The sequence below is a fragment of the Eublepharis macularius genome, chromosome 8, assembly GCF_028583425.1.
Source record: "Eublepharis macularius isolate TG4126 chromosome 8, MPM_Emac_v1.0, whole genome shotgun sequence".
Classification (NCBI taxonomy): Eukaryota; Metazoa; Chordata; class Lepidosauria; order Squamata; family Eublepharidae; genus Eublepharis; species Eublepharis macularius.
The window spans coordinates 117,574,402-117,718,580 of record NC_072797.1 but is presented as its reverse complement, the minus strand read 5'-3'; the positions used below and the strand labels follow the sequence as shown (position 1 = coordinate 117,718,580).

Sequence of the window (144,179 nt, the reverse complement as noted above, 5' to 3'; positions counted from 1 at the left end):
ATTTTTGTACGAGTTTTACATTTCAAAGAATCCAAGAACAAATGCCAAGAGAGGTCTCAGGTGTTTCTGGAGAGATCAAACAGAGCTGTTAACTAATCATTAAAAAAGCAGCTTTGTTCTTTCTTCATCAGGTGCGTTGACCTCTGTGTTAGGTCCTGTGTTCAAACAACATAAAACAGAATGGAAATATAATTCTTATCAGTGCGTGAGAAACCATAGGTGGGACCAGAGGGTAGTGACTAGAAGCAAAAAGGCATAGTTTATCTGGAGTAGATTATCTGGAAAGGTATCTTTCTTAATTAAGGATGGGAGCCAGTACTGTTTTGCAAATATGCCAATGCGAATTTAACTCAAGCAGCTCAGATTAGAAAGACCATTTTCTACCTTTAAAATCAAAAGATTACGTTAGGTGCTTACCTGCAATGTCCTTTTTAACACATGACTTCTATGAAACAGAAACAGTAGGCTGAAGAAAAGGATTTTTAGTTAGCCTTAAAGGAAACTGTAAAATAAAATCCGGATCTTGCCTGATCATCATGACAAGAGGTTGATTTTTTCATCTAGCCAGGACAGAGAAGACGAGGGAGAAAGGAGCGTGTGATGCATTTGCCAGCCCAGAGGGGCATGATAATGGAAGGGGAACCCTGTGTGGTTTCCACACACATCGAATAATGCACTTTCAATGCACTTAAGCAATCCTTTAGAAGTGGATTTTTGTGTTTCACACATGAAAAACCAGTTCCAAATGATCATTAAAGAGCATTGAAAGTGCATTATCCAATGTGTGTGGAAGCAGCCAATGTTGCCAGGCTCCAGCCTTGACCAGCAGCTTCCGAATCATGGCAGAGGAAGGAAGGGAAGAAAATAGGTGCAGCACTGGCTGCACAAGACTCTAAAGAACTGCCACTGCTGTACGCCCAATCAATAGTTCCCCTAAGAAGAACTGTATTGTGAAAAGGGTGGACCCAGACAACTGTTATCCAATCAGCCTGCCTCCCTACCTCACAACTTCTCCACCAATCAGTGCTGAAAGGTGCTTCACAGTTGTTTTCAGTAGCAGATAAGTAGCAAAGCTCACGTGCCTTATATTCAAAGTCCCGTTTTATTCAATGAAACTTACTACCACGCTTCCTCCTAAGGATTGCTGTGTAAGGTCCACTGTCCGAACCTTAAAAAATACGCTGCGCATTTGCACTATTCTTTTAATTTTTGCTGCAGTTTCTGAAAAGGGTGAGTTTGGTGCCCTAGGCACACTGAGGGAGCAGAACAAGAGAGCATATGGGAGATGTCCCTCTAATTTTATTCCTGAGCAATGGAATTCCATTGTTCTACTGTTCCAATTCTACTGTTCTCGCACAAAATTGTGCCAGAAAGACGCTGCCGTTCCAGGAGCTCAGCGCGATGTTCCATAGCCAGTAAGCCTCAGTTAGAAGACATTTCTAACAGCCTCAGTTAGAAGACAGCCTCAGTTAGAAGACATTTACAAAGCACAAGATTCAACTGAAATGTTATAAAGTTTTAATCCCAATGTTTTTTCTGATTCTGCCTTAAACAAGCATTTGATTTGAATCCACACCTTCGTTGGACAAATGTTGCTAACCCTGGAGTAAATTGCTGCAGCCACATGATGTTTTCTATGTAGACAATACTGTCCACTTGCAAATGGCCGTTTCCACACGGTTTACCTTTTGCCAGGATGCAGCGTGTTCTCATGCGGAATCGCATGATAACAGCGTCTTCCAGGTGTGATTTGACGTGCGAAGATGCTGTATCCCGACAAAAGGTAAGCCATGTGGAAACAGCCAATGACCATCGTAGCATTATGATCATACAATCAATCATATGCCAAAGATGTGTGGATGTGGCCTTATCATTGGACTGTGCAAGCATATTCCTTTGTCAATCTGCTTTAAATAGACAGTATTACTGTTACAAACCATGGCAAGCATTTCTTACCTCTTTGTAATTTGCACCAGCTTCAGTAAAGAAAAAAACTTTTATTATCTATTTTACACGACTTAGGAGGGCTGCTTTTGTTGTTATGTTGAGGCTTACAGACTTCTGCAACTAAAATGAGAGCTCCAGGGATGGTGTTCTTCCTCTGAACCTGTTTACTTTCAGCTTCGTACATTAGATGGTTAAGACAGGAAACGAATTCCCTGCACGGCAGAAATATCACTACGAAAGCTCTACCTCCCAGGCTGCATTGAGAAAGTAATGATCACAGCGGCTGAAAGCTCCTTTGATCAGAATTCACTGGGAAAGCCCAAATCACAGGGCCTGATATATTTTCAGCTGTAACTTAATTCCTAATGAAGTGAAGTTTAGCTTGGTGAGGGTTTTTAAAAATGTTTTTTGGAACAGCTGGACATAACTAGCAATTCTTTTATTCACAAAGCTTCGACTAAAGAAGAGAAAGGGGCCTAAATTAGTCTCAGCGAGTTGTTCTTCCAAGACGGTGTTGAACTCTCAAGGTCATATAGTGAAGAGAAGGCTTCATCTGAGTTCCCAGGCTAGATCAGAGTGCCACTATATGTTACCATTTTACTCAGAGAAAAGCCCAGGAGTGGAATAGAAAGCTCTCTGCAGGTTAAAGCCAAAGCGTGTTCAGAGACTTGTGCAAGGCAGTTTACGCCACTTTACCACAAAGTATATCTAGCTCATAGCTAGTATTGGACATTGGTTGCGTTTCACAAGAACTCAAAGAGCCAGTACTGCATGTTTGAGCACATCAAACCCACTATTTTGAAAGAGAACACTAATTAAAAAATCAATGCACACATTAAGCATTTTCTGAGGTTTTGGTATACTACAAGAAACAAAAGGTGCTTTGAAGATAGTCTTTTATTTATTTAGAAAATCTATATGAGGGAAAGGAGCTGTCCCACTCAACAGAGTGTTGTATATTTGGATATGTAGAATTTCTAAATTTTCATCTAAGATTTACGTTGTGCCTATGTCTTATCCATTTAAGGTATGTCTAAACATTGGACCTTATAATCATAGGCTTGAACTATGAGTTCATTAACACTGGGAGGAAAAATGAGAATTGCCCTATGCAAATATTATATCCATAGTCTTGCCAGCCGGTGGGTCAGGAGTAGAGATGGGCACAAACCGCATTACGAACATCAAAAACCCATGAAAATGGCAATCATGTGATCATGACCTGGCGGATCGTGATCGGCCATGGCCAATGATCCAGTGGTCAGGAGAGGCCTGGTTCGGGGCGTTTGGGTGCAATTCGGGAAGCCAGACACTCAGGCGCCAGCAATCTATTCCCCTGGCAATGGAGCCAGGGGAATGCCTGAGCTCTGTCTGCCCTCCTTCTGTCGCCCTGGAAACCCGAATGGAAGCCCAGCTTACCTTGATCGGCAGGTCTTCCTTTCAACCATGGAGCTGCAAAGCGGTTACAAGTTGGAAGAAGACACCCAGGGGAGGGAGGGGGAAGGGGGTGTCCTGTAGCCACGGGCACTCCAATCTCATCCCTGCAAACCCTGATAGGCAGCTCTGATGGCCAAACACAGACCTCCTGTGTTGCTGAATGGGACCCATGCTTATAAATAGCTGTGGTCTCCCAGGCTGGGTTTCACTTTCTGTAAGCAGTTGAGTGGGACAGAGCTCTTGCTTGCCACTTGCTAGCCTTTGGGGAGAGAGACTGAGAGTACAATTGAGCTTGGCATCAGCCACCGTTCCTGTATCGCTGGGAACATCGGCGTGCCCCGCTTTGCCCTCCGTGAACCACGATCCGGTTCGGTTCAGGAATGGGAGATGTTCATTGCTGTTCAGGAATTCGGGATCGTGGTCCGCACCGAACCACGATCCGCTGGTTTGATAAATTTTTTTTGGTTCGTGCCCATGTCTAGTCAGGAGGTGCACCATGAATGTCCATGAGTAGGTCAGGCACAATCTTTTTCCTGTCTTCTGAACAAGCCTGTTTTCTGTAATAAAAGTAAATCATCAAAAGGAATGGATTGCTCCTAAATTGAGAAATATACCCAGATCTTCCATTTTCTGGGTTTCTCTCCGAGGCAAGGAGAATTGCAAAAGTGCGCAGCAGCAAATGGCTTGTTTATTGAGGCCTCCAAGTCACAAAGCAGAGGTTCAGTTGCCTCTGAGGAACATTGTTTTGACATTGCAAGAGACTAACAGAGGTGGCTTGCCATTGTCTTCCTCTGAATCACAACCTTGGTCTTCTTTGGAAGTCTCCATCCAAATACTAATTGAGGCTGACTGTGCTTAGCTTCTGAAATATGACAAGATCAGGTTTTCCTGGGATATCCAGGTCAGGGCCCCATCAGTAATATGGGGCTAATCAGGGCTTTTTTTATGGGAAAAGAGGTGGTGGAACTCAGTGGTGGAACTCAAGACCGCACAATGACGTCACTTTGGGTCAGCTAGAACAAGGGGGGAGTTTTTTAAAGTTTAAATTGCCCTCGGCAAAAATGGTAACATGGCCGGTAGCCCCACACCTGATCTAAACTCCCCTCTGTCTGGAGATCAGGGGCAGGGCCACTGGCCATGTGACCATTTTTAAGAGGTGCCAGAACTCCGTTCTACCTCGTTCCCACTGAAAAAAAGCCCTGGGGCTAATAATAATAATAATAATCCACTCTACAGGACAGCCGTAAGGATTACACATGGTATGTCCATGAAATGGTTTGACCACTCAAAATCCATTATTATGCCAAATATTATTATTTAGAATTCTAATAACTCAGTTCTGAAAGCATTATGTATGATCACTGCTAAACCTCTGGCCAGTATGGCCAATATATCTACTTTAAAAATGCAACTATATGAAAGGGAAGGGCTACATTCTTTATAGTGTATATTTTAAAAAACAGCAATAAACTTTAAATAAAAAGTGAAGCAATATTAGGCAAATAGATGTAGAAGTATACCCCCTAAATTGTTTTTTTTTAAAAAAGTCTACTGGGGTGGGCAGGAAATGGGTTCCAGAGAACGGTGAGCAGCATTGAGTCATTAAATGAGACTTTGTTTTTCATCTTGTGTTCCCTCAATAACTTCTCCTTCCAGTTCTATGTTTAACTGCCTGGTCTGTGTTTTTAATATATGTATTTTAATTTGGTTTTAAATTGATTACTGTTTTATCATGTTTGCCCTTTCATTGTTAGCTGCCTGGGTGGCCCTGATTGAGTAGAAAGGCAAAATATAAATCCTGTAAATAAATACATAAAATATATTACATGAGGCTTCTCTGCCTTGCTGTTCTCGATGAAGTCCACTGCCCCTATCTCTGCTGCTTTTGAGACCTGGGAATTTGGGGAACGGCTCAGATTGTACCACTTCAGATGGAGGGGGACTGCAAAAATGGTGGACCTCCTTTTACACAAGTGAGAATACTTGACATTTAGTGTAAGCATGGGTTTGGTTCTGACATGACGTTTATAGGTTGCTGTTGTTTTGGCTGGAAATGAACGGGGCTTGTATTTGAGCTTCTTAACCTAATTAACTCTCCTTTTTTCCCTCCCTCTCGGCAGGCCTGTGACGGGAGACTAGACAACATCAGTGGAGTCATGCTTCACACAGCCATATCATGCTGGCAGCCATTTCTAGGTCTGGCTGTGCTGCTCCTTTTCATGGGCTCCACCATAGGCTGCCCAGCCCGCTGTGAGTGTTCAGCACAGAACAAGTCTGTCAGCTGTCACCGGAGGCGCCTGATTGCCATCCCAGAGGGAATCCCCATTGAGACGAAAATCCTGGATCTGAGCAAGAACAAGCTGAAAAACGTCAGCCCGGAAGAATTCACATCTTACCCACTTCTTGAGGAGATCGATCTCAGTGACAACGTCATTGCCAATGTAGAACCGGGGGCTTTTAACAATTTGTTTAACTTGCGCTCCTTGAGGCTCAAAGGGAACCGTCTGAAGCTGGTTCCTTTAGGGGTATTCACGGGGCTGTCAAACTTAACAAAGCTAGATATTAGTGAAAACAAGATAGTCATTCTGCTGGACTACATGTTCCAGGATCTACACAACCTGAAGTCCCTTGAAGTAGGGGATAATGATCTGGTTTATATATCCCACAGGGCATTTAGTGGACTGCTTAGCCTGGAGCAGCTCACTTTAGAAAAATGCAACCTAACAGCTGTACCAACAGAAGCCCTCTCCCACCTTCACAACCTCATCAGCCTGCATCTGAGACATCTCAGTATTAACCTTTTACCTGCGTATGCCTTTAAGAGATTGTTCCGCCTGAAGAACCTAGAAATTGACTATTGGCCTATGCTGGACATGATGCCAGCCAACAGTTTGTATGGCCTGAACCTCACTTTCCTCTCCATCACCAACACCAACTTGTCCGCAATACCTTATTCCGCTCTGAAGCAACTGGTTTACCTAACACATCTGAACCTCTCCTACAATCCCATCAGCACCATTGAGTCAGGCATGCTTGCGGAACTGGTGCGCCTGCAGGAGCTTCACATAGTTGGGGCCCAGTTGCGTACCATTGAACCCCATGCTTTCCAAGGGCTCCGGTTCCTGCGTGTGCTTAACGTTTCCCAAAACCTGTTAGAAACCATAGAAGAGAACGTGTTCCATTCCACCAAAGCCCTTGAAATCCTCTCCATTAACAACAACCCTCTGGCTTGTGACTGCCGTCTCCTTTGGATATTACAAAGGCAGCCCATTCTGCAGTTTGGAAGCCAGCAGCCAATGTGCGCTGGCCCTGATAGTGTCAAAGAGAGGTTGTTTAAGGACTTCCACAGCACTGCCCTTTCTTTCTACTTCACTTGCAAGAAACCCAGGATCCATGACAAGAAGCTGCAATACTTGGTGGTGGATGAAGGGCAGACAGTTCAGCTCATGTGCAGTGCAGATGGCGATCCTCAGCCAACCATCTCCTGGGTGACTCCACGACGGAGACTGGTCACCATGAAATCCAATGGAAGAGCTACAGTGCTGGGAGATGGCACACTGGAAATCCGATTTGCCCAAGATCAAGACAGCGGGACCTATGTTTGCATTGCAAGCAATGCTGCAGGGAATGACACCTATGCAGCCACCCTTACTGTCAAAGGGTTTGCCTCGGATCGGTTCCTTTATGCTAACAGGACTCCCATGTACATGACAGACTCCAATGACACCAGTTCCAATGGAACCAATGTGAATACATTTTCCCTTGACCTCAAGACAATACTGGTGTCAACAGCCATGGGCTGTTTCACATTCCTTGGGGTGGTTTTATTTTGTTTCTTACTTCTTTTTGTGTGGAGCCGAGGGAAGGGCAAGCATAAAACCAACATTGACCTTGAGTATGTCCCCCGTAAAAACAATGGAGCCGTGGTGGAAGGGGAGGTTCCTGGACCACGCAGGTTTAATATGAAAATGATTTGATGGTTATGCTGCTAGCATTATTATTATTTTCTCTCTCTTCTGTGGCATTCTAACCAATTCAATGAGCCTGGCATGTAGGAATTGCCAGGTTAAAAGCAGCTTCACGTGGCTGCTGAGGTGTCAAATGGTACATGGAAACCAGGAAGACTATCTGAGGTTGTACAGCAAAGCCTCTTCTTTCGGGGCGGAGTGTGTGTTCGGGCTTTTTGCAGAGTTGGTATACAGTACTAATTGTTTGCATTGCAAATTTTTTGGCATTCTGGGGATCTCAGTAACGAATTGTCGGCTCATGTTCACGGACAATTGTTCAAAACATTTTCTACCACTTCAAAAAAGGAAAAAAAGAAACCCTACAGTGTAGGATTTACATATTTAAAGAAAAAAAAAGAGGCACATTTGTCTACTCCATACTCTGCAGTGAAATTTGTATCTATAGATCTCATTTGCTAAATCCTTACATCATGCATACCTTCTAGTTGGTTCAACACAACAAAGATTAATGTATTATTGTATTTTTTTTAATATACATATTTACTGTGTACATTTTAAAGCAATACAGATGAGAGGTTTTGTTCCTTCCACAGCAACTGGCCCAAGTGTGATGTCACTCTTCCCATAATTACAGCCAAACTCCCAGATGAGACCTCTGTAGTCACCAATGAAAGATGCTATCTAGTCAAAGACCAGAGAGGAACCAACCATTGAGGCAAGCAACCATTACAGTGTCTTGTTGCTCTTCTCTTCATGTGTAAAGAAAAGGCATGTGCCTCATTTTGATATAGAATGGAGTATTTTTTTAAAATATCTGTGATATCACGCTGGACCAGTTTACTGTAAAAGAGTTCTAGGTCCAATTTCCTAGTCTTTGTTGGCGTAAAAGTTGGCAAACTACAAGTTGATTTTAGAGCTTTATTCTGCTCCCCCACCCAGTCTTCTGTTTTAGTTTTGTTAATGTAGAATGGGAGGTAGTACCAAGGTATTTCATACCATAATTCTAAGGAGGTTCTGTCAGCATTGTATTTGAGATAAAATGAAAAATATACAAAAGCTCAGCTGACAGGCACAAACTGTTCCATGGTGCCAATAAACCAGAGTTAGCCATGCATTATAAGAGGAGATGCCATTCAAGAAATGTTCCACAAACTATAGCTTTCAGGAGGCCAAAGAATTGCCAAATGTTGCTTTCTCCCCCCCTCCACATAAAGGATTCCTGGGGGCATAACCTTATGGAAAACAGCCTAGAGGGCACCATTTTAGATTTTGGTAAAGAAAGAAGCAAAAGGAGATTAGTAGGGCATGATTTACCAAAGTGCAAAAGCCTACCCTGGATTTATTCCAGATGAAACTTTTTTTAAAAAATGTGCATTTTAAGAGCATTTGTTGTGAATTCAAAAAAGATACCTCATGATAACTATAGCAATTGTACAACACAGGCCAAGCAGGCACCTTTTCTAAGCGAAGGAAATTGTGCCTTTGGCAAGCATACTTACTACGTTACCCATTTTAAAAGAATAGTCTTTCAGTATATAAATGCTCCAGGGGAATATTCACATGTGGTCTGAAGTGTGGAGCGTGAGAACTGGCTGGCCTCCCTGAGCGGCATCTCCTTAGTGAAGAAATGTTCTGTGGGAACTGGTGGTACATAAATGCACTGTGCAGATGGGTATGTGAACATGGTACTGCTGCCAACTTGGAAGTCCCTAAGAAGCAGGGATACCACAAGTTCACGGTCCATTCTCTGCCCTGTCACATGAGGTAGATCAAGGGTCTGCAACCTGTTACAGTTAAAGAGCCAAATTACATCAAAATTCAAAGCAAAAGATGGACAAAGAGCTGTCATACAGGAGCTTATTTCCATCAGTGAAGCTATAGAACGAAACATTACTGATAATCAGGGTTTTTTTTCAGCAGGAACTTGGTGGAACGGAGTTCCGGAACCTCTTGAAAATGGTCACATGGCTGGTGGCCCCGCCCCCTGATCTCCAGACAGAGGGGAGTTTAGTTCAGCGGCGCAGAGGGCAATCTAAACTCCCCTCTGTCTGGAGATCAGGGGGCGGGGCCACCAGCCATGTGACCATTTTCTCCAAGGGCAACCCACTGAGTTCCACCACCTCTTTTCCCAGAAAAAAAGCCCTGCTGATAATTAACATGTCAATTAATCATAAAAGTTTCTGCAGCCCAAATATATCTTTTACAAGGCAGTGGCACACACAGAGAGCAATCCTAAGCAAGTCTCATTTTGTTCAGTGGGGCTTACTCCCAGGAAAGCGTTCTTAGGATTGCAGCCATAAGATCTCACAACAATATACACAGGCACACCCTGTGTAATTGTTTTAGTGCACTGGCATAAATTTGCACATGGTTACATGTGGAACTGTTCATCTCTATCATTCCCCTTTCAAAGAAGCCCTTTAGTCCCATAAAATCTTTTCTTGCCATTCCTTTCACATACTGGTTACTCTAGCATCCCACCTAGCCCTCAAATATACCTTAATTCAAAGATGTGATTTTCTGGGTTCAAGAGCCATATTTTATTCCATGCTAAGCCACATTTAATTCCAGAGCCCTTGGCTGCAGACCCCTGAGACAAATCATGTTAGACACCAGGGCAAAAAACGTATTATGTGAACTAGCTCTTCAAAACACAAAAGCTAAATCCATGAAAGTCTGTCACCTGCTTGTTTTAGAATTCCATGATTGTTTCAAATGTTGTTGTTGCAGTTTGAGTAATTATAATATCACCTTGCCTTTCCCCCTGCGCAACAGAGAATACAGTGGGGTAAGGGCAGCACTAGAGATTGGATAATAGGTCTGTGTCAAAATGGCTTGTGTTGATTTCTTTTGTTATGTGTTCTTCCTCTAAAGATCATGGGAAAAGGGCTTGAAACTGGAAATGCATAAGCAATGTGGCGAAATGTTGGTATGTCAAAAAAGAAGGGTTGTGGAGAATCAGTGTGTTCTGATTGTTGAGATTTAGCATCACAACCATTTCACTGATGCAACCTGTACATTCATTCCTTCAGATCTTTTGCTAATAACCATGAAACAATTTTTTAAACAGTCTTGAAGAACCACGAAGAAGAATCAATGAGTGAGCACTTCCTTTTCTTTAGAAGAAAGGTTTTTTACATGTACGTACCCGTTGTAGATGTTTTTTTTCAAAGCCATGGTTGAGATTAGACCCTTCGATCAAGGATGTGTATCCACATTTTGTATCTGATCTTTCAGTGAATATTAGAACCATAAAAGTCATATTGCTTCTGGTTGAGATTTCAAGACAGTTGTAAGGGATTTAAATGCACTTTCCACTCAATTCCATAGATATTATTTTCTAAATCAATAGGAATTAGAATGCAATAAAGCCAAAATATGGGTTTTGTTAAAATACTGTGTCATTCACAGCCTTCTCTCCCCCCCCCCCACAAATCAATGCAAAGACATTGTAGATGAACGTTCCATCAATTTCAATAAAAGCCAGATTTGAGAGGTCATGATAGATATACACATGCCTCTGATGGGTATATATAATCCTAAATTTAATGTGGTGGTACTTGCATAGCTGAGAGAGGCCATGGCTCAGTGGTATCTACTTGACATGCAAAACTCACAGGTTAAACCCTCAGCACCTTCAGCTAAAAGCATCAGGTGGTAGAAGGTTGAAAGTCCTCCACCTGAGACCCTGGTAAGCTGCTGCCAGTCATAGTAGGCCGACTTTGAATGGCCCATAGTCTGGTTCAGTATAAAACAGTTTCATGTCTGTGTGTTGTTTCATGTTGTGTGAGTGCATCCAGAACCTATTCAGAATAGGGCAGCTTATGTCCTTGCTGGTTCCTACGTTATGAGCATTGTGGTTGCTGTTCCTTAGTATTGCCACCCCACAGAATCGCAGAAGAAAAGAAGAACCAAGTGCAAGGTGGAAAAGTTTATTCAAGTTTTGTACATCCACAAAACTTGAATAATTTTTTTGCATCTGGTTCTTCTTTTCTTCTGCATACTAGCACAGCCATCATTTCTCCACCCCCTAGAATGTCATATGGGAAGAACTTCAAGAAGGGCAACTTTAATATGGGAAGTAATCACGTTATGGGCCCTTCCCCGAATGATCGTGCTGTTCTTACATGACAAGAGCCCCATAGAACACGAGCATGAAGATATATCAACTAGAGATGGGCACGAACAGAAAAAAAAAACCCGAACATGATGTTTCTTGTTCGTTGCCATCCACAAACAGGGAACATGGCCCTGTTCACGAACATGTTTCTGGTTGGCTGTTCATGGGGGCCAGCAGGCTCTCCTCCAGCCATCATCCAAGTCAAGGTCCCTACTACACCACTCCCAGAAACCTGACCTGAGCAGGCACCAGGAAAGGTACCAATAATAAATAATACCTTGGCCCCAGAGCCTGGCAGCAACCCTGGAACTTGAAGGGGTACATCCCTATCCCACCACACACAAAGAAAATTCAAGCTCCAATGCACTCTCTCTATCAAAATGCCAACAGCAACTCTCTCCCTCTCCACTGTCTGCAAACTAAGCCAGAGCTGGGAGCCCCCTCCCCCCTGCTCTTTGCTCCCTTGTAACAAATTTGTAGCTCCACACTTGAAAGGAAGACCTGCCTATCAAGCTAAATTGGGCTTAGAGTGGGGTTTCCAGGGCAACAGCAGGAGTTCAGACAGAGTTCAGACAATCCCTGCCTAAGTTGCCAAGGGAATTGATTGCAGGTGGCAGACTGTCTGGCTTGACGAACAGCAACGAACGAGGCTTGCAACGACCATCTGTTCATTTAGAATGGGGCCTCATGAACAGCTTGTTCACGAACAGCAGATTGGGCTGTTCGTGGCTTTTTTTTGTTCGTATTGCTGTTTGTGCCCATCTCTAATATCAACCATGCTGCTCCTTTTATCAAAGAAGCAGTCATTATTAAAGAACCAGTCATTAGGCCTAATTTAAGCTTACATGACAGTAACTTGGGATCTGCTTTCCTGTAGCTTCTTCTCAAACTGTGCTGGGTCTGTTTGGATATTGGAGATTCTCACAAATGAGGCTAATAGAATGATTCTTTGCTGAATCCGGACCATCTTCAGATAATAAGCCATAGGGAAACAACTCTCATACTGCTACTGAACTGTACTTAGTGTTACATATTTGAAAAATCAGAAGGGGAAACAGGATGCCTGCATTTCTGTATTTCCTATATAATATCCAAAGTGGATCTGCATCTATGATGTCCAGATACTGACCTCACACATATTGCCACAAGTAGAGATGTGTGAGTTTGAGATACAGGGTCAGGCAGTCATGCATTCTCTTCTTCTCCATACCATATGAAGCTGCTTTGAAGACTGTCTGTCACTGTCCTAGACTCCAGCCTTTCAGTGAGGCTCTACTGGAGCAGATGCCGGATAGACCAAAGATTGTTTTCAAGGTCTTGTTGGGTTTTATGTATGCTACTTACATTTCAGATATCTGACATCAGACAGTAAGTAGACAATTGTAGAGGTTTGTTGATAACTCCAGTTATCATTAATGCCCTTCAATGCTTTAAGATGCTGTGAAATGTTAATAAGTTGAAATGACCCCTGAGCGAGCATGTTGAGAAATTGTGTTCAACAATGACATTGCAGGGCTTCTTGTAATTCTATTGTACTGTCATATCATTCAGATAGCTATTATAAATAAAATGGGGTGAGGGGATAGTTGAATGGATATTTGGAGACATATTCATTTACTTCTCCCTTGTAATTATCATTATTTCGCTAATGATCCTTTTCCTTTTTTAGTGATGATGCCATTATTTACTGCTAAAATAAAATTTATGTTGCTCAATTTATGCTGAAATTCTGGCTAAGGCAAGCTTATTTCAAACCAAATGGGCACTCTAGCTATTTGTTCTCTTCTTTTAAATTGCACAATAAGAAAGAATAACAGAATGGAAAAGAAGCTGTGTTGGCACAAATTAATCCCAAACACATTATATTTGAAGTTTAACTATTAATTGCTGAACCAGGAAAGATCAAGCCTTCATGAAAAAAAAGGAATACGTTAATCTGTTGTAATATAATGTTGGATAGATCCTCTTGTGGCACCAAAGGTGGAAATAAAATGTGTGTATTTTTAAGGAGATCCAGTATAACTATAGGAAGAAGACAAAAGAGCAACAGAAGTATTTTGGGCTATGGAAAATAAACTGAAATAATTCAACTTTCCACTCAGGTCACCTTGTATAATGTCCTACAACATAGTGGTTAAGCAACCAAGCCCTGAAAAGAAAGCCCTCAATTACAATCTCATGTCTGTCAAAATGATGTTACTAGATAGACACAGGCCAGCCATTTTCTCTCTCAGCCTCACTATGTCTATCTAAAATATGGGAATAATGGTACTGGACTTGTTCCGATCATGTATGTGAAATGCTTTAGTCCCTCAAAAGAATCATATAGAAATACTAAATGCTGTTGGGAAGTTAAAGTTATGAAGGATGTGGTGGCACTCCAAAGAAGAAAATCTCATTAAAACAGGTAAGATTTATTTATTTAAAAATATGGTTAGGATATGGCTATTCAGATAGTAACTGTAATAAAATTACAAACATTTAACATTTTTAAAGGATTTCAGATCCTAAGAAAATTTGTCATAAGGTGTGAATTTTGATGCTAGAGGCGTGAACAGCAACCACTATTATCCATTCCGCATGTTCAGTGGACTGCCTTCTTTCTTTCTTTCTTTCTTTCTTTCTTTCTTTCTTTCTTTCTTTCTTTCTTTCTTTCTTTCTTTCTTTCTTTCTTTCTTTCTTTCTTTCTTTCTTGTAAACAAGTTAGTTGCATTACTTGCTGTGCTGGAAACCATATTTGTTGTTTTCCCCGTAGAACTCTTACTCAGGGTTTGTTCTTAGTTCCAGTAGCCCAGTGCTTTGGATAATCCTAATAACAGAAGCAATTGACTAAAAGTGCTCTAGAACAAATGACCTTTATTCATTGCAGTGGTCCTGATAAGTGGGATGCTGCTATAAGTAAAATTCATTTGGATTTTCTTCTGTGTGATTCAGTCCTTCTGAAATTACATGTATAGTGTTGGATCCAACAAGGAGAAATGATAGCTGCTCCAATTCACTATGAATCAAGCTTAGGAGGAGAATCCACAGTTTACCTCTTTTCCTGCTAGTCTTCACTGCTCGAGTGTATGTTCTCACATTGTTGAGATGGAAAAAATTATTTCAGCAATTAAAAAGGGGATATCAACAAGCCTGTTTTCATACTCTGGCAACATCATTATTATACTGTATCTTTCTCCTCTCATTCCATATTTCCACATTGCAGAACACTTTTCTAAGACATCAGTTTTTTGTTTTGCCCTTCCTGACTGTGAAGGTCAGAGTTTTAAATCCCATTTAAAATGAGGTACCATGCTGTGTAGTTTGACCAGTGTGTTCTCTACACCAACCTCCACCAGATTGGCAGGCCCTCATGTGGCTTTTGAAAGCAGTAATTCCAGATGAGACTTGAAGTAAAGAGAGAGAAAAACAGTAACTTTGGTTACCTTTCTTGGATGGAATAAGGTTGATCAATAAAGAGGCCTGAAACTCTATACAAGCCACAGCATTTGCTGGGCTCACCAAGTTATAACATTTCAGTTAAGACAGAGCAATTTTTCTGCCAAGCTGTGGTTGCTGTGGTGAATCTCAGCCTTTCCCTAACCTTAGGATTCTCACAGTGTCTGAAAATTCCAATAATGTAGCCTGTTTTTTTTGAAAAGCAGACTCTAAAGTGTTCACTGAAATTAGCCTGCTTTATCCCAAAAACCAGTCTCTGAGACACACAACATCTCCTGAGAAAGGATTTCTTCCCGCCTACTCCTCTAGAGGCACAAAACTCTATTTGGAAAAAAAAATCAGTTTTAGCCGGCTTACTCTCAAACCAGACTCTGAGATAGGCTCTCTCTGGTCTCTCTCTGAAGGTTCAGACCCTATCTGACAACAGCTGACAGTGTAACTGACATTTCCGTTTCATTCCCCCATCCTCTCTGACTCCTTCAACCTTTGACGGGCCCTGATTGGCTGTTACCCAGTTTGCAAACACACTCACACAGGACCATGGGATTGGTGAGTAAGGAAGGGGCAGAACCTTTGCCAGTCCCTCACACTGACATATTCTGTCCCCAATTCATGAAAACTGAGATTCCCAAGGTATTATCCTGACAGAAAATATAGGGAAATTATTGACTTTCCTGAGAGAAATTCCTCACCTATAGATATTTAAAGCTGAACAATGTGTAGAATAGTACCCTATATGGTAGGAAAGTGTATTCAACTTGCTGCTTCTTAAATCAGTTGCTACAGTGAGGACATTGAGAGAGGGCGAATGTTGGACTGCTATCACTTTTGTTAGAACAGCCTTATCCATTGGAAGGCATTTTTAAGAGGTAACGTCTTAGCTCCTTTCCCATTTTCCTGCTGGAAAATTCTACCTCTGGTTCTCCTAACAGCTTTATTCTTCTCCTTCTGACTCAACCCTTGATCTTGTGGACTGCCATTGAGTTGACCCATCCATGCCTGTTGGTTCTGTCAGATAACACAGTGAGTAAGATCATTGAGGGAAAATTGAATTTCAGTTCTGGCCTTTGGAAAGAAGCAGGAAGACAGGAGCAATATATTAGGAATTCTACCCATCCCATCTATTTTGTTGTTTCTCTATCGGCTCCATCCTAATCACACATTGGCTATCACAAACTTAATCTAAGCCTGTCTATGCTGTGAGATAGACAAGCTTAAGCAAGGCAGAAATCGTACAAGTCATGACTGATTGTGTTGTAGGGTTAAAGACAGGCTAAATACTGTTGGGAATAACACACTTTATGACAGAAGAATTAATTACATGACTGGAGGTTATTTCAGTCACCTTGGCAATTTGTATATATTCTACCCATTAATTTTAACAAGAATTAGCCATTCGTGTTTTTTGAAGAGGAGGAAAAAAGGGTTTTGTGCTCTTTTTTTCTCTCCCCCTCAATTTTGTTTTCCTCCAATCCTTTGGTTTCACAAGGTTTCTGCTCAATCTGAGCAGGTGTTTCCATCTGAAGATTTTCTTTGGCCTGGGAGAGATGCAATTTGGCCCTGGATTGTTAACAGGAAACAATGCAAAAATGTCTAGGTGAATAAGTGACACACACAAAAAAAGATCCACTCAAAACTGTTTCAGCCTACCCTTCTTCCTAACCCAGAGTTGTTAAGTTTCAAAAATAGGTACTGAGAACCAAGGTGTTAGTTCTAAGAATGCTGAGCCTGTAAAGAATTCTCAGGAAGGTGATACTTCATTAGAAAACAGATAAACCATCCAATCCTGAGACAGTAAGAACTGAAAAAAAATTCAGTTGTACATACTGAAAACTATAACCTTCCCTGCCATCCACTTGGAAATAATATCTAAGCTTTGCCGTTGCTTTTAAAAACATATCCCTTGTACTTGAAAAGCAACATTCTTCTGTTACCTCAGATCCAAGTTCTACTTTTGAATTCTATCAGTTTTATCTTACTGAAAAGGAAACAAATAACAAAATAATTTTTCAATAATATGTGTTTTGTCATTTATTCTGCTTGTGTAGTGTATAAAATGCATAAATATGTATTTGAATCAACGTAACCAAGTCACAATATATTAATATTATTTGGACACGGTACTTATCACTTGAAGAATGATTAATATGTGCATTCTTCCATTTTGAATGGAAGACATTATAGAACCCACCACCACCACCACAAAAATTTACTACACAGTTGTTTGAAATGCAGTTTTCCTACCTTCATTTGAAAATGTGGGCATCCTCAAAGAGGGTGAGTCATGAAAGTTCTTTTTTCAATTATATGAAGAGGCTTATAAAAGCAAAGGTCACTTTCAAACTGAATCTGATCCTTAGTCTCTTAGCTGGTTTTCTGAGAGAGCCAAAAGCTAGACCCCAGATCAGTCATGGACAGTCTTACTGCAACTCCTCAGCTCTAGACAGTGCACCCAGTGTCCCAAAATATATGCTAATTTACTGTTCTCATCAATGAAAGAGGAAAATGTGGACATACACAGGAAATATCCATTCACACCACAGTTGCATTTTCTGTTATGAAAAAAAAATAGGAAGTGGTCTTGCACATGGTAGTTCTGGATCCTGGACATTATGTGGTGGGAAGCACCATCAAGTCACTTATGATTATTCTTGCTGGGGTTTTCAAGGCAAGAGATGAACAGAGGTGTTTTGCCGTTGCCTGCCTCTGCATAGCGACCCTAGAGTTCCTTGATGGTCTCCCATACAATTTCTAACCAAAGCAGACCCTGCTTTAACTTCCAAGAGCTGATGAGATTGGGCTAGCCTGAGATACGGGCAATACAACATTTCTCTGACACACACACACCTCTCTGTAAAACAAACAGAAGTAGAAATATCTTTCCATGTTGAGATGTTGTGGAGATGGATAAAGATGAAAAGCATTTTGTAGAAACAAAGTGTCATGTTTATAAAATCCTAGGTTGCCCAACCACTTCCCAAGAAAAAATAATTAAGCCAACACCCTGGCATTCTGGGAAATATTACTGTACCAGCGATTTTTCATTCAGTACTAGTATCAGGGAGTACCATGACAAAATACCATTGGCCATATGAAATGGGGAAAAAATCCAGTGTTTCACAAAAAGAATTTTACTTCTGAAATGTCTACAGAAAGAGTAAGGTTTGGTGATAACCAGGGCTTTTTTTCAGCAGGAATGCGGTAGAACGGAGTTCAGGAACCTCTTGAAAATGGTCACATGGCTGGTGGCCCCGCCCCCTGATCTCCAGACAGAGGGGAGTTTAGATTGTCCTCGGTGCCGCTGAGTGGCGCGGAGGGCAATCTAAACTCCCCTCTGTATGGAGATCAGGGTTGGGGCCACCAGACATGTGACCATTTTCTCCAAGGGCAACCCACTGAGTTCCACCACCTCTTTTCTCAGAAAAAAATCCCTGATGATAACTCTTTGTCGAAATGGAATTGGGTCAGCCTTTGCAATTCTTTTCTTGTTTTTGAAATAATCACATGTCAATAATGTTGAAAGCTTCTGGATTTCCCACCCCTCTTTTTTACATTTTAAATGAGCAGGTGCTTTGATACCGTGCCAGTCTAAAACAGGAATCTTTTTTTGTAGCCAAAGGGAATAAAAAACAACTCTTGCCAAAATCAAGAAAAAAACTTTAAAAAATTATTATTCAAAGGAAGACATTATGATAATATGCAAAACAACTGGCCAAAGATGAAGCAAACAACGTATTTCATCTCCTATTTCCATGTATTATTATAATCCAGGCAAAGATTTAAAAATAAAATTGAAAATGTGCATTCGTTTGAGCAGAGAAACGCTGCATCAAGAAATCTCTTGCTGTATTCTGCTCAGTGAATCGGGACTAACTCCAGGGTAATCAGTTTAGGGACACATATCTACACTTCTGGCATGCTTACTAGAATCAGGGCTATATGTAAAAAAAGGGCGCACGTTTTAAAGTGAGCATTTTCATCTTGTTTCATGGCTTTTTTGACCTTTTCATCTTGGCATTCACTATTGCTTTTGTTGGCAAGCTTCGTACATAATGACTTTGTAAAAAAAATCCCACTAAAACAAGAAATATAACAAGCTATATTCTGGTATTTGTATTTGTTGTTAAATGGTTTTTAATTTTTTCTTATGCTCTTATGGTATCTGGCCATACGTACTATCAGTATGGGGGATTGTGAACTAGCAGCCTAAACATTCTGTGCATGAACCAGCCATCTTTTGATCTAATTTGCCAGTGGAGGTAGCATTGCTTCATATCAATGTATTTTGATAATTTATAGTCCCAACTGCTTACCAGAGATTTGAGATAATATTAGAAAGCAAATATAGAAAAATGATAAAATAGGACAAAAAAGAAACCTCCTTGAATCATCATAAGCAAGTCATAATCGCAAGATAAAATGAAGGCCAGAGATAAGGGATTCTCGCATAAAGATATTAGAGACCTGGAGGGGGGAATTTTTGCTCCTCTAAATATATATATATATATTTTTACAAGGGTTTTCTCAAGTGCATTTGCCTTGGCAATAATTCCACATTACTGGAGCCATCACTGAAAAATCTCTGTCCTTGTTCTCAGCCAATCTATTTATTTATTTTATTTTATTTTACTTTATTTTATTAGAAAGTTTATATGCCAACTCATCAGAGACCTGCTCAAGGTAGCTTAGGGCTAAGATAGTAGAACAAAGCCATTAAAATACAACCATTAAAAACACATCCATTAAAAGACTACCATAAAAAAGAACACGGGCATAAATATTTTGAAGCTATTTTCCTGATCTAACAGTAGACATGAATCCTCATCCTGCTGTAACAATGAGTCATGATTTGTCTGTAGTTATGAGTCACGCGTAACTACCAGTGACTGTGAATGTTGATTCCTATCTTCATTCACATTAAAAGACAGGAATAACACTTGTGTACATTCAGATCCACATCTGCATCAGCAACTCACGGAAGACTTCTTGATTGGACGTGTGATTTTTAATGCAGCCAGCTGTGTATTTTATTCGCAAATTTAAACTCGGATGCAAACGAGACAGGGCATTTCTTGCGGTGGCACCTTGCCTTTGGATTGCACTCCCCCTTGAGGCTTGCTTATTGCCTAATTTCTTTCTTTTTACCCAGGCTTTTACTTAGAGAATTTATCTTATCAGCTTTTTCATGGTCTGTTTCTGTTTTGTGGATAGTTTTTGTGCTGGTTATGTCTAGGCTTCCCAGTTGCCTGCCAATGGCAAGCAATCTCCTGGAGGTTTGCCCCATTGCCCACCAATCACTGGTGATCAGTGGGAGGTGGCAACTCCCCAGCGATCACCCACCTCCAGCAGGGAACTCAGGAAAGTGTGCACTGGGCACGTTCCCAGCGGGGCACAACAGCATCACTTCAGGAAGTGACATCATCTTGCCAGCTGTGGGCATGCTCGTGTGCTTCGCTGGAGCCAATTTCGGCCCCAAACAGGCTGAATTGGCCCTGTGCAAATCACAGGAACATGCCCATGCCTGGTGTGATGATGTCACTTTCCAGAAGTGATGTCATCCCAGGAGCTCTGGGGGCACACATACACTTTGCACATGCACAAACGCAATCTCCCAGTAAGTGCCAGATCCCGCCTCCCTCTGGGAGAACATAGGGACCTGGCAACCCTAGTTATATCTAATGGATTGTTTTTAAATGACTTCTTTTTTATTTTTACGCTGTGTTTTTGACTGTAAGCAACCTTGAGCAAGAGGTGGCTTAGAAATGTCCTAAATAAATAAGCAAATCCTTAACAAGGAATCTGCAAAACAGACAAATCAGAACTACCATTAGACTTTAAAGTTTAGTTGAACAACTTGTGGCTGTTTGAAAGGAAGTTGAGGCCCAAGTACACCCTAATTCTTTATTAAAAGAGTTATGAGTCTCCATAACTTATTTGTAATACGGAATTCTTTTTATCCTGCTACTATTCAGCCAGTTTGAGAATCAGAGCATATTAGAAAGGTAATCGGTAATCTATGCCTCTAATTTCAAAGAATTTACCATTTTGTAAGGTCTTAGCCTGTTCAAAATTTTGTATGTCCAGAATTCCGTATTTACAACTTGATGATCTTGCTATAGTGTATGCTATAATCAGATTCATATATGCAAATCCATCTGCCAGCATTTTAGATCATGTATTGGTTTGTATGTGGTATATGTGGGAGCAGTGGATGCTCATGAAACGTATAGCTGGGTAATTTTTATTTTAGTACTTAATGTAATTGTTTATAAGGATAAAAAGTACAAGGGCTGGCTTTGATCCAGCAGCGTGCAAGCAGAAACACCAGTGGACTTAGCAAAGTATTGCTTGTGCAAGAGCTTGTGTATATACATTATAATGCCCAGAAACTGGTTGTACAAGATCTTCCACGAGCAGAAACCCAAGTAGAGTTACGATAATTTTGAGTTGGCACAAGCAGTTATCATGGTCTTTTCCTTGCGTTTCCAATTGTGCAGGAGCTCTATTACAGGAGGAAATTTTGCACTACACCCAAGCCATAATTTATAGATGAGGTGAACATGAGTCCTAAGTTAGGTGTAGAATGCTCCTATGTTCATATTAAATCAAACGCAGTGATTATGAATGGCAAACACATTGGGCACAATACAAGGAAAGGTAAGCACTTTTGAGATGGAATGATTCCAGCAATTGAGATTCACTGGGTGGAATATGCTTTAATTCTAGCTGGATTTTGTTCTTCTCTAAAGAATTACCAGAAAATCATTGGGTGTCATTTAGCCAAGCGACTTTCGTTTGTAAACGTCCACTGATTTGGAGCATGCAAGAATTGTGTTCAAGTAACAAGGGAGCTTTTAAAAAGCTAATTCCTTTTTGCCCATAGTTGGGTCTCAGAATCAGATGGGCTAGCTTTTGTGGGACAGTAATCGTCCTCGACTTATTTCTCGTGCTGATATAAGAGCACACTAGCACAATCCTATTCAGAAGAACTCCAGTCTAAGCCCACTGAAACCTATGAGCTTAGAGGGGTGGTTCTCAAACTGTTCATCAGGACCCAAAAGGAGGCTGTGACTCCCTCAAAAGTGGGTTGCGAGGTCAGGAGGGACCAGGAGGAGAAAGGTTAACTTTGCAAGAAGGCCAAATACCTTATTATGTGCAAAACGGCCGTGACATACATCTTCTTTCTCAGTAATCTATATTTATAAACATTAACACGAACAGTAAAATAGAACTGTGTTCTATGTTAATTGATATGATACTAGTGCATTTTATGTTGGGGTGGGAGGAAATAGCATGCAACTACTTTGCAAGTGGATTCTGATTTAGTAATCTTCTAAGTAAACCCCACTTCAAAAAGCCCTTTGCTTAGATTGCATAAATCTGCACTATTAGGCACAGTCTAACTCTCCCATTGAAATCAAAGACACCTGATGAAGGGTGCTTTGACTCTCGAAAGTTCATACTCTAAAAATCTAGTTGGTCTTTACAGTATTTCTGAACCTGAATCTGCCGCTTCTACTGCAGACCAACATGGCTACCCACCTGAAACTATCTTCAAAGACACTTCAAAGTGCTTAATTCTAGTAAGATTATCCCCCATTCCCACCCCCCATGTTTTCTACCCAACATGGAGAAAGCCAACCCTAAATCGACTCTTTCTTAGATGGATAAAATTGGTTGGGAAAGAATGTCTAAAATAGTGGTGTTATAACTTTTCATCTTCGGCAGATATAAGAACATAAGAAGGAAAAAAATTAGAAAGCAAGAAATACAGACTTTGCCCTGTCCAGAATCTTATGTGCACATTTCCCTGAGCATGTATTGAATGTGACGTGAGAACTACTCAGTGCTTCTAGGAAGAAAAAACATGTACATTGCACACAGATTGTATATGTGTTCAGTGTAACGTTTAGACAGGGCTGTACAATCTGTCACCCTACGTGAAATGAGCTACCTCCATTGTTACACAGAGCCGATCCCATTCCCTCTTTCCCCAAATGGGATAAGGTGAATGGCTCTGTTCCCCTGTGTCACAGATTATGCTAATAGAAGAGAATTTCTGCCCAAGCAATTAAGAAGAAAGTGTAATGGAGTAATGAGTTAATGCTAGCCCTAGTCAGATAACAATGAGAGAATGAAAATGAAGCTTCTTCAAAAGTGGATGCGACATGGGCTACTTAACACCTTGCTTGAGTACCTGAGGGGGGAGGGGTCTCAATTTGACTTTCAGGGACTGGATCAGTAATTGATACCCGAGGGATTCATCTAGCTAGTTAGGGCAGCAATCACCAGCTGGAAGGGCTTATTTACCTCATCACTTTGAAAGAGGAAGTTCTATTTTTCTAAGCTATTTTCCAAGAACTTTGCTATTTGTATTACTCAAAAAGCGCAAGAGACAGCAAGGACCGTGTCGTTTTTATTCTTCTTATTACAAGGTCTCTGTGCTAGCAACTTTAATCTATTGCTTTGGGTACGAGCTATTAGCTGTGTGTACAAAGACTAATAGGTTACATCCATTATGCAAAGTTTGGCTATCACTAAGAAACAAACAGCATTTCCTCTTTGAAAAGATGGCCATGTTTTATAAAAGCCTGTGCAATGCATCTCCTTTAACACTCCCATGGGGATTTTTTGTTTGAGCGGAGACTGAGCAACTGCATGCAAAGTGTTTACAAAGACAGCAGAACCATCTTTTGATTTACAGGAGCCCATATTTCACTTGCATTTTAGGGCTTGTCTGCTTTGGAAGGAACATTTGGGGCTTTGAAGAGCTGCAAGGAGATATTCTTGTTGCTGTGCAAGAAGGTGCCGCTTTTCCCATTGCAGCAACGATAGAAGAAGCCACACTTGCCAGATGTCTCTGACATGAATGCCCTGGACTGTGAGCAGATTGCTTCTGTGACATATATGGTGGGGATGGTAGAACTGGTTGGGTTAACAGCCCAACACACCCTTTGTGATTGACCTACCAAGTTATATCTCACACCATGGATATGTGTCACAGCTAGACTGCTCTGACGGATCGTTGCTTTTTGGACAGCCCCTGCTCATTATTCCTCTTCTGTAATTGCTCAGGGTTTGAATTAATGACTAGTTCCACTCTGAAATACCATCCATTAAGGAGGGAGGGAGGACTCCTCTCCCCCCGCCGCCTTTTTCTGCTTCAAAATAGCACTGGGGGTCGGGACTCGGAGAATACTTCATAGCATATTCTGTGCACATGGATCAGCAAAAACAACTCCCCCCCGGTGCTGTTTCAGCTCAGAAAACGGTTGGGGTGCAGGAGCCCTTTCTCTTTCCACTCCCCCACCCCATCCCACGGCATACAGGATCCCCATCACTGCTGTGTCAGGTTGGAGAACCCAGGCCCAATTCATTTAAAAAGCGAGCATCTCGTTTGACTCCAATGTGAGGCCATTTCTTCTAGGTGGCTTTATGTGAACCACCTAGTTTGCTTGAGAACAAAGCTGGGATGCTTAAGCTAGGAGTGTTTTGAATAAGAATCCAAAAGGGAGCTGTAACAGGACTTTGATGGCGCATGAAGCAGGCTTGATGCACTGGGCTACCTCCTGCTATACAGCTAAGTGGAGACTCTGGCATAGGTTTGGAGAAAGTTGTTCAGAGAATGATTTAATGAGTCACACCCAAATTGCCTGGGTTGTAGAAGATTGAACAGCAGTGGGCATCAGAAGTTTTCCAAAGCTAAGTGTTACATAGAAGATGGTTACACAGAATACAGTTCCTTGGGTTATCTGTGGTACTTTTAGATGACCCAAAGGCAAAGGATGTGGATGAGTTTGTTTCTAGGGGCAATTTATTTAAAAAGTAATGTAGGCTGGACATTTCCTTAGTACCTGCCAGTCTAGTAAAGTAGTTCTTTCCAAGGAGTGTTGGTTTATGATCTACCACAGGACATTGCTTCTTTTCAAATGAGCTGAGCAGTACAGTGACTGATTCCATTCCTCTTCCCTGATGAATGGCATCAGTCTGTTAGAGGTAGCTTGTTTTTCCTTTTCTCTAACTGCAACCATGGCATGCAGTTGTGTGACCTGATGAAGGATAGCTTTTCACCAACAGATGAAATGGTCTCTAATATGGTATCAGACCAACACTTGAGCTAACTTAGCATTCTCTCAGCTGACAGTGGGCTACACAGAACTTGGAGGCTGTTTACCAGCAGGGCATGAGACTCAAATATGGGACTGCAGCTTGGTGACAGAGGACATGCTGCAAATTCAAATAGTTCAAGATTCATTTGTTGGCATCTCCAGTTAAAGAATCCCAGATATCAAATGATAAGAAAACCTTTCTGTCTCTGAGACAATGAGGAGCAACTGCGAGTCAAAGTAAACATTACTGAGCTAGGTAAACAGAGGTTTGGCTTAGTATAAGGTAGCTTGTTATGTTCAAAGGCATACTGTCTTAAAAACACTTTTGCTTATCCATGAACAGACTCATCCTCTATGATCTTGCATATTCCTAACTGCAAAACTATTCACCCATGATGACTTTATAAAGTGGTAGGTTATGTCCCAAAGAGAACTGCATTTTTGTAATTAAAGGACTTTTTCTATGATGGGGGCATGTGAAACTCCAAATGATCATGCTATCTTGTAAGAGTTGACAAATGTAACCCCTGTACACAAAAGTACTTTTCAGATATTCATTTTTGGCATTCTAATCACACATAAGGGAAATGCACACCACATATGATCTTCTCAATATGTCCAGCCTCCATTTTGTGTAAATAGGACACCACAATTATTTTCTAGCCCTACACACCAATGGAACACTGGATTGTTGAGGATATGCTGTCATGCATACTGAACGGTCGTGAAAAAAATATGAACATTGCCCTATTCACACAAAATGACAACCCTGACTGCTAGGAGAATCTTAGGTAGCATATGCTATTGTCATGTGTGATTGGTGCATCAAAACTAGAGATGGGCATGGATCAAAATACAAACCAAAATTCGTCACGAACCAGGCTGGTTTGTGGTTCGCGAACCAGCAATTTGTCAGAACCCATTTCTAATGAACCGCCATGAGCTTTAGGCTGGTTCGTTTGGTTCTTTTTTTGGTTCATCACTGCAGACAGCCTGATGCTGATCAATCAGTTTCCTAGGCAACAGGGGATGGACTTCCTTCAGACCTTCTGCTGACCTGGAAGTCGCCTTCTGCTGGCCCGGAAGTGATGTTTTTGTTGACCAGGGCCGATTCCAGACGGCCCTCCCCATGCCGAAACATCGCGCGTCGTTGCGCGGAAAACGCGAAATATCGCGTTTTCTCGCGCGAGTTTTGCACGGCGTCATGCAAAGCTCGCGCGAGAAAACGCGATATTTCGCGTTTTCCGCGCAATGACGCGCAACGTTTCGGCATGGGGAGGGCCGTCTGGAATCGGCCCTGTTATGTGACGTTTTCATGAACCAAACGAACCGGTTCATGAACCGGGGCAGGTTCATGAAAGTTCATGGTTCATGAAATGCAACAAACCACGAACTGCACAGTTCTTTTTTTCCATTTCGTGCCCATCTCTAAATCGTCTCAAAAGGGCTATATTATTTCTTTCAAGCCTCACCTTTTATGTTAGATTTGAATTAGATTCCTTGTCTTGCCTTCTGCTGAGATTTATACTAAGTCCTGCCTGCTTGTCATATGTTCCTAGGTTGATGAATTTGCTTTCATTGTTTGGTTGACTTGTCATCTTCCCACATTCTTTAATCCATAGTTCAAGTGTTATTTTCAGTTTTTTCCATACAGAGCTTCTTTTCAAAATGACAATGAATAATAAATGATTACTAATGTTTTTATATTAATTAATCTTTTTAAAAACATGTTGGGACATCCTGAACAATTCTTAAGAAACTCAAATAGTTGTCAGATACAGGGATCCTGTTTCGAACTGACACCACTTTCTGTTTTCAACGTTTACTTTAATGACTCTCTCCTAGTACCTTTTAATTGCTACACTTGCTATTACAATGAACTGTGACCAACTGCCAATCTCACTAGGACTTTTAAAATCATTGTTTAAATTGCTTTAAATCACATGAGCTGAAAGCTTGAAATTGCCCTGTATTTCCTAGCCTACTCTTAGTATCTTTATGCTTGAACCAATAAGGTTGCATCTGTATGTTAACAGAATTAGGTGAAATACTTGGTCATAATGAGCTAGGAAATAACCACAGAGGCCCTACTGAATGGTTCCTTATTTTGTATGATGGCTGTGTTAAAACTAGACCCTCTGTTCATGGAAATTAGAATTGCTTCAATGTGTTCATGCCAGTTTATACTACCTAGCCTAGAGGGATTTTTTCATGGAAATCAGCACTATTACATGGAAGATTAACAATATAATTTTGATTATCCTGAATGATTTCTTCCCCTTTCCCTTCCTGCTTTGACTTGATAAAGGGGAATAGATTAACCAGAATATATGTACCGAACAGATCACAAATTGCTAGAATTCGTCAATAGGAGCAGATTCTCTTTAACAAAGACTCAGGGTCAATACACATATAGAGGCAGTCACATTAATGGCTGCTTGAACCACAAGCTCAGATTTTAAATGTTATGGGAGTCTCTAGCCCTTTTCAATCTAGAGATCCAAGTCAAAATGTGAAACCAGTCTTGTGCCCCATTTTTTAGTGAGAAACAATCCGATTCCCATCTTCATTTCTTCTAGCCAAAGAGGGAAGCCAAATCTCACTAGATATGTTTGCTCTCCCAGCAAACTTTGTTGAGAGCTAAGAACTATGAATGGGCATCAGATAAAAAGATGGTTCTTTTGATCATTTTCCAGTTCAAACAACTGGTAAATAATGCAACAATGAATAGGATTGATTTGCATGAATAGGAAACAATTTGAATAATATGCAAATTAGAGTACCCAGATTTGAGGAACTAGAATATGGTAACCCTCGTAATTAGCCCCGCACACCTAGTAGTTTGTGGTAAGAAAGAGTCACCTGCAGACAACTTAGCAGGTAGGCTTTTGCAATATGAAAGATGGTGGTTCCTTTCTTTCTCTTGTTTACAAAATCGATGCACCACAAATTACTAAAATGAGTTAGTGCAGGCTGGGAATCAAGTCATAGTTTCTATGACATTTGTATTTATCTGGAGGGTTGTGCAAACCAGTTATGTCCACAGCTCCTCGTGTGGTTATAGGAATTTTCATCATGTATTCTCAAGTCACCAAAAAAAATGAGGTGGTGTTACATGGGAAATTGCATGATATAAATAATTTGCCATATGAAGCTACTGCATTTCAAATGACCACCCACAGTACTCTGTCTAAAAGAAAGAAAGGTGAAAAGATATCACCCACAAAATTTTATCTGTAATGCCCCATTCAAAATAAAGATATGATCTTTAGAAATGATAGTAAGCAGCTTGGGCAGTTTCATTAGCATTATTATCTATATGTGTACACAATGGCCATTTTCACACACACCCGTAATGCTCCAGAATATGGTGCAAAACTCATGGCATAAAGTGTCTTCATGGCACGATGCTATCAGAAATCGCGCCATTAAACAGGATCATGATGGGAAATCGCACTAGGAAGATGCTTTGTGCCGTAAGTTTTGTGCGATTTTCCGGAGGTCACGGGCGTGTGAAAACGCCCAATCTTTTCAGATGATGATGACTTGAAATCTAGTTCACACAAACAGCAGAGGCAGTAACAATATTCCGGAGCTTTACCATTTTATTCTGAACACCAGTCTGAATGCTCCTGTTCCTTTCCACATAGGAATTCTACATATCATAGAGGAGAGTTACAGCATGGTCTTTTTACCTTGGTGTGTTTGTTTTATACATGCAATTTCTAGTTTTTTTATGGGAAAGCACTGAACAATGGGATTCCCCCAAATGCGATCTGCATTAGAAATATGTTTTTCATCTCCTGTTTTGTGAATTAGGCCTTAGCCATCATGTGCAGGATCCAAGGAGAGGGTTCCTACAGCATACAATGCTAGTAACTCCCAGTGGCTGCTTCAAAACCTGTGTAAGATTTTGGTTCACCACAATTCCTGTTATAGTGATTCTTTTTATCTGTCATGGAAGTTTAGGGTTGCCAGGTCTCAGGCTTTGGCCCAAAGTCTCAGATTCTGGGGCTCATTCTCAGGGCCTCAGGGAGGGGCGGGGGTGAAATCTCAGGGCAATCAGCTAGCCCAGATGCCTGATGGCTTCTTTTAAACTTCTATGCATGTGGCTTGTAGAAATGATTACACGTGTAAATTGAAGAAAGTTGGCAATAATCTGGCACAAACAGCTAAACTATATTCTGTCTCTAATACATAGTTAATTTCAGGGTGTTTTTGTTTGCTTTTTGCAGTGGCGGTAGTGGTGGTGATGGTGGTACTCACCATTTCTGGGTAGTGGCACCTCTTGGGAAACTCTCTCAAGTCCTGAGGGAGGAACTGGTGGAAATCGGTGCAGCCTTATATACGAGTACCGGTACCTTTTTACAAAACAAAAAAGCACTGGTTAATTTCCATTTTTTTAATGTGTAGTGAATAATCCCATATCTTTGGTGTCACATTATATAATTATAATAATAATAATAATAATAACATTATAATAGCATTCAATTTATATACCACCCTTCAGGACAACTTAACGCCCATTCAGAGCGGTTTACAAAGTATGTTATTATTATCTCTACAACAAACACCCTGTGAGGTAGTGGGGCTGAGAGAGCTCTGAAAGAGCTGTGACTGACCCAAGGTCACCCAGCTGGCTTCAAGCGGAGGAGTGGGGAATCAAACACGGTTCTCCAGATTAGAGTCCCATGCTCTTAACCACTACACCAAACTGGCTTTCTTATATTGATACAGATTCACATTCACAGATATTGACATGGATTCACAAATATTGATACGGATGAGATATGGCACAATTCATAGCAATGGCTGAAAGTATTACCATTAATACTGCTATTCAAAGTAACATCACCAAACCCCACCTCATAAGTTTTGGGATGCTGGAGACCTGGCAAGCCTATGGAAGCTCCGTACTGATGCCTAAAATTTATATTATGTGAGGTCAGAGTATGCAAGGAACACCACAAGTTTGTGATCTCTGGATGACAGTAGTTTCAGTGTTCTTGATGCTGGCATATCAAGACATTTCAAAATTGGGATTTCATTGTGGGTTGTGCTGTGCTTGTGTGTGTGTGTGCGTGTGTGTAAGACAGAAAAAGAGCATCAATGTATAAAATGAATATAATGAGCTAGAGGTATGAAATATTTCAATACTGTGCTTAAAGAGTACATTAAGCGAAGGCATCTCAGTCTGAGCTATGAAATATTTTCCATAATTATCTGAAGAGCGATTGAAAAATTATAACATAGTAGCAAATAACATAATGAGAAATTAGCAAGCTATTCCGAGGGGAAAGGGATATATAAACAGAGTCTTATACTGTGAAGAAAAAAATAAGCACAGAGGTCTGACTGATGTAAGTTGTGAGGGATTTATTATTTTCTGCTTGTTAATCCTATCACCACCTGTGTTGTTGTTTCAGTGTAAAGAATGCTTTCCTCATTTCCCATAGGAAGGAATTCTAACCACCACCCTTGCTTTGCTGGTATTATTAATTTTTAAATAGTCATTGCTGATAAAAAAAACCCAAACACCTGAAATCTCTTCCTCATTTTTCCCATCAACTATTGGAATTTGCTTTTCACTGAAAGCTAATTTAATTGTACCATTGTTCTGCTAAAGCCCTATTGTCTGTGTCCTTCAAAACTGTTGGTTATTTAAATGACAAAAAGCTGAAAAGCACATTGTTGTAATTGATTTGTATGTTTGAATTGTCTTACCAGAAAACAAGGTTATGAATTTCATCTGTTGAGACGCAAAAATAAAAAAAATACTTTCCTACAAAAATAAAGGTTAATAAAAATGAAATCCATATCCCTGTGTTATATTTTATGTTTTAAAAAGTGGCAGTGCAGTGGACTCCTTAAAAAGCTACCGCTGTTCACAAATATAATGTAGTTCCTTATGTATACAGAATGTAAGGATAACGTGAGAATGGGGATTAAAGTACTGTGTTTCTCCTGATACATTCATATAGCCCTTGTTGGATAAGACTGTGCACAAACATAGCCACACCCATTCGTTTCCAGCCACATCCGTCCTTGGTAGCTCTCTATGTAGTTCCCAACCAGAATCAAGAATCAAAAGCATAGTCTCTCAATCAAGAAGGTTAGTGACACCATCTCTGATAACTGCTTGAGTAACTTGCTTGGCATGTATTCTGAGTTCTTTGCTATGGATCCATTCATTGTCCTTGACAGCCTCAGTGTTCCCCTTCTTTAAAAAGGTAAATATTTTTCCATATGCTTAATACTTTGACCATGCCATCCATATGTCTGACATGACTTTGGCTTAGCTTATTTTCTTGAGTTATTTGCTTTGCAAGTGGGTTATTTTCTGCTTCCTGATTATGGCATAGTTATAATCTGGATCAAGTGTAGGACTTCTGTGTGCGTGCATGAAATCGCTTGATAACAGGGAGCATGTATGATTGTAGGATAGCTTTAAACGAATCTTCTATGGGCCCCATTCCACAAGCCACATCTATTTTTATTTCAGGAGTTAGCAACTATATCCATCTATTTTTATTTCAGGAGTTAGCAACTATATCCTTCTATCCTGGAGGATGTGTGGCATTTTCTTTGGCAATACAGATTGCATTGAAGGCCCTGACTCCTTAAGAGGAACTATACTAGGAATGCATTGATGAGATTCTGTCTCTTGAAGCAAAGACAAGCTGTTAGAAGCTGCCCAATGGAGGGTATGGTATGTTGTCCCTTCAGTGGCAAATTATAATAGGATGAAAAACAGTGCTGAATGGATTCAAACTGTAACCTACAAACTGTGATCTTTGTAGAGGCCTACAAAGATTTGGCTTCTTATTTGAAAAAGAGGTATCACATTTTAGCTCAACTTCTCCTGATCAAATTCAACCCTCCTTTCTGTCTGTTCTCACCCAGTGCTCTTCTTTTACACTCATGTCCCCTCACGTCCAAATGACTACTCCATTTGTCATTTGCAACTATCTTCTGCTTTGCTTTAATGGCTACCTTCACAGGCCTTACCATCTTCCTTTCCTAAGTTCCTGAGTCTAACCTTCCTTTCCTAGCTCCTTGTACTAACTGTATAATTCAGCCAATAACTACCAAAATTTTAAGACGGCCCTTCTGCCCGCAAACTCAACCCGTCTGTAATCCTCTACTAGTGCAACTGACAGTCGAACCACACAATACGAATTACACGAGACCAAGCGAGTGTCAGGAGTCCTGTCTTACCCCAAATGCCCATGTCCAGCATTCTATCAATGAACACGTGTCCTGGTCCAGGCACGCATTCAAAATTTTCCGCTCCAGTGTAGCACATGTAGGAATTTAAATGCTGTAGAAAATATTTGTTCATTGCTTAACAAAAACAGAAAACCAAAATGATCCAGATGATTGATTTGTCCCCTATTATGTATTACTCCTCACCCCCATTTCCCATTCCCCATCTCTCTCTCTCTCTCTCTCTCTCTCTCTCTCTCTCTGACTGAGCTTAATCTCCTTTGGTGTTTCCATTTTGCTTTCCTTTAAAGCGTAATCCTGCCTTCTTGGTATTGAATGGACAATGTGCTTGTTGTACCCTTAGCTTTTTATCCCCTCACTGAACAGAAACATATTCAGATGCAGAGCCCAAGAGAGTAAAGGCCTTCTTATATTATGGTAACAAACAAGCACAGGGGGTTGTTAACAATGCTGGCCTTAGCGTTAAAGCAAAGCAGTTGCAGAGCTTGTCTGTAGAAATTCATCTTGCCCTTCGGTGAGCCAGAAAGAGATCAGCAGAGCGTCAACGACCAACTCTGAAGCTGAGCGCCTGATACATTATTTAGATTTCCAATTAAACATCTGCACAGTAAATAGTGACAAGGCTGGCATCCCCCACTGTGTTTTTGTTATCTTTACAATACAGCATGCATTATAGATGCGATCTTTCTGTTTAACTGTCCCACTCGGCAGTACACGAACTTCTGTGTCCTGTTTTAAGAAGTGGATCTTTGCAGCCCTTGGGATTTTTATCTTCAAGGTAGTTTACGGGCTTGACCCTGAAAGACGTAGGGAACTTGCCAATAACACAAAGTTGCACATGCTTAAGATACTGCAGAATTAAGTTTTTCTTCTGTGGTGTTTTCTGTAGTCAGACAAGGATAACTAAAAGCAGGATAGTCAAGTCAAGTGGATTGGATTATCACACCCCCACCAAGATGTATGTGTGTACATAAGTTCTTTTCATGTCAATAGCTTCTGCACATGAACTTTTTCCAGAAATTATATTTGGAATTATCCAACTGGGCATACTAAGAATGTGCACTGACTGCAATCCTCTCAATACATGTAGTTTCCATTTTGTCTGAATTAGGCATTGCACAGATTTTCAGCTTCAGTACATATTACATGAAACCCTAATTTCCGCCCAAAATGGCTGCCATAGCTTACCTTCAGAAACACAGTGAAGATCTTGTACAGTGGTGGCAGCTGCTGCCCAAGCAATGTTTTTAAAAATCTGCACAGCCAATCAAATCTCCAATGGCCGATCAGAAACCATGCTGGGTAAATGCCCATCTGGTTCTACACACTTTTGAAAAATACTTGGCAGGCACCAGGAGAGGTGTTGACAGGCCTTATGGCTCCATGGTCAACTTATTGGGGATCTCTGATGCGGAGCTTGGGAGCAGGATAACAGGCCTGATTTCATTTCTCCCTCTATGGTTTATCCTCAGATTAGAGTCATCTGCACAAATCATATGAGACAGATAGAACTGGCTCCAGCTCTACCTCTCCTGAGAGACAGTCAATGGGAGTGGGTAGAATGCTGGGTCAATGAGATTTAGTGTCCATGGGAGAGAGAGAAGGGTTTTGACTCTGCTGAAGAGTGGCAGCAGAAAGATAGCTGACTGTTAATCTGTTCTGTTACATTGAAGGATTCTCTGTTTAACTCCAGTCTGTTTATTAGTTTAAAATCAATTCGCTCCTATGTTCCGTCTTGTAAATAAAGTTTATTTTTGTTTTAACACTAGCCAGCTTGAAATTATTGGCTGAGGGAAAATATCCCACACACAGGCCTCAGAGACTCTGGTCATGTTAAATGTGCCAAGTTTAAATGGTGGCAGAAAAGGGAAAGATCCAAATCCACCTGCAAGTCTGTGGCAGCCTCGAGCAGCTTGGCACAAGGCAACCCTATCTAGTTTGCAGCCTAGCAACACAAATTAAGCAACTGAGCCCTGATTGGCCACTGGTTTGTAGGCTAGTCTTGAAATGCTGCCTGCTTGGGACACTTAGCTTGGGACTACCTACTTCTTTTTCTGTGAACTTTGCTAATCACTATATTTCCATCAGCATGTCAGAGAGACACTTTGCTTCCATGCATCCTTCTTCCGGTGTGACACACTCCACGCAGGTGCAGAAGTGAGTGCGCACTTCACAGCAGGATGATTTGGGGCTCAAATTAGCCTGTGGCAAATCATAGGAGTGCACTCAGGGAGGTGTGATGATGTCACTTCTACAAGTGACATTGTTGCACTGCCCCGGGAATATCCCACAGCTTCTCCCCCCCCCCCTCGCACTGCCAGCCAGGTGAGTGATGCCAAGGGGTAGAGGGTAAAAGTGGAGGGTGAAAGTGGGGGATCCCCCACTCCCACTGGGGGAATGGGATCCCTACTAGAGATGGGCACGAACCACCAAAAAAACAAACCACGAGGATCATGGTTTGTGGGTTTTCATGAACCAGGAACCAGGAACTGGCATGAACTGGGGCAAGTTTATAAACCAGTTCGTGGTTTGTGGTACACGGGGTTTAAATGCTCATTTACGGCCACTTAGCAGCAGCAGGGAAAGGGACATTTGACAGTTTAAATGGACCTGCCACTTGCAAGCGGCAGGCAGGGCCCTTTAAACTGCCCAAACCCCAGCCCCCACCCCCACACTTACATCACCATGCGGGCCCGAGGCATCCTCCCCCTCCTCCAGCGAGGGCGGGGAAGGCCATTTTTGGCCTCTTCCACCATCGTGTGGGCCCGCAGGGTGACAGAGGAGGCAGAAAATGGCCTTCCCACCCCTCAAATGGCCACTGCTGTGGCCATTTGAGGGGCAGGGAGGCTGTTTTCGGCCTCCTCCATTGTTCTGCAGGCCCACGCGGCAGTGGAAGAGGCAAAAAATTGCCTTCCCGCCCCTCAAATGGCCGTGGCAGCTATTTGAAGGCAGGGAGGCCATTTTCGGCAGTGGAGGAAGCCGGAAACGGCCTTCCTGACCCTTGCGGGAGGAGAGGGAGGATGATGCGGGCCCGCAGGGCAAGGTAAGTGTGGGGCTGGGGCTGGAGGTGGGAGGATGGGGTGTGGGTGGGGGCTGGGGTTTGGGTAGTTTAAAGGGCCCTGCGGCTTGCAAGCGGCAGGTCCCTTTAAACTATCAGCTGGCAAGCGGCAAGGGGGGATCCCCCCCTGTGGCCTGCCAGCTGATAGTTTAAAGGGACCTGCTACTTGCAAGCTGCAAGTAAAGTTAAATGGCCAGGGAAACGGCCATTTAAACTGCCCCTTTATGACCCAAACGAACCAACAGACCAGTTCGTGGAAGTTCGTAGAAATGAGCTGCCATGAACTGGCCTGGTTCGTGCATTCTTTTGGGTCGTAATTTGATTCGTGCCCATCTCTAATCCTTACATGGGTAAGAACATCGGCCAAGAAGAGAAGCAAATTAGTCAGCTTAAGTCATTTTAGATAGTGTCTAGTCAGCAAAGGTTATATGTTATTGTTTTCTTTCTTGGCTAATGTTTGGTTATGGAGTGATTACTGCTGGGCATACATGCCTTATAACTTGACTTACATGAACTCAGAACATATTTTACTTACCTGTGTCAAGAGTTACTGGCTGATTACATGCACAACCCCCAGAAATGAACCCTGAAGCTGAAAAGCCTCAAACAAACAGAACAGAACCCTGGTAAATCTCCTAGAGGTTCTGAAAGTGGCTGTGTTCAGCACTGAGGAAGTCTCTGGTTCTGACACTTCCCAATACAGTTCCTCCTTCATATTAATGTGTACAACTGCTGTCTTCTCTCCACAACCACCACCCATAGTGCCACCATTGCAACTTCTATTTTCCTCCCGCTCACATTCACTATGAATGGTTGAAAATCCATTGTTCGTTCCTACTTACCGTTTTTAGCCTGGTCCATTATTTCTGAGAACGCTTTACCTTTGGGTCATGAATCATACTGTGATCACTACTTTTTATTACTTTCCCATTAGGCAATGGAGGGCTGGAGAGTCCAGGAGCCAGAAAGTGGGGTTTTCCTATAACCTTCCCAGAAGATGTCTTTGACTTCTGTGCACTTTGGCCTCCCTTGGAATATTATTTTGGTTTTAGCCATGATCCCTCCGAGTTCAAACAATCCCATGTTCCAACACAGACCTTGGTCAAGGAGAGATACATAATGGCAAGAAAAAAAATGTTTCATTTTTTTAGCCCTTGTTATCATTTTAAGTTTCCTTTTCTAATTCACAGTGACACGAATTTATAATGAGAAGGCTCTATGGTAACAAAGACTGTGGTTAGGAGATGTATAATGCATGTTTTTTAATTAGCTCTGCTGCTCTAATTGATTAACATTTTGCCTGTGCAGTACTATTACAAAGAATCAGCAATGTAACATTTTGCAGCAGGCAATCCCAGCGGGGAACTATCCATTTTCTCCAATCCTAAACATAGTATAACATTTACTGTGGTCTGGCAAACCTCAGCATTCCCATAGAAAGCCCAGAGGGGATAGCATAAGGTAGTCTAGCTTCTAGAAATGATAAAGAACAAATGAAACAGTCAGAAGGTTTAGAAGATGCCTAGTACAAAATGGAAGCCCAGGTCAACTACAAGTTGAAAGAAGTCTTATGATATTGGATGCTGCAGGCTTGATACTCTCTACAGATATGGTCTAAGACATTTGGAGACCTTGAGAAAAGAATAATGCCATTTCCCTCACTCACTGGAAATGTATTATATTAATTTACTGCCCTTTAGTGTTATAGCTTCTTGTATTAGAAAGGACTGTTGTATGTGGGTGGAACTGACATCAGAAAAAAGTATCCTCTGATGTCCACTTGTCCTTCAACTGTGAAATCCTTCACATGTTCCCACTGTCAGGGCTTGTCGCTGCCACCACTGGGCAGGGCACCGGCTGGGCCGGCCCTGATGTCAGAGGGGCTCCAGGGATGCTGCAGGACCCTGCTCTGTGGAAGGAGGGGCGGTATACATCACCCAGACTCCCTCTCAGTCCACTCACTGGCCTGCTCAACCTGGCCTGCTCACCCCCTACATCCTCCATCATCTCCTCCTCCTGGAACTCTCCTCCAAGTCTCCACTCTCACACTGCCCTGCTCTCACTCCACACCATCACTCCTTACTCACACCCACCACCTCAGAGCTCTTCCTAGCCACCCTTTATAGGGTTTCCTTTCTCCGCCCCGCCCTCCTTCCAGGCTTGTTCCCTCTCCTGACTTGGCCCAGCTGTGCCTCCCCTCAGGTGTTTCCCTCCTATCACTAATCCCTTCTAGGCTTCCTTGCCTTGCTGGCAGGGTGGGGTTGAATGCAAGCCATCCCCAGCTGAGGTCTCCTTGGCCTTGCTCACAAGGAGCTGCCCCAGTAGGCCTTTGAGCTGCTGAGCTTGCCTGGCCTTGCTTGCAAGGAGCTGCCCCAGCCGTCTTCTGTGCTGCTGAGCTTCCCTGGCCTTGCTCACGAGGAATTGCCATGGCCAGCTTCTGGGCTCCTGCTCATCTCCTCCCCCAGAATGCCTGTGGCAGCTCCACCTGGAGGGACTTGGCTCCTAGCAACTCCTGAGAGAGCTCCTAGAAGCTGTGACTGACCCAAGGTCATCCAGCTGGCTTCAAGTGGAGGAGTGGGGAATCAAACCCAGTTCTCCAGATTAGAGTCCTGCACTCTTAACCACTACACCGAACTGTATGGGAGAACGTTAGGAGCTTCTCTGAGCTTTCCAAACGAACATACATTGTCAACATCCTTCTGCTTGGTGGATCAGTCTCTGCAATCCTTGGAAACAAAAACAATCTTCTGGGATATTTCTAAACATCACAAAACTGACCACGAGGACCATTATGGAGTGTAATTGTTCTCAAGCTGGACCCTCTTGCAGGTGGGTTAAGTCTTTTTGTGGTTGACTGCAGTGTCCCAGCCAGCATCTCCAGTCTCCCTGACTCTCTCCCACTCATTTCAGTGGGCATGTTTACTAAGAAAGATTATAACAAAGACTGCCAGCACATTTCATTTGCCATAGTGACTCCTGTATGCTAATGACTCTAGGCCTGATCACCCTATTGCCCCCACTCTCAGTAGTTGCGATAGGCCCACATTTGAAGGTGTCAGTGAAGCCAAGAAGGCCAGAGAAACCTGTGCGAATGCTACTGCTACTGCTGGACATTATGTTATCTCGGAATGATTGCCCAGCCACTCAGCTGGCGAGGAAGAGTTGTTCATTTTGCTGTTCTTGCTGCTGTCTCCTCCTAGGGATTCCTAGGGAATGAGAAGAAGAGCCATAACCGCAAGTTAAATGATAATGAAATGAGTAATGCATTCTTGAGCATGTACAGAAATATGGAAATTGATACAAGGTATAATTCTGATCGAGCTACTGTGAAATAGAATTCAGAAAAGTATGGGGGTGTGTCTCTGGTATAACTAAGTTTCCTTTTCCTCTTAAAACACAAGTTATAGAAAAATTTGAAAGTGCAACATTTCACAATGAGAAATCTGAACAGGTGATCTTCCAAATCTGATAGTCTTAATAGTTGAAAGGACAACGGGCAAATATGAGCACGTGTTGAGCCACCAAGTCTGAAAGAATGGCCATTTCCTCACTGTCCAAAAATAGCACAATACTCACAGAAGGCTGCTGGCTTCCTTGTGCGATTTTTGATGCCATCCATTTACAAAATGGAGGCAGGCAGTGATGATGGCGCTTTCATGGCATTTTGTAAACAGATGGCATAAAAAATTGTGCAAGGAAGCTGGCAGCCTTCCGTGAGTATCGCACTATTTTTAGATTGTGGGGAAATGGCCAGTGTTAAGTTTGTATTTTGACCAGTTGAATCTGGATCTGGGACTATGGGTTTTTAAAAATTCTTTTCAATTATTCTTTTCAATTTATAAATATTACAAATAAAAAATATACCTGTATTAAATGGTTTGAGATTCTTGTTTTTTATACTGGAAAAGGGATAGCAGCATGGAGCTACTTTGTAATAGACTCCCAAAAGGTAGAGTAACTTCTGAAGTAGGTCCTACTTCAAAAGTTTGAGAACCATTGGTTCCGTTCCTTGTGGACACACCTGATTATATTCTAAGTTCTGTTGTTTCATCACCATCCGGAAGAGAGATTCTTGGCAGTATTAATCATGAACTTGTCCTCTGGGACAGCTTTGATTTTCAGAGTATACGACAAATGTCTGCATTTTAAGGCAAGACTTCCCTTTTGATGATATAGGTGCCTACAGCCACAATCCTAATGAAACTTTGCTGGGAAAAGTGCCCCATTGAATAACTTCTGAGCAGACCTGGGCCATTTCCTCATGTCTTAAAAATACTGCCCCACTCATGGAATACTGGTGGTTTTTCCAAGCGATTTCTGACTTCACTGTTTCCAAAACAGATGCAGGCAGTTATAATTCCACTTTCGGGGTGCCACAAAAATGGAATCTTAATTGCCTGTATTCGTTTTGAAAACGGTGACGTCAGAAATCGCACGGAAAAGCCACCAGATTTCCAAGAGTGGGGTGCTATTTTTAAGACATGGGGAAACTTTGCTGTTTAGTATTGCTTTCTATGATAGGGAAAAAATAGGCATCACAAAAACACTTCTTCCCCAGTCAATAAAATATGCCCCTGTAATTTAAATGAAATTTTCTTCGACTGCTGTGCTGGTAAGTTGTTTTTAAAAATGCATCTTTGTGAAGTAATAGGAGGAGTAGGGAGAGAATAAGAGTCAAAATTGTGCTTTGCTTTGGTTTTTTTTCTTTTCTAGAGGGAAGGGCTTGTGGGTTTAGCTCTAGTTCTGCCTAAGCTTCTAGCTGGAGGCAACCTCCCTCTGAATTATTATACTTGTGTGGCAAGACAGAAGACTGTACTTCCTCAGTGGTGAGGGAAAGGCATTCTGCCTATGTTCAGAGGTAATATTTTTTCCCTGAACACTAAGCCCTGGAGAAGTCTTCTTGACACAAATTAAATAATTTAGTTGGTGCATTGGGGGACAAAAGGAATGAGAGCTTGCTTGTATCAGAGAATCATTTTTATTGCTGGAGATTGAGGAAAACAAGGAGTGTATTCTTGACAGAGAGAGAGACAGTGCATGTGTTCTGTGGATCTGGTTTATTGATGAGGTTGGTGCTTAATTTTTAAACACAGAATTGTGGAGGTTTTAGTCTGTGGGGGAGTATGCCACCATTCTCTTAAGTCCTGTGTGTCATGTTGGCAGAGAGTGATTATACAGCAATTACCATGCAAACTGATTAAAGAGTAAAGAGATGCTTTATTCTGCAACTAACATACTTGATAGTAAAGAAAAGAGTAGAAACAGAGACTAGCTACTTTCCTAATGGAAACAGAGTTCCAGACTGTTCCATGAAGAAGCAGGATATTACCCTGAGAGTAGCAATCTGGATAAGGAACTACACTTCTCAGGAAGAAGGTACTTACCTCATATTCCAATCTAACTAGCCCTTGCTGCCCCCTACAGGTATTCTTCCCTACTTGTACACCAGACATTGCTTACTCCAACAAAGCAAACTTCATTGCAATGATGGGTTGCCAAAAGATAAAAATGTCCTGTCCCTTTAATAGAAGCTTAATGTGTGAAAATGAGTAGCTGGGGAAAATGACATGAATGTAAATAACACTTGACAAATGATATCCCATTAAGCTTCTGTTAAAGGGACAGGGCACTTTTCTCCAGCTAGTTGGCAGCCTAGTTCAGTGGTGAGGAAAGTATATTCTGAATATGTTCAGAAGTAGTTTGTTATTACTAAACTGTTGTTTCTGCTGTCAGGGAAATTGTTTAGTCCCCTTGGATTCTGAGTGTGGAATAGGCAATGTTCCACCATGAAGGACTTGTCCACAAACCCGTCCCACACCTCTCAGCCTCGCCACCTGTCTCAGGCCGTGGTTTAGATTTAGGGAATGTAACTTTAGATTTGGATCTTTCCCTTTTCTCCAAGATATTGCTATGGAAGAAATCTACTTCAATAAAACTAAGTTTTATCTTTCTATGATTTTGTCTGAAGACTAACTAATGCACGTTTGGGGTTTAAACGCTTTTGCCTAAATAACTCTGCTGTGTTACCATAAAGGTATCATTAACTATATACAAATTAACCAAAATTCCCAATGAGATTATTGGCCCAGTCTTGAATCTAAGAAATAAAGAGTTTTAAACTGCAGTGTTTTTTCCCGTCCTTCTACCTGGCCTCACAGCCTTCAGTAAGAGAACAAAAGGGCTTAATTATCCTTGAATTGTTCTAACAGGCAAATTCACAAAGAACAAAAACACTGGGTAAATGGACTAAGAGCCCCTCACAGGCTCCAGGGTGCAGAGGAGCAGAGAAGCCTTCCTTTTAAAACTTTTCTCAGCCTCACCACCTATCTCAGGCCATGATTTAGATTTAGGGAATGTAACTCTTTAGATTTGGATCTTTCCCTTTTCTCCAGTAAACTAAAATTAAAGAGGGGAAAATAAAGTTTCCTAGAGAAATGTTTTGGAACCTCTTGAAAATGTCAAACTACTATAAGTTGTTCTATTTGAAGACCTATTCTCTGCTAAAATGCAAGAAAATTGAGATGCATTATTGAGTCATGGCATATTGAATCATTGTTGAATCCAATTGATAAGCTAGCTACTGCTGGTCAGATACTACATGAAGATTTAAAACTGGCTTAGTCTTAAGCTCACTTCCAGAAAATTATTCCAGTTTAGCCAGCTGTCTTACTACAAAAGGTGTTACACTGGAGGAAGCATTAGATCAGATAAGATCACAGTATGACAAACAAAGGTCTTATCCTGAGGAAAAGAAATGCAAACCTGACTCAAGTTACATGGTCAAAGAGGTCAGACCCAAATGGGCAGGACCCAGGCAAGTTGATTACAGGCAAAGAGCCAATCCTAGAGAGAGGCGGACTTCTCCTTTCTGCCACAAATGCAACAAGCCTGGTCACCTCCAGAGGGCGTGCTTTAGCAATAGAAGCTTTAGCAGCAGAGATGGAAACAATTTTGCTAATTCAAGTAGAAGGGCACAGACAGAAAGAAACAGAAGAGATTCTTCACAAGCAAGGGCTAGTAATTTCGGAAATTTTCCCCTTCCAAGGGCCAGTAATTTTCATGTGTCTCATATAGCTCGGATAAATGATAGCCCAAAGCACTGATTAATTGATAGTGGAGCAACAAGCCACATGACATCAGATATTAATCTGTTTGATGACTTGGACACTAGTACATCAGGAAAAGTTGTAATGGCTGATGGTACTTGTGTGACTATTGAAGGCAAAGGCTCAATTACACTTCATTGTGATATTGGTGATTCTAAAACTAAAGTAGAAGAAGTTTTATACATCCCTGGCTTAAAGGCAAACTTCGTTAGTGTACCTGTACTATCAGAAAAAGAATTTTCTGTACACTTTGAAAATAACAAAAGTACAGTTTCTCACAAAGAAGAGATATATTCCACAGGTAGTCTCAGAAATGAATTCTTTGAACTGGACTGTCAAGGAGAACAGACCTACACGGCAGCAACAGCTGCCACTAAAAGAGAACTTCTGAAACTTTGGCACAGACATTTTGCCCATTGCAATATGCAAGCCATAAATGAGCTACAGTCAAAGGACTTGGTAACAGGTATTAGTATAAGTGCACACACCAACAATAATCAATTTTGTGTATGTGGTATAAAGGGAAAGGCAACTCGCTCTTCAATTCCCAAACAAAGCCAAAGGTGCTCAAAGCAACCACTTGAACTAATTCATTCCGATTTATGTGGTCCTATTAAACCAGCATCAACAGGAAATAACCTTTATATCTTTTCTTTTATTGATGATTTCTCTAGAGATACAGTATGTTATTTGTGGAAAGAAAAATAGCAAACTGGGCAGAAACTGCATGATTATGTTTCCATGGTCTCTAACATGTTCAACGGGAAACCTAAAGCTTTTCAAAGCAATAATGGTAGTGAGTACATTTCTTATGCCACACAGAGATTTCTCAGGGAAAATGGAATTCAGCATAGACTTACTGTTCCGTACACTCCAGAACAAAATGGGTAGTTGAGCATAAGAAACGTTCTATCATGAATATGATCAGATGCATGCTAATTGATTCAGGACTTCCCTACAAATACTGGGGAGATGCTGCAATGACTGCAATTTACTTACAAAACAGATTGCCCACTAAAACTACAAGCAAAAGTCCTTCCTTATGAGTTATGGCATAATAAGAAACCAAGAATAGAACATCTTAGAGTATTTGGAGGCAAAGCTTATGCTCAGATACCAGAAGAGATTCAAACTAGAACCCAGAGCCTTGGAAAAAGAGCCTGCACTGCTCAGGATGCCGTCCACAGCATCCCTGCCACCTGCCGCAATGATGGGGTGGCCGGCTCACTGGGTGCTGAGCTGGCCAGCCAAGCTGCAGCCAAAGAGCCCACCAAACTGGCAGAGTGGGCGGCTGCCATGGAGGGCTGCCTGGTAAGGTGTGGGGAGGTGAGTGTCCAGAATCATGGGAAAACTCCGAAGTGGCGGCCATGCCCTGTGCAAAGAAGTGATGTTATCATGCAGTCCTGGGAGCATGCACTCGTGTGATGCCAGGGGCACCACCTCCTACTGGGAGTTGCCCCGGGTGCTGCCAACCCATGCTATGCTGTTGAGGAGATACAAAAATGGGAGATGGACATTTTTTTTGGTTTATGTTGACAATCTGATTATTTGCCATGAATATCAAAATGATTGTGCTGAAATTATATCTCATCTAAACAAGGAAATTGAAGTGAAACACTTGGGTAATACTAACTTTTACTTGGGAGTCCAGATTGAAAGAGAACTAGATGGCAGTTACCTTCTCAGTCAAAGACAGAAGATACTAGACCTTCTGGAAAGTTTTGGCCTGGAAAATGCTAATCCAATGCCCACAGCAATGGAAGCAGGTTTTCTAAAGGAAAAGGAACCAAATGAACCTCTACCAGAGAATAACGGGTACAGAACTGCCATAGGCAAGCTTCTTTACCTTGTAATGACAACAAGACCTGATATTGCAACAGCTGTAGGTATTCTATCCAAGAGGGTAAGTAAACCCACTGTGAATGATTGGACTGCAGTAAGAAGAGTAATGAGATATTTAAAGGGTACTGCAGACTCTAAACTAAGGCTGCCAGCTACTAAAAATCCCATACTAATGGGATGTGCTGATGAGACTGGGCTGAAGATAATTCAGACTGGAAATCCACTACTGGTTATGGTTTTTCTGAGGAGCTACATTCTTTGTTGTGGTTACTCAGGTAATGATGATATATTCACAACAATGTGAGTTACATTTTCTGAAGGAAAAACAGACTTTCCCTGAACTCTAGGGTTTTGCAGAGTTTACAGGTTTTAGCTGAAAGCTAATATGGCATTACGGTTCAAATTTTCACCTTCACTGATTAAGAATTCTGTTGCAAAAATCCACCAATTGATGTTTTTCCAGTCACTTACTGCTAAACCTCAATGTACTTCCACTGACAAATGTTCTCTAAACAGAACAAATACAATGTAAGTGTGCATACATACATACAGTTTTGGCAGATTCCTAGATAAAACTGGTATCACTTCCAGCCACTGATAGAGTTTTTAATAATTGTTTTTGAGAGCAAGGTGTCAGCCAGGGAATGTTTTGCCCTATAAGTGGGCTTTCCAGCCATGTGCTCAGTGTGTGTGTTTTGGGACCCATCCATGCTCGCCCAAAATTGTTTGAGCTTCCTCTCTTCTACTCACCATAAAATGCTGGTCATTCTCAGTGCTTTCTTCTCAGATCTCCTCTTCTCTAAGACTGGTAATTATTGTCCTTCCCCCAAAACTGCTTTCCCATTTTCTCACCACTTTCTTAGCTCTTTGTATATGCTGTGTGTGGTTTTCTGGATTCTTGCCTTTATTTCTCTGTTAATAAAGAACCCTTTTCTTGTTGAACATCTGCCTGTTTATTTGAGAGTTCTCTAAGGGAATAATCCCCGTAAACATTGGCAGAGATTCCTAGTTACCCCCTCTCACTTGTCTCATTTAATGCTAATTACCCCAACTAATTAAGGAAACCTCATATTTGGGTAATACCACTGGCTATTTGAGCATCAGCAGGCATATGGCAACCGCAGCCTCATTGCTTCTGTCATCTAAAGCCATGCTGTTTTCATCCCTGCTTTCAATTTGTAACATATTTCAGCCTGAAGAGAGTTGACCCCACTACTAGTTGCCAGAGGATGCTGCTATACTGCCAGATCTTTGCCAGCCCCATCCATTCATGCCCAGGAATGTCCCTATTTTCATCTGTGAAATTTGGAGTGAACAAAAACTTACTCAAATTAAAAACAAAAAAAATGCTCACATGGCTTACCTTTTTAGCTCTAGAGATATCAAGCAACAAGCCCCCAAGTGTGTTGTTGTTGTTGTTATTTGTATTAAAATCACATTCAACCTTTGTACACTGAGAAGAACTGATTCATTCATTAGTCAGAGCGAGTACTTATGCGCTCGCTGCAGACATAATAAAAAAAGAGGACACTTTACTGTCAGTGGTATCATGAAATGAGGCCTTGTGGAGTACCAGAACTTTTTCCCCATACCTAATCTTCAGCTCAGTCAGAGCACAGCATAAATGGACTTCCCACCCACCCCAAAATGTTGACGGTGACTATGCAATAACAATTTTATTAAATTCACTACTGCTCCCCATGGCTGTCTCTGACAAATGTAGAAGCCTGTGTGTAGGAGTTGTTCATGCAGTGTGCTCATTATTTAATAAGGAGGCTGTGCTGTACACAGGCTTTGAATTTTAATGAATCTTCTAAATATATGGATCGCACAGTTTGAAATACAGCAACGTACAGGCACAACATGGACAATAAAAATGTAAATTGCTGCAGAGAAGGATCAAGTCAACTGAGGGAACAGAGGAGACCTACAAAAAGTGACTTGGGTTCAGGAAGCTAGGTACAAGACTGTAAATGAAAACTTGACAAGGGAATATTTAATTTTGTAGTCAGGGGAATCTGGAATTCTTAAAAATGGCAGAAAACAATTAAAAAGTCATCAGTTATATAGTATATTTTTAAAGGTCTTTTTTCCTCAGCATAAGGCTCATTTCAACCCTGTTTTGTGTTGTTCGTAATGCTTATGTGTCACTGAGATAAAGCCAAGGTAGTAAAATAGGGCTATAGTCAATATGATTGCAAGCTGGTCCATGCAGAACATTTCTCAGCATATAGAAAACCAGTATCTCGGGGAGGGAGCTAGGACTGAATCTATCTCTCTTCTAATTTTCTGTATGGGAGGACTTCTGAATGGAGGAGCATTTGAGCAGATGAATTGCTACCTGTACTCTGAAGTCAAAACCCACCTCAATGAGAACTAAGCCTCAGAACCAACTAGAGTTGCCAGCTCCAAGTTGAGAAATTCCTGCAGATTTGGGGGGTGAAGCCTAGAGAAAGCAGGGTTTCAGGAGGGCAGCTGAGTATAATGCCATAGAGTCCACCCTCCAAAACAGCCATTTTATCCAAGGGAACTGATCTCTGTATCAGTTGTAATTCTAGGAGATCTCCAGCTATCACCTGGAGATTAGCAACCATAGTGCCAGCTGTTTCCACATGTCCAAACATATCATGAGCAAAGTAAGCTTGCCAATTGGCAACTAGCAGTAGTTTGGCCAGCCAGGGACATGGGAAGGGGTGCCATCAGCCAGTGGTATTACATCACTTCCAGGGGCTGAGGACTGCGTGTCATGCATGTGAAAAGTGCACATTAGTGTTGGGGGGGATTTAACCTCCTCCCCATTTTATCTGGTTTTACATTTTTCTGCCACTCTGGGGGTCCACCAAGATTGCAGAAACATGTGTTGTGTGTGTTGTGTGTGTCTGCACTGGGGGCCACTTGAGAATTAGTTTATGAAAGTGGGAGACCCACCAGTATTTGCAAGGGGCATCTCATTTCCCCCTCTCCTCACCATGTTCGCTTTTCCTTCTTGAGCCCCTTCATAACCTCCCCCCTTTTCCTGTCTCCTGTTTTCTCCTCTCCTTCCCACCCACCTCTGTCTGCTACTCTGTCTTCAGCATGCCCCCTCCCTGCCAGCAGCCTCTTCCCTTTGGCCCAATTGCATGGTACTGTCTGAGCCAGGCTCAGCTGAATGGTGGGGAACCTGCAAGAATTTGCAGGCAGTAGTATTTAGCACAAGCACACGTCTAAGTTGCATTGCCTGTACCAAGTACATTGCCAGTACAAAGTAACAAAAGGGCTCCCATACTTCTAATAATCACATAAAAGAGTATATTCCTATATTGGCAGCTTTTTCATGCCTCTGATGGTCAAGTTGCCTTCCTTCTCAGATTTGTACCATGTCCCAAGGAATGATGGTTGGGCCTTCCATTTACCTGTAATAGTCATGGTCTGCTTCGCCTCCCAGGCCTAGACATATATATGGACTTCTCCACAACTGCTGCTGATGCAGAAGATTTTGGCTTCTGCCTCACAGATTTCTGAAAGACACAAAATCAACAATCACTCCTACCTTAGCACTCACATTTCACCAATGGGAAAGCCCCAGTTCATTCAAATAGCTTTCAGCTGCTATCCCTGTAGTGGACTCATGTACCACATATAAGGTGCTTTTTTGTGAGTGCCAAGCAGGGGTCATTTCATAGAAAAAGAGCTGGAGGAAGTCATTAGCATAACTTATTAGTATATGCCACACCCCTTGCCATCACTGGCAGTGTGTCATTAGCATAACTGATTTGCATATGCCACACCCCCTGACATCACTTATCCTGGCTGTTTTGGACACAATCCTGGCCATTCAGGACCGAAATTGGGCCTAAAATGGCAAAAGGGGGCTGAAAATGGCTGAAAAGGGACCCAAAATGGTCAGGATCGGGCCACTGCTGAGTGGGAGAGTGATCCACCACCCGTCAGAGGCCCAATCTGGGTCGTTTCAGCCCCAATCCAGGCTGAAACGGGCCCCAAATGGGCGAGAGTCAGGTGGGCAGGGCCACCTGACATGTGACCTGCGCGTTCCCCCTCGAAATGAGCCCTGGTGCCAATAAACCAACGCACTGCTTCATATTTCTCTAGCAAACATTCATATTGGCACTGAAGATGAGGCCATAGCTCAGGGGTAGAACATATGATTAGCATGCAGAAGGTTCCGCATTCAATTTCTAGTATCTCCAATTTCAAGCATCATGGTTAGCAGGGCTTTGAAAAGCCTTTGTCTGGGCACTTGTAGAGATGCTGCTGTTCAGCGCTGTAAATTCTAGACTATATGGACCAATGCTCTTAATTAATATAACACAACTTTATATATTCATGTAAGTAAAAAGGATAAATGAGAAGCAATTCTGAGCTCTTTCTAAGGTTGCCAACAGGCCAGGAGAAAAATCTGTGCCTTAGTGGTTAAGTAGTTCAGCTGGTTCACTCTGCTGGTTCAAATCCCACTACCGCCATGAGCTCAGTAGGTGGCCTTGTGTAAGCCACTCCTCTCAGTCCCAGCTCCCCAGCTGTATTGAGGGGATAATTCCATTACATCCCCTGCAGGGTGTTGCGCTCTGCAGACAACCAACTCCTGGTGGTCCCTGGCCCAAAGGACATCCATCTGGCCTCAACTAGGGCCAAGGCTTTTTCTGCCCTGGCCCTGGCCTGGTGGAACGCTCTCCCGCTGGAGATCCAGGCCCTGCAGGACCTGTTACAGTTTCACAGGACCTGTAAAGTGGAGATGTTCCACCGGGCCTTTGGCTGAGTGCCAGTGGGTGTCCTCTTTCTTCCATCTAAGACCACCACTTCTTCTGGGGCTGCCCTCGACCATCTGCTATGCCCTTATACGGACTCCCAATATTTGTTTAAATAGCCTGCTCCTGGACTAGTTTAATGACTTATAAAAAATTATTATTGATTTTATGTTTTTGTGACTTTTAATGTATTTTTGTTGTTGTTGTTGTTGTTAGCCGCCCTGAGCCCATCTGTGGGGAAGGCGGGGTATAAATGGAATAAAATAAATAAATAATAAATAAATAAAATAATAGTAACTGCTCTGAGTGGGCACTAATGTAATGCAATTGTTGTTGCTGTTGCTGAATGTATGGAACTGGACAGCTGAAGCTTTTATTATCACCTGTTAAATAACATCCCATTAAGATTCCATTAAATGGACAGGACAGAACATTTTTCTCTAGGACTATTGGCAACAGTAGCACTTTCATTTTTAAAAAAATATAGACACATGTAAACCGTTAAGAAGTAAGCCATAGTTAAACCTATACTACTTCTGTTACAGAAATATCCGTGAGTTGGGGAACTGCATAACTCAAGGTTTTATGAAGCTTAATTAGAATGCAAACAAACTCAATCTTTGGCTATAAAGGTGTATTCACTGAAATCTAGATCACTATTTAGATTAGTCAGAATGGTGGGAAGCTTTCTATTAAAAGCCCGCACTTATCTGGCAAAATGCAAAGCTGTTTCTTTGCTTTCATTCAGACAAGTCTGTGTTGCACATATTCTGAACCTGACTCTCTGCGTTAGTCCTAGCAATGTGTGGTATGTTGGGGGGGTGGAATCATAGGGGAAAATAATGCCCCAACATTAGAGTGGTGTTGATTTTTTCCCCCAGTGCTAAACAACTTAACATAAATATTTTAAACCCATTATAACTTTTTATTTGCTCTTAAATACAATATGATAATTTAAGCTTTCTAAAATTATCCAAATGGCTTATTTGCATAGCTGGCAGAATGCAGTTTGGTAAAAGTTTTGATTCAAGATATTTCGAAGCGGTAATGTGAATTGTTTACCATTTAGTAATTTAAATTTTCAAAAAACCCTGACAGCACCAATTGCATTATAATAACCAGCTAATAAAAAAATAAAGGAGGAAGAAAAGTTATAGAAATCTTCCCAAATTGAAAGCATCCACTAGAAGTTCTTTTGATTACTTTGTAAACACCTTGGCAATTACTACACCTTAAACAGGATGTTCTAGGGGAAAGAATAGCGGGGCACTAGCCTCCCTGACACAGAGCTAACTAATAAGCTCCTGTTAGGTGCCGATCCCCAGATCACGTTGGCTAGTGCCAGATTTTTAGCCACAGCTTGTAGTATCCGCAGGGAATGTGCAAAGGAGTAACATCTGCTTTTATTTCTAACCCTGAAAGCCCACACTTTTGTATTTATATTGCCAAGCTTTTATATAATTATATATTTGTATAATTATTTTTACAAAGTGGTGTATTTTGTGTATGATACTCACTTATGTTTTTTACAAGTCTGTACTGGTTATTAACTGTAAATAAATCTGATTGTTAGTGGGACACTGATTGACTAATATTAATGTACAATATTAATATTGTCCCTCCATTCTTCTATCTAGTTCATCCAGCTTCGGTGTGTTTATCCTTGAATAGCAATTTTGTTTCGCAGGCAGAAATGACTGTTTAAAACAACTACAGCATAGTTAGGTGCACTTAAATGTATTGAAAACACTGTTCCCCAGGCTTACCTGGGGGAGCTGGTTGTGGGCCGTGGGAGCAAGGAGGACAAGGGGGTGGCAGCTGCCATGTTCCCAGGGGCAAAAAAGAGAGCTACACCTGGGGCACAAAATGGACTACAAAGTACAAAAAAACCTCCTGAAGTATACAGTCACCACTAATAAACGATAATTCATATATTTAAAGTGCTAATGTGCTCAATGAAGTCAATTCAAACATATAAATATATAACACTTCCTACGCAGCAAAGTTCAATGGTGGTAAGACAAATAGAAGGAAGACCAAAGTTCATTCCTCCAATGTATACAGTAAAGTGCTTGGGAAAAGTCCACAACAGAGCAGAGTTTTGTAGCAATCATGTAGTCTTCAAATTGGTAAACACCTCCTCATGAGTAATTCACGCCGCCTATGGGTCTCGCCAGCATGTAAGGAGTCCAGTCCCGTTTCTCACAAAAGGCTTCTTCACAGGCAAAACATGACAAGTGTTACAAGCAGTATCATTCCACCATTACAATTTCCCCTGGACGATCTAGCATCGTAGGTGTACTTAAATGTATTGAAAACACTGTTCCCCAGACCTACCTGGGGGGGGGCTGGTTATGGGCCATGGGAGCAAGGAGGGTGAGGAGGATGGCAGCTGCCATGTTCCCAGGGGCAGCAAGGTTCCTTGCAGCCTCTGCAGTTCTTTCCTCACTGCCCCAGTTCAAATCCAAGAATTGTCAACCCGGGCAGGCTGGCCTGGGCAGCAGGGGGAGGAGAAAGGGCGATGGACCTGAAAAGCGAGGTTCCCTCTCAGGTCCATCACCAGTGATTATCAGCATAGTTAGGTGCACTTAAATTTATTTAAATCAATGTGCTTCAAACACTAATTCTTATTTGTTAGACTGTGACCCTCGCTAGTGTCCATGTGGATTAAAAGGAACCTCTATATTTAGAGGCAGCAAATTTTTGGATACCGATAGTTGGCCGCTGTGTAAATCAGATTGGTAGCTGGACCAGTGGTTTGATCCAGCAGGGCACTTCTGTTCTTGTGGTCCATCATTAATGAATGCAATACCTTCTTGCCATAAGACCCTGGTTAGCTACAAGTTTTCCTCTTGGGGATGTCTGAGAAGAGAGAAAGAGAACGTGCCAAATCCTATCAGCCTAAAGCGTCCATCCTGCAAGTAGTTTCACGCCTACCATTTTCTCCACAGAGCATCTGTTTCTCTTCCTCTTCCACAGGGAGCAAGGTTGCTGAGAGAGGGGACGGAATTCCAGGAGCTCACCGTGAGGGCCTATGCAGCCAGGCAACTCGTGTGATGTATTTTCATATGATGTCTGGGTTGATTCTGAATGGTGTGGAGGAAACAGTAGGAGAGTCCTTTGTCAGAACTCTTGGTGGCCCTTGGTGGCCCTGATTGGGCAGCCAGCCTCTCTCATTGAGCCTGATTTTATCCAAGGACCTCCAGCAGGTGATACTATAGGACATGTGTGTAATTCTTTGCCCCTCTGTATTTTTTTTCATTCTGCCACTGGAAGCAGATAACTCAGAAACAACTTCTGCTCTTTTCCTTTGTGTCTACTAGATTTTCCTCATGCTTTCAGTGCGTTGGTTCATTAGAGGGCAACTGTATGAAAACTGAGAATTGGTGATTATAACTCTCAGGCTGTTTTTATACAAGTTACTATTTAGCAGTGCTTGAGCCCTTGTGACAGTATTTGTGCCATGTGATAGGGATAAAGAGATTGAATATATATGCTGAACAGTGTAGGTTTTATATTTGCATTATATATCAATTTAGGCACAAATTGATAATCTCAACATGTTTTTTCTATTTTGCAATTTTTTAAAAAAAATCCCCCACCTTACCAGCTTGTCTCTGATCCAGAACTCTTCTTATGATGGCCCTGAATTCTGCCGCAGGTATTTTATATTGTTTAGAACAAGTGTCAGCAACTTATTGCTACGAAGCCAAAAATGGCTCAGTACAGAATAAAATATAGCCTTGTAAAAAAGACAATGAAGTCTGGGATGCTAGAATAACCAACATGTGAAAGGAATGGCAAGAAAATATTTTAATGGGATTAAAGGTCTTTTTAGATATGCTTTACAAAAAGGGAAATGGTAGAAGTGAACAGTTGGCAGTAACCGAAGTGTGAGCTATGTAAAGATGGATGGCAGCGCACTACAACAATTGTGCAGGCTGCTCTTGTGTATATTTAGTACTTACTGTGAGAACTGTGATAGGCCACTCTCTAATAAAAAACTTTCAACCATCAGTGTTTGGGTTGTGGGCACTTTATAGATATTCATACAATCAACACATCCATTCTTAGTAATATCAAGTTGTATATTTTCAGTTATATAAATGGCCTTACTTAAAGCAAAGCTACAAGTGACTTTCTTCATGTGAAGAACACTAGATTTTTCTCACAAGGTTACCTGGGAAGTGAAGTCCGAGTGGTCCTTCCCCACTCTGTTAGAATCACTGTCTGAAGAGCCGCAAGAGGGCTTCGTTTGGGGGCGGGCAGCTGCTACTTTCTCCCAGGGCATCCTGCGGGCTGCCTGCTCCCGGGGAGCTGCTCTGGAGAAAGCAGCAGCATCAGTGAAGCTTCAGCTGCAACGACAGCAGAAGGATCTGCAGCAGATCCTTCCACTGTCACTGCGGCTGCAGTTTCTCCAGAGCAGCTCCCCGGAAGCAGGCAGCCGGCAGGACGCCCTGGGAGAAAGTAGCAGCTGTCCACCCCCAAACGAAGCCCTCTTGTGGCTCTTCAGACAGTGATTCTAACAGAGAGGGGAAGGACCACTCGGACCTCACTTCCCAGGTAACCTTGCGAGAAAAATCTAGTGTTCTCCACGTGAAAAAAGTCACTTGTAGTCACACTCTTAGACTGCCTCTTCGTTGATCTCATGCTCTGATTTTTATTTTTATGTTACTTTGTTTCTAGCCCACCTTTCTCACTGAGACTGAAAGTGGATTACAAAATTTCCAAAAGCAGTTCAATCAGACAGCAAGAACCTCCAATAAACAGTGCAATAGAATTACAAACTTGCAAAAAAGTGGAAACCACAACAATGAGGGATGTACTAAAATGAATGACAGGATTGCCCATTGGAAATAATGGGAGAGGCTTGAATGCCCATAGGAAATAATGGGAAACTGGAATGCCCATTGACTTGCATGGGCTCCATTGAAACACATTAGAGCAAAAAAAGAGGTGCAAAGAAAACGTGGAATGGAATTTTGAAGGAAAGTGTCTGGGCTCAGATAACCTGTTCTGGGACTGGATTGACAGGCCCCATGCTGGAATGACGGCCCCTGGGTGTGCCAGAAGGGCTCTGGGACTGGAATGACAGGCCCCTGACTGGAATAACGGCCCCTGGGTGTGCCAGAAGGGCACTGGGACTGGAATGACAGGCCCCAGACTGGAATGACGGCCCCTGGGTGTGCCAGAAGGGCTCAGGGACTGGAATGACAGGCCCCTGACTGGAAGGACGGGCCCTGGGTATGCCAGAAGGGCTCTGGGACTGGAATGACAGGCCCCATGCTGGAATGACGACCCCTGGGTGTGCCAGAAGGGCTCGGGGACTGGAACAACAGGCTCTGTGCTGGAATGACGGCCCCTGGGTGTGCCAGAAGGGCTCGGGGACTGGAATGACAGGCCCCTAACTGGAATGACGGCCCCTGGGTGGGCCAGAAGGGCTCTGGGACAGGAATGACAGGCCCCTGACTGGAATGACGACCCCTGGGTGTGACAGATGGGCTCTGGGACTGGAATGACAGGCTCTATGATGGAATGATGGACCCTGGGTGTGACAGAAGGGCTCTGGGACTGGAATGACAGGCCCCTGACTGGAATGACGGGCCCTGGGTGTGACAGAAGGGCTCGGGGACTGGAATGACAGGCCCCATGCTGGAATGACGGCCTCTGGGGGTGCCGAAAGGGATCTGGGACTGGAATGACAGGCCCCTGACTGGAATGACAGGCCCTGGGTGTGACAGAAGGGCTCGGGGACTGGAATGACAGGCCCCTGACTGGAATGACGGGCCCTGAGTGTGACAGAAGGGCTCGGGGACTGGATTGACAGGCCCCATGCTGGAATGACGACCCCTGGGTGTGCCAGAAGGGCTCTGGGACTGGAATGACAGGCCCCTGACTGGAATGACGGGCCCTCGGTGTGCCAGAAGGGCTCTGGGACTGGAATGACAGGCCCCAGACTGGAATGACGACACCTGGGTGTGCCAGAAGGGCTCTGGGACAGGAATGACAGGCCCCTGACTGGAATGACGGGCCCTCGGTGTGCCAGAAGGGGTCGGGGACTGGAATGACAGGCCCCTGACTGGAATGACGGCGTCTGGGTGTGCCAGAAGGGCTCGGGGACTGGATTAACAGGCCCCATGCTGGAATGATGGGCCCTGGGTGTGCCAGAAGGGCTCGGGGACTGGAATGACAGGCCCCTGCCTGGAATGACGGGCCCTGGGTGTGCCAGAAGGGCTCTGGGACTGGAAAGACAGGACCCTGACTGGAATGACGGCCCCTGGGTGTGCCAGAAGGGCTCAGGGACTGGAATGACAGGCCCCTGACTGGAAGGACGGGCCCTGTGTATGCCAGAAGGGATCTGGGACTGGGATAACAGGCCCCTGACTGGAATGACAGCCCGTGGGTGTGATAAATTATGTCTTGGCTCCTTGCTAATGCTATTTCTTTAAACTTGAAAATATTTGCCGTATGGTACTCTATCGTATCAGGACAATTTTTACTGTATATTACCTCCACTGACCTATCAAAATCTGCACAAAAAAGTTAACTCATTCAGCCCCTACTCCTCATAAAGGAACTAATTCCAGTAAGAAACAACTGGGCAACAAAATGGAAAGCATTCCAGAGTCAAGAAATTGTTTTTTTCCCCATTTCCTTGCAAGCCGTATAATTGGGGAAGGGGGGAATCAATCCAAACTTTTAAAAAAAACCAGTTTAATATGTCACTAGCAGTTTGTGCTACCCAGCAGTATTGAGGTTCGGGGGGGGGGGGACATTTTCTCTTGCTCCCAATAAAGACAGGCCCTTGATTTTGCACTTTTATTCAACAGGCCCAAATGAGTTCACTTTCCACTGGGTCTCTCAGAGGCTGTACATATATCATGTTTTTTGATTTAGCATTTGGTATGAAAATTGCTGTCTTATTAATTTGAGTTCAATAGTTTTTGTTATCAACATTATGTTGCCTTTTCAATGGGTGGTGGGTAGGGGGTGGAGTTTTGTTATTTTATACTAGAAACAGAGTCCGTTGTGCAAATAAATACAATGGGCTCTAGAAAGCTGGGGCTGCGGAGGGCTGGTGGGAAGTTGTGGTTAGAAGGGGCTGGCAGGTGGGGGGCAAGGTGGGTCTGGGGAGAGGTGAGAAGCAGGAGGGGTCTGGGGAGGGATGGCAGGTACAGAGGCAATGGAAGTTTGGGGAGGGCTGAGAGGCAGGAGGGGTGTGGAGAGGAATGACAGGTAGGGAGGCAACGAGGTTTTGGGGAGGTCTGAGAGTCAGTTGGGGTGTGGAGAGGAAAGGCAGGTAGGGAGGCAATGGGTGTTTGGGAAGGGGTCAGAGGCAGGTGGGGGTGGGGAGAGTAATGGCAGTTAGGGAGGCAATGGGGTTTTGGGGAGGGCTGAGAGCCAGGTGGGGTATGGAGGGGAAAGGCAGGCAGGTAGGCAATGGGGTTTTGGGGAGGGCTGAGAGCCAGGTAAGGTGTGGAGGGGAAAGGCAGGTAGGGAGGCAATGGGGTTTTCGGGAGGGGTCAGAGGCAGGTGGGGTGTGGAAAGGAAAGGCAGGGAGGGAGGCAATGGGGGTTTGGACCGGAGAGCGGAGTGCCGTGGCTCCAGAGGCCTTGCAGGGCGGTGGCACTCCGCTCACGCCGCCTTTCCCCGGGCCCAAGGAGAGTGGAGAACTGCTGCCCTGCGAGGCCCCAGGAACCGTGTGCACTGCTCTCCTCGAACCCGGGTCGAGACGCCGCAAGAGGAGCACCGCAGCCATGCAAGGCCCCAGGTCTTTGCAGAGTGGCGTGCCCGGCTCGGGCAGGGCTGACATGGCAGCGGGTGCTTTGCCCTCATCCTGTCCCTGCCGAAAGCAGTGCTGCGTGGTTCTGGCAGGGGTCAGAGGGCAGCAGGCTTCTCTCCTGCCACGGCTCCCCTGAGGCTTTCTGACACGCCGCCCTTGCTGCCCTTCCTGCGCCACCGCGGGAAGGGCTGAGAGTGCCACCGCCCTCCGAACGGGCTGCGAAACCTGCGGCATCGAGTGGCACCCTCCAGAAGCGGCCTGCCTGGTGCACTTACTGGTGCATCGGAAACCCGCTAAGGGAATTATAAAGTAGGACTAGCAACAAAGCCGGTTGTGGGGGGAAAAAACCAACAGGCTCTAGAAAGGGCAGGGCAGGCGGGGCAGGCATTTCCTCTTCTGCCCTGTGCTGCGCCCCCTTCGCAGTCGCGCGGTGCCAGCTCGGAGTTCAACACGGGGAGAATCTGCGCATGGATTTGGAGCGACGCGCGTTCTCGGCCTGTGGGAAGCGCAGGCAGCAAGAGCTTCGAAGTGGGCGGGACAGGGTAAAAGACGGAACGAGACGGAACAGGCCGGAACGGGCACAAAAGAAATGCCAGTGCCACAAAAAAGAGGGGGATGTGTTAGAGACACTCCAGAGCAATATTTTAGAAATGAAAACTCTGGACTGGCACCCTTTAATTAACCCATTCCATGCCAAAAAGCTCCCGGAACAGAACAAAAAAACAGCCCGGAACGGGCACTAAAGAAATGCCAGTGCCACAAAAAACAGTGGGATGTGTTAGAAAAACTCCAGAACAATATTTTAGAAATGAAAACTCCGGACTGCCCCGCTTTTATTAACCCATACCATGCCAAAAAGGTTCCGGAACAGCACAAAACAGCCCGGAACGGGCACTAAAGAAAGGCCAGTGCCACAAAAAAGAGGGGGATGTGTTAGAGACACTCCAGAGCAATATTTTAGAAATGAAAACTCCGCTTTTATTAACCCGTTCCATGCCAAAAAGCTCCCGGAACATCACAAAACAGCCCGGAACGGGCACTAAAGAAATGCCAGTGCCACAAAAAACAGTGGGATGTGTTAGAGACACTCCAGAACAATATTGTAGAAATGAAAACTCTGGACTGCCCCGCTTTTATTAACCCTTTCCATGCCAAAAAGCTCCCGGAACAGCACAAAACATCCCGGAATGGGAACTAATGAAATGCCAGTGCCACAAAAAACAGTGGGATGTGTTAGAGACACACCAGAGCAATATTTTAGAAATGAAAACTCTGGACTGGCACCCTTCAATTAACCCTTTCCATGCCAAAAAGCTCCCGGAACAGCACAAAACAGCCCGGAATGGGCACTAACGAAATGCCAGTGCCACAAAAAACAGTGGGATGTGTTAGAGACACACCAGAGCAATATTTTAGAAATGAAAACTCTGGACTGGCACCCTTCAATTAACCCGTTCCATGCCAAAAAGCTCGGAACGGCACTAAAGAAATGCCAGTGCCACAAAAAACAGTGGGATGTGTTAGAGACACTCCAGAACAATATTTTAGAAATGAAAACTCTGGACTGCCCTGCTTTTATTAACCCATTCCATGCCAAAAACCTCCCGGAACAGCACAAAACAGCCCAGAATGGGCACTAACAAAATGCCAGTGCCACAAAAAACAGTGGGATGTGTTAGAGACACTCCAGAACAATGGTTGTTGGGGGTTTTCCGGGCTGTATTGCCGTGGTCTTGGCATTGTAGTTCCTGACGTTTCGCCAGCAGCTGTGGCTGGCATCTTCAGAGGTGTAGCACCAAAAGACAGAGATCTCTCAGTGTCACAGTGTGGAAAAGATGTAGGTCATTTGTATCTACTCAGGAGGGGTGGGGTTGAGCTGAGTCATTCTGTAAGAGTTTCCCAGGGTGTGGAATGCTAATGGCGGGAGGCTTCACTGTAACCTGAGGAGGTTCTTTTGCATATGGATTGGTGCTTGATGTGCTAATCTTCTCTGCAGGGCTATTGTCGGGTGTGGAGTGTTTTGTTGGCCTGGTGTTTTTCAGAACTGGAGCCCATGCTCTGTTCATTCTTAAGGTTTCTTCTTTCCTGTTGAAGTTTTGCTTATGCTTGTGAATTTCAATGGCTTCCCTGTGCAGTCTGACAAAGTAGTTGGAAGTGTTGTCCAGTATTTTGGTGTCCTGGAATAAGATACTGTGCCCTGTTTGAGTTAGGCTATGTTCAGCCACTGCTGATTTTTCAGGCTGTCCAAGTCTGCAGTGTCTTTCATGTTCTTTTATTCTTGTCTGGATGCTACGCTTTGTGGTCCCGATGTAAACTTGTCCACAGCTGCAGGGTATACGGTATACTCCTGCAGAGGTGAGGGGGTCTCTGCTGTCTTTTGCTGATCGTAGCATCTGTTGTATTTTTCGGGTGGGTCTGAATACTGCTTGAAGGTTATGCTTTTCCATAAGCTTTCCCATCTGATCAGTAATTCCTTTGATATATGGCAAAAACACTTTTCCTGTAGGTGACTGTTTTTCCTTGGTTGTTTGATTCATCCTGGGTTTGATTGCTCTTCGGATTTCATTTCTGGAGTAGCCATTTGCCTGAAGTGCGTGGTTTAGATGATTAATTTCCTCATTGAGAAAGCGCGGCTCACATATCTGTCTTGCACGATCCACTAATGTTTTCATTATGCCTCTTTTCTGTCGGGGGTGGTGATTGGAGTTTTTGTGTAAGTACCGATCAGTGTGAGTTGGTTTCCTGTAGACCTTGTGACCTAACTGAAAGTTTGCTTTGCGGATGACCAAGGTATCCAGGAATGAGAGTTTTCCCTCACTTTCTTTCTCCATTGTGAATTGTATGTTCAGGTGGATGTTGTTGAGATGATTCAAAAACTCCCTCAATTCTTCCTCCCCATGGCTCCAAATGATGAATGTATCATCCACAAACCGGAACCATACACTGGGTTTGTGGGGTGCTGATTCTAGAGCTGTTTTTTCAAAATGTTCCATGTAGAAGTTTGCTATAACTGGGCTGAGTGGGCTCCCCATGGCCACCCCATCCATCTGTTCATAGAATTCGTTGTCCCATTGGAAGTAACTGGTTGTCAGACAATGATGGAATAAGGCTGTTACATCCTCTGGGAATGTTTTTGCCATATATCAAAGGAATTACTGATCAGATGGGAAAGCTTATGGAAAAGCATAACCTTCAAGCAGTATTCAGACCCACCCGAAAAATACAACAGATGCTACGATCAGCAAAAGACAGCAGAGACCCCCTCACCTCTGCAGGAGTATACCGTATACCCTGCAGCTGTGGACAAGTTTACATCGGGACCACAAAGCGTAGCATCCAGACAAGAATAAAAGAACATGAAAGACACTGCAGACTTGGACAGCCTGAAAAATCAGCAGTGGCTGAACATAGCCTAACTCAAACAGGGCACAGTATCTTATTCCAGGACACCAAAATACTGGACAACACTTCCAACTACTTTGTCAGACTGCACAGGGAAGCCATTGAAATTCACAAGCATAAGCAAAACTTCAACAGGAAAGAAGAAACCTTAAGAATGAACAGAGCATGGGCTCCAGTTCTGAAAAACACCAGGCCAACAAAACACTCCACACCCGACAATAGCCCTGCAGAGAAGATTAGCACATCAAGCACCAATCCATATGCAAAAGAACCTCCTCAGGTTACAGTGAAGCCTCCCGCCATTAGCATTCCACACCCTGGGAAACTCTTACAGAATGACTCAGCTCAACCCCACCCCTCCTGAGTAGATACAAATGACCTACATCTTTTCCACACTGTGACACTGAGAGATCTCTGTCTTTTGGTGCTACACCTCTGAAGATGCCAGCCACAGCTGCTGGCGAAACGTCAGGAACTACAATGCCAAGACCACGGCAATACAGCCCGGAAAACCCCCAACAACCATCGTTCTCCGGCCGTGAAAGCCTTCGACAATACTCCAGAACAATATTTTAGAAATGAAAACTCTGGACTGGCACCCTTCAATTAACCCTTTCTATGCCAATATGCTCACGGAACAGCACACCCAGACCATGTTTTTCGCTTCCCTCCACCCCGACAATTATCTGTTGGTAGCCTGGGACTTAGCCTCAGGCGAAGAGGAGTTACCTGGCTGGATGCTCCAAGTAACAATAAAAAATATGTCCTATTTTTTCAGTTATTTATTTGTTTATTTATTTGAAAAAAAATTAAGAGATGTCCGATTAATATATATAATAAACCAAAAAAAGGAATCCACTTTAAGGATTGCTTCCCATAGACCAATTCAGTTAGAGGGTCAAAATGAAGGTGTGTGCAAAAATGATGCGAAGGGTGTGTGTGTTTGTACAGTGAACAGTGGATTAATGTGAACAAAATCCGTGATGCAAAAATTCGTGACAGCTTGGTTGGAAATTGCATGAAGTATTGGTATCTGAAGAGGGTTTTGACTAAAGTGTCAGCAGGTGCTTGGAGAGACGGTTCAAGCATACAGGAGGGAACAGCAGAGCTGATTTGAAGAGAAGGAGACTGGGTAAGGTTGCAACCTCCAGATAAAGCCTGGAGTTCTCCTGGAATTACAGCTGATCTCCAGATAAGAGAGATCAACTCCCCTGGAATAGCTGCTTTGGAGGGAGGACTCTATGACATTATATGCCACCGAGGTTCCTTTCCTTCCTAAACCACACCATCCTCTGATATTACCCCTAAATCTGCTGGCACAAGCAGGAGTCAGCAACTGTAAGACTGGGGAGGCTGAGGATGGTGAAGCAGCAAATATCATACTCTAGAATGTAACAGATAAAGGGCTTCTAAGCAAGATCATGTTTGCCATTATGGCCTCTAGGAGAAAATTTCCTATAGGATGGTGGTCTGGGGTACCACTTGTCTGCACACAACACACACACACGTCAGTGCCCAGGCAGCCAGGAGGGCCAATAAGGCTGGCTAGGCAAGAATCAGCCAGTGGTCTAGTGGTGCAGAAAAGCCTGGTGCTGCAGATGCTGCCTATCCTCCTCACTTGGCTTGCCTTTGCCTCAGTTGCCCCATCAGTGATCCCTCTTGATCAGAGACACCAGCCACAGATGACCAATGATGAGGCAAGTGAGGCAAAGACGAGCCGAGGGAGACAGGCAACAATAGTCCTTGGCTTCACTGTGGTGCTGCCTCCTGCTGCTGGCTTGTACTTGCATATTAGCCCATTAACTGTTGGATCTCCTCCAGATGAGGTAGTGTTGATGAAAGAGGGATGGGACCAATGGTGAAGAACCATTTTCCATGGCTTCTTTGGCAACCCTGTCCACCCCCGTTGCCACATGATAAAGATGATCCATTTCAGTCTGATTGTTGCCCTCATCATGGCAGACTAAGATCATTTGTTGCCCTGATGAATGCCCTACACTGATCCTCTTATTTGGAAATTGCATCCTTGTTTGTTTTCCTGTACTTCTTAGTGCCTTTTGATATTGTTGACAATGCCATCCTGTGACAGCACAGCATTCATATTTGCTAACGCTGTGACCTGGAACCAGGTATTTGGGACACAGGGAAGTTTATATCCCAAACATCTGTCTGCCATGCAGCCACAAAGAGGTAGGTAGATAACATGCACAAATGATGTTTTCTTCACCCACTGGTTTGTAAAGTGTGTGTTGGTGAACCCCAAAAAATGGATCCAGGGCATCCATTGTAGATGTCAGCACTCAAAAGGCAAGGATTGGTGGGGAGGGTTTACCTCCCCCTGTCACATATGTGGAAGAGAACAGCTTCTCACATATGTGAAGGACAAAGGCTTTACATTCAGTAGAGAAATGGCAGCTTTCTCCCTCCCTCCTTGACGGTATCTGAAGACAGCCCTGATCAGGTGAGCAAAGCTGCTGTGGTGGAACATAGAGGAAGAGGTTGTCCTACCGATATGCCAGGCCAAGGCCATCTCACAGTCAAGACTTTGAACTGAGTTTGATAACTGATGGCGGAGGCAGGGCGGGGGCCGTCAGGGGGAGCGGCGCAGCCACGACCCCAGGGGGCCCGGCTGTCCTCGTCCTCGTCCTGGGCATGGGCATGGGCATGGGCATGGGCATGGGCATGGGCAATTTTATTTTTGGCAACCTCTTCTACATGCAAAACTTTTTTGGTACAAAGTTGTAATGTTATAAAATGGTAAAAATTTCATAAAATTGTAATTTTACTAACAATCCAACTCAAATAAGTTTATAGACAATTCAAACAGTATTGCTTTTATAATCATATTAGGCATAAATATTAAACATAACTTGTAAACATTAAGTAAAAAGTATTAAACACTCGGTAGAGATGGGTTGAAGGTTTTATCTTAAATCCTGAGCAGCTTGAAACCTTCAAGTGAGAACTGAAAACATGTTTCTCTGTTTTAGAGAAACTGCTTTTCAGTACAAAATAAACGGGATGTATGTTTTTGTTGCACTCTCCCAACCAGGAGACAGACTCCTCCTAAGAGTTTAATGGCTTCTTTCATTAACAAACACTAGTCGTTTTCATTACGTGAGGTATCAAAATATAAATGTTTATTTAAATAAAACATAGAAAAATAGAACAGATGAACGCAACAAGAATTAAGTTTCCTAACATTTCTTAATGAAATCTAACTCAGTCAGATTAACGATGAAATGCATTCAAGTTACCGTAGCACATATTACAAGGGTAAGTTTCCTGCCTAGATATTCATGAGATTTCTTTTGGCCAAAACCCTGATCTGCTATTTGGATTACCATTTTTATATATTATCTTATGCAGAAATCTAAGATCTTTTCATATGATAACAAAGATAAATATCAAACCAATCATAATTTAATTCTTTTTTACTATTTCCAGTCATGTGACATTTTACCTAGCCAAAAGTACCACTATGCCCAGCTGTAAGATAAGAGATATGGATAGTAAAAGTGACAAGAAAAGTTACATGACCAGATCATCCTTGGTCTCTGCTAACAATTACAGAACATGTATCTGATACTGTTCACTATTTTTAATTGGCTGTCAAATATAAAGAAGCACCAGTTATACACCATACTAGAAAAAGAACTACAGTGATGTTCATACAGTGTTATTTAGAATGCATATGTTTCACTAAGTATGTGTTCTAAACCATAATCAGCAGTCTACTGGTTTGAATCCCACTACTGACATGAGTTCAGTAGGTGGCCTTGGGTCAGCCACTCCTCTCAGCCCCAGCTCCATTGTGGGGATAAGAATAACACTAACTTGTTCACTGCTCTGGGTGAGGCACTAATATGTGTAGAAGAGCGGTATATAAGCACGGTTATTATTATTATTTATATTTCCATGACACCATCCCTTGACCTGTGAAATTAAGTATTTTGATAAATATGAAAGTGATACCAAATATAAATGCATTGCATAATGTGTGAGTGTATATATACAAACTTTAAAAATTGTATTGGATAATACCGCAAAGCATGATTACTGAGAAAGCTGCTTTCACTGCTTTCAGTGTGGAGAGCTGCTTGTAGATCAAAACAACCTGACGAGCTGTCTTCATGCAGTGCGCTTGATTCTCTTGGCTTTCAATTCTGCTTTCGTTCAACATGGGTAAATCAATGTGTCAGCAGTAAACATTTGTATCACTCCTCTCTGAATGACCTTTTAAATTTTACTGCCTATCGTGTCAAAGCAATTAAAATTAACAATACAGTTACTAAGCTGCTAAGATCAATTAATGGCTCTTAGGCTTTATCTATTGATCTAGTGACATCTTCAAAACCCACTGGTAACAGACTATACATACTTCTTTTCTATCCACAGTATATACACAAGGATTAATTACATATTCTTATCTTCTAAATTACATATTTAAATGACATATTCTTATCTCCTAAATTAATTAGTCAAACTCTTACATCAAGGATTGGTGACAAGTTGTGGACAGACTATGCTTGGACAGACTGTACACTGAGAATAAATAACATCAAACAAATTGGAAACTAAATAAATCACTTTTATTTAACAAATAAATTTCTTCTGAAGTCTCTTTAGAAATTAAACAATAGAAACAAACTATGTGGCATTCCTCAAATCCACGTGTAGAATGCTATGGAAGTGGTACTTAGAGGGAAATTAATCTCCGTTGCCTCCTGTCATGAAGAGCAAAAAGAAAACATTAGACATGAAATAATATCTAGAATAAGAAAACTAGAAGATGAACACAAAAAAGGCCACCCAATCTATAAACTTGCTTGCATGAAAATTAGAGGAAAAAACCTCCTCACATTCTATACAAGCTATTAAAGGCACCCAGGAAAAAACTCAAACTAATTTTGTAAAATTAGCCGATGTATTTGCTGAATACTACCAAACCATTTGTACATCAGACAATCCTGACACTAATCATATTTTAAATTATTTATCATCACAGGAAATTTGGAAAAAAACCTCACAAGAACATAAACAATATCTGGACCAACCAGTCACAACAGAAGATGTTACAGTCACTATCAAATCCTTGAAAAAAATAACAAAGCTTCAGACAGGGATGGATTCCCTGCCAAAATTTTACAAAAAAATACATTCACCTACTTTCAACTCCACTAACTGCCACGTGCAACTCTGTTATGTTAGGAGGTAGCATCCCTCTATCTTGGTCAGAGGCTGAAATAGTAGTTACTCCAAAAAAGGACAACCATATTACAAATACTAAATCTTCTCAACCAATACCCTTCCTGAATGAAGACCAAAAGATCTTTACAAGCATATTTGCCAAAACATTGTCTAAATTTAAATAACCAACTACATTCACCTTGACCAGACAATACACGTAACACTTTAACTATAATTAATTTCTGTGAAGCATACAAAGCCCCTGCATTACTTCTGGCCTTTGATATAGAGAAGGCATTTGATTAAGTGGAAATACCATATCTAAAACTTTTACTTCAAAAAATGGGTTTTGGCGACCAATTCTAAAATGCCATTAATGCTCTTTATCTTTCTCCAAAAGCTACAGTTAGGACTAACAATGTACATTCAATAGATATCCATATAGCAAGGGGAACTAGACAAGGCTGTCTCCTTTCCCCATTTCTGTTTGCCATAACTATAGACAGGGCCAATGCTACCATTAGACCAACTAGGCAGCTGCCTTGGGCACAGACCTCAAGAGGGGCATAGTTTTAAACAGATTACTTTCTTGAAAAAAATGCAACTGAGAAACCTATTGAGCACCCCCTAAATGGTCCTATCCACAGACATCAAGCAGCTCAAAAGCTCACCGTAACTTTTTTATTTATTTATTTATTTGATGTATACCCTGCCCTCCCCACAGATGGGCTAAGGGTGGCTAACAACATTAAAAAATACATTAAAATCACAGAAACATAAAATCAATAATTTTTTATACAAAATAATTAAAATGGTCCAGGAGCAGGCTATTTAAACAAGTATTGGGAGTCCGTATACAGGCATGGCAGATGGCTGAGGGCAGCTCCGGAAGAAATGGTGGTCTTAGATGGAAGAAGAAGGACACTCACTGGCACTCAGCCAAAGGCCCAGCAGAACATCTCCGTTTTACAAGCCCTGCAAAACTGTAACAGGTCCCACAGGGCCCAGATCTCCAGCGAGAGAGCATTCCACCAGGCCAGGGCCAGGGCAGAAAAAGCCCTCGCACTGGTTGAGGCCAGATGGATGTCCTTTGGGCCAGGGACCACCAGGAGTTGCTTGTCTGCAGAGCACAACACCCTGCAGGGGACGTAATGGAAGAGGCGGTCCGGCAGGTATGGAGGTCCCAGTCCATGAAGGGCTTTAAATACCAAGGTTAACACCTTGAACCGGATCTGGAACTCCACTGGAAGCCAGTGCAGCTGGCACAGCACATGATGAATGTGTGCTTGGATGGGCGTTCCGGTAAGGATGCGTGCCGCTGCATTCTGGATCAGCTGTAACTTCCGGGTCAGACCCAAGGGCAGTCCAGGATAGAGTGAGTTGCAGTAGTCTAGCCTGGAGGTGACCGTTGCATGGATTACTGTGGCCAGGTACTGTGGTGAAAGATAGGGCGCGAGTTGCCTGCCCTGTCGAAGATGAAAAAAGGCAGACCTGGCAACAGTCATGACCTGGGCCTCCATTGAAAGTGTAGCATCCAAGGTCACACCCAGACTCCTCACCATCAGGGAAGGTTTCAATTGTACCCCATCAACAGCTGGGAGCCGGTTCCCAGCTCGATTGCCCCATGATCCAGACACAGAACCTCTGTCTTCAGGGGATTCAATTTCAGGCGACTCTGATGTAACCATACAGTCACAGCCTTAAGACCCTTGACCAAGGAATCCAAAGCAAGATCGGACTGGCCATCTGTAATGATTCCAAGTAAATGTATGCATGTATCTTTAAATGCTTGATGAGATAGGTGAAGAGTGGGGGGTGAAGGAGATGGATGAGTGAGTGATATGAGTCAGGCTATGGCATTCCAGACTTGATAGTCTGTTTCACTCCCTTCTGCAAGAAGACGAGGTCTTTTGATTTCAAAAGGTTTATTGTGAAAGACAGCATTCAAGTCCAGATGTGCATATTCCAGGATTAGAGATCCTGGCCGAGCAAAGCATTGCTAGGAATGAATCATAGAGCAAACGTTGTTACATTTCACACTCCCGGAGCCCAGCCTCCCCCCCCCCCCCCAAGTTCATACAGCAAAACTTCTCAGAGGTGCGCTGAGCTGGCCAAGGTCGAAAGAACAGATAAGACAGGATCCTTTCCCATGGAATCGGCTCCTTGCTGGTGTTGCCTGGAGGGAAAGAAGTCTAAACACTACACGATTAAATATGGCGTTACTTAGGTTAAAACAGTTTCTGACAATATAATTGGTTGAGGACTGAGAGGGTGGGTGGAGTGAATGCAGTTTGAGACGGAGAGTAGAGAGAAAAATTTTAGTCAGAAGAAAGCAGGCTAGCTGTGTGCTGCCTGAATATGTTGAAGTGTTTATGAGAGAAATATAACCTGTGTGGAACCTGAACTGAGCATGTTTGTGAAAGGACACTCAGTCAGGGAAAGAGAGGCCAGCTGTGTGAATGAGAGTAAATGAAGTAACTTTAAGAACCGAGAACTACGTTTATGAAACCAATACGCTTCTCGAATTAATAAAAGCTTATTTTTGTTTTGCTATATCGCAGTGTAGCTGTCATTGCTATATCCCATTCCTATCTTCAGGGCCACATAGAACCACGAAGGAGCCTGACGCTTAGGAACGTTACCAAAGGGAAAATTTAAATAAAATATCTTGGAATAAAATATTCCGGGTGGCAGCAGACTACCCAGAGGGTTAAGGGATAGATTAAAAGAAAAATCTACGCTAAAGAAAGTAAAGGTCATAACACCATCCATCAGCAGATAGAGCTGAGTGTCATCCGCATACCAGTGACAACCTAGCCCAAAGCTGTGGGCTAACGGGGCAAGGGGGCACATATAGATGTTAAATAGCATCGGGGAAAGAATCGCCCCCTGAGGGATGCCACATACCAAAGAATGGTAAGCAGACATCTGTTCCCTGAGTGCCACCCTCTGTCCTAGATTGTGAAGGAAGGAGTTCAGCCATTGCAGGGCTGTTCCACGAATCCCCACATCGGCAAGGCAATGGGTCAGAAGGTTATGATTGACCATGTCAAATGCTGCTGTAAGATCTAAAAGTATCAGCATTGCCGACCCACTCCGGTCCAGGTGTCGCCGCAGATCATCTGTGAGGGCAACCAGAGCCGTCTCTGTACCATGGCCAGGCCTGAAGCTGGACTGGAATGGATCCAGGATAGAGGCATCACCCAGGTATACCTGCAGCTGTTCTGCTACCGCCCTCTCAATTACTCAAAGTTATCTCAGAAGTCTCAGTCAACTTGAGAGGAACAATCCTTACTGAAACTACTCCTTTTTAGCTCTCCAGAGAGCCAGCTAAAAAGAAGAAAGCAAACAAACTAAGTAACTGCAGACAAAAGTATCTCCTTTTCAAGTACAACCAACACAATTCTCTCTCTCATTGTCTCACAGCAAACATGAGAAGGGGGTGGCAGTAGAAGACAGTCTGTTGTGCCAGCCAGGAAAAAGGTGGGGAAATAGCTTCCAATGCTACAAAAAGAAACTTTTCAGCAACTTGAGGAAGCCAAGCAAGAAGTGAGAAGGAAAACAAAAGGGAAAAGTTGGGAAACTGCCTCCAGAGCTAAGAAAAAAACCCACTTCTTAGAGCAAACTGTATCCCAGCAACACCAAGAGAAGAGGCAGAGTGGAAAACACTAAAATCTTCACAGCTATTCTGCTGTGTCTGGAAAGAAAAGGGCAGAAAGTCAGCTTCATGGCTGCAATAAAAGGGAGGAAAGTAGGGAAATTCTGCTGTAGCAATGCGCATAGTATACTTTCTGCAGAGGAACACGTGCAGGGAAAAATACCTCTGCACTAGGACCTACAACTATATAGCCAAGCTTTTAAGGTTTCCTCAAAATCTGAAAATCCTTTAAAGAGTTATGATGACCTCATCCAATCCTTAAGGCCACTTTTGGTAGGTGCTCGAGAGGGAAAACTGGTCAAGACCAATTTGTCATCTAAACCTTGGTTTGATCAAAGCTGTATTTGTGCTAAAAATGCTTTAATCTATGCCTATAAGCTAGCATTGAGAGCTGATGAAAAGACCAGACAAGATGCATATCGTTCTCTTTCATTTTTAAAAACGAAGTATAAATCACTGGTTGCCCGCTGTAAGAAAGAACATACCAGAAAACTGTGGGCCAATATAATTGAAGCAGCTACGAGCAAAAACTCAGTGGTGTTCTGGAAACTAGTGTCAAACCGTGCCTCCACAGCCGCCTCCCCCTTGGCTTCCTCTATCCCCCCAGATAAATGGACTTCTTTTTTCCAAAAAATGTATGATGATCCTATTCAACCCCCTCCTGCCCTAACAATAGAAAATCTGGCCAAATGCCCCCCAGTTCATGCTGAAGAGGTAAACGCTTATATTAGCCAGTTAAAGAATGCAAAAGCCCCTGGGCTTGATGGAATATCTCCAGAATTACGAAAAACAAATAAGGACTGGTGGGAAACTTTCCTAGCCTCCCTATTTACTTATATTGATGAAACCGGCTACATCCCCAATGATTGGGGAATGGCTATAGTAGTCCCCTTCCATAAGAAGGGAAAGAAGGAGGATTCATCCAATTATGGACCAATCAGCTTACTAGCAAGTTGTCTACAAAACATCTGCTGGAGAAATTTTTAGACTGGCTAGAACAGGAGGATATAATTGCTGATGAGCAAGCTGGGTTTAGAGCTGGCAGGTCAACAATAGATCACTGCCTAGTAATGCAACACCTTGTAGAGAAATACGCTACAGGAGACCAAGCATCACGTTTCTGGGCATTTGTTGATTTAAAAGCAGCTTTTGACACAGTCTCTAGAAATAGACTTTGGAGGAAACTGCAGGCCTCCTCTATTGATAGGCAACTGCTGTCCCTTTTGGGGGCTATGCACAAGCAAACTGCCCTGAATAAGGTGCAGCCAAATTGGGCATTTGACTGACCCCATTCAAACTTACAGGCAGGTGTGCCTTCTAGCCCCCTTTCTGTTTATCTTCTACATCAACAATTTGGTAAACCTTTTGAATGCCCCTGGATTGCACCCTCCCAAATTAGCAAATAGGCACATTCACGTACTGCTCTATGCAGATGATGCTGTATTACTTTCTAGGACCCCCATAGGGCTGAAACGAGCCCTAAAAAAATTCTCCCAATTCTGTGATACTGAACACCTTCTAACTAATTACCAAAAAACTAAGATCCTGGCTTTTGGTAAAAATCCAAAGACCAGACGATGGGAGCTTCAGGGGCATCAGTTAGAACAACTTACCAGCTTCAAATATTTGGGTGTAGTTTTGCAAGCCTCAGGTACCAAAACAACACATAGCAGCTTCATTGCTGATGTGGGAGAAAAAACAGCACACGGTATACTGAAATTCTATCGATCACAAGGGGGGCAGTATGTACCGGCTGCGCTCAGATTGTTTAAAGCCAAACCATTGGCCCAATTAGTATACGGATCATTCTTGGGGCTGCCATCCTCCTCTTTCTCTCAACTTGAGAGAGTGCACTCCAAATTCCTTAGAGCTCTATTACAAGTGCCCAAATGCATGCCTAACTCATGGGTTAGACTGGAAACAGGAATGTTAAGGGTAGAGGCCAGAATCACCATCCTTTCAATTTTCAAATGGCTGTCAGGGTGTCTAAACCCGCAACGTCTGCTCCCTCTGTTATTCTAAGACAAATTTCAATCTAATTGGCAAAAGGCGACTCTGAAATCCCTGGGAAAATTGGGTCTTTCCCCTCAAAGTTTGCTAGTCATGGGGTTAGAACGAGCAAAATCACTCATTAAGCAGAGAGTGACAGACATTGAAAGACAAACATTTTCTTAGAACGCCAGGTTTTATTTCTTCAGATACTACTAAATATATTGCCGCTCCTGCAGCCTATTTTTACTTTCTTGAATCCAGTAACTCCAGAAGGGCATTTGCTTTAGCTAGAAGTTCAACTCTCCCCTCTGCCGTTCTGGAAGGAAAGTTTAAAGCTGTCCATTACTCTCTTAGGCTTTGCTCCTATCCCCTAAGAGAAATTGACTCAATGGAGCACATCTTCTTCAACTGCCCAAGTCATAGTAAAATTAGAGCGGAAACCATCAGTCCATTAGAAGAAAGATTCCCTGGAAGTTCAAATAAAATCAAACTTGATTATCTTTTGTCTGATCGGAATCACCAGACACCGTGTCAAGTAGCAAGATTCTGTGCCCAGGTCTACAAGCAACGTAAATCACATAAGGCAGCTTAAACAACTAATTTATGATGATCTTATTTTTTTACTCTTATATTTATTCATCTTTCTTCCCCGGTATCCAGTCTCAACGGCTTTTAAACTGATTTGCAAATGGTTTTATATGTACTGGTCACAGACTGTAATAATAAACTTGACTTGAGTACCTCTGCACTAAGAACAGCAGAAATACCTGAACCTACTTCATGGGGTGAAATATCCTAGCTACCACCAGAAGAAGCTGAGAAATGGGGAAAAGCGGAGGGTGTGGTGTCGGTGTTGAAGAGAATGATAGCACATTGAAAGAGCTCCATCTCTCCCATGCCTGAAATTTAAAATTTATGTTGAAAAGGTAAAGTAAAAATATTTACCCTTCCAACGTAAAGATACGCTAAGAGATCCGAAAGGCAGATTCATATTTATTAAAGGCACTATAGAAAACCAAACTTACACATTTGGCTCAATTTATGCTCCAAACCAAGACAGCCTAATGAAATTCTAAAACAAAGTTCATTAGAATACACATGTATCACTTAGTATAATTTGCTCTAAACCATATTTTCATGACAAACCCACAGAAACAGCAGCAACATAATCTAAGAGTATAATGGAAAGCAGCAAATAGAAACAGAAGGATTAAAAATATCGTGCTCACTAGGTTGGAGGCAAGTTCTGACGACAACAGGGCCAACAACAAAGATTCTCAGATCAAACTCCATGGTCAAGTAACAGATTCCAAAATCAAAGACTGTGACCCACCAAGGCTCAGGCAGCCAGAGCCTAAGAGCTCACCAACAGCCTTCGCTGCTCCTGGGGTTCTTTGGGAGACAGTGGCATTTGGAGATCAGTTGTAATTTGTGGGGATCTCCAGGAGGGTTGACAACCACAGAGTCATCAAGCCAGACGGCCTTAGCATGGACCTGCCTGCTGCCAGAACTGCCACTGTCTCCCAAAGAACCCCAGGAGCAGCAAAGGCTGAGGGTAAGGGCAGAGTCATGGGCCAAGCACAGGAGTGCATGCCTGGCAGCCCACGGCCTTCCCCCTGCTGAGGAAATGTCAGGAGAGCCAGTACAGGATCTGATCTACTCCTCCTGAGTAGCAGAGATGAGCCAGCTTGGAGAAAGAAGCTTAATGAACCCAGCCTCACCTGTAGGAGAAACTCCCTTTATAAGGCTGCAGCTAGCATGGGATTAGCTAGTCACAATTGTGGCATTCTCGACTTGGCTGTTGGTGAGCTCTTAGGCTCTGGCTGCCTGAGCCTTGGTGGGTCACAGTCTTGATTTTGGAATCTGTTACTTGACCATGGAGTTTGACCTGAGAATCTTTGTTGTTGGCCCTGTTGTCGTCAGAACTTGCCTCCAACCTAGTGAGCATGATATTTTTAATCCTTCTGTTTCTATTTGTTGGTCTTCATTATACTCTTAGATTATGTTGCTGCTGTTTCTTTGGGTTTGTCATGAAAATATGGTTTAGAGCAAATTATACTAAGTGATACATGTGTATTCTAATGAACTTTGTTTTAGAATTTCATTAGGCTGTCTTGGTTTGGAGCATAAATTGAGCCAAATGTGTAAGTTTGGTTTTCTATAGTGCCTTTAATAAATATGAATCTGCCTTTCGGATCTCTTAGCATGTCTTTACGTTGGAAGGGTAAATATTTTTACTTTACCTTTTCAACATAAATTTTAAATTTCAGGCATGGGAGAGACGGAGCTCTTTCAATGTGCTATCATTCTCTTCAACACCGACACCACACCCTCCGCTTTTCTCCATTTCTCAGCTTCTTCTGGTGGTAGCTAGGATATTTCACCCCATTAAATAGGTTCAGGTATTTCTGCTGTTCTTAGTGCAGAGGTACTCAAGTCAAGTTTATTATTACAGTCTGCGACCAGTACATATAAAACCATTTGCAAATCAGTTTAAAAGCCGTTGAGACTGGATACCGGGGAAGAATGATGAATAAATATAAGAGTAAAAAAATAAGATCATCATAAATTAGTTGTTTAAGCTGCCTTATGTGATTTACGTTGCTTGTAGACCTGGGCACAGAATCTTGCTACTTGACATGGTGTCTGGTGATTCTGATCAGACAAAAGATAATCAAGTTTGATTTTATTTGAACTTCCAGGGAATCTTTCTACTAATAGACTAATGGTTTCCGCTCTAATTTTACTATGACTTGGGAAGTTGAAGAAGATGTGCTTCATTGAGTCAGTTTCTCTTAGGGGATAGGAGCAAAGCCTAAGAGAGTAATGGACAGCTTTAAACTTTCCTTCCAGAACGGCAGAGGGGAGAGTTGAACTTCTAGCTAAAGCAAATGCCCTTCTGGAGTTACTGGATTCAAAAAAGTAAAAATAGGCTGCAGGAGCGGCAATATATTTAGTAGTATCTGAAGAAATAAAACCTGGTGCTCTAAGAAAATGTTTGTCTTTCAATGTCTGTCACTCTCTGCTTAATGAGTGATTTTTCTCAGTCTAACCCCATGACTAGCAAACTTTGAGGGGAAAGACCCAATTTTCCCAGGGATTTCAGAGTCGCCTTTTGCCAATTAGATTGAAATTTGTCTTAGAATAACAGAGGGAGCAGACGTTGCGGGTTTAGACACCCTGACAGCCATTTGAAAATTGAAAGGATGGTGATTCTGGCCTCTACCCTTAACATTCCTGTTTCCAGTCTAACCCATGAGTTAGGCATGCATTTGGGCACTTGTAATAGGGCTCTAAGGAATTTGGAGTGCACTCTCTCAAGTTGAGAGAAAGAGGAGGATGGCAGCCCCAAGAATGATCCGTATACTAATTGGGCCAATGGTTTGGCTTTAAACAATCTGAGCGCAGCCGGTACATACTGCCCCCCTTGTGATCGATAGAATTTCAGTATACCGTGTGCTGTTTTTTCTCCCACATCAGCAATGAAGCTGCTATGTGTTGTTTTGGTACCTGAGGCTTGCAAAACTACACCCAAATATTTGAAGCTGGTAAGTTGTTCTAACTGATGCCCCTGAAGCTCCCATCGTCTGGTCTTTGGATTTTTACCGAAAGCCAGGATCTTAGTTTTTTGGTAATTAGTTAGAAGGTGTTCAGTATCACAGAATTGGGAGGATTTTTTTAGGGCTCGTTTCAGCCCTATGGGGGTCCTAGAAAGTAATACAGCATCGTCTGCATAGAGCAGTACGTGAATGTGCCTATTTGCTAATTTGGTAGGGTGCAATCCAGGGGCATTCAAAAGGTTTACCAAATTGTTGATTTAGAAGATAAACAGAAAGGGGGCTAGAAGGCACACCTGCCTGTAAGTTTGAATGGGGTCAGTCAAATGCCCAATTCGGCTGCACCTTACTCAAGGCAGTTTGCTTGTGCATAGCCCCCAAAAGGGTCAGCAGTCACCTATCAATAGAGGAGGCCTGCAGTTTCCTCCAAAGTCTATTTCTAGAGTCTGTGTCAAAAGCTGCTTTTAAATCAACAAATGCCCGGTAAAGTGATGCTTGGTTTTCTGTAGCGTATTTCTCTACAAGGTGTTGCATTACTAGGCAGTGATCTATTGTTGACCTGCCAGCTCTAAACCCAGCTTGCTCATCAGCAATTATTGCCTCCTGTTCTAGCCAGTCTAAAGATTTCTTCAGCAGATGTTTTGTAGACAACTTGCTTACAATGCTTAGTAAGCTGATTGGTCTATAATTGGATGGATCCTCCTTCTTTCCCTTCTTATGGAAGGGGACTACTATAGCCATTCCCCAATCATTGGGGATGTAGCTGGTTTCATCAATATAAGTAAATGGGGAGGCTAAGAAAGTTTCCCACCAGTCCTTATTTGTTTTTCGTAATTCTGGAGACATTCCATCAAGCCCAGGGGCTTTTGCATTCTTTAACTGGCTAATATAAGCTTTTACCTCTTCAGCATGAACTAGGGGGCATTTGGCCAGATTTTCTATTGTTAGGGCAGGAGGGGGTTGAATAGGATCATCATACATTTTTTGGAAAAAAGAAGTCCATTTATCTGGGGGGATAGAGGAAGCCAAGGGGGAGGCGGCTGTGGAGGCACGGTTTGACACTAGTTTCCAGAACACCACTGAGTTTTTGCTCGTAGCTGCTTCAATTATATTGGCCCACAGTTTTCTGGTATGTTCTTTCTTACAGCGGGCAACCAGTGATTTATATTTCTTTTTAAAAAAGGAAAGAGAACGATATGCATCTTGTCTGGTCTTTTCATCAGCTCTCACTGCTAACTTATAGGCATAGATTAAAGCATTTTTAGCACAAATACAGCTCTGATCAAACCCAGGTTTAGATGACAAATTGGTCTTGACCAGTTTTCCCTCTCGAGCACCTACCAAAAGTGGCCTTAAGGATTGGATGAGGTCATCATAACTCTTTAAAGGATTTTCAGATTTTGAGGAAACCTTAAAAACTTGACCATATATTTGTAGGTTCTAGTGCAGAGGTATTTTTCCCTGCACTTGTTCCTCTGCAGCAAGTATGCTCTGTGCGTTGCTACAACAGAATTTCCCTACTTTCCTCCCTTTTATTGCAGCCATGAAGCTGACTTTCTGCCCATTTCTTTCCAGACACAGCAGAATAGTTGTGAAGATTTTAGTGTTTTCCACTCTGCCTCTTCTCTTGGTGTTGCTGGGATACAGTTTGCTCTATGAAGTGGGTTTTTTCTTAGCTCTGGAGGCAGTTTCCCACCTTTTCCCTTTTGTTTTCCTTCTCACTTCTTGCTTGGCTTCCTCAAGTTCCTGAAAAGTTTCTTTTTGTAGCATTGGTGTAGCAGGGTTCAGTGTTCCCAAGAATTGAGACTAGACAGAATCTTCAGGAAGGAATGATGTTTATTGCCGGCAGAGCTCAGCGTGACTAGTGCCACAAAGAACTGAGCTCCAGATTCATTCACAGTTCCTCATTTTATACATACAGCATATAGACACATCACATGGTGTTGGTGTCAGGTAAGCTAAGCTCATTTTAGCTAGAATGTATCTGTTTTCCCATCTAACAGCGAGGCACTTCAACTGACATTTTAGATGAACATGTCTACATTGCTTCCGCTTTTACTTTGAATGCAGGCTATTTTAGATAAGCATGTCTACATAGCTTCCTCTTTCACTTTGAATGCAGGCTACTGTAAAATGTGAGAACAAAGTTTATTTTTCATTATAATCATTCAGTATTAATGGCACTCAGCATTTGCAATCTATTAGTAATTAAACAATTGGTATTTCCTTCAGTTACATTTCCCCCCTTTCAGCCTCTGATTAGCGCAGCAAAGAGGCTGACCCAAAACTTGGTCTGTACAATTTATGCCTTTAGCCCTACATACTCCCCCTCCTTCTTTTCATCCTCTGACGGGAACCTCAGAGCCCGCATCTTAATTGAATAATCCCGTTCAGGAGATACAGAGGTAACAGTATATAGCTGAGTCAGGGGTGGGGCTCCCCTGGGTGGAGGCGCCACCGGTGTGGCCATCATTGTCATGCCTGAAACTGTAGATTGTATGAGGCGAATAACACAGGGAATACAACAAGGGAGGAATATAATACCGGCTAGAGCACACCCCATCAGAAGCAAAGCTTTCTTCCACCAACCTCCTCCTAAGAAGGAGTCCCATAGGTAGTGTCCCAAGCAGATTTCTACGTCTGCACAGGGACATGGGCTAGCTTGCGTATATTGGAAGCTATGTTTGTAACTGCTTGCCCACTGTCATCAATTGATAAACAACAATCCGAGAGATTAAACTTTCTACATACTCCTCCTTCCTCGGCTAGCAGGTAGTCTAGAGCCAATCTATTTTGGTAGATAGGTGCTCTCATTTGGGTCTGCTGCCGGGCTAAGAGTTCAAGAGCCGCAGCTGTTTGATTAGTAATAATCTCAAGGACAGCCTGAAGACGGATTAGGTGGTTCAGTATGTAAATAGGGTGTGGCAGCCCCAAGACCCATCCTGTGCCCAGGTGGCTGGGCCATAATACTCTATTATACGCTGGGGGGCCTGAACTGTATGGTTTCACTGGGTTAATATTTCAGTGGTCTCTTCCATTGACACCCAGGGCCATTGCTCACTCATAAGGGGTCCCCCACACACCCAACAATCTGAGACATTTAAAGAGGCAGCTATTTGTTCAGCAAGAGTCAAAAAGAGATTTCTACCAGGGGCGGGGATTGGAACATCTGAGGCAACCTCCTGATACAAGGAGGAGTATACCACAATCGGGGCCTTAGTTGTGGCCTCAGTTTCTGGCGGCTGAGTTGCTCTGGGGGCGTAGGCCACACAATCCTTCCCCCACGCAGCTGGGATGCATAACCATGGTATGGTTGGGCAACCTTGCACCGTACCAGACCAGGACCACCCTATATTTTGGACCATTGCATACATTTTCCCTTCATGATAACAAACTTTTGCAAGATGTCTGTGATAACACTTTGTACTAACAGGGGTGGTTACGGCATGAAAAGTTCGGATATACCGTTTCAAGCCAAAACAATGGTTACACCTCCATCCTCTCTGTGGGAGCATCATCTGTGTTGGAAGGAGTATAAGGAGGAGGAGAAGACAGCCTACAATTGGGGCACGTCGTAATAGCATAGTGTTGGCACTTACAGACTGGACAAGTCTCTATTTATGGTCGTCTGCCCAAAATACACCTGAGTAGGCAGCTGAAAAGAAGGGTTAGCCAGACCCCAAACACACACCCCGATATAATAATGAAGGCAGAGTATGACATGAAGCTCTTCTTAAAACTTAACTTTAAATTGCAGCCTGAGTCTAGCACATTTTCCCTGGACCAGGCTTTTTAGCAAAGCACTTATAATATAGTCAAGCAAAGCTTAATCTAGATATAATATCAGAGCGGTGGGTGAGTAGCACCACTCCCTGGAGTGGGAGAGTAGGAGGAGTATATAAGAAACACTGGGGGCAGGGTACGTTGCTACAATGTTGTTGACCACAGTCAGGACAAACTACCTCTTGGATGCCTGTCCCGATCTTATAAAAACAACAGATAAGGAGAACAAAACACAGGAAAAATGCACAGCCAGTAAAGGTATAGGAGAAAACGCAAAAAAAAATCAACTGTTACTGTAGTCCACCGATGATCGAAGCTTCAGCTGTGGGTAGACTAGCCAGCCCAGGAGTGCCTAGACCAGAGCGTCTTCAGCCTTGAACCTGAACAGCCTCCTGGAGTGCTCAGGTACCAGGCCCTGGAACTGTTGCCTGTGAATCTTAGCCTTTTCCGGTAGGCTGAGATCCAGAGGGTAGCTTCTTCAGTCAGAAACAGAGGGGATCGTCTGGACAGATCTCTGAAACTCAAGGCGTGGCAGCAGGTTTCATATTAGTCCAATGAACCCAAACTGCAAAGCCTTTTACCTTCACAGCAGTAGGAGTTGCTAACAGGACAGTGTATGGGCCCTTCTATTTAGGTCCTAGCAGAATTACTTGCCAGTCCTTTACCCAAATCTCAGCTCCTGGCTGAAACTTATGGACTAGATTAAACACTGGCAGAGGCTATTGTTCTCCTACATACTTTTGAATTTTCTGCAAAGTCTTGCCCAGGGCCACAACTTGTTCCCTGAGTCTCAGATCTCCCAACTGACAAGGGTTTCCTGTAACACCTTGTAAAATAGGAGGTGGCCTACCAAACATTAACTCAAATGGGGACATTTTCACTTAAAATAACTGCTGGCAGACCCCACCGTCCTACAATTTCCTTTAAGAGACACCGAACTACCTCTCTGGCCTTTTCAGTTTTACAAGGAAACGCTTCTACTCACCCAGAATATGAGTTAACAAACACTAACAAGTATCGGAATACTTGGTACCGTGGCAATTCAGTAAAATCTACAACTAGTGACTGAAATGGCAGAGACCCCGAGGGTTGGAACCCAGGAGGTGGACCTGGTCCTTGTCGGGGGTTGTTTCTGGCACACATGACACAGCTTCTGGAAACAGCTGCACACAGTCCATGTAGTTTAGCAATGTACAAGTCCTTGTTTAGTAACTCTGCTAGTGCTGACTTTCCATAATGAGCGGCTTCATGGGCAGCTTTTACTACTGCATGAGTAATTGATTCTGGCCCAAAGAGTCTTCTATCTGGAAACTGAAGCCAGCCATCACATCTCTGGGTATTCTGAGGACTAGCCTAGTCCTCCTACTCATGAGAATAATTTGGAGTCCAATCAGACATCTGGACTTGGAAAAGGACATTGAAAATGGGATGGCTGCAAAAATTCTTCTCTGGCCACTGCAATGCATGACAGTTACTTTTTAAAGCCTTGGAGCAATTGCAAAATCTCAGGTCCATTTTTAATTCGTTTTCATGAAGCAGTGATGAGACCTTTCTCTTTGTATAAAACTCCATGAGCATGCAGAGTAAGAAATGCATATTTAGAATCTGTCCAAATGTTAACCTTTTAATCCTTCTGCTAACTGAAGGGCTCTGGCTAAAGCAGTAAGTTCAGCTTTCTGAGCAGAGGTATTGGGTGGCAAGGGTTTAGCTTTTATATTCTTTGTCCAAGTTACTACTGCATACCTTGCATTTCTAACCCCATTTTCGACAAAGCTGCTGCCGTCAGTAAAATAATGTCTGGGTTTGGCATGGGGACATCAGTCAGGTCCTTTCGGCTAGAGTAAACTTCATCGATGGTTCGGAGACAATCAAGGGTTGGGCTCTCCTCATCTACTGGCAGTAAGGATGCTGAGTTGAGAGCACTAATTATAGTTAGCTTCACTTGTGGGTTTTCAGCAGTCCCTGATACGTGGTCATGCATACATTTGTGAACGAATCTCTTCCCTGTAGTCCATCAGGGCGAGCACAGAATGTGGGACTTTAACACAGACCTTCTGTCCCAAAGTCAGCTTCTGCGAATCTTTGACTAGCTCTGCTGTGGCTGCTACAGCACGGAGACAGGCTGGCCAGCCTTTCACTACAGCATCCAACTGCTTAGACAGGTATGCTACTGGCCTTTCCTAATTTCCCAGATGCTGGGTTAATACTCCAGCTGCTGTGCCATTCCTCTTATGCACAGAAGAGCAAAAAGGCTTCATAAGGTCTGGCAGACCCAGGGCAGGGGCTTCCAGCAACTGTCCTTTAAGAGTCTGGAATGCTTGCTTCTGCTCTTTTCCCCACAGAAAAAGGATCCCGTTCTCCCCCCTTTGTAACTTCATAAAGGGCCTTTGCTGTTTTTGCAAAGTTGGGAATCCAAATTTGGCAATACCCTTCAGACCCCAGAAATTCTCGCACTCGCCTCCTGGAGGAGGGCTCTGGAATGGAGCAGACTGCTTCCTTACCTTCATGGCCCAGGGACCTGATTCCTTCTGATATATCAAATCCCAAATATTTTACTTGGGGCTGACAGAGCTGTGCTTTTTTACGTGACACTTTGTAGCCAGCTTTGTATAGCACCTTTAGCAACTTCATAACAAATCCCCTTACAATGATTGTTTTATCTGTCACGGGGACTACTGGCTGAGTTACTACTGAACATTCAGCTCTAGTGTCCACTAAGAAAGAAATATTTTGGCTCCTCATGCAAATTTCAACCATGGGCTCCTGGGGGCCAAGATTGAAAGTGCTCAGTCTGGCTTATGCCTCCCATTCTTCGTCCCATTCAAAGTCTATTTGCCATCCATATTTGTCCTAGGTATTTCCTAGCTCCTTGTATAATACGTTTGCGTTCCTCTATATTGAAGAACGTGATTAGGAGCTGGTTACAGTCCTGCCAAGTTGGTTTATGGCTATTAATTATGGACTGAAACAAAGTAGTCACCGGTTCTGGCTGATCTGAGAATGGAGGTGTGTGAGTCTTCCAGTTGTACAAGATCAGTAGTTGGAAAGGGTATATATATTAAATGCGAGGTCCCTGAGCGAGGGTCCACTGTCTCTCTTAAGGGACAGGCTTTAGTTTTCTTCAAGGGATAGACATTGCTCTCTTCCCCTTCTTTCTCTAGCTCTGGGATATCTTTATACTCATCTTCGGCCTCTGCATTTTCTTTCCGTGTCTAAGATCTGGTTTTGGCAGGGGTAGCATTGGAGGGGTTTCTTGGTCCACCCCCAGCTCCCCTTACTTGCTCTTCTACAGGCCCTTCCACTCTCTCTCCTCCTCTAGGCAGTGAGGGAGCATATGGTGGTGGGGGCACCTCTTCTTCTTGGGTTTGTTGAACAGGCTTAGACTTCGGCTGGAGCCTAGCTTCTAGAGGGGCAGTGGGGCAGGCAGTATCTCGCTTTACTGGCACCACCGGGTAGATGCCTCCCTTTGGTGGTCACCTTCTTGACTATGGATTCATCCTCCTTCCTTTCCCTAGGGCCATAAGCTGCACCTCCTTCTTCCTAGCCCGGTACCCCGGCCAGTTCTTAACCCAGGGAGGGGGATTCAAACAAGTATCAAACCATGACTGTGCATATATAATCTGATCATCATGTTACTTAAGAGTAAAGTGATAAACATTTAGGGCAGTTGTTTCGTCAAAAGTCCCTTCCTTTGGCCAGCCTAAATCAAATGTAGGCCAGAAAATTTACAACAGCTCAGGGGTTGGTTTCTCCCCTGACTGGACCCATCCTCCATACACCTCCTGGAAATGTTTCAACATCAATTTCAAGGGGGTTGTTTCTGGGGATGAGCATGAACCACCCATTATCAACACAGAGCCCAGACAAGACAAGACAGTCTAGGGATTAATAACAGTGAGAAAGCAGTAAGGGGTCTGCTTCTCACGAGGCCCTACGCACTTGCTTCTCGTCTTTGACGACCTGACGAAGTCGCCCAGCCAGGAAATGCGTCTCGGAGATTCACACACCAATCGCCCTAGGCGTTCCATTCATGTCATTCACATGACAAGTTTCCATCCCAGTTCCTACAAGCACCAGCGGGTTCAGTTGAGTCCCTCTGACTCACTTACTTGGGCTGTGCTAGGGGGTGATCAAGCCCCTCTTTGCTCCAAAGTGGAACGGTAACCCCAATTACTCCATACTCACATGTCCTGGGACTTTCCTGGATCACTCGTTTCTGATTCCGTCACCGGGTCGTTGACGCCCCAGTGGCGCACCGCTGACACCCGAGGAAGGCAGGGCCTGCTCCTGAAAAACTCAGGGGGCGCCCACAGGTCCACTACCAGTCTAGAACCAGCGGCCACGGACTGGGGGTCAAGGGGGTACCCCAAGGGTCCCCTCAATCCCAGAAGAACGAGCCCCCAAAAATGTAGCAGGGTTCAGTGTTCCCAAGAATTGAGACTAGACAGAATCTTCAGGAAGGAATGATGTTTATTGCCGGCAGAGCTCAGCATGCCAAGTGCCACAAAGAACTGAGCTCCCGATTCATTCACAGTTCCTCATTTTATACATACAGCATATAGACACATCACATGGTGTTGGTGTCAGGAAAGCTAAGTTCATTTTAGCTAGAATGTATCTGTTTTCCCATCTAACAGCGAGGCACTTCAACTGACATTTTAGATGAACATGTCTACATTGCTTCCGCTTTTACTTTGAATGCAGGCTATTTTAGATAAGCATGTCTACATAGCTTCCTCTTTCACTTTGAATGCAGGCTACTGTAAAATGTGAGAACAAAGTTTATTTTTCATTATAATCATTCAGTATTAATGGCACTCAGCATTTGCAATCTATTAGTAATTAAACAATTGGTATTCCCTTCAGCTACATTGGAAGCTATTTCCCCACCTTTTTCCTGGCTGGCACAACAGAGTGTCTTCTACTCCCACCCCCTTCTCATGTTTGCTGTGAGACAATGAGAGAGAGAGAATTATGTTGTACTTGAAAAGGAGATACTTTTGTCTGCAGTTACTTAGTTTGTTTGCTTTCTTCTTTTTAGCTGGCTCTCTGGAGAGCTAAAAAGGAGTAGTTTCAGTAAGGATTGTTCCTCTCAAGTTGACTGAGACTTCTGAGATAATTTTGAGTCTCCTAGACTATTTTGAGATGCAGCAATGACTGGCAGTATTATCTGAAAGCAGGATGATATAACTCATAAGGTTTGCCTTTTTTGAGAGTTAATGATCTCATATTGCCTATCCAAAGCCATACCATACTGCTGTTATTCAAAGAACAATATACACGAATCGCTAGCATCTTTTTCACCTTAATAATTACTTCAACTGGTCCACTTTGTTGGGGGAAAAGGTTAAAAAATAGCTTTTCTTCAGAGGTGCAATGGATCATGAATCAATAGATAGTCACCACACGAGTTTAGCTTTTAAAATCATTTACTTCTAAAGGAAAAAAGGTTAACAGGATTGCCTACAAAATAACAAATGCCTGGAGCTACATTCTCACTACTGGTTACAAACAAAGAGCTGTGATAACTGAATGGAGAATCTTCTTCTTCCTCTGTCTTCTTGATCCTGAAAGAAAATCACCTGACCTGTTGACCAATAACAGTTTACAAACACTCTCAAGTTTCCTGGGCTTGCAGATTATTGGCTTTGAGCCAGGTTCCCCTTTCAGGTCAATCTAAACAATAGCATGGTAGGTAAACACATTAACCCCATAATGGCTGAATCTCAGACCTTGCAACACACATATATTCCAACACATTTATGGTACAGGTTTCTCCTATTTGTTTTACATATTGGGAAATGTCTTGTTGGGGTAGTGGTGCTCATTCGAGAGTCTTTCTCCATCAGGCTGCTCCCCTTGCCAAAGATTGCTGGCATTGATTGTCTGGGCCTGGTGTGGGATGCCGAGGAGAGTATAGCCATCTGTCTGGTGTACCGATCGCCCAGCGCACCAGCAGATGCTGTGCCTGGCCTGTTAGAGGCGGTGGCTGGCTGGGCCTTAGAGTACCCCAGGCTTCTGGTCTTAGGGGACATCAGTGTCCATGCCGATGATGCTACCTCCTCACAGGCCATGGACATGATAGCCTCCATGGCAGCATTAGGACTATCCCAGTTTGTATCAATGCCCACACATCGAGCAGGACACACACAGGATTTGATCTTTGGGTTCAGGATTCAGGTGGATCTGGATGAAGCTATAGCAGTGCCATGGTCAGACCACCTCATCCTGAGGGCTTGTCTGAGCACCATGACCCCCTCCTGCTTGGGCGATGAGCTGATTTATGCTCGCCCATGGAGTCAAATGGATCCAATTGAATTGCAGAACGCTTTGCAGGATCCGATGCCCCCTTGTGGCTCATTGGATGAGCTGATAGAGGACTGGAATGCCCGTTTCTCTAAAGCTATTGATGAGATTGCTCTCTCCGCCGCCGAACTAGAGTAGCTCCTTGGTATACTGATGAGCTACGACAAATCAAATGGAAGCTGAGACGGCTAGAGCGAGTGTGGCGGCGACTCCATGATGAAATGACAAGAACATCTTATAGGACGTTTATGAAGGCCTATGAGATGGCACTGAAAGCTGCAGAGACTACTATGCAGCTTCCACTGCGTCCACTAGTTCTCGCCCAGCACAACTTTCCAGAGTGATTTGGTCTTTAACGTCCCTCATGCATGGGACAAATAAAAATGTAAATTCGGTAATAAGCTGTGAGGCCTTTGGAGACTATTTTGCGGATAATATCTTGTCACTCCGCCAGGATCTGTCCACCACAGTTGATGCAGTATGTGTACTGGAGGCCCCTTGGTCGTCCTCAGGGTTGACATTAGATCAATTCAGGCTACTCTCCCAGGAGGAGGTGGGCAGGGTCCTGCATGCTGTGAAACCTACCACGTGCCCACTGGACCCGTGCCCATCATGGCTGGTAAAAAGTGGTGGTGATGGGATTTGGGCACCATTAGCTGACATCATTAATCTTTCTCTGAGTTATGGGTTTTTTCCAGACTCACTGAAAGAGGCAGTGGTGCGGTCCTTATTAAAGAAACCATCACTGGATCCTGCTGATCCAGCCAATTATCACCCAGTTTCGAATACTCCATTCCTGGGTAAGGTAATTGAGAGGGCGGTAGCGGAACAGCTGCAGGTATACCTGGGTGATGCCTCTATCCTGGATCCATTCCAGTCCAGCTTCAGGCCTGGCCATGGTACAGAGACGGTTCTGGTTGCCCTCACAGATGATCTGCGGCGACACCTGGACCGGAATGGTTCGGCACTGCTGATACTTTTAGATCTTACAGCAGCATTTGATATGGTCAGTCATAATCTTCTGACCCACTGCCTTGCCGATGTGGGGATTTGTGGAACAGCCCTGCAATGGCTGAACTCCTTCCTTCACAGTCTAGGACAGAGGATGGCACTCGAGGAACAGATGTCTGCTTACCATTCTTTGGTATGTGGCATCCCTCAGGGGGCGATTCTTTCTCCGATGCTATTTAACATCTATATGTGCCCCCTTGCCCGGTTAGCCCGCAGCTTTGGGCTAGGTTGTCACTGGTATGCGGATGACACTCAGCTCTATCTGCTGATGGATGGTGTTATGACCTTTACTTTCTTTAGGGTAGATTTTTCTTTTAATCTATCCCTTAACTCTCTGGGTAGTCTGCTGCCACCAAGAATATTTTATTCCAAGATATTTTATTTAAATTTTCCCTTTGGTAACGTTCCTAAGCGTCAGGCTCCTTCGTGGTTCTATGTGGCGCTGAAGATAGGAATGGGATATAGCAATGACAGCTACACTGGGAGATAGCAAAACAAAAATAAACTTTTATTTAGTCGAGAAGCGTATCGGTTTCATAAACGTAGTTCTCGGTTGTTCCATGTATTGTCGAAGGCTTTCACGGCCAGAGAACGATGGTTGTTGTGGGTTTTCCGGGCTGTATTGCCGTGGTCTTGGCATTGTAGTTCCTGACGTTTCGCCAGCAGCTGTGGCTGGCATCTTCAGAGGTGTAGCACCAAAGGATAGAGATCAGTGGTGACACTGAGAGATCTCTATCTTTTGGTGCTACACCTCTGAAGATGCCAGCCACAGCTGCTGGTGAAACGTCAGGAACTACAATGCCAAGACCACGGCAATACAGCCCGGAAAACCCACAACAACCATCGTAGTTCTCGGTTCTTAAAGTTACTTCATTTACTCTCATTCACACAGCTGGCCTCTCTTTCCCTGACTGAGTGTCCTTTCACAAACATGCTCAGTTCAGGTTCCACACAGGTTATATTTCTCTCATAAACACTTCAACATATTCAGGCAGCACACAGCTAGCCTGCTTTCTTCTGACTAAAAATTTTCTCTCTACTCTCAGTCTCAAACTGCATTCACTCCACCCACCCTCTCAGTCCTCAACCAATCATATTGTCAGAAACTGTTTTAACCTAAGTAACACCATATTTAATTGTGTAGTGTTTAGACTTCTTTCCCTCCAGGCAACACCTGCAAGGAGCTGATTCCATGGGAAAGGATCCTGTCTTAGCTGCTATTCCAGGCAACACCTGCAAGGAGCCAATTCCATGGGAAAGGATCCTGTCTTATCTGCTGTTTCGACCTTGGCCAGCTCAGCGCACCTCTGAGAAGTTTTGCTGTATGAACTCGGGGGGGAGGCTGGGCTCCGGGAGTGTGAAATGTAACAACCTTTACTCTGTGATTCATTCCTAGCAACGCTTTGCTCGGCCAGGATCTCTAATCCTGGAATATGCACATCTGGCCTTGAATGCTGTCTTTCACAATAAACCTTTCGAAATCAAAAGACCTCGTCTTCTTGCAGAAGGGAGTGAAACAGACTATCAAGTGTGGAATACCATAGCCTGACACATATCACTCACTCATCCATCTCCTTCACCCCCCACTCTTCACCTATCTCATCAAGCATTTAAAGATACATGTACACATTTACTTGGAATCATTACAGATGGCCAGATCTTGCTTTGGATTCCTTGGTCAAGGGTCTTGAGGCTGTGACGGAATGGTTACATCAGAGTCGCCTGAAATTGAATCCCCTGAAGACAGAGGTTTTGTGTCTGGATCATAGGGCAATCAAGCTGGGAACTGGCTCCCAGCCATTGATGGGGTACAATTGAAACCTTCCCTGATGGTGAGGAGTCTGGGTGTGACCTTGGATGCTACACTTTCAATGGAGGCCCAGGTCATGACTGTTGCCAGGTCTGCCTTTTTTCATCTTCGACAGGGCAGGCAACTGGCGCCCTATCTTTCACCACAGAACCTGGCCACAGTAATCCATGCAACGGTCACCTCCAGGCTAGACTACTGCAACTCACTCTATCCTGGACTGCCCTTGGGCCTGACCTGGAAGTTACAGCTGATCCAGAATGCAGCGGCACGCATCCTTACCGGAACACCCATCCAAGCGCACATTCATCATGTGCTATGCCAGCTGCAGTGGCTTCCAGTGGAGTTCCAGATCTGGTTCAAGTTGTTAACCTTGGTATTTAAAGCCCTTCATGGACTGGTACCTCCATACCTGCGGGACCACCTCTTCCATTACGTCCCCTGCAGGGTGTTGCGCTCTGCAGACAAGCAACTCGTGGTGGTCCCTGGCCCAAAGGACATCCAACTGGCCTCAACCAGGGCGAGTGCTTTTTCTGCCCTGGCCCTGGCCTGGTGGAATGCTCTCCCGCTGGAGATCTGGAACCTGTGGGACCTGTTACAGTTTTGCAGGGCTTGTAAAACAGAGATGTTCTGCTGGGCCTTTGGCTGAGTGCCAGTGAGTGTCCTTCTTCTTCCATCTAAGACCACCATTTCTTCCGGAGCTGCCCTCAGCCATCTGCCATGCCTGTATACAGACTCCCAATATTTGTTTAAATAGCCTGCTCCTGGGCTATTTTAATCATTTTAAAAAAATATTATTGATTTTATGTTTCTGTGATTTTAATGTATTTTTTAATGTTGTTAGCAACCCTTAGCCCATCTGTGGGGAGGGCAGGGTATACATCAAATAAATAAATAAATAAATAAATAAATAAATAAATAAATAAATAAATAAATAAATAAATAAATAAATAAATAAATAAATAAATAAAGTTACGGTGAGCTTTTGAGCTGATTGATGTCTGTGGACAGGACCATTTAGGGGGTGCTCAATAGATTTTCTCAGTTGCATTTTTTTCAAGAAAGTAATCTGTATAAAACTATGCCCCTCTTGAGGTCTGTGCCTAAGGCGGCTGCCTAGTTGGTCTAATGGTAGCACCAGCCCTGTCTATAGTTATGGCAAACAGAAATGGGGAAAGGGGACAGCCTTGTCTAGTTCCCCTTGCTATATGGATATCTATCGAATGTACATTGTTAGTCCTAACTGTAGCTTTTGGAGAAAGATAAAGAGCATTAATGGCATTTTAGAATTGGTCACCAAAACCCATTTTTTGAAGTAAAAGTTTTAGATATGGTATTTCCACTTAATCAAGTGCCTTCTCTATATCAAAGGTCAGAAGTAATGCAGGGGTTTTGTATGCTACACAGAAATTAATTATAGTTAAAGTGTTACGTGTATTGTCAAAAAGATTCCTTATTGGCATAAAGCCAGTCTGGTCAAGGTGAAAGTAGTTGGTTATTTAAATTTAGACAATGTTTTGGCAAATATGCTTGTAAAGATCTTTTGGTCTTGGTTCAGTAAGGGTATTGGTTGTGAAGATTTAGTATTTGTAATATCATTGTCCTTTTTTGGAGTAACTACTATTTCAGCCTCTGACCAAGATAGAGGGATGCTACCTCCTATCATAACAGAGCTGCATGTGGCAGTTAGTGGAGTTCAAAGTAGGTGAATGTATTTTTTTGTAAAAATTTGGCAGGGAATCCATCCCTGTCTGAAGCTTTATTTTTTTCAAGGATTTGATAGTGACTGTAACATCTTCTGTTGTGACTGGCTGGTCCAGATATTGTTTATGTTCTTGTGAGTTTTTTTCCAAATTTCCTGTGATGATAAAAAAATTAAAATATAATTAGTGTCAGGATTGTCTCATGTACAAATGGTTTGGTAGTATTCAGCAAATACATCGGCTAATTTTACAGAATTAGTTTGAGTTTTTCCTGGGTGCCTTTAATAGCTTGTATAGAATGTGAGGAGGTTTTTCCCTCTAATTTTATGCAAGTAAGTTTGTAGATTGGGTGGCCTTTTTTGTGTTCATCTTCTTATTTTCTTATTCTAGATATCATTTCATTTCTAATGTTTTCTTTTTGCTCTTCATGACAGGAGCCAACGGAGATTAATTTCCCTCTAAGTACCACTTCCATAGCATCCTACACATGGATTTGAGGAATGCCACATAGTTTGTTTCTATTGTTTAATTTCTAAAGAGACTTCAGAAGAAATTTATTTGTTAAATAAAAGTGATTTATTTAGTTTCCAATTTGTTTGATGTTATTTATTCTCAGTGTACATTCTGTCCAAGCATAGTCTGTCCACAACTTGTCACGAATCCTTGATGTAAGAGTTTGACTAATTAATTTAGGAGATAAGAATATGTCATTTAAATATGTAATTTAGAAGATAAGAATATGTAATCAATCCTTGTGTATATATTGTGGATAGAAGAGAAGTATGTATAGTCTGTTACCAGTGGGTTTTGAAGATGTCACTAGATCAATAGATAAAGCCTAAGAGCCATTAATTGATCTTAGCAGCTTAGTAACTGTATTGTTAATTTTAATTGCTTTGACACGATAGGCAGTAAAATTTAAAAGGTCATTCAGAGAGGAGTGATACAAATGTTTACTGCTGACACATTGTTTTACCCATGCTGAACGAAAGCAGAATTGAAAGCCAAGAGAATCAAGCGCACTCTACATGAAGACAGCTCGCCAGGTTGTTTTGATCTACAAGCAGCTCTCCACACTGAAAGCAGTGAAAGCAGCTTTCTCAGTAATCATGCTTTGCAGTATTATCCAATACAATTTTTAAAGTTTGTATATGTACACTGACACATTATGCAATGCATTTATATTTTGTATCACTTTCATATCTATCAAAATACTTAATTTCACAGGTCAAGGGATGGTGTCATGGAAATATAAATAATAATAATAACTGTGGTTATATACTGCTCTTTTACACATATTAGCGCCTCACGCAGAGCAGTGAACAAGTTAGTGTTATTCTTATCCCCACAATGGAGCTGGGGCTGAGAGGAGTGGCTGACCCAAGGCCACCTACTGAGCTCATGTCAGTAGTGGGATTCAAACCAGTAGACTGCTGATTATGGTTTAGAACACATACTTAGTGAAACATATGCATTCTAAGTAACGCTGTATGAACTTCACTGTAGTTCTTTTTCTAGTATGGTGTATAACTGGTGCTTCTTTATCTTTGGCAGCCAATTAAAAATAGTGAACAGTATCAAATACATGTTCTTTAATTGTTAGCAGAGACCAAGGATGATCTGGTCATGTAACTTTTCCTGTCATTTTTAATATCCATATCTCTTACCTTGCAGCTGGGCATAGTGGTACTTTTGGCTAGGTAGAATGTCACATGATTGGAAATAGTAAATAGTGGTTTGATATTTATCTATGTTATCATATGAAAAGATGTTAGATTTCTGCATAAGATAATATATAAAAATGGTAATCCAAATAGCAGATAAGGGTTTTGGCCAAAAGAAATCTCATGAAGATCTAGGCAGGATACTTACCCTTGTAATATGTGCTACGGTAACTTGAATGCATTTCATCGTTAATCTGACTGAGTTAGATTTCATTAAGGAATGTTAGGAAACTTAATTCTTGTCTTCATTTGTTCTATTTTTCTGTTTCATTTAAATGAACATTTATATTTTGATACCTCACTTAATGAAAACAACTAGTGTTTGTTAATGAAAGAAGCCATTAAACTCTTAGGAGGAGTCTGTCTCCTGGTTGGGAGAGTGCAACAAAAACATACATCCCATTTCTTTTGTACTGAAAAACAGTTTCTCTAAAACAGAGAAACGTGTTTTCAGTTCTCACTTGAAGGTTTCAAGCTGCTCAGGATTTAAGATAAAACCTTCAACCCATCTCTACCGAGTATTTAATACTTTTTACATAATTTTTAAAAGTTATGTTTAATATTTATGCCTAATATGATTATAGAAGCAATACTGTTTGAATTATCTATATACTTATTTGAAATGGATTGTTAGTAAATTTACAATTTTATGAAATTTCTACCATTTTATAACATTACAACTTTGTACCACAAAAGTTTTGCTTGTAGAAGAGGTTGCCAAAAATAAAATCCCCCCTCCCCTGGGCGGAGGGCGGAGGGCGGAGGGCGGAGGGCGGAGGGCGGAGGCGCAGACGCAGACGCAGACGCAGACGCAGACGCAGACGCAGACGCAGACGCAGACGCAGACGCAGACGCAGACGCAGACGCAGACAAAGACAAAGACAAAGACAAAGACAAAGACAAAGACAAAGACAAAGACAAAGACAGCCAGGGGCCCCCGGGGGTCGCGGCTGCGCCGCTCCCCCCGAGGCCCCCCGCCCCGCCTGCGCCTGTCATTCCAGTCCCCGAGCCCTTCTGGCACACCCAGGGCCTGTCTTTCCAGTCAGGGGGCTGTCATTCCAGTCCTCGAGCCCTTCTGTCACACCCAGGGCCCGTCTTTCCAGTCAGGGGCCTGTCATTCCAGTCTCACCGCCCTTCTCACACACCCAGGGGCCTTTATTCCAGTCAGGGGCCTGCCATTCCAGTCCCTGAGCCCTTCAGTCACACCCAGGGCCCATCATTCCTGTCAGGGTCCTATCATTCCAGTCCCTGAGCCCTTCTGTCACTCACAGGGGCCGTCATTCAAGCACAGAGCCTGCTGTTCCAGTCCCAGAGCCCATCTGTCACACCCAGGTGTCGTTATTCCAGTCATGGGCCTGTCATTCCAGTTCCAGAGCCCTTCTGGCCCACCCAGGGGCCGTCATTCCAGTCAGGGGCCTGTCATTCCAGTCCCAGAGCCCTTCTGGCACACCCAGGGGCCGTCATTCCTGTCAGGGGCCTGTCATTCCAGTCCCTGAGCCCTTCTGTCACACCCAGGGGCCGTCATTCCAGCACAGAGCCTCTTGTTCCAGTCGCAGAGCCCTTCTGGCACACCCAGGGGTCCTCATTCCAGCATGGGGCCTGTCATTCCAGTCCCAGAGCCCTTCCGGCACACCCAGGGGCCGTCATTCCAGTCTGGGGCCTGTCATTCCAGTCCCAGAGCCCTTCTGGCACACCCAGGGGCCGTTATTCCAGTCAGGGGCCTGTCATGCCAGTCCCAGAGCCCTTCTGGCACACCCAGGGGCCGTCATTCCAGCATGGGGCCTGTCAATCCAGTCCCAGAACAGGTTATCTGAGCCCAGACCCTTTCCTTCAAAATCCATTCCACGTTTTCTTTGCACCTCTTTTTTTGCTCTAATGTGTTTCAATGGAGCCCATGCAAGTCAATGGGCATTCCAGTTTCCCATTATTTCCTATGGGCATTCAAGCCTCTCCCATTATTTCCAATGGGCAATCCTGTCATTCGTTTTAGTACATCCCCAATGAGGGGATAAGAAAAAACCTTTCTAGATATGGCATGCAAAATGCATATAGTGAGTTACAAAGGTAGACTATAATGTCGAAAAAGGAAAGGGATACATACAATAAACATTGCAACAGATCTTCTGTCTTATAAATTGATTTCCTCAATTGTTCCATTATACTACAGTTCTTTGTGTGTTATGTGCTGTCAAGTCACTCCTAGTTTATGGTGATCCTATGAATGAATGCCCTCCAAAATGTCCTATCAAGGCTATTTTAGTGGTAGAGTCATAAGCCAATGGGATGAAGTACTTAATATTGACCTTAGAATGGAGCGTGCTCAATGTTGTAGCTTCCTCTAAAGTGGGCTGGTCATTCCTAGCAGTTCAGCCTGGCCCAGGAAGAAGCAACAGCACCGTAAGGGTGGGGAAAGGCCTGCACAGATCTTCTTGTTTCAAGGTCTGTTTTGGATTATTGCAGGTAAATGTTGGTAACCTGTGCAATTATTAGAAATCTTTTAAAACAAAGGTGAAGTTACTTCTTGGAAATTAGTGAAGTTACTTCTTGGAAACTTCCTAGGAAATTTTTATTCACACAAATGACATTGACATGTAAGATAACCCAGTACAGCAATTTTAATCAAAATCTGAGATGTAGTGGTTAAACTTTTTTAAAATTTGTGGTGATCTGCCATTGAACAACCCCATTGAAGAAGATAACAGTGGTTACCTAGATCTTGTTGCTGGTGGGAAGGGGATCACTGTATGACCCATTTTCAAGGGCTCCACCCCACCACCTTGTTTTCTGCCATTTGAGCCTTGAGGTCCTTGCAAGGTCAGCAAGGCCCTTTGGACCTTGTTGGATGTTGCCCTATTGTCGCTGGTTACGAAGGGGACCCCTTAACAGTTCAAGCTTCAGGGCTCCAAAAAAGTAGATCCGTCCCTGTCCGGTTGTGTCTTAACGCAAGAGAAAATATTCCTTCTTTTGAGTACTTCAGTAGCCTTCTCAGCACAGATTTTTGTGGTATGGGTATGTATGTGTTCAAATAACTATTTCAGTGCTTCTGGTCCCTGCAAACTGTTCGATGCCAAGTTGACCCCGCAGGGATCATACATTTAATCTTCAGCAACAACCAAAGAAATGATGTGACAGGATAGACTATGCCCAGCAAACAGACGTAGAAGCAGAATTATTCTTTCTGGATGGATGTCTCAGCAATATGGCAAGTTCTTCTGTGAACATGTTTTAAATGGAAGCCTCAGAGATCACCCAAAGTGCCCCTCTGCCCACAACAAACTAACCTTTTTTCCTGGTTGTAATAAAATGGAACTGTGTATTGCTTACAGCAGCAGTGTTGATCAAGGCCAGGACTCATCAGCTAACAGCTTTGGACGAAATGATCAATGGGAGCAATATTGTGCTTTCTTCTTCCTTCACCCTTCTTGCCCTGTAGCTGCATCGTTACTTTTTCTATTCCCTTTAATGTAAAAAGATAATACCTGGCGATTTAATGCAACCTAGGAATGCAATTTGTTCAACTCTCTCGATTATTAGTGTTTTATGCTCAAGAAAGAAGAGTTATTTCGAGGTTTAAAAGTGTGTTCCTGAAGTTAATGCTTTTTTTAAAAAAAATTGTTTATTACATTAAGCGTACCAGTACAGCCCATAAGCTATCCTAATTAGAGGCAAATAAAAGCAATTTGCAGAGGTAAAATGGTAAGTGGTTTTGCTCAGCAAAGTGCCAGAGCAGTTTCATTAGAAGCAGGAAAGAAAAATCCCATAAATACAAACAATTGGGGCTAATAACTCAGAGAGTGTTTGAACACAAAATAACTAATCTACATTCTTGCATTGTGAATATGAAGAACTAGAGGCTCCCTGTATGGGGATCAAACCAAGAACCCTGGCTGTGCTAACCCAGTGCCTTTCCACTGAGCCATGCCTGTCTATTCAATGGTCTTTGCCTGGCCCCATGTGGGTGGTGATGTCAGGGCTGCATTGGAGTGCCAAACGCCTGCAGGCATGGCTCCTTTGAATCTACCCTCTTGGCCTGGTGTTTAGGATGCTGATCTTGAGTGTGTGTCGGGGGTTGCCCCAGCTTCTTTCTTGTGTTTAGTTGTTCAGGAGATGGTGGGGGGTGTCTTGGATCATAACACAAGGCTTATCCAATGACGAGTGGTAAGACTAACCATATTTCAGTGAGGATGGGTTTTTTTATGCAGTGTCTGGAAAACAGCCTTAAGGAGTTGCCTTCACCCCAGGGGCTTGTAATAGGGTTGCTATTCCCTTGCCTGGGGCAGGGGAACCCCTGTTCCCACCTTCCCCCCACCCCCACTTACATAGCCAGCAAGGGGTACACTCCCCGGGGAGCCACCCTGGGGTGCCCCCTCGGGTGGTGCAGCATGCCCCCGGGCAACACGGCATACCCCTGTGCCCACAGTGGCCCGATTTGTGCCCCGCAGCAGGCCTGTTTCAGGCCAATTGTACCCCATCATGGGGCAATTCAGCCGCTTGATGAGCACAGGAGTGCTCCCAGCTGCCCTTTGGTCCTGTGTGATGATGTCACTTCCCGGAAGTGATGTCATGCCACCTGGAGCATGCATGTGCTGCACAAGCAAGAGAGAGTACAACACAAGGACTGAGCTAGGTAAGAGCTAGCGTCCCTATCTCCTGCCAGGGGAGTGAAGGGACCTGGCAACCCTAGCTCGTAATGTCAACTTAGTAAAAGGCTGGAAGAGCCACCCTTGGGAATATGCAAATGAAAATAACATATGACAGTATTTTTAGATTTCTTGAAATAATTATAGAAGTATTATTTAAACAGGTTAGACACCTTTTTAAAAAAAAACATGGATTTGTGCCTTTAATGTGCATACCTAGTACTAGTTTCTGGACCCCATTTAATTGTTTACATTAATAGTCACTGGGAACATTCTAGTAGAATTAAATACAGGGAGAGTTTTGCCATAATAGGATATAGATTGGCAGAATCTGTGACTATGAACGCTTCTGGGAATAGACTTGTAATCTGAAAGGGAGAAGGAGCAACTGTTTCTCTAAATGGCACTACTAGAAGGTGATATCCTTGGCAACTGGGGTAGTACTTCCTTCCATGACCTCATGGAAGTGAACTTGGTGCTGATTCTTCTGACCTGAATGCATACCCAAAACAGGTTCCTTTCTCTGATAGTAGGTCGAGTTCCCATTTCCACATTGTCTGCATTCCATACTGCCGTTGTAATGGCCATGATTGCAACCATATTGAGTCCAAGCACATAGAAAGTTCCATGTTGAGGAAGTGCACAGTTAGTGTGGGAGTTTTCCACATGATCTTAACCACACTGGTGGCAGGGAGATGCTGTGGTTCAGTGGTGGAGCATCTGCTTGGTATGCAGAAGGTCCCAAGGTTCAATCCCTGGCATCTCCAGAAAAAAGGATCTGGAAGTAGTTGATGTGAAGGACTTCTGCTTGAGACCTTGGAGAGCCACTTCCAGTCTGAATAGACCATATTGACTTTGATGGACCAAGGGTCTGATTCAGTGTAAGACAGCTTCAGGTGTGTTCATGTTATCATTGTGATGTAGAAACCTGACTGTACAAAAATAACAACCATACCAAAACAATATCATTAATTACATATTAGCATAAGGAGCTTATGCTAATAAGGAGCCCCGTGGCGCAGAGTGGTAAGCTGCAGTACTGCAGTCCAAGCTCTGCTCATGACCTGAGTTCAATGCTGGCGGAAGCCGGGTTCAGGTAGCCGGCTCAAGGTTGACTCAGCCTTCCATCCTTCCGAGGTCGGTAAAATGAGTACCCAGTTTCCTGGGGATAAAGTGTAGATGACTGTGGAAGGCAAAGGCAAACCACCCCATAGCAAAAAGTCTACCAAGGAAACGTCATGATGCAAAGTCCCCCCATGGGTCAGTAATGACTTGGTGCTTGCACAGGGGACTACCTTTACCTTTACCTACATTGCAAGCATGGTTGCAATCTAGAGATCAGTTGAGATTTGATGAAGGAGAGGAAATCACATCTACACACAGTAATCTTGTATAGGTTGAGTCAGAGAAGGATTCAAGGCAACCCTGGTGATGATCTGAGTTTAAGGCCTCTCACCTGCTATGCCACATTAATGATATATATTTCTTTAAGAGACACTGGCACAGCTTACTCTCCATCTCTGCCAAACAGGTTTTCATGCAAGCACATTGTCTGTTGCAAGTCATGTGTGGCCTGCCTGTTTGTTAACTATGACAACAGCATTAGCGGAGCAAGATTTCTTCTCCCTAACTGCTCTATAGTATGAAGCAACTTAATGAGAGTGTTTTGGTGCAATGCAAATTTCAAATTTTAGCATTTGCAAACTTGGCCAGATATAAATCTACCCAATGTAGCTGCTCTGTGTGGTGACCCTTGCACTCACAGAAACTTCGGGTGGTTCCCTTCATTTGCAGCTCCTCCTTTTTGTATGGCTTTGTTTTGTTGTTGTAAATGTATGCAAAACTAGGACTTTGTCCCACAATGAATTTTTCAGAGGCAAAAATGGATCCCTCTCTGCATTCCAAGGAACGTTTCTCTTGGAGAACAGGCCAATGGATGAATGAGTTTCTTTTGCCTTTAGGGAAAAGTATTCTTCTTAACAAATCTATTTTATAAAATGAAGCTTGCTGGAATACAAATCAGGAAGAGAAATCAAAAGGTTTGTGTATATAGAGTATCTCAAAAATGGTTGCAAGTAAGTCAGAATTGAGAGCAAGTGTGGAATAGTGGTTAGAATGTTGAAATAAGACTGAAGAGACCCACATTCAAATCCTCGCTCCGCCATGAATCTCACTGGGTGACTTTGGGTTTGTCATTATCTCTTGGCCTGTCACAATTTTGTTCCGGGGGGGGGGGGAATGGAGGGGGAAAGCAAATCATTTCCCTCCCTCTAAGCATCTTGGAGGAAAGGCAGAATAAAAGTTTGATAGGTAAAATTGTGAAATGCCTACATGCAGCAAAGCTGCTGGTGTGACCTCAGGAATCACAACCAAACAAGGAGCTTCTCAATTTTTTCCTTGTTACTTGCTATTTGCAGGTAGACATGGGCACAAACGGGGAAAAAAAACGAACACCCTGTTCATCGGTCGGTGCCATCCACGAACAACGAACATGGACGAACATGAACTGTTCCTGGACATGTTCGTTGTTCGTGGGGGCCAGAACCACCCCCAACCACCCGCACTTAGCCCCCCTCCCCTCAAACCCACTTACCTGGCCCTTTAAAGATCCCTTTAAACTATCAGCTGGCAGGTGGGGGGTATCCCTCTGCAGCCTGCCAGCTGATAGTTTAAAGGGCCCTGTCCTGGCAAAAACAGCAGTGTCTGCTGGCAGCTAGTTTGAGGGATTACAAAAGTGACCTTCCCAATGTCCAATGCCCACCAAATTTGCAGGGTACATAGTCCTCACTGTCCTCTGAAGACCCCCCAAGTTTCAGAGAGATTGCACCCTGGGAAAGGCATGATCCACAGGTCTCCCTGTTAGCTATCATTTTCTCTTCACAGTAGCAAAAACAGGACTCTCTGCTGGAAGTAATTTTATATATATATATTATTTTTTTATTTTTTTCTAAAAGATAAGGGGTACAGAATAAAGGGGATGGGAAAAAGAAATTCACATTATATATGGCTAGTACATTGCACCATACAATCTAATATATTTCTTCAATGTGTTCTGCAAATCAGCCACTTATTTGCAAATTTTTCCATTCATTTTAAATAATGTCCATAAAAGTCTTCACCCTAACTAAAAGCTAGGTTTCTTCGTATTTCCTCTGTATCCAGCTGTAAAATGGATCCCAAATATCATTATATATTGTATTGTCCATCTCTTTCAATAAACTCGACAATTTATCCATTTCAGCTGTCTCAAGAATCCTTTCAATCAGATTTTCTTGTGCTGGGATGACTGTCGTTTTCCAAAGTTTCACATATAGTATCCTGGCTATTGTGATTTTATTCAAAATCAAATGTTTTTGGTTTTTATTAACTGGAACCACCATGTGATTTAATAAAAAGAGTTCTGGTTTCAAAGGCAATGAAATCTTAAGTATCTGTTGAGTTGTTTTGTGGACCATCTTCCAGAACTCTGCTGCTTTTTTACATGTCAACCACATATGATAATATGAACCCGGGTTACTCTCACATTTCCCACATTTGTTTGACATATTTAAAGACATTTTAGCTAACCTAATAGGAGTTAGATGCCATCTATAAAACATTTTGTAAATATTTTCTTTTAAAGCGGCTGCTTTTGTCATCCTTAAATTGCCCTTCTACATTTGCGACCATTGCTCTAAGTCAATTGTGTGTCCCACGTTCTCTGCCCATTTTATCATGGTATCTTTAACTTCCTCCCCCTGTAATTTTGCATTTAAAAGCATACTATATAATTTCTTTATTGTTTTAACATTGGCACCACACATTATCATGTCAATATTCTCATCATTTTCGTAGAAGCCCATTACCTTGTCTTTTTTATATCTAGATTCCAATTGTGCCTGGACTCTGCTGGAAGTACTTCAAAGGGTTAAAGCCAGAAGGCAAGCCAGAAGGAGTTCAGACAGAGTTCAGTCCCTCCCTGCCTCCGGTTGCCAAGGGGATTGATTGCAGCAGGTGCCAGACTGTCTGGCTTGCCGAACGGCTGCCGAAGGCAACGAACGAGGCTTGCAATGACCACCTGTTTGTTTAGGATGTGGCCTCACAAACAGCTTGTTCGAGAACAGCAGATTGGGCCGTTTGTTGGTTTTTTCTGTTTGTAATGCTGTTCGTGCCCATGTCTATTTGCAGGTGACACTGCTGTGAATTTACAGTATCTGGTCGTACCTTTCATGCTCTAAGGAGTGATGAGCAGTCCTGTGGAAATTGTTATTAGTCCATGTAAGCCCTAAAGCCCAGTAAAAAGATTCATAACATCTCAAATTATATTTACAGATTATTTAGGTGGTTGTAAAATCATTTTAAAGGGGTGGATGGCAGAAAACAAAGCAAACCTGTGAAAAGGCCCTTGCACAGATAAAGGAAACATATTTTCTTCAGCTACTTTCCCCCTAAGTCTGTAGAGCAAATGTTACAAGGCTATATGTATGAGCACTCTTCGTGGTGTTCTGTTAAAGATTTTTTTTATGAATCCCACCTGCTGTGTGCTTTATGAATAGAGGCCCTTTTTATGGGGCATTTTAAAAGTCGATGGCTTTCTCAGTGGGAGTGTTGCTTACAACCAACCCAGGAAACAAGCTGCAAAAGAAACAGAGAGGAATCTATACCTGAAGACTGTGCAAGTGCAGAGATAGCTTTGCTACGGCCAATTATCTGGGTGAGCCCCATTCAGTATTTAACTGTCTCATATTTCTTACGGCTAGCATTTCCACTTCTGTGTCTGAAGCAGCAGAATGCAACTTACAAGCCTTACTCTGAATTCAAATTAGTCTGAAAGATGGATTTGTGTGTATTTATAGCAATTGTCCACATGACATTGTAGAACTTAGGGTTGCGCTAAATGTGCAGGGTTTTAAAGAGTCAGGTCTGAGTTCCCCAGACCGAACTTGGGTCCCCTGCAGCCACGCAGCAGCTGTAGGAAATGGCTGTTAAAAAATAAAGGAGAGCCCAAATGGCCTCAGCATGCCACCACAGGGAAGAAAGTGCTCCTCTCTCCCCCCTCAAGCCATTTTCCAAAATAGTAAGCGGGGGGTCCTCTGTTTTTGCTGCTCCACGTGGAGTATTCTGAGCATGTGTAGAAGTAAAAACAGGGAAATACCCTCCCCTGTCCTATTCTGACACAGGGAAATAGCTGGGGGGGGAGAGCTCTTCCTTCCCCTGTGGTGGCATTCTGAGGCCACCATTTGGGCTCTACTTTATTTTTTTAACAGCTGTTCCCCACAGCTGCTGTGTGGCTACAGGGAACCAGAGTTGGGCCTGGGGAACCTGGACCCAACTCTTTAAAAACCTGCACGTTTAGCTTGACCTTAGACTTGTTCCATGCGTTATGCAAGTGACGTGATTGCCACCAAAGTCTCTTCTGTGCAGTTGGGCCTCTTCATGGCTGCCATAAAACAGGTAAGTGGGTCAGTCCTATTGCACGAAATGCCTCCTGGCTAATACAGGACTTCACAGGATGGCTACTCTTGGAGACTTTCCCTGTGGTATCCACATGGTGAGCTACTTGCATTTATTACGGAATCTTTGTAAAGTTCTTGCTCAGTAAACTGTTTGCAGCAGCAGCCAGACCATCCATGAAAAAAATGTATAGGGACATCGTTTTGGATTTCATGTAGAAGCATGGAGAAATGTGTAAGGGAGGGAAATCCACAGACAGATTCAAAAGCCTGCACTTGACGGTGTTCAAGATTTTAAAATTGTAAAGAGAAATTGTATACTTCTTAATAACTTTGGCTCTAACTGTAGAGCTGAATGGCTGCCATTTAAAGAGGACAGTCACATCTATTTATTTTAAGCAGAAGGTTTTGTGCTTTTGGCCTGTATACCTTGAGCAGTTTAGTTCAGAAAAAAAGACTACTAACTGTAAGTTTTGGATGTCTATAGAATTATGCATGATGGAAGTAGATAAGGGCTATTTCCACACAGATGTTTTCCTTTACCTTTGCTACCTTGCTTCAGCTGTCCTTGCTGTGATCTCTCCCAAACATGGTTTGGTACCTTCTTTTGGGAAAAGTCACAGTCAAAGTACCTTTGTATTCCTTTGTACAAGGAAGGGTGCAAGCATTTTTGTAGATCCCATCCGCATCACCATTTTCCTTGCCCTTGCCATTCTCCCCTTCCCCCTCACTGTGCCGTCAGACTTTTTTGGGGTGTTTTCAAGCTTTAGAAACTGATAATTAACATGTTGCTATAGGTCAAAAGGAATCACTTTTTATGCAGCTCAGAGCTATGAAATTTAGTGCCGCAAGATGTGACGGTGAGACCAGCGGCTTAAATGACTTTGGGTAAATACCAGGAGGATAGATTTATAAATGGCTGTTAGCTATATGGCTAAATGGAATTCTCAGGTTTGGAGGCATCATAAATCTGAATAAAAGTCTGTGGGGAAATATTTTCAGGTTTCCCAGGTATACCTTAAGAGCTACTTTTGGAAGTAGGATACTGGAGTACATAAACCTCTGATCTGATCCGGCAGGAGTCATATGAAATATGCCCTTATGGCATTAGCCCATTTAATGATTTATAACAATAGTCAGTGTGCATAGAACTAATAAGGTGTCTGCAGATGAAGGTGAACAATCACACCGAGTCAGCATCAGGGGAGAAAATTCTCACACCTTCCCAAATAAGTACGGTTATTCATAGGTTGTGTTGTAAGCACAGTAATTAGCAGAGAGTGTAAAATTACTCCTTGGAAGGAGGCTGATAAGGTGGGGAGAGGGCTTTGCTGGGGGCATCTTGGCAAATATCCAGCCAACAGGATAAGAATGGAAGTCACCAGGTTCAAAGATATATATTGAAGGCAAAAAGGGAGAAAAGTTCATTATGAGCTCAGTGGAGACTTCTTGGCTCACGCAGAGATGTTTGATTTAAGTGAAATTCAGATGGGGCTTGCATTTCCTAATTATGTTCCTTGCGTTGTGGAAAACGTTGGGCATGATTCTTTACTGCTACAGGTCATTTTGCTTAAGTCCCCATGGTAACCTTGGCTCTGTTCAACGTTTTGCTTTCTAAAAGAAAAAAAAATTAGTTGAATAAAACCAAGATGTAGTACAAAATCCCCTTTTAAATACCTGAACTTAGCCCTCCAAGGTTTCTCTCTTTCTCTCTCTGATTTATCCCCTGCAATTTCAGGCGACCATCAGCTTTCAAAGACCATTTTGGTGCTCCAGTGTATAATTTGCTTTCACATTAGAGCAGTTGTGCTAATTATGAGGGCAGCCGTAAGTGTTTCTCTCCTGGGGTACGCTGTATGTAAAGTTAAGAGTGCAATGATGTGGTCAAGTCATTCCTTTGCAGTATACTCTGAGTGGCAGCAAAAGTCAGATTAAATTTTTATTTAGTAACTTTTTATTTCAAACATTTCGGGGGGGGGGGAATTAAAAACCAAACTCAGATTGCTGCTCCTACTATTATTGCCCCCCCCAAGTCGGAATAAAGAGGCAAACACAAAGCTTGGGTAATAAAGGGCCACGTTTATTTTATGGCAACAACATGAACTGCAACAACTAAAACCTGGCAAGGGTCTAACCAGTGGTACAGGTCAAGCCCTGGGGTCACTCCCCTGGACCCCGCCTTGACCTGTCCAGGTGAGACCCACTGACCTGGATGCGAGCCTTCCAACTGCATGGCTGGGATCTGGCCGGCCTGGCAGATGGTTTCCCCCTTAAAGCTCCAAGCACCCCCGCCATGGAGCATGAGGGAAGGACTTGTCCAGGGGATCCCACCAGGCAGCCTACCTTCTCAACTGGCTGCCGCAAAGCATGCCAGCTGATCCTGACAGGCCCCTAATATCCCCACCAATGGGGATGTGCCAAGGGTACTCACCATCCCGCTAACATCCCCCCAACTAAATCCTGCCATGATGGCCTATACAGCACCACTATAGCCAAATAGCCACAGCTCTAGCAAGCAGTACAAGGTAGGCAAAAAACTTCCTTCCCCAAGGCCAATCAGGAGAAAAAAGAAAAAATTCCTACCTGGCCCCCAAAAAGGTAATCGGTCTTAACCTGCACTGCCACTGGGTGGGCGGGCGGGCCGAGCATGAGGCAGCAAGTGCTGCTACAGGGGCAGGGCAGCTTCTTAAGGCACCAAGCCATGCCCCCCCCCCATGACTCTACGAGGCTGAAGGAATGCTGTCACATCCTCTGTGGCGGCAAATGCGGCCCCTAGCCTCAAGCCTTTGGTTGCCGGCCAGGTGAGGGCTGTATTATTTATAGCTTGCCTTTCTCACTGAAATCCAAGGCGGATTACACAGTGTAAGTCGACACGAAATAATTGACAGCCAGGCCATTCACTGAGCAAAGTACAATAATGAACAACAGTTAGGACATTCAGTGAAACAGAATCATAGCAGCAAATCTAAAAAACAAGCATAAAGTTGAGCACAGAGATGAAATCGTTCTGGAACAAAGCATAAATAATTTACGTGGCATTTCAGCAACACAGAAACTCCCTAGTAGGTGCCTATTCCAATAGCTTGTGGAAGTTATACCTGCATCAGAAAGCCGTGTATTTTAACGCTGCTGTGGTAATTTGGCCTTGCTATGTTTTAGTGCTTTGATTTTTGTTTTGAGTCTCTCTCTCTCATCTACCTGCTTGAGCACTTCGGGTATGAGCAAGAAGCTAGCAGTTGTTAACATCATTAAGGAGCAGAGGAGACTTCTTAAGCAGAAGTCTGGTAGCTGCCTCTTTCCAGAAGCCAAATGGCCATTTAAATCCCCACCCCACTAGATATACTGGCATGAATCCTATCTCTATCATACCCAGGGCTTTTTTTCTGGAAAGAGGTGGTGGAACTCAGCGGGTTGCCCTCGGAGAAAATGGTCACATGGCTGGGGGCCCCACCCCCTGATCTCCAGACAGAGGGGAGTTTAGATTGCCCTCCGCGCCACTCTGTCTGGAGATCAGGGGGCAGGGCCCCCAGCCATGTGACCATTTTCAAGAGGTTCCAGAACTCCGTTCCACCACGTTCCAGCTGAAAAAAAGCCCTGATCATACCACTCCACTGAGCAAAGTTTGAAGCCAGCCTAAGGAGCCTTCCTCTAATAGAGGAGCCGTGAATGTTGAAGAAAGGCTACTTAGGTTAGAGAAATTTTATTCGGCCTAAGGTTGGATCCATGCCAATAGACAAAGAGGCAAAGAGGTAAGCTACACCTCTCCGAGCACCCTTTTGAGCACCACCAAAAAAGCTTAAAGCACATATTTAGCCTAGTTGTACAAAGCACATACAAACCTAATTATCACCAGCGACTGATCTGACCAGTTACTGAAATTTCCCCCACTCCCAGACTGTCACACATTTGCCCACCATAAAAAACAAATCAAGTATACATCTCGGTGCTGGAACTGGAATGTTTTGGAATAGCTCCAGATCTGAATTCACCTCCATCACTTTAGGCAGGGAAACTGTTAGGCAGAACAGGGGGGGGGCAGTCATCCAATAAAATCAGCATCACTAGATACGTGCATTCAAAACTGGAACTGCATGGCAAGCCTCTTCCTGATGCACTGAGAATTCCTGTGGACATAACTAAGAGAGAGTAACACTCCTCTCTCCTCCAGTTCATCCAACCAGCTCATCAGAAAGAAGTGCAAAAAAAGTGCCAAACATCGTACCATTTTATGCTCCCTAGTATATAAAGAAGTTGAGTTGTCAGGAAACAAATGTAATTATTAGTAGGTGGAAGCGAGAGAAGTAGATGAGTAGGAGGAAAGAGGGACAATTTTTCTTTGCGTTAGAAAGTAGAGGAAGGCTTATTCTTGGGGCAGAATGATATTAATGAGAACCAGCAGAAAGAGTTTTTAAACATACCGTGGAAGGCATAAAGATGAGTTGCAGTTGCATGCACACAGTGTTCCCACTCCAGTTATTAGTGGAATCTCATCTTTTAAAATATCCCTAGCTTTTTTGCCTCCCCCAAGTCTAGTTAATTGTTCCAAACAGGGCTCATTTCTTTTTTATATATATAAAAAAATGATTTTTTAGATAGAAAATAGGGAATAGAAAGTAAAAGGAGGGGGGGGGTAGAAAGAGAAGAAAAAACAACCAAAAAAAGAAATTACATATCTATTACATTGTACCATTCACTCTAATACATGTCTTAATATTCTGCTAATCAGCTCTCTATTTGCAAATTTTTTCCATTTATCTTCTATAATGTCCATAAAGGACCACATCTTAGTTGAAAATTAAATTTCTCCAAACTTATCTTGTATCCATTTGTAAAAAGGCTCCCAAATGTCATTATAGGTTGTAATGTCCAATTCTTTCAATAAACTCGACAATTTGTCCATTTCAGCCGTCTCAAGTATTTTTTCGACCAGGTTTTCTTGTGTTGGGATAGTTGTCATTTTCCAAAGTCTCGCATATCCAATCCTAGCTGTTGTAATTATATTCAACATCAAATGCTTTTGCTCTTTATTGACCGGGACCAATATGTGGTTTAATAAAAAAAAGTTCTGGTTTCAAAGGTAGTGGAGTCATGAGTATCTGTTGTAACATTGTGTGTACCATCTTCCAGAACTCCACTGCTTTTTTGCATGTCCACCACATATGATAATAAGATCCCGGTATCTTCTCACACTTCCAGCAATTATTTGATATATTTAAGTGAGATTTAGCTAACCTAATTGGAGTTAGGTGCCACCTATAAAATATTTTATATACATTTTCCTTCAGTGAGGCCGATTTTGTCATCTTTAAATTACTTTTCCACATTTGTGACCATTGCTCTAAATCTATTGTATGTCCCACATTCTCGGCCCATTTTATCTAGTATCTTTGACCTCCTTCCCCTGTAGTTTTGCCTCTATAAGTATAGCATATATTTTCTTTATCATTTTAACATTAGTACCACATAGTATCACATCAATATTTTCATCTTTTTCGTGAAAACCCACTGTTTTGTCTTTTTTATATCTATTTATTTATTTATTTATTTTATCATATTTATATTCCGCCCTCCCCGCAAGCAGGCTCAGGGAGGATAACAGCATTAAAAACATTTAAAACATTTCATTAAACATTATCATAAAACATTAAAAGCATTGTATAAAGATATTAAAAATAGCAGCACTCTTTTTTTTTTTAGTGGCAATTACAGAAAGTGCAGCAGTGCAATTGAAACATGGCAGCAGCTTCAGAACAGTGGTGGGCAGCTCTCATAGGGAGGGGAGTAGATGTTGTATCCTCCAGCCAGTGGAGGCCCAGCTTCAGCCATAAGCCTGGCGGAACAACTCTGTCTTACAGGCCCGGCGGAAAGATAGTAGATCCTGCCGGGCCCTGGTCTTGGTAGACAGAGTGTTCCACCAGGTAGGAGCCAAGACTGAGAAAGCTCTTGCTCTAGTCGAGGCCAGGCGGGCCTCCTTGGAGCCAGGGACTGATAGTAATTTCTTTTCTCCTGATCGGAGGGTCCTCTGGGGAATATACGGGGAGAGACGGTCCCTCAGATACACTGGCCCCAGTCCACACAGGGCCTTATAGGTCAATACCAAAACTTTGAACCTGATCCAATACTCCACTGGCAACCAATGTAGCTCGCGCAATATTGGTGTAATATGCACCCTATTTGGTGCTTTCATAATGATGCGCGCCGCTGCATTTTGCACCAGCTGTAATCTTCGGGTCAGGCACAAGGGTAGGCCTGCATACAGCACGTTACAGTAATCCAACCTAGAGATGACCGTTGCCTGGATCACTGTAGTTAAATCACAGGTAGACAGGTAAGGGACAAGTTGTCTGGTCTGCCGTAGATGGAAAAAAGAAGACCTGACAACCGCTGAGATTCCAGTTGTGCCTGGCCCCACCATCCCAACTCAATGTCTAGCTCTGCCATTTCTTTTGGATTTTTTAATAGCCCAGCTGGTTTCAGTAAGATCTTATAGGTAGGAGTTTCCCCCTCTTTTTTCAATTGAACGCTTCAATAGGGGAAAACCACAAAGGAATTTTCTCATAAAAAGTCGATCTTATTCTTTCCCAGACCAGTACTAGTGCTTTCCTTATCCAGTGATTTTTAAAATATTTATGGTTTTCCCACTTTTTATACCAGAGAAATGTGTGCCAGCCCCCAAACAGGGCTCATTTCAAGGGGGAACGAGCAGGAATGCAGTTCCGGCAGTTCCCCAAAGAAGTCACATGTCAGGTGGCCCCGCCCACCTGACTCTTTGCCATTTTGGGCCCGTTTCAGCCTGGATTGGGGCTGAAACGAACCGGATCAGGCCTCTGACGGGTGGTGGATCACTCTCCCACTCAGCAATGGCCCGATCCTGACCATTTTGGGCCCCTTTTCAGCCATTTTCAGCCCTTTTTGCCATTTTGGGCCCAATTTCGGCCCTGAATGGCCAGGATTGGGTCCAAAACAGCCAGGATAGGTGATGTCAGGGGGTGTGGCATATGCAAAGCAGTTATGCTAATGACACTGCCAGTGATGGCAAGGGGTGTGGCATATTCTAATGAGTTCTGCTAATGAGTTCCTCCAGCTCTTTTTCTACGAAATGACCCCTGGTTCCAAATGTCATTGCTCTGCCAAAGACCAGCTTCAGAAAGCTACTAACTTCTTTGTGTGAGCATTAGAAAGGCATTGCTATGGCATTAAAGCCTGCAAACCATATTCAACTGATCCTTTTAGTGTCTGTTTTATTTAGCTTCTGTTCCTCCCTCCCCACAAGCAGGCTCAGGGTGGATCACACCATTTAAAACTTCCGGACAACGCAGTTTTTCCATGGAACAGGATTCCTTGGGAGTTGGCATGCTCTCCTTTCTTTGGAGGTTTTTCAACAGAGGCTAGGTGGCCATCTGCCTGCAAAGCAATGCTGATTCTATAGTTCAGTATGAACTTAGGCAGACTGTGAGAGAGAAGGCATGAAGGGACGAGCCAGTGCTCAGCTCTCATGGCCCTTTCTTATATATGTGCCCCATTTGGGACTCCAAAAACCTATATCGATTTAATATTTGAAAACTTATATCAATAGAGAGAATAACCCTCAAATATCTTTGGCCTGTCAGTGGACATCTCCTTAATGCATTTACCAGATGTATAGAGTTGATAATTTGTTATTTGTGTTGAAATGTTGTGTTTCTAATGTTATGACCACTGCTTTTATAAAAACAAAAACCTTCCCAAAAAAAGTAAAAAAAAGAAAAGAAAGGTATTGCTGTTTTACCCAATCAATAAAGTTTAGTCAGTCAATGACCAGTACAAACCTCAGATTTACAGATTACAAAAGAGAGGTCAGTCAGAATAAACACCCTGGGACTTACCATCTTGGTAACACAAGCAATGTTACGTCACTGAGAACCAGAGTTGGTACTAGAGATTCAGCTGTTGGCCCTAATGTAAGGTCCGGTGTTTAGGTCTATCTGGTGCATACTTAATCCTGCCTAATCTGTTAACTGTGGCTCACATCCCCCACTCCCATCTTTATTTTTGCATGGGAACACCTTGTCCTGTTCCCTTCCAGTCTGGAGCTAACTTGCAATGAGCATGAAGTGGGCAACTCTTAAACTTAACCAGATTGCAAATGGTGGTTTGGAGATTACTGTGTCTAGCTGCTGTAGCATAGTGGTTAAGTGGCTGGGCTCTGAACCAGCACTCTGCTGATTCCACTCTCACTGCTGTTATGAACTCTGCAAGTGGCCTTGAGTAAGCTGCTCTTCTTAGCCTCAGCTCCTCAGCTGCATTGCAGGGGGGGGGTAATAATATTTATTTATTTAATAATTTATTATTAACACTTTGTTAACAGATCTAAGTATGACACTATTCTGTCCAGAAGAGCAGCATATAAGCATACAGTTGTTGTTGTTGTTTTGTTGTTGTTTTGTTGTTGTTGTTGCTGCTGCTGCTGCTGCTGTTGTTGTTGTTGCTGCTGCTGCTGCTGTTGTTGTTGTTGTTGTTGTTGTTGTTGTTGTTGTTGTTGTTGTTGTTCAGATCCTGGATAATGTCAAAAAGAAGGGCTACTTTTTTAGATTTTAGATATGATCCTCAACTTTTTTTCCCTCTGGGGTTCAGATCTTTACACACTTAATACTAATTGTAGTTAGTTCTGAAACTAAAATGAAAAGAAGAAATGCCTGTGTGAGGGATGTGTGACAAACCCATGAACTTGCACACACACTCCACACTTCCACTTGTTTATTGTTATTCCTTCCCATTCTGACACGCCCAAATGTACACGCTATAGCTTGAATTTACCCTCAGTCCAGAATTGCATACAATAATCTGATTGTGGGTTTCAGTTCTGGATTGGAAGGAAAGAATAAACCAGTCAGTTCAGATGTCATGGCAAACTATGGTATAGCTTGAAATAGGGAAGAAATTTCAGCATATAAGGGGAGGAGGGAGTGAACCAGTCCGAGGTTCGTTTTTGTAATGCTAAATCATGGTTTCATTTTATGTCTGAAATCTGTATTTTGCAGCAAGCAGAAATTGAATGTGAAACTCAGGAACTGTATTCTTTGCAGAAGCAAATCCTCTGATATGTAACCTCCAAAACAACAGGAAAGTCCTGCTATGAATCCATCAATTTTAAATCCAAGCAGAAGATTAGGAATTTAATTAGAGATGGCTCCTAAGGAATAAAAATTTAGCCTTTGATATTAATAATGCACAGGATGAAGCTGAAAGAATTTGATCAACCATACAACTTTTCATGTGCTAATCAATTGGATGTTGAACTTCATTCATGGCTTGAATTGCCTGTGTGGCTGCAAGCATTTAAAACAAGTTTAAATTATTCTTGAGGAACAGTTTAATTTGGTGTGTTCTGAGTTATTTCTTTCCATTGCATTGTTAACAGCCCCAATCTACATAGTTTAAGCGAATAACACTTAGCTCTTTGTAGACATCTGTTGCGGAGCTATCAAGATAAACTGTACTATTCTGAAGGCTATTCACTTTCTTTGGAATATAATATCAAACCCTTGTCTATATGGAAATTGCTTTGAAAGTTTTCTTCAGGAATCACAGAAAATGTGTATTTTTCCCACAAAGAAAACTTACATTAATGTTGGATAGTTCATATTGTAACAACCTAAGTGGAATGTACCATTCTAGACACCCAGCTCTGCATCTCTCTATCCAAAACCCTGGGTGATGCGACAGAATCTTGAATCACTGCCTGACAGCTATGGTCAAATGGCTGAAAATAAACAACTTGAAGATGAACCCAGAAAAGACAAAAGCAATGCTGGTTGGAAAGGCAGCGATCCTAATGGACATGGACCCTCCCCACCCTCCATGTTTGATGGAGTTCAGTTGACCTTTGCGGACTTGGTTAAGAGTCTTGAGGTTATCCTAGATCCAGTATTACTACTAGAGAAACATGTCAGTGTAGCAGCAAAAAACGCTTTCTTCCAACTCAGTCTAGTCTGGAAGATGACCCCTTACCTTGACACAACCAATCCCGCCACCTGGATCCGCACCACAGTAATACTGAGACTAGACTACTGTAGTGCACTCTACATAGGTCTCCCCTCAAAGTCAACCTGGAGACTCCAGTTGGTGCAGAATGCCACAGCCCAGTTATTATCAGGTGCTAGCTACAGCATGTATATCACTACCATACTGCAGTCACTCCATTGGCCACCCATCAGTTACTGGGCTCAGTTCAAGGTATTGGCTATCCCATACATATCCGCTGGACTGCCTGTCTCCCTATTCTCCTCCTCTGCAGCTTTGCTTATCTTAGGTGCCACCCTGCATATGGACAAAATCAAAAACTGCCTGTACATGTGCACTCTTTGTTACGGCACCCACCTTAAGGAATGGGCTGCCTGATGAGATTAGGAGAACTGCCACTTGATGTTCCAAAAAACTGGATTATTCAGGAGGGCTTTTTTACACAGATATAAGGACAGTACTGTAAGGAAATAGTTCGGAGCGATTCTTTGATAAAGGGACAGGGACTCTTGTGTATTGTATCTTGCTGTAAATACGTTCCTAGTGGGTAAATTCTGCATCGTTTAATATATTGTGCTTAATTGCTTGTGCTTGTTCAACATTGTTTTCAGGTCTGTATCAGATTTCTACTTGCTTTCAAATTTCTGCAGTCCATATTTCTGCAATCCTGTTGCATTGCTTATTAAATGTCCCAGCTGTTGATCACATTGACTGACGCTTTGTAATCTATCTTCATTTTCAGTGAGAAAGGCAGACTGTAATTAACATAAATAAATATAAACCTCTCCAGTAATTAAAGTTCTACTCAGAAAGCTGTACTCAGAATTCTGTGCCCACATGTGGTCCAGTCTGCAGGTCGCCAAAGCAGAGCAATAATTTAGAAATGATTACTCTTAGGTGTGTCAGGTCCAGAGTTGTTAAAATCCAGTTGAGAAGGGTTGCCACTATTCTATTTTTTAACATATTGCCTTATTACACTGGCTTACTCTGGTTTATTGTAATCTAAAGACCATATGGAGACCACTAAAAAAATTATTTCCCATTGTAGCATACAATATGGTGGACATAACATTTTAAAATGTGTGTGTTGTCCCTTCATGGCCAGCAAGTATATGCCAGCAGCATGTGGGTGGTGCACAAATCTTCCTCAATGGGAACCCCACAACCCCTACATGTAATTTTTATAATGGATTACCTCTTGGATGGCTTTTGAGACATGATTCACTCTGTTCACTCTACATTTGATATTACTAAGGGCAGCCGGATAACGGCTGGATAAAGGCAGGATTGACCTTTGCTTTGCTTATTCTTCCTCAGTAGGGCTTGTTCTTCTGTGTGTATGATAGTTCTGTCTTTAATAACAGTTTCCACCAATTTACTCAGACATTAATTTCCTGAATCTCTTCTTGAACCTTTTTTAAAAATTGATATTACATTTTCTACATTCCAGTCTTCCGGAACAGAAGCTGATTTTAGCAGCAAGTTGCATATTTTTGTTAGGAGTTAGACAATTTCACCTTTGCGTGCCTTAAGAACCAACAGGTGCATGGCATCAAAACAAGTGTAACTGATCATTTTTTTACTCTGTCCATCAGTCCCAAAGCTTCATCTCTCCTCATCTTTGTTTGACTCAGTTCTTCCAACACTGAAACAGCCACTCTGGTGCTGGCCTGATTTTCTGAAGTAAAATGCAACACAAAGAATTTATTCAATTTCTCTGCAATCTTTCTGCATTCCTTTAGCTATCTGTCCACTCCTTTGTCACACTTTCCAATGTCCTGCTTCTGATGTGATTGATATTGTCTTATTGTTTTAGCAATATGCTGCTCATATTCTCTTTTTACCTGACTTAGTGACAGAAGGGGTGTTCCCTAGACTGTGCATTATTATCCACATAGGACATTTCTGAGGCATCCTTGGGAAATTTGTATGGGCTGTATCTACCGTACTATAAGTAGCCATCCTGAGGAGTGGATTTTTTATTGTATTGCCATGTAGCACAGGACATAAGTAGATAAGAGTGTGAGGTATCCCTAACCATAGACTTGGGCAAGCTGCCTGCTCGTTCTCTCTGTTCTCTAAGCTGCTGTTCTCTCACCTGCAATATAGTGATGGGAGTCCTACCTTATTGGGTATTGTATGGATTTCTGTGATAATTATCCAGGGTTCTAGATGAGGGATTATTTGAATGTAGAAGGCTGTGCTTCATAGATTTGACCATATACTACGTGTCCTCTCGGTATCCCTAGTTTGAGAAGATTTCTTTTACTTGAGGTCAGAAAAGCTAACTATTTTGACTGGGAAAATGAAATCTGAATCTTTGGGCCTGAGATTATTGCTGGTTTTCTTGCAGAATCAAACTTATTATTAGCTCCCCCACGGGATAAATGGCAATTATTTCCAGTAAAATAATTGCAGTGTTACATGTGATTAAAAGCAGCCATTCTGCAAAATCCTGAAATGGCACAAACCATACTAATATTCTTTAAAACAGCAACTAAACACCTGCTTATAAAAACAGTGTCTATGTGACCTACATGAGGAAAAAAGCACAACCTAGGCATGAAAAACCTTGCTGCATGTCAAACATTTTGTAAACACAGCTGTTCGGGAATGCTAAATTTGTGCTAGAAAAAGTGCTGTGGTGTGCTTCCCCCAGAGCATTTTATAGGTGTTGTGTCAAAAATCAAAACAACTGTTTATCACTAATTTTAGTTACTTAAGACACTTAATTTTTCAGCCAAGCAAGAAGAAGTAATAGTACTGAGATGCAGTGTGGTATAGAAGCTAAGAGTGTCAGACTAGGATCTGGGTAACCCAGGTTCAATTCCCCACTCTGCCATGGAAGCTTATTGTGTGACATTGAGCCAGTCACACACTCTCAGCCTAACCTACTTCACAAGGTTGGTGTGAGAAAAAATGGAGGAGTGGAGAATGGTGTAAGCGGCTTTGGGTCACCGTTGGGGAGAAAGGTGGGGTATAAATGAAGAAAATAAAAAATAAGTTTAAAAAAGTAGATATGCTTCCCTTCTATTTTCCTTGCCCAGGTGAGAGAGAAGTCTGACCTTCAGAATCAAATAGTTGAAGATTCTGGAAATACCTTAACAGGAATGCAGGGATTTTCTTTCACTACCCATAGCTAAAAGGATAGGAAATTTTGCTAATGATGCTGCACTTAGAATGTCAGGCTAGGACTGGCAACACCAGAGTTCAAATCCCCGGTCATCTATGAAGCTCATTGAATGACCTGGAGCGAGTTACTCTCACTCAGGGCCAAGCTACACATGACGAATGACACTTGAATGGCAAGTGGATTGAGTGGAGGGCAAGTGAACTGGGAGAAATACACTTGCTGTTCAAGTGTCATTCATCATGTGTAGCTTGGCCCTCAGCCTAATTTAATCCACAGAGTTGTTGTGAAGATAAAATGCAGGAGGGGGAAACCATGTGCCCTGCTCTGAGCTTCTTGGAGGAAGAGTGAGGTTCAAAATGTAAGAAGTTAACTCTAAGATCTTTGCAGCAATTTGCTTTTCTACTTACAGTGCTAACTAGTTGTTAGCATCTGGGTTTGAAATGTTGCTATAAGATCTGGACGCTCAACATATGTAGAGAAGAGCCAGTATTCACAGAGGAGGAATGAGAATGAGAGTCCCTCTACATGAGGCATCTGACATGTGAAGAATACATGTTGGAAGATGCAATGATAGCCGGGAAGGGTAGTTTAAAAAGACAAAACTAGTGGCACAGCAAAGTCTTTGCTATACACTGGAGCAGTATGAAGGGGCTGTGAAATGTCAGAAGAGAAACTTCAGCTCATTACAACCTCTCCAGGTCCAAGCCCGGCTCTGGAAGGCAGCTCCTGCCCATTTCCATTCCTCGCTGCCCTCTGGTTGCAATCCCACATAATTTTAGACCAGAGAGGTGAAATTGACAGAGACTTCGGGAGGGCAAAGATGAAATTACCAAACCCTTTGAGGAGCGATTTACGCTGGCTCTGTCTTTTAAAACTATGCTTCCCAGCTAACATTGCATCTCCCTACACTCGACCTACACGTGCTGAGGTGTCTCATATAGAGAGATGCTCAATGTACTGGTCCTTCCCCACTCATGATATAGCACACTTGCCCCAGCCATGCCTATGCATATTTGCCCAAAGAAAGGCACAGCATCTATGCTCAGACAAACTATATGTGCATAGGCAAGGGTGGACTAGCCCTTTAACTTACTGGAAAACTTCCTTGTGGACTTGCTTTAATAGGCCACTGCCAACCAAGCTCAAACTGAGCTGAGTGGCTCCTGCAGAGCTGGCAGTGCAACAGGGGCCACTAGGCAGAGACCTGAGGCACAAGAACAATAACTGTAGGCATAGGCTTTCTCCCTGACAGCCAAACTCTTGACAGTCAGGATGAGAACTGTGCCATAAATGCTGATGCAGTATACATTTAATAGATAGTCCACGGATTTCAGTGTGGGCTTCCAGAGCAAAAGAGAGGAAGAAAGTTTAAGCATTGAGCTGTGGGATTTCTTACTACTTAAATCACTCAGTAATTCATCAGACATTCAAGATAATGAACAGGGGCAGGCTGAGTGATTGCCTGTTAACTACAAGGCACTTACAATCTGTCCCGGGAATGGTTGCATGACAGAGATGAAGGTCTTCCTTTAGCATAGTTAGGCTGATTAATAATATTGTGAGGCTGTCGGGCTGTAGAGTATTTAAGATCGAGTGGCAATAGCACCCTCTTCCTATTTATACAATTTACATTTTGATTAGTTACTTATCAGATGCTATTAGAGGCAACTGCGTTGTCCGCAGGGATCGTGAAGAACAGGTAACTTAAATGGCTGCAATCTCATACCCAGTTATGCACACAAACTGGGTACGTATTTATTTATTTATATTCAATTTATACTCCGCCTTCCCCGCAGCAGCAGGCTCAGGGCGGATCACAATAAAACTTAAAAACACATTTCACAGTTTAGGCCATTAAAACCATTAAAAGCATAAAATACTTACATGCCATAGTTTAAAATATCATATCTATATAAACATAAAAACAAAAACATAGCAGCACATAATCTGAATGTCCACCTTTTTCGCCCTCTCCAAAGCGTTTTTACCAGGAAGATATGTGGGAGATGGAAGGTGTCACTGGAAGGGAGGGCATATACGTAGCAGATAGTGGATGCCCAGTTCTTTTCCAAGGATTACAACAGCCTGTTTCTCTTAACTGTATTTAGGCTTGATACTAGATTTAACTATGACTTCACAAACTGGGACTGGGAAGCCAAACACAGCCCTCCAGCCATTTATGGCAGCCTATCCCAATTTGACTGCTTTTTTGTGCCCAACTGGAACTGCAAAAATGGGGAGACCGACAGTCAACTACTTGGCAAGGTCACCCGGGATGGTTGGTGGCTGAAATGTAGCTTGTAGCAGAATGTGGAACCCTGAAGTGGTAAGGTGACGAAAGGAGGACAGAACTTCTGAACCTTCATTCTCTCCAGCATTTTCACCACAGGAGATACATGGAAGACAGAGGCCATTTCCACACACGTTGAATAATGCACTTTCAATGCACTTTCGTAATCCTTTGGAAGTGGATTTTTTGTTCCACACATGGAAAATCAGTTTCAGATGTTCACTAAAGAGTATTGAAAGTGGATTATCCAACGTGTGTGGAAGCAGCCACTAAAGAGTATTGAAAGTGGATTATCCAATGTGTGTGGAAGCAGCCAGAGTGAAGTGTGTATCTTTTGCAAGCCTTTTAAACCTACCTTGGTCCTCATAGGACTAAAAGGGGCATGAGAATCTTCCCCTGCTGCTGGATGCTACTTCCATTAGGAACTGGGAGATTATCCCAGAGATCCTGTGGCGTTGCTTGTACGATTATCACCTATTTCCTTGTGGGAGAAACAATGGAGAGAGCAGAGCAGCCATACTCTCTGGCTCCAGATCCATTGACTCCTTGAAGGTCATTCTTATCTTTACAGCTCCTTTCCCACCAGGAGGCAAAAACTTGCCTCAGAGGAACCTGTAACATTGAACAGACATCAGGGTGGAATTATCCATCCCTTGGTTACACTATGGGACTGACATGTGTGAGGCAAAAAAACCCGAGAACCGGCATTTGTGCAAGTTGCTTTCTTCGTTCCCCTCCTTTCCTTTTCCATTTTTTAAATGTTGTGATCTGCTCCTCCGCAACAAGCAGCTGTCTTCCGCAGAGGAGTCAGAACAGTGGTCGATAACATTTAATGTGTACTTGGATGTCACGTGTGAAGAGTTTTTGTGTTAATATATCTTCCAGTCCGCCTTCCGTCTTGTCATTCTTGGGACTCTGAGCAGGACAGAAGTAACTGGAAAAGCTAATGAAATTATTCTCTCCCAACTGCCAATTCCATTCATTTAAAACTCCTTGAGGGCCCATTTGATGTTATGTTTCCCATGCGGCAGTTGCATCTGTCACAGGATAGCAGATGGGAGATAGCCGTTTTCCGTATGTAAGTAATCAATCATTATCTCTTACTGCATCTACTTACAACTTATCAATTGGAGACGGTCTGGGATGTGATAGGCCTATAATGAGTCCTTTGTCATCTTAAACTAATTGTAAGAATAGATTTAGCAGCAGAACCTCAATTCTGTCTGTATTTTTTTATGCAAGCATTATTCCATTCTATTTCCTAGGGACACAATATATAAATACACAAAATCTTGAAATGCGTTTTTCACCAGGTGCATGGATGTACAAGGCAGAATATAGCCCTTCGCGTAGCATTAGTAGATGATAGTAAGAGTCAGCCAGAACCCTTCTTGTATACATGCTGTTTTACTAGTGGAGAGCAAGTCTCTTCAGGCTCCTTCCCTAGATAACCCCTTGGTTCCCTTATCCTGGCCTAGCTGTGTTATGTCCAGGCCTTTACCTGGACAACAGTCTAGTTTAGGACTTGCCTCTTGCAGCTGCCTCTAACTTGCCTTTTCCACTGCCTGTCCACTACCCCCTTATATCGGTTTCGTACTCTCTACAACAGGGCCCCTCAACCTTTTAAAGCCTGTAGGCACTTTTGGAATTCTGATACAGGTTGATGGGTGCAATGACAAAACGGCTACTGCAGAAATTGGAGTCAACCACAGTCCAAGCTTTTGAAACAATGGCAAAAGGCAGAAACAAGATCATACCAAGTATACCCTACTGTAATAAGTGATAATCTGATTGTTTCAGGGTATCGATAATATTTTGTTAATAGTGCAGCTTTCTGAATGGAGGGAATTACAAGGAATGTGAAGCTGCCTCCAAAATGGCAGATTCCTTCCCCATCTATAAAATCCAATTCTATTTACTCCCTGCCTTGATATCATTGTGTGTGTGTTGCCCTCAAGTCATAGCTGACTTATGGCGACCCCCCCCCAGGAGGGTTTTCCGGGCCAAACACTACCAGAGGTGGTTTGCCATTGCTTGCCTCTACAACTCTGGTCTTTGTTGGAGGTCTCCCATCCGATTACTAACCAAGGCAGACCCTGCTTAGCTTCTGAGATCTGACGGCTCACCCAGGCTATCCAGGTCAGGGCACCTTGATATCACTAAAACATGCATTTCCCCACCTCTACTTCATATTGTTAACAACTGATGACAGAGAAAAGTACAGTATAATGACATCAGGGATCTTTGTTACATATGCCATCACTCCCTTTAATCAAGCAGCCAATAATAAAATTTGTCCTAGAAGGTTTGGGTAGTGAAGGTGAGTAAGTTCAAGAACAACTTGTCAAGCCAGTTGTGGCATCTTTCATTTACTGTGGTGGCACTTCATAGAAGAGATGAGAAATCTCTCTGGAACTTAGGTATGCTTGCCACCAAATCAGCTTGGTTGCAAGCATTGCTTAAATTATAGTTGGAAAGGTAGAGATCAGGAGTTAGTGAAAAGCACAATCCCTTCTCATGACTCCCACCTTTGAACAGAGCTAGGGAAGTCCAATCATTGCTGTTCCTGCAGCCTTCGAAAAGCAGTATCTTGAATTATTGGTTTGTTTCAAATGTTTATGCCCTACCTTTTTTCAGATCGGTTCAAGAAGGTTTACACCGAGGAAACCTTACAATACTCGCAAGACAGTATCAAGACAGTAACAATACTCGCAAGACAGTAACAATCAAAACAACAACACCAAAATAGTACACCCAGTCAGACAACTCAGGAAAAAGAATCCAGGCTTCATTTAAAGGCACGGGAAACAAAATAGAATGGCACTATTTCCTAAAAATCTACAGAGATGGAGCCTTCCTTATCTCTTCTGGCAGGCTGTTCAACAGGATAGGTCTTCCATGGAGAAGACATGGGATCAGGCAAAAGAGAAATGGACAAACCTGGGTGGAAGGGTGCACATTGTAACTGGCATATGGATGCAAACGGGGAGGGGGGAGTCATTAGAGGCAATCCACCTAAAGGGGCTGTTACAAAGATGGGGAAAGCTCCTAATTCACAGGTATTTTTAGTACTGGTCCCATTTATCTGGAGCCTGCTACTTTTTAAATATTAAACTTTTCCCAGCAGCTGTTATTTACCCAAAAGTTACCAAGTACATTTTTAATAACATTACACCATCTTAGTTATAGACACCTAGCAAATTATTGTGCAACTCAACTTTGGCTCCTCTTGTTTAATGAACAGTTTCATCAACTCCAGTGGGCCAGCAAGTCTACAAGTAAGGATGCTGGTAGTTGCTTTGGGACAACTGACAGCCATACCTGCTTAAGATTTCAAGCTATGCCTTCTGCAGTACATATGGGCTGCTTTTTAAGTGTTACTGCCCCTCTACAACTTTGTTTGTGTGGTATGGGAGAAGTAGATGATTTGATTCATTATGTCCTGAGATGTCCTCTCCTTTTGTAACCCAGAAACAAATTTATTTCTAATATTGGCTGTTTTCACACGACCAGGCACCTAGAAGATCGCATGAAACTCACGCCATAAAAGTGTCTTCCTAGCGCAATTTCTCAGTGCGATCCCGTTTAATGGTCCTTTTTATGACGGTCATCGGGTCATTAAAAGGGATTGTGCCGGGAGATTGTGCTAAAAAGACGCTTCATGGTGTGAGTTTGCGCGATCTCCCGGCGCATGTGTGAAAACAGCCATTTTGTCCTTGTGGGAAGGGGTTTCAGAAATGGGAAAAGTAATATTTTTGTTAGCTGATGTTTCTAATAGAGTTGCTTTGTATGCATTAGCAGCAAGAAAGATTCGATTGAAATGTATGGAATAATAGCAGAATTGTATTCTGAATATGTTTTAATCTGTTTCTGACCCTATGTGGCTGTGTTCTGTATTACACTGAATTAAATTGATATGACCTGTGGTCGATACAATAAATTACTACTACTACTACGAGAAACTAGATAAATGTTTTATTGTAGGTCTGCTTTAAAATGGATGAGATCCCAAGGGCTGTACCTAAATTTCAAAGGCAACTTTTGGTATAGAGAAATATCAATTAAAATAGTATTGGCCAGGGCTTTTTTTCAGGGGGAACGTGGAGGAATGGAGTTCCGGCACATCTTGAAAATACTCGGCAATAATGTTTGAAAATAATATTATTTCAAAGAATCCCATATGTTTCTTCCTCATTTCCCTCTTGAGAGTTCCGCCACCTCTTTTCCCAGAAAAAAACCCCTGGTATTGGCTGTTTGGAAAATGTAGTTTTTACATGGCTAACAGCAAGGCCCTCTGTGAATATAATGTACTTAGAATGACAGTTACAATGATATTTATCCTTGAACAGAAGTTCATAGTGGCATAATAACTAAGGTGGAATATGATGCAGAGGAAAAATGTGTTTTCCTATGCATTACACAAGCAATGGACGTGTTATATTTGTGCATATGGAAAGCAAACATGGTTAGTTTAAGGCATAGGATGAACTGCTGGGAAATCTTGACTGCTGTGGACATCCTCTGGAACATTTTCCTAGCTCCTCAAGGTACGAATGCACATTACAAAATACTGTGAAAATAAATTTATTATTGGAATAATTTACAGCGATGGCACTTGTGAGAGTGCTCGCAAGACTGCAAGGAATTTTTCTTGGCTCAGGACATCTGGATAACTTCCAGCTTTTCATGATAAAGAATAAAACGTTAAAGACTTTTGCGAATTGTTGTTGATTATTTGGAACTGGACAGTATCAAAAGTGGAGCTGGTGCAAGCCGATCCCATTCTGCATTATTCCAAGGTGGATGTTTCTCCTGCAACACTTTCATCCTACTTCTTGTCATAGGGGTCTTTTGTTCAGGGTGTATATAGGAGTGATTGAATTGAATTTGCAGCATTAGGCTTTCCCTCTGCTGGCCGTACTCCTAGAGAACTTCATTAAAACATGTTCAGCTCCTAATCCAACCCAGAGCAATCAGGGTGGAATTTCCACTTGCTGCTTTTTTCAGATTCAATGTGTTTTGCCAGTGTTAAACTACGTTAACGATGCAACTGCAATGAAGATTTGCCTATGGAACGCAACATCGCTGTGGGACTGGAGGAAATCTGTGCAACGCAACATTCTGGAGTGCACATAATTCCCTAGTTATTTTCTTATTTCGTGCACGATTCACTGAACTATATGTATAGTGCTGTAGTTTAATCTTGTGTAGAATGTAGTTGAGTTTCAATTGGGTTTTATAAAGCCCCATGGTTATAGGTACAAAATGAACTGCAGTGTTTTACACTAGCTGTGAAACTAATTGCAAATGAGTCCTTTGCCTTGTGTCTGTGCTGAGCTGAAAGCAACAATAACTGTAAAGGAAAATGGGCTAATGTTGCCATATTCCGCAAGCAGGGTTATCTGACTGCAAGAAAACAACCCTTAGCCCCCGAGAAAGAAACATGGCGACGTTACAGGGTTCCATTACATTTTTTGCCACACGTAACTGTTCTTTTATCACACTTGTTAGCATTACAAACCTTTTACAGTTACAATTCATGTCATATTTTGTGGCTGGAACATAATGGATGTAATTGGCCTCTTAGCCGATTTTATATTAAGATAGACCTCACTTTGGGAAAGAAGAGCTTCTACTTAAAATTTCAATGAGATATAAAATGATGCTTTTAAGTGCCTTCTTGATTAGGGATGCTGTCTGGGATGGCTGGTAGTTAATGAATGTGTTCTCAGGATGAACTTGATGACCTCCACGTGCACCTTGCAGTCCTCTATTCCACATTTGCATGCAGGTCTGTATATCACTTATACTGGAAGGGAGAAATAAGTGCCTGGATTTGAGAATGGATCCCATTGAAATAACAATACACAATTGGAAACGGAAAATCTACTCTGCCGTTTCTCACAGCACTCACTTGGTTGTTCTGTTCATTGGTTTTTTTGGCAACACAGTCTGCTCTGCTTCTGGTTACTTGAGAAAATGTCAAATTTCTCTGGGTGGAACGACGCAAGATGAGAAACATGGATCTGTCAGAGAAAATGGCATCTTCTTGTCATTTTTTCCCTTCTTGATCATGTAATAGAATTTAAAGCCTGTTGTGACATTATTGCAGTGGCTTGTATCCAATGAAGCGTCAGTGTTCTTCTCCATCCCAGCACTCCCTTTCAACCCCCTGTAAAGACTATTCCTGGGCCATGGGACTCTTATAGATGATGGGACGGATGTGTGAGGAAAGGGAAGGGGAGAGAAAGAATGGGGTTGATTAAACCTCTTCCCCATCCTCATACATGCCCTCTAGCCAGTTATTTATACCTGTTGATCCCACAGAGATCCCATGACTGCAGGAATAATATTTCAGGGCTTGAGAATGGCTGAAAGGGCAGATGGATCAATGTTCAATCAACATGGAGACAAGCTTATGCGCTTCACCATGACCAACCATCAGCTATGTGAAGAGGGGCCCAGGGGAAAGCACAGCTTGATGATATCACACACATTCTTTTAATATATAGTTGTTTCCACATGGAAACAGGAATCTCATTGCTATTGCAAATACACAGGTATTTGTAGTGGCCATAGAATATCCACATGGCAAGTTTCCCTGCATTTCTCTGCCCGTCTCCCAGGGCAATTTTGTTAATCGGTGTCTGAGGAGGAATCGCAGCTGTATGTGAGTGTGGCAGGGAAAATATTTTTGTTTCCCATCTACATGGCATCCAGCACACTTTGGGATCTTTAAAAAAAATCACAGCAAGGGAGAAAGATCACAGCAAAGTGAGGGGTGGGTGGGTGGAAGGTGCATGAATGCACCACAATGCTGCATAGAAACGGCACTTTCAGACCCAAACTGAACCAAAACACCATGTTACAGAGAATCAGGAGAGGACTAAACACAGGGATACTGTTTCTGATGGCAGACCTGTGTTTTATGCAATGTGCAGCTCTGCTAATGTAAGGGCACCCCATGGTGAATATACTGGTAACACCTGATTTCATTTCCCGTACCATTTCTGTGTACAGTGAGCCACACATGCCATGTATAGTTTCTACATTTCTTTTGTACAGTACAGTACAATCTTGGGTCACACAGTTTTGTGATATGTTATGCATACAGCAGGGGTGAGAAGGATATGTAGCATTTACGCACATACCTTATTCTAATTAGACATGAAAGATAAGGTTGGAACCGATATAACATGGGTAAGATACTATGTAGGATATAAAGACTAAGAGGTCTCATTTCTCATTTCTTTTCAGTGATGGCTTTATATTGTTTAACACAACTGCATTTAGAGATGAAATGGAAGTGACAAAACTAATGACAGGCAGCCAGTCTGTCTGCCTACAGGGGTTGGGCTTCATTCACCATTTTGCCTGGCTTTATTTTTTTTCTACTTGCTGATCTGTACATAATAGGGTTTATTATGCCAGTGAACAGTTTCTGGTAGTGGTGGTGGTTTTATTTAGTTGTACTTTTAACTTGAGTGCTTTTAATGTTAAACATTTTTTGGTATTGTGTGCAGTTTGGAACAGAAATTGTTCTGGAAGAGTGGGGTGTATGTAATTTAAATAAATAACATCCAAAGGACTTAGGAATTATTTAATCGCTCAAAGGACAGGACCATTGCCTGCTTGGAAACAAAAAAGGCTCCATCAGAAAACAACATCTCTTACTATTGTTATTGGAGACGTGTCGATCCACACAAGGATGTGGTACTGGCAAATTAATAGGAAACATGAATGCTGAGGTAAAATTCTATTTTTGTTAATGCCTCCTGAAATGTCAGGTTTCCTAGTTGCCCATTGGAGAGAAGGAGTGGTAGATCAAGATATGACTCTGAAAGATATAGGGGCAGATGGCATAGAGGCTTATTGAGACACAAGACACAACACTTCTGCAGTAGATGGGCAGCTTCCCGGTTGTTACAGATCTCCAAAATGCAAAGATTCTATATCTATTGCCTTCTTACGGCTTTTTGCCCAAACCAGCACCATATTTATCCCAGAACAGAACATTTCATTCGAGATCCATACTAAGGAATAAAACTGGCTGCAAATCATCACTCTACTGGTTTGAATCCCACTACTACCATGAGCTCAGTTGGTGGCCCTGGGTAAGCCACTCCTCTCAGCTCCAGCTCCCCAGCTGTATTGTGGGGATAATAATAACACTAATTTGTTCACCGCACTTGTGTGAGGCACTAATCTGTCTAGAAGAGCAGTATATAAGCGCAGTTATTGTTGTTGTTTTTATTATTCTGAGGTTCAGTAGGTTCAGCACGAAACCTGTTGATTCAGATGGGTTTTTAAAGCTGTGGGATGGATCTTCAATCACTGAACAGGTTTGACTCCAAAGGGAAGTTCAAGAGGAAAACAGATGTCAGTCTGACATTTGCTTCTTTCTTTTATCATATTTAGAATGGCCTTTTATTCTTTTCCCAACAACAAACATTCACTGTTTTTCTTCTGTGCCCTGGGTCTCCTGCTGTTTTTGTTTTTTGATGGTAATAGCCAGTTTTGTTTTCCTTCTCTCAGGGACTGAGAGTTCCTTTATATGCAACAAAAATTATCTTAAGCTATCATTGTACAATGCAAATCTGTTGGTGAACAGAAATATCTCAGCCTGAAAATCACTCACAAATTGTAACTTCTGATTGTTGATTTATAACCTATTATACCTGCCTGGGAAATAAATGCTGTGAACTTAAATTTATTTGTTAAAGAAACAGGTTAATTTTTTTAAAGGAAAAGCTAAGAATGGCATGGAAACATTCATTCTGGGTTGGAAGAATAGACTCCATTAGTATGAGACAGTGAAATAATACCCATTGGTACCTGGACTTGAAGAGAAGGGTGATCCTTTTAAGCTCCTCCTAATTATAAAAGAGAGATTAACATTTCTTTTTTTAGGTTGCAGTTGGCAGGAAAACATACAATAGAGACTGTTGCCCTCAGGGTGCCATCACGACCCACTGAGAGCTGTGTCATCTACACTCCCAAATCCTTTGGTCTTCAGATGCCTTAGATGCCAGGAAAATGCACCCTGTTTAATAACAAAACAAGGTCTCACAATTAAGGCAGGAATTCCCCTAGGTTCTTTCAAAAAGAAGGCAGCCTAAATGACTGAATTCTCCAAGAGTTCTTTTATCAAGATAGTTTCAGGTGTATTGGTCTGTATTGGTCTACAGTAGAAGAGCAAGACTGAGGTCCAATAACTCCTTAAAGACCAATTAGATTTCCAAGGTTTGAACATTCAAGAGTCAGTTTCCTTTGTCAGATACAAGGGTCGTTTTCACACATCTCAGCATAGCGCTAAACTCACGCAACAAGGACATCTTCATAGCGAGGTGATGTCAGAAATCACACCATGGAGATTCCCTCATCCCATGAGTTTAGTCCTATGCCGAGACGTGTGAAGTGGCCAAGGAATGGGAAAAGGTAGGAGTCCTTATAATCCAGTGGTTTTTTTGGTATTCCAGAGGATAATCTGAGGATTGCTGTTTGTAGAAAATAGTATTGGAGAGTAGTCTTTTGGCCTCCTGAATGTAGTTTATTTTCTCTATGATGACAACTGCTAATCACAATGTCTGGATTGTTTCTGAGGCTGTTCATTGTATTTCTTTCAGTGTGGGTGAGGTTGTCTTGTAAGACAATCTATTGTAAGATATAATGTTTCTTGATCATGATAGTTTGGGCTTGGCATGGCAGCGAAAGCATTCTATGTAGAGATCTAGTGTGTCATTGCGACCACTAGGTAGAGTTCACGTAGAGTCCTTTTTCCTGTAGCATTAGATAGGTAGGAGAGATGGCAGTTGTTCAGCAATAGATTATGAATTGTTACATTGTGAAGATGTGGTCTGTCCATCCATATTCTAATCTGAGGTTTTATGAAAGTACTCCTTCAAATGCAGACAGTGAAAAAAGTCCTTGAACCGTATCACCTTTGGGGATTTGGTGGGGCTCCATTACTTGACTCTCCAGAGCTTCTCATGCCCATGGCCATAAGCAACAACCTAGGTTTGCAGGACAGCAACCAAAGTTTTCAGGATTCCCCTCACAATAACCTTGGGTGATTCAATCTTGGATCCTGAAGGAGACATCTGTTCATTGCCTGGCCATTGCTGGCATTGATGAGTGAAGCCTGCCACACAAGATGATTCAATCATCCCACCTACCCCTGTTGCTTCACTTACTGCCCATCGTTCTCCTCTTCCCTGTGACCATATTTGGACTTTGACTTTCTCTGGCAACATATCACCCTTTCAAACCCACTAATAAGAAATCACTTCTTACACCTTTGATCCAATATCATCAGAGATCCTAGTTTTGCACCAAAATGAGTCCAGTAACAGAGCTCCCCATTTGGAGTCAAGTAAATCCAGGTGCATAAAAGGGGTATTTCAAGACCTCCATTTTTATGGTTGGTTTTCTCCTAAACCTTCTTCCATTACTGACAGCACCAGACTCCCTCCTCTTCAAGACAGTCATAGTATGTTTTCCTTTCTTCTATTTTATTTTCCATCATGAACTTCACCTTCTGAATCCTTCTATTTTTTCCCATTCCTTAGCTTACTTACCTCACTTCTTACACTGGACTGTGTTACTATTAGCTGGTCTCCCCCACTGAATTTCTGTCCTCGGTCAGGCACTCCATTCTTTCCATCCAAAATTCCTTCCAATTTTGTCCCACCATTTCTTCTGACCCCTCACTTATCTCTTCTCTTTGGGTTGGTTTGCTCTGAACTAGCCATATGGAAGGACACATAATTTAAAGAACTGAGCATTTGGCTTAAGATAATAAGCCTGAACACTAGGGCTAAGCAAAGTGAATGGTTTTATTGGATAGTCATATGTAAATTACCATAGTATTGTTGCAATTTGAACATTTCAGCTTTGCTATTTGGTGCTTTCATCTTGACTTCCCCATTTTTCAAATTCTGTATCTTTTAGGGAAATAAAGTTACTTGCTAGTTAGGTATTTATTTACCATTTATCATTCTTGTCATGGAGGCATCATATGCCAAACAGGGACCTGTGTATATAACAGATTAAAACAATCCCTTTTTGCCCTCGAATTCAATGTTTAAGTTCTTAACATGTAAGAGGGTGCTCTTCATGGTACAGACCTGGCATGGGGACTGATTTGAATAACGAACCAATAATAACCCATCCTCATCTCCTGGAAGGAGAAAGATTATCTATAAAGGGACATATTTTAATAAATTAAAAAACAGACATCTTAAAATAGATGTATCAAAAACTAAACACTAAAAACAAGCACAAAACATATGTCGCGCTAATGAGAGAGAATCATCTATATTAAGATTTTGGAAAATAACTCAGGGAGGAACCAAGCAGAGTTCCTCAGACATTAAAGACTCTTAAAAGTCCAAGATATTTCAGACAAATACATCCCTAATTCTAAGTGCTAAAACTATAAAACTACAAATGTAGCATCAAGCTTCATGCAAATATAATATGGATCAAAGGTAGTTCCCTTCCAGCTGTGCTCCTGCCCAAGACAGACAGTTCTCTGTTATCAGGCCATCTGGCCATGTCTTCTGGATTTTACAACGGCTGCTAAACAGTTTCTTTTAAAGATATTAAAGATTAGATTGATAAGAACTCCAGGATTCTGCATTTGTTACCATGCACCAACATTAACAGTGAAAGCCTATGCAGAGTTTCTCCAGTCTAAGCTGTTGATTTCAATGGGTTTATACTGGAGAAACTCTGCATAGGATTTAATTGCTGCTGTTGTTAATTGATTTCAATGGGCTTAGACTGGAGAAAATCAGCTTGTGGCCATTTAGGGTCAAACCACACCAGACAAAATACACGGATTACACTCGAATTACACTCAAATACACTCAAATGACCTGTGTAATTCAAGTGTATTTTGTCTCATGTGAGACCCTCAGAAAGTCTTCACAGTTTTGTAAGGACCCCAGTCTTGTGGAAAGCTGCTTATGCTGAAGTGCTCACTGAAACTACAGTTGTCTGCTACTACTAATTTAACTCCTGTTGATTTCTGTTTGTTTATCATCTTCATGTATTTCATGTATTTATCATCTTTATGCATTTCTATCCAGATAGGAAGCTCAATGATAACTAACTTTGAGAACTGAGGGCCAGTTTTGTGTTCTGTCTGTAACAGTGAAATGTTTGATCTATCATTGGATAATGCATTCTCCCTCCATTCCGATCCACTCCCTCTCCCCATTCAAACCTCTAATGATACACAACATGTTTCCTAAACAGAGTTACCAAGCCTACAGTTAAAGCTGAAAAGGAAGATGTCCCCAGGCTGGTAAGCAATTTACATAATCTGTAGCATGTCAGCATTCCAAAGAGCTGCACCTGCACATGTTACACCTGTTTGGAACTGTAAGCAGATCTAACACATCTTTAACCAAAGCTTCATTAAAGTATTATGTTGTATACAAAATATTTTCTTCTTGCAGAAAGCTCAGCAAGAGCCAAGCAAAAGACGTAGTAGAGAGATGTATAGGAACATGCATGCATGGAGGCATGTACAACATACATAATCACAGAGACAGGGAAGGATACTTTATTATCTAAGCAATGCTGCAGTCTTACCTGCTGGTGTTAATTGCTCTGTCTGTTGAAGAACGGAAATCTGTTCATCAACAAGGAATTATTTTTGAAGAGCACCGTGAAGACACTGTAGTCTGTGATCTGTCATCCGTGACAGGCATCAGAAACATTTTGCCAGCAGTGTATCATAAATACTTACAATAGTTTATAATTTGTTTGTAGATCCCGACCCCCCAACTAAAATAGTTGTGTCAACCATATTTTCATGCTTGCACAAAACTGTCAAGATGAAAAAGGACAAAAAGTCTGATATGATTCTCCTCAGCTCTTTCTTCTTCCTAGCCCCTAAATTGCCTCCTTGCTATCTTTTCAGTTCATAGTGAGCAGGACTGGATGAGTCTCCAGCGGAAAATGGTCCCATGCATAGATGGGGCTCTGTGTTCTACACACAAAAACTATTCATATTGCACATTGAATAAAGAGCCACATTTAAATATCTGAATGCATCATGCAAAATGTGCATATTAGAGATGGGCATGAACTGGGGAAAAACCGAACCATGCGGTTCATGGTTCTTCACGTTTCATGAACTGCGAATCATGAACTTTCACAAACTTGTCCCGGTTCACAAACCATTCATTTGGTTCATGAAAACGTCAGTTCCTGGCCAGCAAATTGTCACTTCCGGGTCAGCAGAAGGTCTACAGAAAGCCCACCCCCCATTGCTTAGGAAACTGATTGATCAGCGCCAAGCTGTCTGCAGTGACAAACCGAAAAACAAACCAAATGAACGTGGCAGTTCATCAGAAATGGGCTCTGACGAACCACCAGTTCACAAACCACGAACTGGCCTGGTTTGTGCTGAACTTCATTTTGTATTTTGGTTCATGCCCATCTCTAGTGCATATGTTATTTATTTATTGCATTTCTAGGCTGCCCTCCCCATCAGATGGGCTCAGGGCGGTGTGACAACATACAATTAATAACATACAACTTAAAAACAATTAAAAAACTATAAATAAACATTAAAACTATTCCATATACAATAAAACTTTCTCAATTGGTGGATATAAATATTAAAATACAGCATTTTAGGCACAGGGCTTGGCTCTTACATCAAGCCTTGCGCCACACGGATGAGCTCCTGCATGGGTGGTGGATGGTCTTCAGTGGTATGGCTGGCGAGGGGACAGCCTAGCCCCCACCAAATGCCTGGTGGAACATCTCCGTCTTGCAGGCCCGGTGGAAAGATAACAAATCCTGCTGGGCCTAGTTTCCTCAGACAGAGAGTTCCACCAGGTCGGAGCCAGGACCGAAAAGGCACAGCACTGAAGCCAGAGCATAAGCAAGGATGTGAGTCACTAACACTGAAGTCCTATGAAGAATGACACCCTTCTAAATCCATTCAATTAAACTGTTTTAGAAGGGTGTTGCTCTGTTTAAGATTGCCCTGAAAATAAGCAAGGAAGTATGAGAGCAATTCTGAGCAGGTCTGTTCTGCATCACATTCAGGTCTGTGCAATTGAAAGGAAAGTGTGTTCATACGATAGCAATGTAAACGTGCAAGGAAATAAATGAGCAAAAAAAGAGAAATGGGAAGCAAGAAAGTAAACTAGCAGGTGAGTGAGCCAGAGAATCCTGTGAGAGTATAAGTAAAGAAGTCAATGAATTAGTCAATAAGTAAATGGGTAAATTAGTGAGTGAAATATTAAACAAAGGAATAAACAAGCAGGTGAGGAAAAACAAGTGGGCTAAACAGAGCAAGCCAGTTTAAAAAATTAAGTAAGGAAACAAGTGACGGTTGAGTGCATTTTAGATAAACTAGGGAATTCATCTACTGAATGTGTAAGCTTTACAGGAGCCTGAACAATCCTAGATAGAGTAACTAAGCAACAGGTACTGTATAAAGGGTTACTATCTGGTAATGTTTGTCTAGGTGTGGAGATGCTCTTCTCTTACACAACTGTTGAGGGAATAGTCATGTTGGGAAAGATACAGGCTAGCAGTCTCTGTAATATGAGGGAAGGAAGGAGAAGTAGTTCGTTTCAGGGCTAAAAGTTGTGACAGCTTTGTAATATTAAAAAGCTGTCTCAGAGGAAAAGAAGACTAAGAGTTGATCCTACAACTCCCGTTGAGTCCTCCTCCAACACAAGAATGACTTCCTTCAAAAAATACAAACTTATCTCCATCAGAAAAAGTCATTCTCCATTGGATGAAGTTTTTCTTCCATGAAGGAAGACTTGGCAGAAGAGAGCCAAAGGATGCAGCTTAGTGCAAGGACATCATTGGATCTCGCCCTAAGAGCATAAACCCAAGAACACTTTCCTGGGATTAAGCTCCATGGAATAGATTATGACATTGATAAAATGACATCGAGTTACAGCAGGATACATCGGTTCAGCACAAAGGGATAATTAAAATTGGCATGGATGGGGCTCAGACATGACGGTAGGGTCTAGGAAGAGCCCCATTACTGTGCTATTTTATAGCACTCAATAGGAAGAGTCAGAAAACTGTTTATTGCATGAGGCCAAAGGCCATCGCAATTGAGCAAATAAAATGCACAAATAAAACATGAACAAAGAGCAACACATGACAAAACTGTGGGATATGAATGGAAATGTCATGTGCTGAAGATGTGGAGCAAATGGGAAATGATTCATTAATCCATATTATATATTATACAGGTAGAATTGGTAGAAATAAGCAATCAGAAATTATTAACCTATGCAAGCAAAGAGGCTGTACCTCATATGATCTGTTTCCCGTAGTAGATGATGAATGTACCTATAGCATAACTTGAATGTATCTGTAGCCTAAATGTAACCTTAGATAGGAGAAACCCGTAAGTAACCTAGAAAGATGTTAGATATAGAAGCAACATATGCAACTTGGATAGATGTAAAAGAAAGTAACAGAAACTAGCCAGCCAGTGAAATGCAAAGGGGAACAGTGATGGCCCCATCATAAAGATTGCAATCACTACTTGGGTGCCAGCTAGCTTTGATACTTACGGAAGAACTCAAGGCCGTTAGGCACTTTCTTATGACACCAGGGCACCGAGAGTGGGGTACATGGACAGCCTCAGAAGAAGAGATCACTCCTATGTTGGCATATGGCTAGGATTACAATGGTTGGTTGGTTGTTTAACAAGTGCTGAGTACTGGGAATTGATCAACAAGGCATCTGAAGTGCCCTTGGAAAGTGTTACATTTCCGCTGAGAATATGGATACTGAGGTGCCAGGAGAAGGAGAATGTGTTCTTTGAAATGATAAACCCTGTTTCTTTGAAGTGATAAACATTGCCAACTTGAGAAGGGGGCATAGCTAATGATGACCAAAATGTAATCAACCAATGGACTCTCACCAAGTCACTTGTACACTCAGTACAATTCTTGTCAATCTCTTGTCATTCACTCGGAGCCTCGAAGAATGACAGGCACAGAGGGGCTTTTACTTTCTGTGTACGTCTTCTTCCTCATTTAATTAAACGTCTAAGCATCTCCTTCACAGGACTCTCCGTGTGTCTCTTATTGATCGGCTGGGGGGGACACTTGGTCCACGGGTTGTGTGGAACAAAACTATAATGTTAAAAGCACGTAAAAGTACATTAAAATGCATAGCATCTTCATTAAACACAGGAGGACTCGGTGAGCCCAAATCTTAGCTGCCACAAGAAACTGAGCTACCTTTGAAGACACATATGGATCCAAATCGGAAAGAAGGAAAGTTAATTTCTCCACCACAGGAGAAGAATCAATGCCTTTTAAGATTACCACAACAAATTTATTTCTGGGTTCTGTATACAAAAGGCGGAACAAAATATAGTGTGGAACATCTTCTCGGACTAGGGTTCCCCGGAGATCTCCCAGAATTACAACTGATCTCCAGGTGACAGAGATCAGTTCCCCTGGAGAAAATGGCTGCTTTTGAGGGTGAACTCCATGGAATTATACCATTCTGAGGCCCCTCTCCTCCCCAAATCCCACCCTCTCTAGGATCCACCCCAAAAATCTCCAGAAATTTCCCAGCCTGGACCTGGCAACCCTATGGACTGAAGCTCCACAAATACATTAGAGGGCAGCAATCGGTATTTGCGTATAATAACTATCTAAAATGGCTGAGGGCATGGTTTGGAACTGCAGAGAAGTTAAAGACTGGGAAAGGTGATTTTGGTCAAAGAAGAGGCAATGCCATGGTCCTTTTCGAACAATTTGAAACAGGGAGACAATTTGGAACAGAGAATTGTTCTTCTGTCCAACACAGCATCTATCTTAAAGAGTCAATCTTATATGTTGAAACCAGACAAGGGAACACCCTTGAAAGTCACCCACCAAAGAATAATAACGGAGGATGTTGTAGCACTCAATGTGAATTAATTTCTCTCTGTATGTTTATGTAACTAGTAGTGCTCCTGACAAGGCTAAAAAAAATAAGCAACTGGAGGGGTTGTGGTCAGGAAGGACACATTCAAAGACCCCCCCTCCGACTGATGTATTTTTGTACTTTACTAGTTAAGGCTACAACTTCCACAGTTGTTTTCCTAATTCAGGCATCAGAATTGCTGTTTACTGGATAATTAGTGGAAATATGATTCAGAAATGAATGGAAGTGGAGGACTTTATACTGCCTCCTTATACCCTAGTTTCAGGTTTCAGAGGGTCAGCAAGATAGAGAGGCCAAAGGTCTGTTCATCCTTCCTTTTCACTATCCTGATACTTTCCCTTTGAAATGTAGACTGATACTTCTATAAACTTCCTTCCTTCACCTTTTCCTCCTTGCCCTCTTCTCGATCTTACAACAATGAGAGCAGGATGTATCTCCTGCATCCTAGCCTAGACAGTTAGTTTAGAATGTTTGCTCTACTCTTTCCTGTTCAAAGTGTAGCTTCTATTATTTCCTTACTAAAGATAAAGCAGGTTCAGCATAAGCTTATTCCTCAACAGCAACCATGCACACCCTTAGCTGTACTCACTAGGTTACTTAGCCTTCAGAAATTGAGAATTTTTATCCAAAGGTGAAATCTGAAAAGCAAGAATTTTCAATGCAGTCTGTACACATTTTGCATTGTATTTTCACTGGGTTTCTGAACACGTTTTACTTAGTGGACTAAATGTGGGGTCTTCCGTCTTGAAGGCTTTCAAGAAAAAAACTGTACATGTACCTTTCTGAGAGGCCTCAGTGGGGACATCCTGGTTTGGGATTGAAGTGGGTGGGATTCTCCAATGGGGATTTTGTGAAAAGTCATGGAAAGTGGGGGCATCCTGGTTTGGGATTGAAGTGGGTGGGATTCTCCAATGGGGATTTTGTGAAAAGTCATGGAAAGTTTTGAGTTACAGGTGGCAAAGACATCCTGAAAGTGCCTTATGCTAAATCTGACCATCCAGCTCCAGATAGGCAGCATCTCTCCAGGTCTCAGAAAGAAAGGTATTGCTCTCTTTTTTTTAACTGAAGATGCTAGAACATACAACACATGAGATGTACCACTAAGCCACAGCTTCTCCCTCAGCCAATGAGTAAGAGGCCCTCCTCTGAGTATTATAATTAATGCGGGAAGAAGTAAGAATAGGAGAGAGACATATAAATCATAGAAGCACTAAACGCACATTAGCATGTGCAGTGTCAGCTTATTTTGATACATTCCAGACAAGAAACTGAGCTGTTCCATTTAGCATTCTCCTTCTTTCTTCAAGAGGTTGTTTGGTAGTTTTTAAACTCTCTCTTAAACAAAGGATTCTGTCTTTCAGAAGGCTTAGGGAAGGTTATTACCAACACGTTATTGTCTCAGAGGAGAGCCACTCTTAAAACTATTAATGGCTTGCTTTATCCCAAAAACAGAGCAATTCCATTAAGAGGGCTTTGTGAAAAGTTTTGGGTCCTTTCCAATAACAGTCTCATGAACTTAAATACCAGAATGGTTTGCCAGGGATCCTCACTGAGTATCTCCAAAGAACATTTTGGACTATGTGTTGTAACAATGATGACATTTACAGAGATCCAGAGAGAAAACTGGTATGTTGCTGACTTCAAGCCACAACCTGTCCCAGGCCATTTTCACACACCTTAACCATTGCACAAAATCGTGCAAAACTCACAGAACGACGGTGTCTTCATGGCGTGATTGCCTGTCATGACTTCGTTTTGTGGCACGATGACGTCAGAAATCGCGCCACGAAACGGAATCATGATTGGAAATCGTACATGTAGACACCATCATTCCATGAGTTTTGCGCAATTTTGCGCAACGACGGTTAAGACGTGAAAACGGCCCCACTCAGTGTCACCCACCCATGGACTACTAAAACAGATGACCATTCAACCAAATATGGGAAAGCCTTACCCCTTGGTAAAAGGCGCAACATTTACCTCACAGAAGAAGGCATGACAGAAAACAAAGTGATATGCACTTAGAAATACAGACAACCAAGCAACTACATATTTAAAATAAAAACTCTACCTGATGACAAGCTATCCATCTGCATTCATACAGAATATGCTCTGTTTCTTGGATTCACTTAATGTATTATGCAGGGTCTAACACTGAGTACATACTGGACAGAGAGTGTGTGTTATACGTCATCGTCGCTTCGGACTTATGGTAACCCTATGAATTGAATGCAATCCTACCCTCAAGTCATAGTTGACTTATGACAACCCCTAGTGGGGTTTTCATAGCAAGAGATGGTTTGCCATTGCCTGAATGACCTTCAAAACATCCTGTTGTCAGCCTTCTCATGTCTTGCAAACTGAAGACTGTGGCTTCCTTTACTGTGTCAATCCATCTCATGTTCTCGGGAGAATTCTGGCTTGATTTGATCTAGAATCTACCTATTTGTCTTTTTTGGCAGTCCATGGTAACTGTAAAACTCTCCTTCAGTTCCACATTTCAAATAGATCCATTTTCTTCCAGTCAGCTTTCTTCATTGTCCAGCTTTCACATGCATACATAGTTATGGAGAATATCATAGTACCTTGATCTTGGTCCCCAGCAATATTTCCTGAGACTTAAAGATCTTTTCTACTTCCTTCCTGGCTGCCCGTACATTAGACAGAGACTTGCTGGTAATTATTCCTCGCCGGGGCAACTAAAACAGATTTCCAGTGGCACCTTAAAAGACAAACAAAATCTATTTCAGTACCTGCTTTTGTAAATCAGAGCTCACTTCATCAGGTGAGTCTGACTCACAAAAATGTAGACTGAAAATGTTTTTGTTACTCTTTAAGGTGTGACTGAACTCCTGTTTTATTTTGCTGCTACAGATTAACATGGCTTCCCATTTGGAATTATCCTCCCAGAGAAGACAGACTTGTTTAGCACCTTCAAACTCTAAATTTTTAAGTATATATTTAAAACACATTAAGGATATATATAGAAACAACAGCTTTTTAGAAGTGGCTTTTTAGAAGGATTTAAAAAAAACAGCACTGGAATGGTTAAAATAATCCCAATTACTTGTTATCTTCCACCAACTGTCTGGAAAGATGGAATGACCAATGGACACTGGAGTAGAGATGGGCACAAACAGCAATACGAACAAAAAAACCCACAAACAGCCCAATCTACTGTTCGCGAATAAGCTGTTCGTGAGGCCCCGTTCTAAATGAATAGGTGGTCGTTGCAAGCCTCATTCATTGCTGTTCGTCTTGCTGTTCGTCAAGCCAGACAGTCTGGCACTTGCAATCAATTCCCTTGGCAACTTAGGCAGGGATTGTCTGAACTCTGTCTGAACTCCTGCTGTTGCCCTGAAAACCCCAATCTAAACCAAATTTAGCTTGATAGGCAGATCTTCCTTTCAAGTGTGGAGCTCCAAATATGTTACAACAAGGGAGCAAAGAGCGGGGGGGGGGCTCCCCGCTTTGGCTTAGTTTGCAGACAGTGGAGAGGGAGTGACAATTGCTGTTGGCATTTTGATATAGAGAGTGCATTGGAGCTTGAATTGTCTTTGTGTGTGGTGGGATAGGGATCTACCCCTTCAGGTTCCAGGGCTGCTGCCAGGCTCTGGGCCAAGCTATTATTTATTATTGGTACCTTTCCTGGTGCCTGCTCAGGTCAGGTTTCTGGGAGTGGTGCAGTAGGGATCTTGACTTGGACGATGGCTGGAGGAGAGCCTGCTGGCCCCCACAAACAGCCAACCACGAACATGTTTGTGAACAGGGCCATGTTCGTGGTTGTTCATGAGTCCCTGTTCATGGATGACAACGAACCTCATGTTCGGGTTTTTTTCTGTTCCTGCCCATCTCTACACTGGAGGCATTTTTTGGCATATAAAATATTATGTTTCTTTGTAAAAATTAACAGTATCTGCACATAGGCATCATAAACTGATGTCATTTACTGCTGCCTTTTGAATTGCAAGATGTAGTCCTTGCCCTGCACTACGGTCCAGGCCTGCCTGAAATCAGTCTCCTTCAAGTAGCATTCATGCCTTCACCCGCTGGCTTAATTTGATGAAGCTTCCTTTCTAACATGAATAACAAAGTGGCCTCCTTTAAGCTTGAGAAATGCTTTGGGAAATGAGCTGTTCAAAGATACTGCTTTGTTAGTCCTTGATGGAAATGGACTCAGTGACTTCGTTATTGGAATCTTGATAATATTTGTGCATCGGCAAATGCATTGGCCCGAAGATTCTTCTACTCTCTGTGCACTTGCTGGGGCTTGCTTAAGCCTGTATCTGCATAGTGGGTTTTAAAGAGATTCAATTAAGAAGCCAATTAGGTGCTATGAATGAGGCGAGATCAACATCCAGAATTAAGGAACCTGGTTGGGTTTTTTTGTGGGTGTGTGCAGGTTATATAATAGGGTTTGGGACCCTGCAGCTTGCTTCCGCCGTTGGTGAGCCTTTTGAAATGTAGCAAACTGCAGGTGAATTTAAACTGATGTCATGTAGTTAAGAGCAAGAAGTCAGAGTTCTGTAAATTTGCTTGACAGCAACGAAGTCCTCTTCACCTCAACACGCACACCTCTAGTATGCATATGCACCGATGCGCTTCCAGCAAAAGCCCTATTCACTTGAGAGAAATCTCTTTGTTCTCCATGGAAACATGTAGGAGGGAGGCAAACAGCAGTGATCTTTTTTCCATCAAGATGGACTTTTGCAAAAGACAGCTGCAGCAGTGAGACAGGGCTGCTGATGCATTCTGCAGAAGCCCAGTTTTAAAGAGAGCAACCATTCACTCCTCTTCACTGGAAAACCTGGGGGAGGAAAGGAGGAAGGGTTCTGTTCCTTCTTGTGCCTTCGGCAGCAGCCAAACAAAAAGGCAAGCCGAAATGGAGGAGCTGGTGACAAATACAAATCGTGGCTTGAATAGAAAGCCAAGTCCAAACTGGCAGAATCTAGAGAGGAGGAAGTTAGGGGTTCAAAACTCAGGCGGGAACCCTCCACAAACCAATAACAACAACAACAACATTTGATTTATACACCACCCTTCAGGATGACAACACCCACTCAGAGCGGTTTACAAAGTATGTCATAATTATCCCCACAACAACAATCACCCTGTGAGGTGGGTGAAGCTGAGAGAGCTCCTAGAAACTGTGACTGACCCAAAGTCACCCAGCTGGCTTCAAGTGGAGGAGTGGGGAATCAAACCCCTTTCTCCAGATTAGAGTCCTGCACGCTTAACCACTACACCAAATTGGATCTCAATCTCAGCTTCAATTCCCTAGCTATATGTGTGGGTAAAATATTGGCCAGCAATGCAGGGCGGTTGTAAGAAATACTAAAGTAATACATAAAGATTGTAGGTAACAATGTTGGTCCATATTTTTTTTAAACACCCAGTAGTGTAAGATCTTTTTATTAGGACCCACCAAAATAGCACAAAGTGATCAGCAAGCTTTTGACTTCCACTGAACTATTCAACCGACAGGATATTAAATACAAAAGATAAAGGGGGGGAGAGCAAATGATATTTCGTTGAATGATAGAGAAGCCTCTAGTTTGCAGTTTATAGAGTCTTATTATGTAATACAGCTGTTGCAGAGTGATTTGGATTACTTGGTGCCAAGTGAAATACAAGTTTCAAGATGCAACTCAGGCTTCTGAGTGAAAAGGCAAATATAAAAGTCAACAGTTAATCAACTGTCACTCTATGTATTATAGGTAAACACTTAGGAAAAGTGCAGAGAAGTTAGCCGTGTTAGTCTGTGGTAGCAAAATCAAAAAGAGTCCAGTAGCACCTTTAAGACTAACCAATTTTATTTTAGCATAAGCTTTCGAGAATCAAGTTCTCTTCTTCAGATGCCTGATACAGAGACTCTGTATCAGGCATCTGAAGAAGAGAACTTGATTCTCGAAAGCTTATGCTAAAATAAAATTGGTTAGTCTTAAAGGTGCTACTGGACTCTTTTTGACTTAGGAAAAGTGTGTCTAAATACTGCAGTATTACAGTAGTACTGTATCCCTGAGTCAACAGGGATGTCAGTTTATTTTATTGTGTAGTACTATTTAGATATATTTTTGATTGGTGGAGTAATAATCCTGAAAACCATCAGAATGTTTGAGAAATGAGTAATTTCTCTATATTTTGCTTGTATGGAGAACACAAATTATTTAAGAATGGATATGGTGTATAGGCTTTAAAAAATGACATGTGACAGCTGAATTAGAAAACTGTGGTTTCAACACAGTGAACGTCAAGCCATGCATGAGAGGAAAGAGAAAGGAAGGAGACCATGGTTTGGTGGATCATCTGAACTGAGCCAGTATCCACTGATTAGTTTCAGGCAGGCTGCTGTGTTGGTCTGTAGCAGAACAATGAGATTTGAGTCCTGCCGCACCTAAGAGACCAATAACATTTTCAGGATATAAGCTGTTGAGAGTCAAAGCTCCCTTCTTACAAGTAGGAGTGGTGATCCCTCGACTTTTATAGCCCAGTTAGGGAGGACGAAGCAAAGAAGGATGTAAAAGTATAATGTTGCAATGCAGCTTGATTCTGCATTTCATAAAAAAAGAATGCAAATCTATCGACCTCAAATGCAAATCTGTGCTAATACAAATCCAGCAACAACATGCAAGAACTTGCACAGGTACAAACTGTCTTTCTTACTAAATGCAGAATCATTTTGAAATGTAGATTGAGCATTTCCAAGCTTTAGTAACACTTTGAATACTCTTAAAAACATTGAGGTCCAGAATAGAAATGCGCACGAACCGAAATACAAACCAAAATTAAGCACGAACCAGGCCGGTTCGTGGTTCGTGAACCAGCAGTTCATTAGATCCCATTTCTGATGAACTGCCACGAACTTTAGGCTGGTTCATTTGGTTGGTTTTTTGGTTCATTACTTCAGACAGCCTGGTGCCAATCAATCAGTTTCCTAGGCAACAGGGGATGGATTTACTGCAGACCTTCTGCTGACCCGGAAGTGACCTTCTGCTGGCCCAGAAGTGACCTTCTGCTGATTTTCTGACCTCGATGTGCCGTTTTCACGGACCAAATGAACTGGTTCACAAACCAGGGGCAGGTTTGTGAAAGTTTGTGGTTCATGGTTCATAAAATTTGATGAACCACAAACCACATAGTTTGGGTTTTTTCCAGTTCGTGCCCATCTCTAGTCCAGACAAGCCTTTCTGCTCAGTAGAACTGTCTTCCTCTTAATTGTACATTCTGAAGAAAGAGTAGTTATTTGTTCATCTTCCGTGTCCGGAGACCTTCAGTGTATGCTTTGATTGGATATGCCAATCAAAGGCATACTCAGGGTCTGCAAATCTGCAGTGGGCTGGAACAGCTGCATACTTTGCTGTTGGCAAGGAATCACTGGTAGAATTTATGGACTGCTACATTGAACTTGAGTTTTGTAGTCAGGCTCTTAATTGTTTGTTCAGAGCAACTCTTAGACTCAATATTACTGTGAGTTGTTGGGAGATGTTCAACATGTTAAAGGCTACAGACACTTATTTGGAAACTTATCCCATTTAAATTGATACAGTTTACTTCAGAGGAAGTAGGATCAGCCGGGGCTAGTACTTAGATGGGAAACCACCAAGCAAGTTCAGGGTTGCTGTGTGTGCAGAGGTAGGGAATGGCAGAGAATCTCTGCCTCTTGTTTTGAAAACCTTACAGGGACAACATAAATTGGCTGTGATTTGATGACACTTTCCACCATCGAGCCAATTTTGACTTTAAGGCTACAGTCCTATTCACATTTCATGGGTAATTTCCTGGAAACCAGTGAAACCTCACTGAAATCCATAGGAGATAGATGTGCATAGAACAGGAGCCGAAATCTTAATTCAGCTGACTAGGAGAACTTTCCATTTCTATTCATTAACACGCTAAAGGCTAAGATGTGTTATTTCAAGGATTCTTGTTTTTCTTAGGAGAAAAACAAGAAAAACAAAGGAATGTCTCTTTGCACATTAATTGAACAGCTGTAGAGCCATGTACTGCTGGAGCAACAAAATCAGAGGGCCTTGCTCCATCTTTCTGTCATCCAAACAAATTTTGCTATTTTCTCAGTAGAAAGCCTGATAATAGGGTCAGGGAAGTCTTCCATGATCTTTCTTCAGCTTTCTTGTGACAGTTAGCAGGTGGTAGTGGACAGTGCCATCAAGTCACAGCCAATGTTCAAAGCAAGATATTAACAGAGGTAGCTCTGCATTGCCTACCTCAGCATAGCACCTTCTTAGCTTCCAAGATCTGATGAGGTTGGCCAGCCAGATCAGGGTTAGTTAGCAGGAGGTGATGTACAACAACTGGTAGATAACACAACCAATATGTTTGACTTGCGTAAGTGACAACAACTTGCCTTTATATACAGATTAGATTACCCATGTTTAGTAAACTTGGATATGGCAGTCCTAGAGAATATGGTAGGCAATACAAACAACCTTTATATTAATGGAGAAACTCACTTACTTTGAGGAAGCTGGGGGCTGCAAGTCTTTCTTTGCCAGAATGCCTTTGATTAATTATGAAGCGGCCTGGATTTGTGGTCCAATAGCCTGGTCCTGGTAAGGTTGACTGATGAAATTAGTCATGGTCGTACTCCTTCTGTTGGGTCTCTGACTTCTAATAGTGCTTCTTGGCCTCCTGTGACTTAGAGAAAGGAGCCCGTCTCATGTCAGGATGGAGGAGAAATCTGAACCAAAATGGAGGGTTGATGGCAACAGAATAGCAGCAATTTGGCTTTTTTAAAATGCTGGGAAGATCTGGTCATAGATCTTGTCTGGTTAGCTGGCAAGTCTAAGCCTTGATAGATGAAGGTGTGCCCTGGAGATTTGGAAGTGATGACTGGGAAGGACAGAGTTTGGAGAAGGGAGGGAGCTCACTGGAGATAGGAGGCCATCCAGTCCTCCCTCCGAAGCTGCCATTACCTCCAGAGAAATTGATCTGTGTAGGAGATCACCTTAGGGTTGCCAGGTCCCCTTATTATCCTGGTGGGAGGGAAGAGAGATCTGGCTCATATCGTCTTCGTGCCTTCTTTACTCTTTACTCGTGCAGCAGGCTGATTTCGGCCTCAAACAGGCACAATTCGGCATGTTTGGTGCCCAAATAGGCACACAGCAAAGTGCAAGAGTGCTCCTGGGGCAATGCAATGACATCAGTGACATCGTCAGTGATGTCAGCGATGTTGTCACACCGCCCTGGGAACACACCTAGGAGGCCCGTTCCCGTGTTTCCGCTGAGGGTGGAGGATGAATTGGGGGAATGGGATACCTAGCTCACCTTTGTAGGCCCCACCTGGAGGTTGGTAATCCCCTGCTGGAATCCGTATTAAAACAGCATTGCCCTCTGTCCATCTGGCCTCTTAGCAATAGAATGCCCTAGAAATAACAGGTTCAAAAACTAAAGCTGTGCATCACATTTCATTATTTCCTTTCTTTTAAAGACAGATTTTGCTGTGATGCTGTTTGGTCACACACATTCATTATTGGTATTTGATGGTTCTTAGCAGTACTAGCTGAAGGCCTTTTGCTTTCTCTCAGCAACACAAAGTGAATTCTGCTGAAGGCTTCTGACTAGCTAATATTAACAATTGCTGAAGTGTCTGCTTTCTAGAGGGATTTACTAGTGCATTTGTCTTAATTATTAATGTAAACTCCTACTGAAGATAATATATCTTTTATTAACTGTGAGAAACCTGGGAATTCTTTTGGCAGCTCTCCATTCATTGCAAGTTTTAGAAATAATTTTAAATTAAAATCTACACTTTCCCCCCAATTGCTACAGACTACGCAGCTAGATTTCAGTGGCAGCAAACTATACACTTCCCTTTGTCATGGAGAGTTGGGGGAAGATAAGATACAAACTGACAGTAGATTAGGGCCACTTTTACATTTTTACTAACTCCAAGGGAATTATACTGCCAGGTTAACCATTTTTAACTCATTCTCTGCCTGTCTTTTCTCTCTCACAGAGTAGAGATGGGCATGAACCAAAATTAAGCACGAACCAGGCTGGTTTGTGGTTCACGAACCACAGTTCATCAGATCCCATTTCTGACAAACCACCATGAACTTTTAGGCTGGTTCGTTTGGTTCATTTTTTTGGTTTGTCACTGCAGACAGCCCGGTGCCAATCAGTTTCCTAGGCAACAGGGGATGGACTTCCTGCACACCTTCTGCTGACCCGGAAGTGACGATTTTCTGACCTGGATGTGACGTTTTCACAAACCAAACGAACCAGTTCGCAAACCACGGGCAGGTTCATGAAAGTTCGTGGTTCGTGGTTTGTGAAATTTGATGAACCACGAACCACAGAGTTCATTTTTTTTCAGTTCATGACCATCTCTACCACAGAGTACTCTCTTTTGTCTCTCTACACCACATAACTCCCACCATTTTCTCCCTATCTCTGTATCTCCATCTTGACTACCCTCACATCTCTTTCCCTGTGCTATATATGAGTTTGTTAGAGCAGAAAAAGATCCCTCTATTTTAACATTGTTACCTATGATATCAAATCAAAGGCATACAGGAAACCCATAAGGGAAGCATGAAGGCAACAGCTTTTCCCAATTGTTAGTGCCCACTGCAACCCTGATAACTGGAATTCAGGGCATACTGTTTCTGAATCTGGAAGCACCATTTAGCAACCAAAGCTAATGGCTCTTAATGAATCTATCTTCCATGAATGTGTCTAATCCTTAAAAAAAACTCTCATTCAATAACCATCTCTACTAGGGGTGTGCACTGAAAAAAATTCCATTTCAGTTTTGTATCTGAGGATTCCGAACCAACTAGAACTTTAGTGCAGTGGCACCTCAGAG

General features: G+C 42.6%; 1 protein-coding gene across 1 annotated transcript; it reads left to right on the top strand.

The window, feature by feature from the left end:
• Positions 1-5,501: 5,501 nt before the first annotated feature.
• On the top strand, positions 5,502-7,361 carry LINGO2 (leucine rich repeat and Ig domain containing 2). Its single transcript, XM_054987269.1, has one exon. The coding sequence runs from the start codon at positions 5,541-5,543 to the stop codon at positions 7,359-7,361; it is 1,821 nt and encodes a 606-aa protein (XP_054843244.1). The 5' UTR covers positions 5,502-5,540.
• Positions 7,362-144,179: the final 136,818 nt, after the last annotated feature.

Excerpts from the sequence above, each read along its gene's own strand:
- LINGO2 (XM_054987269.1), top strand. The coding sequence starts at position 5,541 with ATGCTTCACACAGCCATATCATGCTGGCAGCCATTTCTAGGTCTGGCT.